The sequence below is a fragment of the Balaenoptera musculus genome, chromosome 13 (assembly GCF_009873245.2).
Source record: "Balaenoptera musculus isolate JJ_BM4_2016_0621 chromosome 13, mBalMus1.pri.v3, whole genome shotgun sequence".
In the NCBI taxonomy this organism is placed as follows: Eukaryota; Metazoa; Chordata; class Mammalia; order Artiodactyla; family Balaenopteridae; genus Balaenoptera; species Balaenoptera musculus.
Window position 1 is genome coordinate 35,503,722 of NC_045797.1, and position 144,179 is coordinate 35,647,900.

At 39.4% G+C, this 144,179-nt stretch overlaps 2 protein-coding genes and 1 pseudogene across 8 annotated transcripts; all 3 read right to left on the bottom strand.

Moving 5' to 3' along the window:
* Positions 1–2,180: 2,180 nt before the first annotated feature.
* Positions 2,181–64,679, bottom strand: AFTPH (aftiphilin). Of its 7 annotated transcripts, XM_036872945.1 has the most exons (11): positions 64,474–64,677; positions 40,895–40,984; positions 36,430–38,396; positions 26,033–26,184; positions 24,085–24,211; positions 23,620–23,676; positions 20,625–20,747; positions 14,627–14,687; positions 13,017–13,100; positions 9,027–9,150; positions 2,181–2,474 (listed from the first exon to the last, which is right to left on the bottom strand). In XM_036872945.1, the coding sequence occupies exons 3-11, from the start codon at positions 38,362–38,364 to the stop codon at positions 2,330–2,332; spliced, it is 2,808 nt and encodes a 935-aa protein (XP_036728840.1). In that variant the 5' UTR covers positions 38,365–38,396; positions 40,895–40,984; positions 64,474–64,677; the 3' UTR covers positions 2,181–2,329. The 7 variants fall into 7 exon arrangements, 5 of the variants coding, with proteins under 5 accessions (XP_036728840.1, XP_036728839.1, XP_036728841.1 ...); XM_036872944.1 differs by lacking the exon at positions 40,895–40,984; XM_036872946.1 differs by lacking the exons at positions 40,895–40,984; positions 64,474–64,677 and adding an exon at positions 40,847–40,867.
* Positions 64,680–98,704: 34,025 nt separating this feature from the next.
* LOC118906378 lies at positions 98,705–100,153 on the bottom strand (annotated as a pseudogene).
* Positions 100,154–124,848: 24,695 nt separating this feature from the next.
* Positions 124,849–132,182, bottom strand: LGALSL (galectin like). Its single transcript, XM_036873595.1, has 5 exons — positions 131,736–132,182; positions 130,894–130,965; positions 130,665–130,753; positions 129,819–129,996; positions 124,849–127,970 (listed from the first exon to the last, which is right to left on the bottom strand). Exons 1-5 carry the CDS (start codon positions 131,769–131,771, stop codon positions 127,827–127,829), a joined length of 519 nt encoding a protein of 172 aa, XP_036729490.1. The 5' UTR covers positions 131,772–132,182; the 3' UTR covers positions 124,849–127,826.
* Positions 132,183–144,179: the final 11,997 nt, after the last annotated feature.

A 144,179-nucleotide genomic window follows, 5' to 3' on the forward strand; every position in this document is an offset into this window, starting at 1 on the left:
GTGCAAAGCTGAGCACTTTTGGTCCTCAGGACTAGAGCCCTGACCTTAAGCTATGGAAACCCAGTATTAATGTACCTGAGTGATTAAAACATTAAAGGCCAATATGACACACGAAAGGGAAAGGGAAATCTGGCTTATTGAAGATTGGTTATAAGATGGACTACCCACTTTGTGTGTCATTAAAGCAGGGGCACTTTCATGAGAAATGGCCAATTGATCACTTCTAAATTATAACACAATAACTTATTTTAAGTGATCCTATCTCCTGCGACTGCATCTTGAATCTACCGGGACACCAGGGGCCTTTATAGATTTTGTGGACTCTATGCTCTGGCTATCGTTTATTGACGGTCTCCTGTGATAAATGTTTTACATCTATTATTTAACACATCAACCCCACAGGTAGGTGGTTTCATTCCCATTTTTAAAGATAATATAACTGTGGCTCAGAGAAGTTGATTAACTTTCTCATGGTATCACACACAGCTAATAAATGGGCTCTGAACCTAGGTTGATGAAGGCTACCATTATCATTTAGTTGTAATGGACTGTAGAAGCAGCCCTTTAAGCTTCAGTTACTGAAACATGTAAAGGCCTGCTGAGGAATACTTTTATCCTTCCATTCAGAAGGTCCACTGGGCACTGAAGACTTGTGACTATTCTGAAGGAAAGCCTTCTCTGAAAAAAAAAAAAAAAAAAAAAAAAAGTTGGGGAAACGGCAGGAGATGGACTGGATAAGCATTCTTGCTCCAGGCCTTACTTAAATTACACGCAGGCAACTGTTCCAATGGCCCGTGTAATAACCTGGCAACACAGGAACCTCTGTCAATGACAGAGGTGCAGAAGAGTTCCAATGGAACATTCCCATGGCTGATGAGGTGGGCTACCGTTGGGCTAATTGACTGTTTTTACTGAAATACGTCATGTGACTTTTTGCTGAGGCAACATCTAATCTAATAACAATATTTTAAAAGTGCTTTTAAGAAATTTTCTGCTCACCTTAATTTCATGCATATATTTCCTTGGGAAGAAAAAAAATTCCCTACAAATCCCTATTTAACTTTGCCAATTCTGATGAAGATACATTACAATGATCATGGGAATTTCTTGTATGATCTAATGTTCTACATAAAAACAGCTCAGCTACTTAAAGGGTTGATACAAATTCTTATGGGTGAGAATCTAATTCTTCTTGGTTTTAATAAACTGGAAGCCCTACCAAATGATTTCCTCTGGATTGAAACACATTAAGATGAAATAAAACTTAACGTTCAAATTCATTACATTTTCCCTCAGATACCAAAGTACAGACACCAGGCTAAATTTCTTTTAAATAATTTTATTTTTGTGTAAGCTAAAAGGAAATTTACACACTGAAATCTCAGAAGACCTTGGGCATGCACATTAACCTTGTTAGAGGTTCCTCTACATGTCTCTTTTTTTCCATAGGAATTTCCCCAAACATTTAAAACCCATAGTTTTTACTGTATATACAGCCTAAACCATAGCAATCTATGATTATGTCATTTTACACTGTGCAAAATCCTCAAAAAATAGTGGTATGATAGAACAAAAAAATCAGTAACAAGTAAATTTCATGGTAAGACATTCATGTAATTTGGTCCTTCTCTAAACCAAACTGATTTAAAACAGACAGACACAATCCCTTTAAACCCCTTCAATCAAGTTCTGACAATGATCCATACCCTAGAACAAAAGAGCAATCGATGAAAGTACCTTGCAAAAGGTCAAACAGCAACAGGCCAGACTGAAAAGATTAAAAAAGAGCACAAAAATGGTAACAAAAGCCAGATCTGAAACAAACCCACCACACATGAAATTAAAAAAAAAAAAATTTAAACAGGGACTTGGAGCTTATTTATGAGAGCAAAAGTAATTCAGTGTACGATGTGAAAAATTAATAGGACAGTCAATGCAATCTGAAAAGACTGAAGGGGATTTCACAGACAGTGGAGATTTGACTTTTTAGTTTTCATTTTTTTATTTCAAAAGTTTTGTAAGAAGGACACCACCAGTGTATTTCACAAAGACATAAATGTATACACCCCAGCAACACAAAAAGAATAAATCTTCAAAAATGTTCACCCCGATTATTTACATTTGTTTCTAATATAAATTTAGGACTTCAGTATGTAAATAAATATACATTACTATGTATACCTTTCTAGTGCGGCTTACCAACAAATCAGCTGAACTTTAATTTTTTTTTTTTTTTTTTTTTTTTTAATTAGAGCAGGTATGCTTTTGATGGTGGGGAAGGGCTGGAGGGAAGGAAAAGCAAGTGAAACCGTCCAGTTCACGTCAGTCATCAGTCTGCCTTCTCTTGGGAGCCTGTGGAAGGTGTCAAGGTGGCTGGGAACATCAACACCTTGGCATGCATGAACGTCAGGTCAGGAAGGCTGGCGATCACCTTGGTGGCTTCTTCGCTCAGGTGCTCTTCTCTTTTCGGTTTCCTGTTGACAAATGAAAAAAGAGAAGTGTGGTAAAGTGACTTTTGCTCTAGGTCAAACGGGAGAAAATCTACTCTCAAGGTGGACAGCAATCTGTGGGGACTTGAGTTATCTTTCCCTCTGCCAGTCCCTGAACCTCGTAATACCTCTGTGTTGAGTGCTTCCTGTGCCAGAGGCCAAATCTCTTACAGAGATTCACACTGAATTTATGTATGTTCATTACAGTTAGGCATGTAGACAGACATTCACATGTACCTATGCACAGCTCGCAGCTCTATTTAAGCTTAGAAGCATCTACCTAGGCATACTTTTAAAATGTTACTCGGGGACTCCCTGGTGGTCCAGTGGTTAGGATTCCGTGCTTCCACTGCGGGGGTCACGTGTTCGATCCCTGGTCGGGGAACGAAGATCCTGCATGCTGTGTGGCGCAGCCAAAGAGATATAATGCTGAAGCCCTAGTTAATAACACTCTGCCCAACTGGATTTCCCCCTCTCCCCTGAGAAACTACCAAAGTTGCCTCAACATGAAGCAAGGTGTCTGGCACAGTCCTTGTAAGTCATTTTAACCTCAGGCTTTCTTCAACCCCAAAGGGGAATTCCAGGACAGAAAGCCCTCAGCTCAAAAACACCCAGCCTCTGCCCCACTGGGATGCAGCTAGATGGTAGGTCCAAAGGCCGCAGCACTAGGGCCAGCTACTCATGCCGAGAATGCACCCGGGCAGGAAGGACACAGGGAGAGGGGAAATCTCGAAATCTGTTGGGTCCTATAGATGAAATGCCCCTAATATAAGAAGTGAGCAGCGTGCCGACACAGGGAAGAAGAGCTCCTGCTGACCCGGGTATTCCCAGCAGGTGAGCCACAGAAAATGCCAATTGAGCCTCGAATGTGGCTCAAATTGAGCACATGATTGTAATCCAATCTTTATTTTTTCTAGGATGTTAAATATACTGAAAGATAGCTGCAGTCATAAAGATATTAATTTTAGATCACAGTAATTTAAAATTGTTGACTCTAAAAGGCCCAATTCTCTTTTATGGTAAATGATAGTTGGTACTCTATTAGGTGTGACACAAGTTATTTCTTCCACCTAAGTATTTTCTTTGTCCTTGGGATGAGGTGCAGGAGGTCAGGAGATGAAACAAGAAAGAAAAGATAGATGCAGGTCTTTGTTTTATACCTGGACTTTTCTGTTGTTACCACATTTAAGTTCAGGCTGAAATAAAAAGATTTTACGGAACGACTGAAAAATCAAACATCAGACTTTTAGGACCAAAGCTCTTCAATATGGGGGTCAGCTTCAGGCACACTGAAACCATCAGTAGATCAACCAATACTGAACCCAGTTCCAGGGTTTCTCAGAAGAATGGAATAGCACTCCACATTTTTTCTGATTAAAATCTACATTTTTAATTGCACTTAAATCCTGGTAAAACTATTAAGTGGATGGTTGATGGGAAGTTGCCTATCTGCATCATTCCAAAATAAAACCAGATAGTTCACTTTTTAGTCTCAAAGTGAAAAACTGGAAGACTACATGGGAAATGGCAGCATCTCACCATGGTCAATCTTAGCATCACTCACGATGGGGTCAACCAGACATTATGTGTCTTCTGATGCGATACAACACCTATGATGTATTCCAGCCAAAAGGTTTTACCTGAATCCATCAAACCTTTAGATATAATGTCCAGTTTACAGGAAATAAGGGGAATAGAGAAATATTTGAAAACTACTTGAAGGAAGAAGCAAATGGACAAATCCACAGATTGGGACGTTCTGCAGGACAAGTGGACCAATCTTTTCAACAAGCTAGTGTTATTAAACTGAAAAGCAAACAGAAGGGATGGGGGTAGATATACTAGGTTAAAAGTGACTTAGCCATAGCAGCTAGGTACAATAGTCCTAGATTGGATGTTGATTTGGAGAAAGCAGAGAGAAAGGACATTGTTGGGGAATCTGAATACATATAGCCTGGGTATTAGATGAAATGAAAATTTACTGAAATCAATAGATGGAGACCACTGACTGCAAGGGAAGGCTCAATTCCGTATAGATTATAAAATCTCCTTTTTGGTTAAAACAACACCCATATGTGTATATTTGCAAAGATAAACATCTGAAAGAATATGCACTAAGGAGTTATAGTGATCTGACTGGTAAGAATGTGATACTTTCATTAAAAAATTTTTGTCTATTTTCTAACTTTCTACTCTTACTGCTTCTGTAAAGATAAAAAATTATTAAAAACAGTAACCAGTAAAATTGCACCTAAATGGACTTCCTCATTTGTGGAGTGCAGTTGGGGTGTGGGGAAGGAGAACAAAGAAGAAGTTTTCACCCAAGGAATGGCTGGTAAATATTATTCTAGAGTTTCTACCAATTGCCTTATTTCAGAGACACTACTTGAAGGCTGTCTGAAGTTGTATTTAAAAATACGAAAAAGTTTACATAGTTCATAGTTTGTGCATTTATCTGTAGTCGCTATGCGTTGATGTGATCTAGTCTTCTTAGAATATAAGAAAGAAGAAAATGCTTGAGGGGAATTTGAAAATAAAAAGTTACATCATGACCTTTCCTCGAAGCCAAAGGCATTGACCTAATTTTGATTTATACTCTCCCTAGTTAAGATTTATCCTTTTGGCCAATGCAGTACAATTAAGAGTTCAGAAATAAACCCATACATTTATGGTTAAACTGATTTTCAACAAGAGGGAAATGGGGCAAGAACAGTCTTTTCAACAACCAGTGCTGGTACAACTGGATATCCACGTGCAAAAGAATGAAGTTGGACCCCTACCTTACACCATATTCAAAAATTAATTCAAAATACATCAAAGGTCTAAATATAAGAGGTGAAACTTTAAAACTCTTAAAAGAAAACCTAGATGTAACCCTTCCTGACCTTGAAGTAGGCAATGGTTTCTTAGATATGACACCTAAGGCACAAGCAATGAAATATATATATGTACATATTTATGTACACATATATGTATATCTATATACAGAGATATATATACACATATACGCATATATATAGGGCTTCATCAAAATTAAGAAATGTTTGTGTTTCACATGACACTACCAAGAAAGTGAAAAAACAGCCTGCAGAATGAGATAAAATATTTGCAAATCCTGTGTCTGATAAAGGTCTAGTATGCAGAATATGTAAAGAGTTCTTAACAACAACAACAACTTCCCTAAAGAAGAGATACAACTGGTCAATAAGCACCTGAAAAACTGCTCAATATCATTGGCCATCAGGGAAATGTAAACCAAAATGACAATGAGATATCACTTCATACCCATTGGGTTGACTATAATCAAAAGACAGTAACAAGCCTTGTGAGAATGTGGCGACATTGGAACCCTCAAACTTTATTGGTGGAAATGCAAAATGGGGCCACTGCTTTGGAAAACAGTTTGGTAGTTCTTCAAAAAATTAAACATAGTGTTACCATATGACCCAGAAGTTCCACTCCCAAGAAAATTGAAAGCATTTGTCCACACAAAAACTTGTACATGAATGTTCATGGCAGCATTACTCATAACAGTCAAAAAGTGAAAACAACCCAAATGTCCATTAATTGATTAATGGGATAAGCAAAATGTGGTATAGCCACACAATGGAATATTATGCAGCCATAAAAAGGAATAGAGAGTGCCAATACATGCAACAACTTGGCTGAGCTTGAAAACATTATGCTAAGTGAAAGAAGCCAGACACAAAAGGCTATATAATGTATTATTCTGTTAGTATGAAATAACCAGAATATGCAAATCCATAGAGATAGACGGCAGATTAATAGCTGCCAGGGGCTGGGAAAACTGGCATATAGGGAGTGACTGCTAATGGGTATGGGGTTTCTTTCGGGGATGATAGAAATCTTCTGGAATTAAGATAGTGATGTTCTGGAATTAGATAGTAATGTTCTGGAATTAGTGGTAATGGTTGTACAACCTTGTGAATATACTAAAAGCCACTGAATTGTACACTTGACAAGGGCGAATTTCATGGCATGTGAATTATATCTCAATTAAAAGGTCAAAAAAAAAGAAAAGAAAAAACCATGCATGCCTTTTGGCAACTAGTCCTCTGGCCTGTATAATCTTCAGTTAGAGGTCTGTGCCTACTAACTAGCTGGCTACCCACTGATTAAGATTAGGAAGTAATTTTTCTCTATATTAGAAAAGGTAAGCAAGAAGATGGAGCTATTTTAAAACTGAGAACTTGCATTTCTTTAAAATAAGAAGTCACTTTCACAACCTATGTTTAGAAAGTGAAGAGCACATGTACTTTCTCTTACATATGCAAAGGCATTTGGAAGAGTATGGGATGTTGTTTGCTACATGGCAAATTTCCTCTACCTAGACCACTGTTTCTTAACCTTTTCTTACCCTACAGTTCTTCAGTGCTTTTTCACTCTATCTTCTGTGTACTGACAAAAGCCAAGATTTTGCTGATGTGTACACTTCAAATTTTATTTTATTCAAAAACAAAAACAAAAACAAAAAATGAAGCAAAACCGAAAAACAACAAAGATGCTTAAAATTCCTTTGGAATTATGCCACCCTGCCTTTCTCTTCCCTGTACAACTGAGAATCACTCATGGGGGCATTTTACAGTATCACCTTCTAATTATAAGACTTGTGAATATTTGCACTTCTCATCACTTTCAAATAGTTAATTCCTCCAAAGAGAAAACACAAAGTTGACAACTTGTTTTCTTTGCAATTTATTTTGTTTTAAATGTGAAGCTGGACAGGTACCAGAGACTAATTCAATACAGTTACAACACTGACCCCAGGATTCACACTATAGTTTCAGTTCATTCCAGAATAGTACAGAATAAGAGAAAAAATGAAAATAACTTAAAGTGGTAGGAGTTGGAAGAGTGCTCTAGTGTACAGAATGTTTTAAGGGTGAGTTGAAAAGTTAGGAGAGCAAGCAAGTTAACAATGTGGCTTAGAGCTCCTCCTACTGGCACAAAGAATGAATTCTCACCACCGGGACTTTCAACACTACTACAGTTCACTCAGTGAGACTGCAGAGGGAAAAGGGTGAGGAAACACTAGGACTGTCCTTAGAAAAGGTTGTCCAAAAAGTAGCAGGAGAAAGCCCAAACGATAAAAGCATCAGTTTTTTGTTTGTCTGTTTGTTTTAAAAGTCATTAGCTTTTGGTTAACATATATAGAAAAAATGGATGAGAAATTTGTATAAGGAGAACATCAATTTGAAAATATGATTTATTTGGAAAGAGAAATTAGAAAGCAAGCAAAAAATCCACACTAGCTTCATTTACAAGCAAGTTCACTTAATAGGAGGCTTTAACAGCGCCAGGTAGTGTTACTACAAAGAAATAGGGGTGATAAGAACAAGGGAGAGAATCTGTGGCTAAACAAGAACGTGCAGACTACAAATCCATTCCCGGGAAAAGTTCAGGGTAGCCTTAATTATAAAACAAATAATAATGGATTTTCATGATTATAAATATTAATTGTATTAGTAATAATAAATATCTGTTGAATAGATACTTAAGCACACAACACAGTTTTAAAGGTGATGTGATAATTCAAGCCAAAGTTTTAAGACAGGTAAGCATTTATTATTTGCAAGGAAAACACGGCTTTATTAAATGGATGCTTTTCTACCGAAGAATTGATTTAAAAGATAAATCTGAATTTGACGTGTGAGTGGAATGTATTTAAACAGGGGAAAGAGCTATAATATCTCTGCCTAACTGGGCAAAAACAGGTAAATATTTTCACTTTAAAGTGCTGATGAATCATAGATTTGGTACCGCAGAGTTGGTATGCCAATCAACCAGTATTTGCTCTTGCAGTAGTGATTTCCTGGTTCATAATGATTACCTTCTTATTAGAAACTGCCTTATTCTTATGGCTAACATGTCAAAGCAATGGATTATTCCAGTGCTTAATTATATAAAACTAAAGGTTTCCTGAATCCTGCACACAACGCCCACATGACATTCCTGTATCTGAGATAACTGCTTTTCTAAAGGCCCTGCCCCTGAGGGGCTCCCAGAAAGCTTGTTAAAAGCAAAGCTTCACGACCCAAATCAGAGGTGCTACACATCAGCGAAAATTCAGAAAATAAAACAGTGGCCATTCCCTACTCTCTCTTAGCCCAGAGGTGAAAGGATCAGCCTAGGTGACTCTGGGAGTGTGAAACTGGATTCCCAAAGATGATCATCTCAGTGGTTATGAAAGAAAAGGGGGAGCATTTCTGTAATGGCTTTATGATCTCCATTCTTTTATCAGATTCTGCTCTACAAAGTTGGGTGTAGGGGTAGGGAAGGAGAGAAAACATCTGTCAGCCCTTTCCAGTCTCTCATGAAATAGCTCCGCTCTAGTAAATCCATAATTAAACATAATTTGATACTATTTTCTGGAATTAGGCATCTATTGGTTTTATAAATGTAAAGTGAATTTTAATATAATATATTGAAATACTGCCAACTTATGTGCTTTCCCATCTGGGCTACTTTGTTTAACACAGAATTCAAAATTAGGGTGTAATGAGCACTAGCTTTTACCTGGTAGATGTGCTTGTCTTCTCTACTGTGGACATGAGTCTCGCAAATGCATCAGTCACTTTGAGGCTTGAGGTGGAGATTTCCAGCTTAGAAGTTGTTAACTCATACAACTCTGGATCCACACCTTATAGTATAAAATGATAGTCAGTGAGGGCACGCTGCAACGGGTACTCAGCCACAATCCAAGACGCAAAAGGCAATTACTCTGTAAACATCTGAGTCTTTATAAGCACAACACATCTTTAGAACACTGTAATATTGCATTTATTTTTTAAATTATAAATTCCACTCTTCGGAGTTTTTATAAAGTAGGAAAATACTCTTAAAATTCCACTTTGGTGTAAATATAGCCTTAATTAATCTAACGTTTATGTAGAAGATACCATCAAAATACTTCTCAAAAGTTCTATCTGCTATAGAAAACTCCCTAAATTTTGTATTTGTGACATGAAGGTTATCAATGCTTTATAAATAGAATGCACATGATTTGTTACATAATATGACACTTCAATTTTTAAATTGACTGATTTAACCTCATTTTTTGAACCTCCCTTTTCCCTTACCTCCCTGACCATTTGTCCTCCATTATTTTCGTCCATACCCCCAAATTTGTAAGTTAATATAAAGTCTCAGATACAGTAAATGATTTGGTTTAAATATATTCTGACTATCTGAGGACATGAAATATTACCCAAAGTATCAAACTATTACTGAAGAAAAGTTATATACCACATTGTTCTTTCTTCAGGTAAGAAGTGGGGAGGGTAAAATATTTTCAGAAAAAGTGAATAAAAGCGCTACTTTTGAACAAAATGAAAACTGTCTCAAGGGTTATACTTCTATTGTCTCATAGCTGAACCTAGTGGCTAACAGTTCAAATATCTTGTTGGAAAAATTCAAAACAAAGCTGAGTTAGAGGATTAGATTTATTGTAAAATCTATTAAAATCCTTCCCATCTGACTTCATTAAAATATACATACATATTTAAAAACTTCCCTTGAACATTAATTTATATCAAATATGATGACTACAAAAAACAAGGAACAATTAAATATTTTCAACTCAAGCTAAGCTTTGGAAAATAAAGATAATCAGATAAAAAATTTTTAATCCTACACTCTCTTTGGTTTTAGCAAATTCAGTAGTTTCAGGGTATAATAGAAAAGCAGACTGTACGTACAAATGTCTTATAGCTTCATCAATTTCTACTTATTATTTCTAAAAACGCCCTAAGATCTGTAGATAAAATTGTATATACATGTACCATATCGATATTAACAAACAAGTTTCCTCCTTTAGGATATTTCTAGGTTAAGAAAAAAAATCAGGAACTGCCTTCTATGAACCAACTTTGTAGCTGACTAGCAGACGTAAACACAGATCTCAGATGTTTACAGAAATCATACTAGCAAAAGCAGCTTCCACAGTTACCATGTCCAACAAGGGAGGAAGGCTATAGAAAATGTTTGTTGACTCTCCCAAGTTTTTAGTATTTCATTAAGGTACAGTTTCAAAATATAATTTAAAAGTCCCTCTCTTTGTATTTCTATAATAAGTATTAAGGTTGCAATTAAAATGTAAAAATTTACAGATGCCTGTAAAGGGACCAGATGAACCCAAAGCACCTCCTTCCTCCACTATGAAAGGTTAGATTTCAAGTAACCACAAAATTTAAGTAGATGGTGAATGCACAATGCAGAGTAAACAATGGCAACAGAAAAGTGCTAGTAAAAATTTAGTTGGGTTTATACAATACTGACAACTTGGCTGTCAAACAGTGAAGTGGGAGATTTAAAAAAAAACCCTTCAACCTCCTCCAACCTCCCAAAACCATTATCACCAAAAAAAGTACTATGGCTATATTTTATACTTTTCAAAAACAAGACAACTATTTACTCTACACAAAAAAACTGGAGAGTAATTTTTTTAATGGAAGAGTTTTGTTTTTTTTTAACAGAACCTTAATGAGGCATAGTTTAGTTACATAAATAAAGCTAGCCAACCAAGTTCTATGCCAACCTCCTAAGTCTCAAACACAAAATAATTAAATAACCGCAAGCTAAGACAAAATGACTTTCCCAGAAACAAGTCAGAAAAAGTGCAAGCAAGTGGTGAAATGGAATACTCAGGAAAGTGTTGACACCTGTAGCTTGATGGTAAGTTTTAACAAACCCAATAGCAATAAAACAAGCCAAAGCAAATTTATAGTAATCAGGTTTACACAGCAGCTAGAGTATATTAATGAAAATACGGAAGGAAAATATTTAAAAGGTTCCAAAGTAATGAGGACCGCCACTGACCATGCTAATTTCATTTCCATTACAGCTCTAAGCTTCTGAAACTGCTTGCTCTTCTCAAAGCTGTGTATGTATACTGAGCCTGGTTTATCAGGTCATTTGTGTACTTCTTTATACGGTCAGATGATTTGTGCTCTTATGGGTGACTTTTAACTGAGTTTGAAATGTAACCAAAAATTAAATTTAAACCAGACACCCAAAAATAGTGACCTCATTTAAATTATGATACAGTCCATGACAAAACAAAGCTGAGAGCAAATTAAAAATAGGAGCTTGGTAATTCATTCTTGGGATTATAGTAATAAGGAAACTGATACACAAGTTTTTGGGTTTCTTCCCCCCATTAAGTATTAAAAACTAATTAGCTCACCCGGGTCATTCCATAGCTCACATGTATTTAGAAGTAATTTAAATAGCGAAATATCATTTTGAAGTCAAAACCAGACACATTAGTTTTTCATATGCTTGTAAAATCTTGGAAACAATAAAAATGATAACCAGGGGATTAGATATGCGGAATCCAGTCATTCTACAAAATGGCCTTGGAATGTCCTTATAGCACAATCAGATTTCCATAACCAGCTCTTGGAGAAGGGCATTCTGGGTCCCAGGTTCACCCTTAGCTGATTGTCTTAGTCTCCCCCATTTCCCATCATGGCTCCTAAATTGCTAGAAGTGGGTGGCAGGGTTATCTAGCTGAACGAAACCAGCAGATTCTCAGGAACCAGGTTGGCTGTCTAACTGATCCTAGTGGAGACTGAGAGGGACCCTCCCTATGCATTCTGGGCATTGGCATCTACATAGCACCTCAACAGCCGTCTGGTATCAATGGGCATGATTACCAGATCACAAGTTGGGATGACAGGGAGTCATTAAAATCATATTAAATAAAATGTAAACATAAAAATGCCATTATATTTTAATCGTTTATTCAGTTAGAAAATGACAAAGTACATTAGGCCTTTGGTCAATGAACTGAACTTTTGCCAGGCTGAACATTAATTTAACAGGCACTCCAGTAAGTTTTAATTTCTAGCTTTTAGTATCTCATAGCAATTATTTTCTATTATTACCTTTAACATTTTTTTTTTTCTCCATGGAAAACAGTAAACTTTCTATTCAAGAGCTACATAAAAACAGTAATAATTCTATGTGGGACTATATAACTAAGTGTTAGACTCCAACATTTTGGAACCTAATTATACATTTAGCAGCACTAATGAACAACTAATTGAATGCTAGAATTTGTAAAAGGTTCTATTATCATGGACACTATAATGTAAAGTCATCTTTATGTACTAAAATATTCTTATATCTCTAAATTTGCATTTTTTCAAATGGCTTTGTAGAATATGCTTTAAAAAATAAGCATATAAAATATCACATTTTCTGTTTACAGGGGGAAAAAAAACCCCTGCCTTTAACTGTGTAAGGACATTAGGGCTGTTTTATATCTAGAAACTACTTTCAGCTCTGAATATCACACTCTGACAAAGCTTTCCTTAAAATACATTTCACATAAGTCATTTGTTATAGTTATACTACTAGAAAATAACAGTAGATAGATGAAAGAAAAGTAGTAGACATTATAGAGAATACAATCTACTTGTTTCCTTGTTTATAGGAAAGTCAAGTGATGTGGTCATGCTTTTAGTAAATAAACTAGAATTATGGTTTTAACACTCTGCTGACCTGGGATTGTGGTGCTGCTGCTAGAGCTACTGTCATCCACGGGCCCAAAGAAATCAAGGTTCAGAAGAGTGGAACCTCCACTAGCTTGAAATTCAGTGACCGTGTTGGTAGGCAGCCACACAGAAGGTAAGCCAAGGGAGGAGGGGTTATGTGTAAAAAGGGGTAAGACACACACTTGAACATGCAGGTTATAATTAGTAGTCATTACATATTTTAAAATCAACATTAAAACAATGTGTACAGTATTAGTTTTTCACTGCTAAGGACATTTCTAAAGTAACAATTTAATTCAATGTACATTTTCTCATGTACAATGTAAATAATTTGACACTTAGTAAGGTTTTAGTTAGGAGTTCGGTTCTTTCAATCGAAACTCGAAGCCATACCAGAAAGACCAAGGGGAAAGTGTACCCGTTAAAGGGAAACAATACTTTAATCTCAACCCAACATTAAATCACTGTACATGCCCAAATAAATCTTTTATGTTAGTAGTGTTGGTTTCTAATTAATGCTTTTTAAAAGTGACAAAGTTGTCAGTTTCAGGACAGGCACCAATACATTAACTTAGCTTAAAATAAAATAACGTAATAAGGAATGTCATAACTGCCCTACCCTGATGTGCAACCTCAAGCTGTACTGTTCCCCTTTAACTCTGAAACAGTAATCAGAAATAGTATACATTTTTAAAGAAGTTGTTTGTTAATAAAAAGCATGATGATTTGACTGAATAAGACACCAGACAACAGCAGAAGGTGCATCCAGGCTTTCCTTCAGCACGGATGTTCAATTGGATGCTTTCCAGATATCCTGGGATCCCCCACTCTAAGGCAAAGCTGATAGAATAACAGGTGTTTTAGACCATGGCTCAAACAACTTATGACGTATAAGGAGTAAGAGTAATTATACCTTAGAGTCCAATTAAAATTTGTGACGTCAACACACAGGAAAACTAGCATTTTGTATTATTTAAAAACCCCACCTTATTGGAATAAGTTAATCCTTTTTCAGGATTTTCTTTTAAAGCCATAAGTGAAACCAATTCTTTCTGGAACTACCTACTAGTATTTTGAGGTAAGTTTTAGAAAAGGATCATGAAAATCATTCGTTTTTCATTTGCACATAAGTGCGCTACAAAATATTATTAAATCTGAAAACTACTTTGAGTCAATAAATATGGATCTATTTGCACATTGTTTTCGGTTAAATAATTGTGCTTTGTGCTTTAAAGCAGCCTCTACACACAGGACTTTGCATCCAAGAAAATTCCATAAACTAAAACTACAGAAAAAAATTTCAAGTAAATTGGTCTTACCTAAAATATCATTTAAACTGCCTAGATATTTGTGAAAAATAAAGAAGCTTGTTTTTGACTTGCGATAAAGAAACTAAAATTTTATTTGGCTACTACTACCTATATATGGACATTAATACTGTTAATAATAGTAACAGCTGGTTTCTTGAGCAATCACTATTCAGAAAGAAAGCCTGAATTTCCAAAGATAAGAAGTTATGTTCAAACAAAAAAGGAAGTCAGCAGAGAGAAGTCTGTCTGAACTTTGTAGCTTTCTTAACTCTAGCTCTGGTGCTAGAGGCTCTACGGAGAGACGTACCATCTAAAGGGTTAGTAAGGCCACTGCTACTCCAGTCAAACTGGACGGGTGGTAGAGACTCCTAGAGTTGAAAACCAAAAAATCAAAATTAATCAGTACAGGTTGTAGCAACATAAAGAATCCTTAAAAATAAAACGAAACACTATTATAGCAAGATCATTAGGCAATAAGATACCTAAAGACAAAATTGGGATAATTTACAATTTCAGAAGGTTATCTACAAATATTAACACAAACTGAAATTGCAAAATTTATAAACAGTACAGCTTGTTGACATTAAAAATGTTGTACCTGAGAAATGGAATTATCTTTACATTTTCAAACAGAAATTTATGGACTGATCCTATGTCAAGATTTCAATCTATTCTCAAATCATGATTTAAACTACTGGCTTGATTACAATAAAAATATTTTAAAACATCACTGATTTTTTTCACTAAAGAGTTATCCACTTTATTTTAAATGACTATCCACTTAAAATTTCTTAATAGATGATATAATGCAATAGAGAAGGTACCACTGAAAGTGAGGCAATTTGGGTTATTAAAGACTAAGTTAACTAGTTGTATAAACATGTATGGTTAATTTAGTTGGTTTCCTTACATATAAAAATTTTTTTTAAATTAATCATCTTCTTTAATTTAGAAATTACTTACAATCAGTATTAGAATTTAATTTTTAAAATAATGTACTGAAAAGTATACTCAGAACTCATTTGAGTATTCTAGGTTTTAAAATTCTGTTAACTACTGAACACATAAAGATAAAATGAGCAAATGATACATAGAAGATGGAAGGTAGTACAAAACATTTAAAAATGATCACTGCTTTATTTTAAGAATATTCTTGACAAGAAAAAAAATGCCTTTTTTTCATTTTCTTCTTTTATTTTGAGGGTGGTGTTGGCAACAATTATTGAAATAACCTGTGTTTTATTAGACTCTTACTATCAACATGTTGCCATCTTTTTTTTTTCTGTATTGCTCACCACCATGCTTTACTGTAAGGTAGGCACTTATTAAAACTTTATAATCGGGGCTTCCCTGGTGGTGCAGTGGTTAGGAACCTGCCTGCCAATGCAGGGGACACGGGTTCGAGCCCTGGCCCGGGAGGATCCCACATGCCACAGAGCAACACGCACACCTCAGCAATGAGTAGCCCCTGCTCACCGCAACTAGAGAGAGCCCACGCACAGCAACAAAGACCCAACGCAGCCAAAAATAAATGAATAAAATATAAAAAAATAAATTAAAAAAAAAAACTTTATAATCATTTTTTCTGTGTAGACAAAGACATTGTTCCCTGTAGGAAGGGAACATGAATCGGCTATTTTTGAAAGTCCAATCCCATGACATTATAATACAATTGCTTTGATAACCAATTATAGGAATGTTACTATAAGCACTTAGTCTCCCCCATATAATCAGGCCTGGAGGTGGAGGGGCTAGGTATAAACAAAATAAAACACTAACATTAGTGGTTGCCAGGGGTGAGAGAGAGTTGTGGGAGCTGGAGTGGGGTGGGGCGGGGGCTTGGCTGTGGCAATGGAAGAAATGCTGTATGCTGACTGTGGAGGTGGTCACATGGAAAGATGACATAGAACTACACACACATATTGCACAAATGTCAGATTCTTGGTTTTGATCTTGTACTATGATTATGTAAGATGTAATCACAGGGGAAACTGGTGAAGACACAAGGCACCTCTTCTATACTACCTTTGGAACTTCCTGTGAATCTATAATTATTTCAAATAAAATTTTAAAAAATCCTGGTGAAAATCTACTTTATAACCTACCTGCAAGACCGATAAATAACATTTAGAAAAGATCTTCTTTAGCTGATCTCAAAAACAAACAAAAAGCTCTAGGCATTCCAACAGATTCAACTTATATTATTCTACTTCTAGATCAGAAACACCTTTAGAACTATTCAACACTGACTGGATGGACCAAACCCAGATTTACATAATAACAAAGTTTCTCGGTAAATGGAGCAAAGGTCTTTCATTAACATGTTTTACCTAAATGATGTCAAGTAGCTGGATGTTTTGAAATATTTCAGTGATTTTCTGGAATTTTAGCTTCTCACAGAGGCGTATGGCCTTTTGAAGACACAGCCAATATTGTAATAATGAGGTGCTAAATCATGAATCAAAATTCAGTGGAAAAGAGAGAGATGAAAAACAGATACCTAAATAATTATAGGCTAACTAACGGCACAGACAAGTAGGCAACTTAAAGAGAAAGCACTGGAATGAAACATTTTCAAACAACTTTAAGTAATGTGGCATGAATGATTACTGCAGAGACAAAAGAAAGGAGACAAGGTCATAATAAAAAGAGGGGGAAAGAAAAGACTAGAGACAGGAGACTCTGGTTCTAGTCCTAGCTATAGCACTGATGTGTGCTTTTGGGTAAATCACTTAGTCTTTCCTAATATGTTTTCTAAGTGTAAAAAGAGAGTACAGTGCTAGATAGTCATTTTTTCTTTCTTCTAACTCTAAAATTCTGATTCACAACTGAAATAGCAACATAAAGTAGCCTAAGAAAAGAAGTTTGCTAGTGGTGACTAGTTGGATAACTGCTAGCCAGAGAGCTGACTTTACTCAGCAGTGAATAGAGTATGGTTAAAGTACTGATCTTAGAGGGGAATCAATAATGGCACCGTGAATGGTGTGACCTTGAAATTCAGTGGATAAAGAGGCAAACAACAACAAGAGAAAGTATCACTACTGCTTTTTACCTATAAACTGTTTTTTCAGGTAAAAGCATCTTTTAAAAAAACATTAACAGTTGTTAGTAAAATATTAAATTCCTAAACAAGAGATGCAATGGCTATAAGACTGATGAGTACAGACTGATGCAGAAGATAAAAATTCAATGGGTACCAAACTGAAATAGAAAAGACAGACCAAAAAGAATGCAGTCATAATGAGAATTATACAACTATGCTAAGTTTGAAAGTCACTGTTCAATGATGCCAAAACATAAGAGGAAGGTCTGCTATACGTTTTGGGCGAGGTGGGGGGGGGCGCGGGGGAAATTTAGGTGTTGAACAGGTCTTTCCTGACACATTTTGCTAAGCTTCTAGCACTAATGGCTCTGGCCGTTTCATCTGAAAATTATCACTAGGAGAAAGACTGCATGGCCAAAATGTTAAGTGAAAAATATATACATGTTTATATAATGTATATATAATATATACATTGCATGCCAAAGAAGAGTGGTAAGAACTATCACTTTACATAGAGAATCTTTACAATGCATTGCAGGTGTTTGTTACGTATCTTAACCTGAACCAGAAGTATGGAGCCAAGCACGGGTCATGCAATCTAGTGACGGAGGTTAGGCATCTCAGCACAAAATTCTGATATGCATGCTGAAATCTTCAACTTGAATGTTAGAATGCAGACCTACACAGGCTCAAGTCAATTCAGAAATAAGTTTGAATTTCCACTGGGAAATATTGTTTTCACTGGTTTCCCAAAAGCCTAAAAGCTAAAGCCAGTGAGGATCACAAACTACCATAAAAAAGTACAGAATAAACTTGTTAATTCATTATTTATATGTGTATTTTTTAAAAAGAGAAATGTGTGCATGAAACAGAATAAAAGGACATATTTGCTTAAAAAGAGCTTTTAAAAAATATAAATAGCAAGAGACCAAGTTCCATCTTCCAGCAAAAATGTTAGATATGCTTAAATGTTGCTGAAAATTCCTACACTTGCCTATAAATAGGGAGAGAGTCCCTTGATTACAAGTACATAGAGGTGTATATGTATGCATAGAGGTGGCAGCAGCTGAATACATATGGAGCTGCAACTCACCTCCATTACATTAACACACATTAATTTCTATTAAAAATCTTCCGTTAAATTAACACACATGCTTTTTATTAGGTTATCTAGACTTTTAATCAAGTCTATAATTAAATTATATAAGAAAGATGATAAGTATGAGGTATGACTAGGCAAAAATGACAGGTGACAGCTAACTCTGATAAAATAAGCAATAACTTATGGGGCTGTAACACGTGGAAGTGGTTGGATAGAGGAGAAGAGGAGAAGGAGGCAAGTAAAAGTAGCAACAAGTGGCCTCAAGTAAGAACAGCTCCATTTCCAGAAAACATACCAGGCAGTTACTCAAATTACTTTCCTAATACCTAGCATTGTAGGAATAAGAATGTTGACTGAGGCAGAAGTGAGAATGTGCCGTGGGAGAAGTAATTTTGGAACCTGCATAGACATGGCAGGCCTGGGAGAGCAGTTGATAGCCAGAGGGCAATATAAGGCCAATGAAAAGAAGAGAGCTAAGGACAGATTCAACCTACTGAGACATTTTGCCCAAGGCACCTTGCCTGTTGCCCAACCATCAATAATGCCAGGCATTTTACGCATTAGGTCCCCTTGCCCACTAATTCAGTGCCGGTAATAAACTGGGTTCAGAGGGATGTTTAAGCTAAGCCCAAGTATAAACCACAGTGGTACATAGCAGTAATATTAGATGTTTCTTGAAACACACCTGAAAAAGTAGGACCTTGCTTTACAAAATTATTTTCCAAAGTATGTTCTTCAGAAAAGGGTCCTGTGGCCAAGTAAATTTGAGAAATGAAGTAAAATTAAATAGGGTTATTCATTGCAAGATTCTTCAGAGTCCTTAATGTGTGGGTTGTGAATCTCCAAGGGTGGTTGTAGGGTATGATATGAAATATTTCCCAAACTTACTTCACTATGGAACCCTTCTTTAGTGGAGCATTTCTGGGGATTAGTGTTCAATGGGACACACATTTTGGAAAAGGCTGTCCAAACACACATTACTGTGTTAGACATAATCAAAGATGATATTTAAGGTTAAGAAATGACACACTGGGCTTCCCTGGTGGCGCAGTGGTTGAGAATCTGCCTGCCAATGCAGGGGACACGGGTTCGAGCCCTGGTCTGGGAAGATCCCACATGCCACGGAGCAACTAGGCCCGTGAACCACAACTACTGAGCCTGCGCGTCTGGAGCCTGTGCTCCGCTACAAGAGAGGCCGCGATAGTGAGAGGCCCGCGCATTGCGATGAAGAGTGGCACCCGCTTGCCGCAACTAGAGAAAGCCCTCGTACAGAAACGAAGACCCAACACAACCAAAAATAAATAATAAATAAATTAAAAAAAAAAAAAAAAAAAGAAATGACAAACACAGCAAGAATATGTTTTAGAAATGGTAATGTTCATTAAGAATACTAATATTTTAAAAAACAATGTTTAACCAGCACTGAGTCAGTTTCTAATTCGATGTCAAAAAAGTAAGCAAACCAAAGTGGCTATGTTCTCTCAGATAAAAAGTGAGAGGGAAGGCTCTGATATTAAACATATTAGACTGAAATACGATTTGTGCTTAAATGTCCCAAGGAGGTAAAGGATAAGAAAGGTAAGAGAGCTTTCTTTTTTTCCTAATCCATAGAATGTTTTGTTAAAGGCTACATCATTTTTAACTTAACAGCTTTATTCAAACTCTCAAAACAACAGTTTTTGATGTAATAAACACACCTAAATTTTATTACTTTATAAAATTTTTGCAGGCTTCAGGAAAAACACACTACAGCAGACTTGAAGAGCTGGTATAAATGCAGTGTTTTCCATTTTTTTGAAATCTAGCACTTACCAGATTTGTGTGTCAGTAATAATGATCACATAATGTTCAAGCCGTAAGGGATTTTTAGAGATGCTTGCTTCAAAGTCCTCATTTTATAGGTAAGAAGACTAAGTCCTGGATAGGTTTAAAGGACTTACCCATAACCAGCCAGTTCTCAAATTGCCTTTTCTATTTTTTAAAATTAAAGAGAATTTGCTCATTGTATTTCAAGGGATGTTAATAAGTAACTGAAATCACATCCATCATGAAACTAAATTTTAAAAATTGAAAGTTATATATTAAGGGAAACAACAATGTGTGTGGACATACATGTATATACATGCATAAAAATATCTATATACATCCAGATATTTTTACCTGGAATTGGTCAGATGTACATGTGTTCATTTCTGGTGACATAGTGGTTGTCTGACCGATGGAAGCGATTTTCTCTGCAGCAGATAGTGGTTTCAACGGTTCCTTGGTGGGCTCTAACATACCCTGAAAAAGGCATATTAGCCATTAATGGGGGGAGAAGGCTCAGCCCATAAACTTTACAAGAAAGTTAATCTAGCAGAAAGCAGAAAGAAAACAGGTCATCTGGAAAGAACTGAAGACAAAAAGGAACTAGTCCTAAATTTTGCTTAGTGAAAATCTTATAGCACTATAACGGGAAATGTTTCATAATAATACCTTTGGAATCCAAACTTTTTGAAGCAAGACGTTGTAATTGAACTGGATTTGTTGTAAAGTGCCTGGTTATCACTGTCACACAAAAGCATAAGCACATGGGATGGTGGGGGTGGGGAAGAGGCAAGCAGAACAGTATATTACATCCATGCCCTAAGAATCCAACATTATTCTGATGTTTCAGATCTGAAACTGCAGGAAAGGGCACTCTTCATACACATTACACCAAGGTGGTGCTTGGAGAGGTGAGAGCTGATTCTAAAACACACCATATCATGTGATGACGTCTACATGCTTCAATGTGAATTTAGTGTTTGATCCTTGTTCCACTATAGATGGGAACCTTAGTTCTTGGTTCTTTGGACTGGCAAAGCAGAGACAGTCATTTCAGAGGGGAAAACATCTTACATATTCCACTATGAATCTAACACACTTTTTGAGTAAGAGAGAAAAACATTCAAGATGGATGTAGAAACAAAGAAGAAGAAAAAAAATCAGCATTTTGCATTAATGTTCTACCAAACACTAAAAATAATGGGTAATAATCCAGGTTACTGGCATGAAAAAAGGCCCAAGCTTTTACAAATTTAAAAATAATACTTGATAAGCTCTTGAATAGTTATCAACCAAATAAAAGTCTCCCTTTACTATTGGGGAAAAAACCCCAAAGCTGCTAAGTCAGGAATCTTATAGTTAGAATCTATACATTTCTAAAACCAAGTTTTCAGGAGAATCCCCCTACCCTCATAAAATCAAGCATAAGCTAAATAAGCAATTTACAGATTTAGTTCTTAACAGTGCATGTGAAAGGCTTTAATCTAGCAGCTTGAAAAATGAAAATAAATTCATGGTCTAATTCAATACCATACACATTATACAGGCTTTCTAGTGTGCCCTTCTACAAAGGCTCCATGCATTTGGCAAACAATTACTAGTCTTAGCCAACTTTTCTAATGTGAGCTCTCCCTTAAGTCAGTGGTTCTCAAAGTGGTCCCCATCAGTAGCTTCTCTATCACCTGGGAACTTGTCAAATGTGCAAATTTTTGAGCCCTACCCCAGACCTACCGAATAAGAAACTATGGGGGTGGTGTTCAGCATTCTATGTTTTAACAAGTCTTCCAAGCAATTCCAATGCACATTGAAGTCTCAGAGCCAGTGACTTAAATGACAATTTCAGGTACTATTCCTCCAGATGAGATCAAAAGATACTTAACATCACATGTGTGTAAAGCACCATGGGAAAAATTCAGGTATCATTAAAATTTGAAACCAGATATGAAAAAGAATAAGTTTCTAAATATAAGGCATCACAAAGATGGAGGAGGAGATGATACATTCACTAAACCAACTTTGGTATTAAAAGCTTACAAAAATGGTAAAATTACATTACTAATAAAAGGTTGTAATTAAGATAGGAAAAAAAGCATAGACATTAGTCTCTAATTCCACATAAAACTTAAAGAATTGGCTAATGTGCTGACCCTAACACAGAGCATTAAGTAGGTTACTGTCGCCAACATGCTGAATGAAAAGTGCCCACAAATTAAATTTCCTACTTCCTATTCAGAATGTGACAATAACACCACCAACAATCTCTAGAATGCTACTCCCTGAGGAAAGAGATCCACATAACCAGAAAGTTAAAGAAACGTTGTGGATTACATTTACCTACAACATAAAAGAGAGTAGGGATGATCAAGGTGTTTTGAAAATACAAGATAACCATTCACAAAGGAGTAGAAACTGATTTTTTTAAAAAAGGTCAAGCACAGAAGTTTTTGTGCAATTCCACAAAACAAAACAAACACTTCAATTTAATAACAATAATTAGAGCTTATTCATGGAAAAGTTTGCAGATTAAAAAAAGGTCAAGTTCCACAGCAAATTCATTTTCACATGCACATAAAGGGTTTTTAAACTTAAACTCCATACCAAGGGTTCCTCAGTTATTTTTTTCTCTATCTTAAACACAGTATTTTTTTCTTATTTTCAAGTTATTGGTGAAAGAATTTAAAAATATTTTTAGTTTGATAGGCCATTTTTATGCACCAATAACTCAAAGACACGCCAAAAACCACAAACAAGTCCAACTTTAAAATGTGACTGAGTCTTGATAAGGTACAGAATGAAAATTCCTCAGTTTTCCTGGACTACCTGGCATATCTGAAAAAACAAAATTCAACACGTTTAAAACATTAATGGAAAAACTAAATACCAATTATGGGTCCTGACTCATTTTCATTTGTTATAATTTGATATTTCCAAGCTTTGATATACATCCATGGCTTCAATACTGCATTATTTTAAAAAAATCGCAAATGCATTAAAACAAGTGATAGCTAAGGCTTCAGATACTTCAGCTTCTTCTTTTTAAAAGCAAATTAAAAGAGAGAGACTTCCAAAGGTGCATTTTACAAAAAGTTATGAGCACTAATATTACTAAGATAAAAAATAATCTTCAATCTAAAACAAAAGTGTCTATAATTAATAGAATACAGAAAAATATCCTCAGATCAAGACTTGAAGGGATTTATGAGATCGAAAAAGGATACTGTATTTATTCTCTTAATGGCCCCACAGTAAATGCCCCTTAAAATACACTTTCCATGTTGTGCTACGTAAGATGATTTTACAGAATAAATGCAGCAATGATAAACACATGCAAAGACATCTTTGTACTTACCAATCCTGCTGCATACATGGGCACTATAACAGGTTGCTTCTTATTGCCCGTGAAGAGCTATATACGTACGTTAGAGAGAAAGAACATATATTTAGAGAATGATCTGTCACAGAATGAAAGTTTCCAAAATATGCTTGTAATGCTTTATTACATACATCGTGAATGATAAATTGAAGAAATTGTTAAATTGCCCTTATGGGGTTATATTTTTGATCTCCTAGCCCAATTCCTTCATTTTATAGTTAAGGAAAAACACTAAAACAACTTTTCCTAAAAATAAGAAATATTGCAGAAAAATCTAGATAGATTTATGCTTAAAAGTTGGCATATTCAAAAATACATGAACATGTTAAACCAACTAATATTTATTTTTCTGAGGAACTAGTTTCAACAGAAGTGTGACAGAATTTAAAAACATTTTTCATAGGTTGATTAAAGGATTTTCCAAGGTACTAATAAACTCACAATGTTTCGGGTGTCTATTCCCAAGGAGCACAAGAGCTTCTTGTTGCTATGGGAGCCGCCCCACTGATATCTCAAGCCATGTGCATCATGGATGTCCTGTAGCTCAGCCCACACATCCAGCAGTTCCCTGCAAAGGTCACGATGAAGCCACCAACAATGGGTTACTCAATAGCTTTCACCATGAATTCTTTTAATGTGACTGTGAAATATACATTTCAATTAATCTTGTGTCTAACATGAGTATATAACTACTATCTGAATGAAATCAACAGCCAACACTTAGTCATTGGAAAAGTAACTAAGTTAAACTCATTTGAAACAATCAAGCAAAAATTGGGCTGGTATGTTATTCTTTTTAAATTGTAAGGCAAAAATATTTAAAAGGAGGAAAGATACCACCCAGCATCCCACCATCTTTCTGGAGCTATTTAATATGTTTTCTCCTTGAGTGTTGACCCACAAATACACAGTTGCAATTACAGCATATTTAAAGTTCTGTATTCTTTTTTCAGATTTTAAGCATTTCCTTATGTACATATGTATCTTTTTCAGTGGTTGTGTAATGTTCTATTAGACAGATGCATCATCATTTATTTAGCCACAATCCTACAGTTTTAATTAAGTTGTTCTTACTGTTTGGCTCCTATTGCTAGTAGTGCAAGAATATCTTCCTGTATTTTATGGTGTGTGTTATTGCAGAATTGTGTTATTTCCTTAGAATGAATCTCTTGGGTCTAAGAGTATGAACTATCCGCACAGCTAGCATATTTTTAAAAAATATCTACAGTTTAAAGATGGCAAAACATCAACCTTTTTGTCCCCTTCTGTTCTCAGAAATCACCCCAAAACAAAAGTCAAGAAGCAAAAATAATATTCATCTTCAATGAAATTAAGAAATACTGCCTCCAGAGGTGGGGAGTAATGAAATGTAACAGAAGTACCCAGGAATAAGAATAACTTTGAAATTAAAATTAGCAAGTCAATCTAGACCCTCTAACATCTAATAATTAATAGGAGTTCCAGAAAGAAAACAGAGGCAATGGAGGGAAGGTAATTGTCATTATAAGAGAATTGCTCAATACTGAAGAACAGAAGCTTCCAGATTGAAAGGTTCCTACCTAGTACTCAGTCCAATGAATGAAAAAAGATTCATATCGAGATACTTCACTGTGAAATTTCAGAACACCAGCAACAAAAGACCCTAAATTATAAATTTGATGTAGGGGTAGAATAAAGTAAAATTTTACCTCCTGTGTACCTTTTTCTCTCAGGAGGCTATTAGAGGATGTGCTCCACCAAAATGGGATTTAAGTGAAGGCAAGTCCCAAGACAACATGTGTTTAGGGGGCCTAGACTGATCCATTCCAGATTGGAAGGAACTGGAAGGAATTGGAAGATGGAGGACTCCAGGTAAAAAATGGAATGGTCAGCTTGATAGGTTTTATCACAAGTAAAATTATATTAACAGGCTGTTGGAGGGTAGGGAAAGACTCAGTAAATGAAAAAGAGAGGCAATTATTAAATCCAGGAAAAAGGTATACTATAAAGAAAATAGTGGCTTAGCTGTGAACACTATATATATGATCATAATAATGAAAATACCAAATAACAATTTAACCAAAAACTATGATATAAGTATACTGGGAAGATGAAGAGAAGAGAATAGCAGATGTAAGATCTAAATTTTCATCTATCATAATAGGAAATCAAAAAATAATATATAAAATTGATTAGAATATCGATTTAGAATTTTTTTTTTAAAAAGCTCAAAAATGGACAAGTAGAGAGTCTTTTAAATCATATCTTTTAGCACAATATAATTTTTTAAATTTAAACACAGTAATGTTTTAGAACCTTAATGGTTTAAGATAACCTTAGATAACCTTATAAATTAGAACAGTTGAAACTAACAAATATACATGCTATCTGGAAAGTGCCTACTACTTACCCACTTTCAGCTAAGGCCTCTCTTCTTTTTATTGGCAAGGTGCTTGTTTCCAGCAAGTGCTTCAGGGAAGTAACTTCTTCTTCAGTATCAGGGACAAATATGGAAGGAAAACATGCTTCGAAAATTCGCTCCAGGCGGTTTAGTAAAGCTGTCTGCATCAAAATACCCCCCAAAAGTTTATTTTCATTTTTGTAATTTTAATAATGTCATAGCTTTATCATTAATACACACACACACCCCCATACACCAATATCCTGTCCGCTACTAGGGGGTGGGGGAACTACCAGTCAGATACAGGAAACACTAAGTGTAAGAAGCATAACTACTCATAGAACAGCTTTAAATAATTGTGTAACGACAAATAAATGTCGTTACACACCAAGCATCATGCCTGGCACTTTACAAACATTATCTTACTTAATCTATTACAAAATTCTACAAAGAAGAAATTACTACCCCATTGTACAGTGAGAAAGCAATCTCAAAGTTTGAATAATCTGCAAGCAAAAACAAAACCAAAAAAACCAGACAGTATTCATAATCCTTCCATAACACTGGGGTGTTTCTTACTACCACTCACATACTCTGTAGAACAGTAAGATTGGTGCTTGCAAAAAGTATTATCCTATTATAGTTGAACAGAACCTGGATATGAACACGTGAATTCTGAAAACCTTATTTACAATTTTTAAAAAATTTTACTGAAGTATAGTTGATTTACAATGTTTTGTTAATTTCTTCCGTACAGCAAAGTGACTCAGTTATACATACATATATATTCTTTTTCATATTCTTTTCCATTATGGTTTGTCACAGAATATTGAATATAGTTCCCTGTGATATACAGAATGACCTTGTTGTGAAAACCTTTTAGAAATATCTGCTAATAGAAGAAACCAAAGTAGGAAAGAATGTCTCAATTTTTACTAAGAAATTCAATGGCTCATTTATCATTTTGATGATCTGTGCTATCTTTTAGAAATTCCATTTCTCTACTCTTCTATGGTGTGCATATTTGTATTTCTGAATAGTACACTACCTTTCCTCCAAGCAAAGCCTGCATATTCCCTAGAGTATTTTCTCTGAGAACACTGGCATTTTTGGAGTATTTTTATTAATTAAAACTTGTTGGATTTAGATTAACTTAGATTTTGGGGGTACTAGTAGGTTTAGTCTACATGAGTAACCTACAATAACATTTATTCCCACTTTCCTAACTTTATTTCAGATACATGTAAAATATTTTCAACTCAGCTCACCTTACTACTTAAACATCAACTAGGAATACAAACTTTTAAGTCAAAACTTGTTGGAAGATTAAGTGTACTACTGAAATGACATCCTGTGTACAAGAAAATGCCACATCATGGTGGTACTTCCTGCCAAGTAACAAAACAAGTTAATGCTTGATTTCTGTTGTTTAGTATAGTCAGCAAACAGGAAAATTAAAAACAAAAGGAAAAATTTTCACATACATATTTTCCAAAACAAAATCTCTTTTGGAAGCAGTATCAGAGCAAAAAACTTAACGCTGCATAATTGGTCTCAGGGTACTCTTCTGCTATCTCTACAAAAGTTTAACACCTTCATTATATTCATGTATGTGATATGGGAAAAGGTTCTCAGTATCAATTATGAAACCTACAGTAAAGAGTAGACTCAAGATCCCAAGGCTTGTGAAACTTGAGTGCATCAAGGGGACCCATACTTAACTCACTTCAACAGAGGGAATGGACAGACATTACTTTTAAAGGGATCAGATAACCGTCTAATTGGAAACATAATAAGCATTGGCTCCTCTTGGGCAAGGAGGGTAAGCAAAAACTCACATATGACCAAATTTTATTTCTCTGTAAATTAAAACAGAATCTTTCTTGTATCCTCTTTGTTATCCTTTTAATGGGATAGAAAAAACATTTATCTAAGGATGAAAGAAAGGACCTCAAAACATATTCAATGATTTGGATCAATCATTACACATAACTACCAGGTCTTAGGTATACCAGTGAGCAAATTCTCAAATTAGTGGAATGTACTTGAGGAAACAGAACATTATTTTAACCCAATCACGTTTAAACTTTGTTTTAAACTTCTTCCCAGCCTTTTCTCATAAAGAATAAAATTACATGGAAATTTTAAAAGAAAGTTCCATATGTCTTTAGGATTAGATATTAGACTCAATTGCTTCAAATCTTTTGTTGAATGAGGTAGAGCAGGAGTTGGCAGATTTTTCTCTATAGGGCTAGATGGTGAATATTTGTCGTGTTGCAGGCCATCCATAAACAAGTGAGTGTGGGTGTGTTCCGATGAAACTTGATTTACTAAAACAGGCGGCAGGACAGATTTGTCTGCTAAGCCATAGTTTGCCGACCCTGGAGGTAGAGCCATAAATAAATTTTTTAAATGAAGATTCAAACAACCAGAATCCACTAACTGACCAGCACCACTCACCACAGGGAGGAACTCCTCAACAATTCAACAAGAAAGCAGCTAATAGAATTAACAAAGATTTTGATTAAAATTAAATTTCCTAACATTTTACTTTTTAAAGTATATTAATTTCCAACTATCTACAAGACCACTTTGATGCTAAAAGGGCTACTATCTTGTTCATGGTAATAAATAATACCAAATTTCATTTACTACTAGTTAATTCCAGTAAGTAAATAGCTGATGTAATTATAACACTTCAATAGAGGACTGTGGACCCAAGGGGCTGAGACTCAGTTTCAGGATTTATAAACTGGAGCTCTCAGGGCCTACCTTACAAGGTGAATAATAAATTAGAGGAGTAAATGCTTGACACCCAGTGTGTGCTCAAGAAGTGGTAGCTTTTATCACTACTGTTGTTATTATATAGATGATACATACAAACACAGTGGCCTGCCAAGGAATAAATGTCAAAACCAGGTTCAAATCTCACTAAGGCTATTTCTCCACCACTATTTAGCATTCTAAATCATTATGAAAATACCTGTCTCAATTTATATCAATTTCTACCATATTATATCAAGAAATTAAATAATCCAAATATTTTGCATCCTCCCCAAGATCCTCCTATCAAGTTGGGAAAAAGGTACCTAATTAAAAAATATCTGTTGTTAAGAGCTGCTTATATAATGAGAACCTGTTACTGCTACTCCCTGGGGATTTTAAATTTTGAAAATTCGTGAACATTTTGGTTGATTGTTGGCATTTGTGACTTAAATCTTGATCACATTCTGAAAATCAAAGAGTGTAAACCACACATGAGGTGTGTTAAGATGCTTTACTTCCCAAGAAGCACAATAAAGTTCAGATATGATGGAACATAGCCCAAGTAACATGGTAAGTAGAAGAGGTACAAGAATATAACTAACATTAACACTCAGAAGAAGAGAAACTAACTTACCACAAGAATAGTTTCTCTTATGACCAAGCAGATAAATTTCTTTCAAAAAAACAGATTTCCCAAAACACTGTAATCAGACACTCAATTTTAAAAAACTCATAAAATTTGAGCATGAGATAAAAGGTAAAGGTTGGGACTTCCCTGGTGGCGCAGTGGTTAAGAATCCGCCTGCCAACGCAGGAGACACAAGTTCAATCCCTGGTCGGGGAAAATCCCACATGCCACAGAGCAACTAAGCTCGTGTGCCACAACTACTGAGCCTGTGCTCTAGAGCCCGGGAGCCACAACTACTGAGCTGGCGCGCCACAACTACTGAAGCCTTTGCGCCCTAGAGCCTGCGTGCTGCAACTACTGAAGTCCACGCACCTAGAGCCTGTGCTCTGCAACGAGAAGCCACCACAATGAGAAGCCCACGCTCACCGCAACTAGAGAAAGCCCGCGTGCAGCAACGAAGACCCAACGCAGCCAAAAAAAAAGGTAAAGGTTGATACTGGTAAAGGTTTTGGGGTTTTTTGTTTCTTGAAGATTATTAAATAATTTTAGTTGTTTTAAAATATATTCAATTTTTTCCTCAACATTGTCAGCCAAGGTAGTCTAACACATGCAACAGCCTTAAAGTCAGTAAAGTGAAATATTATTTAAACTTCGATTTATTCTACTGTGCATAAGCAAATTATTCATCTAACACTACTATTCATAGTTTCCAACAAAGCAAATAGTAAATTTTTACTAAAGAGCCAGTGCTGCACTCTAAATTAATGTGAGGGTAACAAAATAAGTACACACCCACTTAGCATATTAAATATTCAGCTGAGGTTACAACAGTAACTAAATAGCAAACTAAATAAGATAATATTCACTCCAGTTACTTGAATTTCAAATGCCTTCAACTTCAAAGTCAAAGAGGAAAAAGAGTCATCAGTTCTCCCTTGAATTTGGAATTAGGAAACTGGAGATTGAGCCATGTCTGTCAATTCAAACACATATCAAATTCTAAACCTGCAAACAGCAGCACATCTGGCCATTAAACATTTTAAGAACAGGGGGCTCTGATAAATGCAGGGTTGAAAGGCAAATGCTTTTCTAGACAGGCACCAGACTCCCTTTTTATTTTCTCTATCGTTTCCAGTGCTAGGAAGCCAAAGGAGAAGGTCTGCTACTTGCAGACAAGCACACTTGTGCTCAGAAGAGTTCCTACCTGTCAAAACTATTCTAAGAAGGGAAACTAGCCAGAAGCAGCACTTTTGCTCTCAAACTAGTCTGACAGGTGAGTATATAGCTGAACTCGGGATACTCCCACACAAATTCTCATTTATCTCCCTATTACTTTTTGCTATTCACCAAAAAATCCAGTTGGCAACACTATTTCTGGCGCCTTTGAAGACCATTTTCTAAGAAGTGCATTTCTGAGATTATTCAGTAACAGCTAACATTTATTGAGCACTAGTTATGTGCAAGACACTGCGCTAAGCACCTTTAATATGCACAATTTCATTTTATCTTCATAATGAGAGTTTTGAAGTAAGTACTATTATTATTCTCTAAATCTCAGGTTCAGAGAAGTGGCTAATGCAAGTCAGTGCTGAAAGCTGGATCTGAATCTAGCAGTGTGACTCCAGAGCCTTGATTTTTAGGTACTATACTATAACCAGGGCCAACTTATGCAGTAGGCACAGGGCCTAGGGTCCACAATAATTTTAGGGGTTCATGAAAACGTTTTAATAGTTAATATTAACATACTCAACCTCATACCAAGTTATAAAATAGAATATTAAATATCTTTTATGGGGAAGGGGCTCACAAAAGTCATATGTGGTCTTAGCTATACTACTCTCCAAAGGTACACTGGCTTTTATAGGATTTCTCTCTTTCCCAATTTTCTCATTTCTCATATATTTGTTTTCCTATCAGGGTCCTTTATTACCTTGAATCTCTCTATATTTTATTTTTTTCAACCCATACAGTGTTTCTGGAAAAGAAAAAACGATTACCCAATGTTTTAATTCATCAATGAGGGCAAAGCACTATGCATGAATTCACTTATACTCATTCCCAGTTCTGTCCTGTCTCCATGTCTGGGTTTGGAGGAAGAAAACCCTTTCATTTTATACACTGGTGTAAATAAGTCATATTATCTAATGCAGAGCTTCTCAACTGACGTGGCTCAGTTACAAACAGGTTACAGGTCTTCCAAAAATCCTGAAAGCTATATATGGATATTTGGTGTTCCCTCTTGTGACAGTTAATTTTATGCATCAACTTGACAGGGCCAAGGGGTGCCCAGACATTTGGTCAAACATTATTTTAGATATGTCTGTGAGGTTGTTGCTGGATGAGATTAACATTTGAATTAGTAGACTAAGTAAAGCAGACTGTCTTCCTTAGTATGGATGGGCCTCATTCAATCAATTGAAGACAGTTTGCGGACTACAGATCTTAGAACTTCGTGATCATCTCCATAACTGCACGAGCCAATTCCTTATAATACATCAGTCTGTCTGTCTGTCTGTCTGTCTCTCCATGCATGCATGCATGCATGCATGGTTCTACTTCTCTGGAGAACCATGATTAATACAACTCTATTTTGTAAATGACTACAGTGGAGTATAAAAAGATTGTGTATTGAAATTCTCATTCAGTTTTCCAAAGGAGTGTATAAGACAGCACTGAGGATCCTAGACTATGGTTCTGAGGCCACTCAAAGGCATATTCCCTTTAAAGTATCTTGATTTTAAGGTAATTTCTAAAATTCCTTCAACATATTTCTAGTTAGTTTTCCTTTCTTCCTTACAAACAGTAGTTGATTAATGTCAATAGTTTTAATATTGATAGCATTAGGTCTTGTTCTTAAGTGGAAGTTTAGAAGAAACATAAAATCCACTGGGCAATTTAATCTTCCATTTAAGAGGATACCTTATGCCTTACCACCATTAAATATTAAGTAAGATATCAAGTACAATCTACAACTGTATACTTAATCAATCCCCAGTTTCAAGCTACGTAAGAAGAGTAACCAATTGTAGTACTCACTATGCTCTAAAAAGATGGTTTGCCCCTTCTGCACAGTTTCTGGATGAATCTAATAAAGTATTTCTATCTATTTTGGAATTAAAGACAGAATTTCAAATTTTCTGAGAGAAAAATAACAAAAGGAATTGCTGTCCAAATACTTCAAGCAAGCAAAGAGCTCTACGGCCAAAATCTCAATTTCTTTCTTTCTTTTTTTTTTTAAATTGAGATATAATTGACATACTATATTAGTTTCATACGTACAACATAAGGGTTCAATATATGTATATATTGCAAAATGGTCACCATAGTTACAAATTTTTCTTTTCTTGTATGAGAACTTTTAACCACTAATCTCTTAGCAACTTTCAAATATACAATGCAGTATTATTAACAATAGTCACCATGCTGTACATTGTACCTCCAGGACTTATTTATGACTGGAAGGCTGTAGCTTTTGACCACTTAATTTCTTTATTTTGTTGCTTACTTATGTTTTCAGTCATAAGTTCAAGTGTTCACCCACATTAAGGAAAACCTGCAAAAATCTTAGGCAGGTGATTAAATAAATGAAGGTGAAAATGTAGTTACACTCAGTTTGAGAATGCTGACTTTCTGGTGAGCAAACCAATAACTTAATCTCAAAATAACATAAGCCAAAGTATTAGTGATTCTCTTCTTTTTCCTTTTTGTGATACTCAATTTTTAAAGCTCTCAAGATAAATCTCCCAATAACATTTTCCCAGTAGCATTATCAATTAGATGGCTAATAAAAGAAAATGACTCATAGCTTCCTTTTCTATAGCCAGTTAGTATAAAGAGATTACTTACCAATTACCTAAATTCTCAAATAACACCCAGAGCAATATTTTGAAAATTTTACAAAAGCTCAGAGTTTAATGCAGTGCTCATGACATTATCTCCTTTACCTTATACCTAAGAAAAGGCATCTTGGCTATTTCAATCAAGGTTCCTTTCTGGAACATTAACAGGTTAAAAAAACCCAAAAAACAAAAAACTGTTAAAACAATACATATAATGGTCTTTTGGAAAAAGAACTGCTTTCAAAGTAAGGAGATTTTTGTTTTTTGTTACTGTCATTTTATTTTGTTTTAAATCTTAGCCCCAAAAGTGAAGAATAATTTTGACCTTTTTCCACTTTCTACAATAGAGATACCACTAACTTGCTTTTCTCTACAATTTATAAGAATGTTAACAGGAGAATGAAATAAACTGAACTCTCCGTTCTCAGAAAAAAGTATTCACTGAAGGGGAAGAATATTTCTCAATAAATGGTCATTATGGCTTTTACATCAAGGCCTGAACCCTCTGAGGCTTGCTGGACTCACCATCTGAGAATTGGCTTGACTGAAAACATTTTATAAGTTTCAAAGATTTCTACTTGGTTGACTTTTCCCTAAGTAACAAATTATTGCAATAAAGTTGCAATAATTGATTGTCTCTTGACCCATGGAAGATGTATTTTATTAAAATGTTAAGATATCCTTTTGGTAGGCTGAAAAAAGGAAAGTACTAAAAAAACAGGGACCTGGACAATGTCACATACATAGCAAAAAAAGTCAAAGAAATTTGAAATGACAACTATACCATTTGTCTGACTTCACAAAGAACTGTTCCCAATGTTTGCTTAATTGAATTAACTGAGCTCTGAATTCAAAAAGACTCTCACAACATTCTGTCAAAACACAATTTGAGGGCACTCTGTTCAAGACAGAATTGTTGTATCCAGGTAAGATTCAACAGGGATAAATCATTTTATGATTAAAAAATCTAACTTTTAGTGTCATTTATATGTGAGGATTTCTGTGCTGTCCCCAAAATGGTGGCAACTAGGAGAAACATTTTAAGAAAAATATTAATAAATCTAATCCTCTCCTAGAGAACTAGATTAATGTGCATTTCCAGCAGATTCTGGAAAAGGAAGAAACTACAGGTCACAACCCTCCTTTACAACAGAAGGATAAGAATGGAAGTCACTTTCCAACTCAGTCACTTTCCATTTCCCCACCTCAATTTCCTTCCAAACTTCTCTTCTAGCCCCCCTTCCAGCAGTTTCTCCTTTCCAACATGCATCTCCAAGTTCTGCTCATTTTGCATAGCCATTCAGCGAAAAGAAAAGCCTGAGGACTGAACCAGACAAATCTCAGGAAGTCAATGCATCTTGACACATCCATATAGTTTTTGTTTTATTTTTACAAAATAGAATCATACTACAAGATTCTTATTTTTCAATAGATTTTTTTCACTCGTTTTAACGTTTACTGTCATTTTATCTTCACAAAAGTCCTTTGCAACAGATATTACCTCCTTTTTTACAGACAACTGAGTTCAGAAGTAACTTGTCCAAAATCATAACGCTTACATGACTCTGAGTCAAGATTCAAACTCAGATCTGTAAGATTCCATAAAGCCCTTGTACTTTATTTCCTCCTATATCCAGTTATCAGATTACACATAAATAACTTCAATCAACTTATATGATGCAAAAAATTCCTTTTTGAAGTGGTCATACTTTAAAAAATACATTATATGATGATGTTAAAAGTTCTAAGGCTATAAATTAAAGATTATCCAATACTAGTGTCACCCTATACTCTAATAAGATGAAACTAAACAGGGGAAGGATTAGGTCAAAAACCAAGAGTCTTCACTTTGCATTATATAATTAATTCATTCCTTGTTTAAAATTGTAAGCTTCTGCCTCAATAATGAATTACTCAACAGGAATAATACACATTAGCCAAACCATGTAATAACTGAATTAGCAAATTAAGCTATTCAGACACTCAATGTCAAATGAAAAGTGATTAGCTGTGCACTCCAACTGGTGGTACCACAATTTCTACAATATCTTAATGTATCAGCGATATCAAAGCAATGATGTATAACCATTTTAATTAACAGATTCTGGAAATATTTCCAATTGAAAATGGTTTGCTTAGCAAAAGATAATTGGAGAAGCAAAGTTTATAGATTCTGATTTTATTCTCAGTATTTTTAAAACAGGCCTGTGGACCAAGTGCTACATATATCAATAAAAAGCAGTGATATTCAAGGGAGTGCTCTCTTCCATACCCCTGGTTAAATTTAGCACAGGGTACAACTCAGGACTGGGGAACAATCTGGATATCAAACTGCACCTCCAGGGGCTACTTTAGGTCAAAATAAATCTTAATGAATCTTCTCTGAAAGAATCTGGACCAGAAAAGGATAAAGTACAGGGGCTAAGGGGTAAAAATATTCCTGACAATCCTACTTCCTAAGAGTAAACATAAATATGCATTTGCAAGAAATTATAAGCAAATAAATAGTCACAGTACGGCTAAGTCAACTACGGCTGTTGCATGTTCTAGCTCTAACCCTTAATCCATCTGACATCCTCACCTCAGGCCTTTTATTAGCTGTTAAATTATGAGGCCCATATCTGCTTTTTTCAAATTCTTTTTCTATCCTTCAAGTCCCTATAGCCTTCAGCACAGATTGAGGTTTCAAACTCTGCTTGCTCTTTTTTGTAATCAAAACTAGGTCTTTGATAGACAAAATTAAGAGACGTTATTTTCTGAAGCTTAAAAAATCTTCTAAATCTCAGTTTAACCTTCTTTTAAAATCACTATAAAGGTAAAAACTGAAGGATTTGCTGGAATAGTTCACTAACTAATGAATTTTTACATAAGCGGTATTTATATTTATCAAAAAACCAAGTTGATGATTATTATGATTATTTAATATTTCTGTAAATAGTAAAGAAACCCACTGAGATAAAGAAAAATCTTACCAAGCATTATTATAAGAATGTCTCTTTAACATTAACCAAATGATTGTGAAACATGTAACTAATCTACAAATCTGGCAAGCATTGTGTATCATAAAGAGATGCCTTAAACAGGTACCCAATTAAAAAATACTTTTTGAAAAGCTGAATTAGAAACCTCCACAGCAATTAATGTCATACAAAATAGAGAAAATGAGTAAATACCTGAGCTGAAGTGGCTGTTTCCCGTAAATGACCACCAGCAACTGCTCCTTTGGAAGCTGCTAAAGGGACACTGTGCGTTTTGGGGGTTCCTGGAGTATCAATCTTCTCATCTGTCCTATGTGACTGCCAGGCTTCCTTTCGATGATGAGATTCAGTAGCTTGCTGGTCTCCAAAAGCAGCCCAAGAGCAGCTATCTTTCTGTCCATCCTCAAAAGCATTCCAGTCTACGACCTGGCTAGGACCAGCTGAACTGAAGTCCGCAAAATCATCAGAGTCCTGAAAATCACTGCAGTCATCTTGAATGTTTGGCACAGAATCAAAATCTCCAAACTCACCTTCTTGCCCAATTTTCAGTTCTGAAACAGGTTCAGTGCCTGTCCCAGTAGATTTTCTTGCCAAATTGCATCCCTCTGATAAACTATCAGAAGTCTGTTTTAGAACTGACTCAGTAAATATAATTTCCTCTGGGCAAGAGAGAGCATTTGATTCCCCAAATTCTCCAAAGTCATCACCTGGTTCACTAAAATGTGGAAAGTGCTCTGAACACTCTTCAAAAGTGACATCACTCATTGAATCTTGTGTACCAGTAACAAAAGGTGGAGTCGTGCCACTGGCTGTGCCAAAGTCACCAAAATCATCCTCATTGGTATCGTTGCAAGTCACAAAGTCATTACTACTATCACCATTTTTTACACTTATAGAATCATCCAAAACATTTTCTTCTGTAGGATCAATGCTGAGGCTTCGGGAATCAGTAAACTTTCTACTTTCTTCTTTGGAAGAACCAACTTCATCATCAGCATCATAAGTTTTAGTAGAATCCATGCATAGGTCAGCACATTTAGAAGTAAATAAATCAAGTTTTTCCTCAGTTTTACATTGTTCTCTCCTACTGGCTTCTGAATTTTCAGCTGAGTCTACCAAACTCCAAGCCTTTGATTGAACACTTGAATTTAAAAATTCATCCTGTTGCAATGTTGGAAGGCTTTGTTTTTCACTGGTGAAAGCTCCATTACTCACCATGCTTATTTCTGAAACACAAACCTGATCCTCTCCAGCAGTGTCTCCTTTATCGTCAATGCTTCTATCCAAGGACACTTCTTTTACAGAATTCAGTTCATTGACTCTATTAATTTTATTGTTTTCCTGAATGGTAAGTGCTTCCCTATCATTTAAAACTGCACATCCTATTTCTTCTAGTTGTATCCTTTCTTTTTTGGAAAATGTGGCAAAATCTGCAAATTCCTCTGCAGGACTAGGTGCAGAGTCTAAATTATACTCAGTACTGTGAGTGCTAAGAGGCTTTCGTCCTTTTGAATCAGCTACAGTGTCCAGATCATCTGTTCCCTGAGGATTTACAGTTTCCAATACTGCAAACCCATTTGTTAGAATCTCCAGACAAGGAGGCTTTTCACCATTGCAGCTCTCTAACTGCTTGTTTTGATGAACAACATTCATATCAGTTCTAAAATCTCCTGGAGAGAAACTTTCAGGTGTTCCAACATTCTGTCTCTGTTCCACTATTTCATTCAAATCTCTTGGACTTTCTATGCCATCAATGGAAGTATCTAAAGTTTTAGATGAAATTATTTCTTTGCTGGTGGTAGAAAGTAAAATATCAGACTGTCCTTTCACAGAAGAAGAAAGTTCAGCAGTGATGTCCTTATCATTATTACCATTTTTAATGGACTTAAAGCTTGTAAGGCTATCTACATTTTCTGAGAAATCATGAATTGGCATAAAATGGTTTGAAGGTACAAACTCTTCCTTGGGATGAGTATAATCTGGTGTATCAAAATCAACAAACCCTACACCAGAAGGGCTAACTTCGGAAAACCCACCAAATTCCCCAAATTCATCATCATCATCATCCTCAGCTCCATTGTCTAGTGGTGGTGGGGATGAAGAGTACATTCGAATGATGTCTGGCTCCATTGTTCAATTGCTTTCAAATAATTAATTTACACCTGAAAAAAAAAGATTTTTTTTAGGGAACTGATTACATAGAACAAAGTCTTTCAAAATTCTCTCAAAGAAACTTCAAAACTATGCAAATTCACAGTGCTCTGTTTTTTATCTTTTAAACTATTTTTATCTTAGGTGAGATTACACAGCTATAATATAATGGCAAAAACAAAAAACAAAAAAGAAAAAAAACACTCTCTTCTAGTGTATGTTTCCACGGGCATTGGTAGTACATTACTGAATCTGGGGATTCCAGAAAATTTCAAATAAACACTTACAAAAGTATATCTACAAAAGTCTCTCTTGGGGCACTTGCTTGTTCTCTTAAGCTCTCTTTCCAGTTCATTGGGGACTCAGGGCTTGCCTTATGGATTTGTATGAGTTCTTTATAAATAAAAGACATGAAAATTTTATCTCTAAAGATGGCTATGAATATTGATATTTTCCTCACTTTACTTTTCAATGTTTATTTCTGACCCAAGTTAATTTTTTTCTTGTTTTAATAGACTTTATTTTTTTAGATAAGTTTTAGGTTCACAGCAAAATTGAGCAGAAGGTACAGTGATTTCTCATATATCTCCTACCCCCATTCATGCATAGCCTCCTCTATTATGAACATCTTCCACCAGAGTGGTATATTTGTTACAACTGAGGAACCTACACTGACACATCATTATTACCCAAAGTCCATAGTTCATAATAGGGTTCATTGTTGGTGCTGTACATTCTATGAGTTTGGACAAATGCATAAAGACGTGTCTACCATTACAGTATCACACAAAATAATTTTACTGCCCTAAAAATCCTGTGTTCCACCTATTCTATTCATCCCTCCCACTCCCCTGCCCTGGCAACCACTGGTCTTCTTACTGTCTCCATAGTTTTGCTTTTTCCAGAATGTCGTATAATTGGAATCACAGAGTATGTGGCCTGTACACACTGTATGATTGGCTTCTTTCACTGAGTACTATGTATTTAAGGTTCTTCCTCCATGTCTCATGGCTCGATAGCTCTTTTTTCTTTTTTCTTTTTAGGTACTGAATAATGTTCCATTGTCTGGATGTACCATAGTTTACTTAATTTTTTATAACTTTCAATTTTGAAATTGCTTAGGACTCACAAGAAGTTGAAAAAATAGTACAGAGAGTTCTCATGTATACTCCCACCCAGTTTCCCTCAATAAGAATATGGTAAACAACAATAGTACATGATCAAACCCTGAAACTGACATCAGTACAACCTATTAACTCAGCCACAGACCTTGTTTAGATTTCACTTTTTTTCTTTGTGTGTCTGTATAGCTTTACGAAATTGATCATATGTGCAGATTAGATTTCAGTAACTGTCACTATAATTGAGGATTAGAACTGTTGCAAAAATAGTTCAATAATACTCATCAATATAAAGAAAGTCCCTTGTGTTATCCCTTAACAGTCATGCCCTTCCCTAAACCCTAACTGCTGGCAACCACTGATCTATTCTCCATCATTATAATTATGCTATGTCAAGAGTGTTATCTGAATGGAATCATATAATATGTAACCCTTTGAAGTTGGCTTTTTCACTCAGCTTAATGCCCTCAAGATCCATCCATGTTGTTGCATGTGTCCACAGTTCATTCCTTTTTATTGCTAAGTACTGTTCCATTATATAGATGTTACCACAGTTTGTTTCTCCACTTACTCCATTCAAGTCATTTGGGTTATTTTCTGTATTTTACAATTACAAATAAAGCTGCTATGTACATTTGTGTACAGATTATCATGTGAACATGAGTTCCTATTTCTTTAAGATGAATACCCAGGAGTGCAAATGCTGGATCTCATGGTAAGTGTGTGGTTAACTTTATAAGCCAAACTGTTTTCCCAAGTTAATTTTTAAGGGATCAAATTAATTAATTTTCCATTAGTAATTTTCTTCATTATTTTGCTATCATATAAGCTTACAATTGAATACATTTTTATTTTCTTCTACTTAGAGGTTTTTTTTTTACATTTAATTTTTAATACATCTACAATTTATTTGGCATATGGTCTAAAGCAAGGGTCTAAGTGAATTTTTTTTCTGACTAGCAATTATCATAATCCCATTTATTGAATAATCCTTCCCATGCCCACCTGTTTATGATACCTTCTTTTCCTATACATTTAATTCTTAAATGAAATCTATGTCTGGGTTATTTTGGTCTTCTGTATTAAACAGTCAAAAGTGTCACAAGACAAACTTAACATTAAAAGCAAAGGGAAGATTAACATCAAAGTCCTAGAACAAAAACAGCCCATAGATAATGAATTGATACTGACTGCAATTCACAGTTGTCCTTAGACACATAAAGAAAACGTTTACTACAAAATTCAACCAGTTTTGCAAGCTAACAACAACAACAAAAAAACTTTCTTCCGACTATCAGGATAAAATTTCATAAGATCTTCCAGTTTTACAGAGAAGGTACCTTAGAAACCACATAATTTAATTCAGAGATGAGGAAAATGAGGCCTACTGGTGAGCAACTTTACCAACAGTCATACAGCTGATTAGCAGAGAATGGCTTCAGAATTTCGAAAAGATCTTTAGGTCAATGACTGGTCAGCTGCTGAGAGAAATAAGCGAGTCATGAGAAAAAAGATTCCATTGTAACATCTACTTTTAATTGTTCACCTATGAAATCAGCATTATAAAGAAGGAAATAACTGCTTTAGTGCTAAGATACCTTCTTTTCTGCTGATTTAAAGAGAAAAAAAAAAAACAATAAAAGATACACATAAACCCTATTTTCTTCCCTTGTCTAGCGTCCCCAATACCCCTTCTAATGCTGGGTGTACAGGGTCATTTGACCTCTGACAGTTTCCCTTTAATGATGAAGTTCCTAGTATTTAAAAATACTCTCCAATTGTTAATGAAAGTGTGGAGAAAGGGACACTTGTACACACATACTACTGGTGGGTGCATACATTGTTACAAGGCTTCCAGAAGGCAATCTGGCTATACTAAAAAAAAAAAAAAAAGTTTTTAAAGTAAAACAAAATGCTCCAAAGGGATTACTTAAGCAAATTATGCTACATAGGATATTATGTACTCATTAATATCATAATTCCTTTTTTTTTTAAATTTAAAAGCATTCATAATGATGGGAACATGTCAAAAGGACACAAAAACCAGCTTGAAGGGGTTACTGCTGTTAAAATCAGGGACAAATTGAGCATCAAAATAAAGATGATGATGGATTATAATTCACTGAATAAAATAATAAACTATCAGTCCTCATGGATATAAACATATAAGTGAATAAACTGAAAGTTAGATGAGGAACAAGGTACTGCGTAGTTTCAAAATATCCCTACAACATACTTAATTACAAAGGGAACAAGTGTAACTTTACCGTGGTGAAGCCTGACACTTAAGTGATCAAAGTGAACATCACTAGTAATGGGAATATCGAAATCATGCATCACCTGACAGGATGCAATGAGGACACAGACTCACTTCTGGAATATTCCTGCCAAAAATACATAGCCTGAATAAATTCATGAGGAAACTTCAGACAAATTCAAATTGAGAGTCTACAAAACAACTGGCCTATAATCTTCAAAAGTATTGATCAATGTCATGAAAGTTATGAAGAAACTGGAAAACTGTTCCAGACTGAAGATGACTAAAGAGAAGTGACAAGTAAATATAACACTTGTTTCTCAACTGGCTCCCCTTTTTATAAAGGTCATTATTGGGATGACCGTGAAACTTGAAGAGCCCAAGAATTAGACAGCAGCAATACACTGATGCTAATTTCTTGATTTTGATGGTAGTATTGTGGTTATATAAGAGAATGTCCTTGGTATACACTCTAAAATATTTGAAAGAGATGGGGCATCAGGTTGGCAACAGTCTCAAATTGTTCTGGAAAAAAATCTTATTTGTACTGAACCTGCAACTTATAAGTTTGTGATCACTGCAAAATGAAAAAGATTAAAAGCATTCCAGGAGATTTATGTTTGCATTTAAAATATGCCTATTTTATAAAAAACGTGTTACTTATACAATAATAATGCTTTATTAAAAATTGTCGCAAGATAAGCATAACATAAAATTTACCATTTTAACCATTTTTAAGTGTACAGTTCAGTGGCATTAAGTACATTAACACTGTTGTGCAACCATCACCACCATCAATCTCTAGAACTTTTTTCATCCTCCAAAACAACAAAGTATCTCTGTACTCACTACACAATAACTCCCCATTCCCCCTCCCCCAGCTCCTGCAACCACCCTTCTACTTTCTGTCTCTATGAATTTGACTACTCTAGGTGCCTCATATAAGTGGAATCATACAGTATTTGTCCTTTTGTGACTGGCTTACTTCACTTAGCATAATGTCCTTAAGGTTCATACACGTTGTAGCATGAGTCAGAATTTCATCCTTTTTAAGGCTGAATATTATTCCATGGTATGTATATACTAACACCTGTCGACAGATGGATAGGTTGCTTCCACCTTTTGGCTATTGTGAATAACGCTGCCATGAACGTGAGCGTACAACATACCTTATTTTAAAAACTTTTTAGTTTGAAATAATAATAGATGAACAGAGTTGCAAAAATAGTAAAGTCTGTACACCCTTCACCCAGTTCCTCCTAATGGTGACATCTCAAATAGCTCTAGTACAATAGCAAAACTGGAAATGTTGGTATTACTATTAAGTAGACTACAGACCTTATTCAGTTTTCACCATTAAAAAAAACCCAAAACACTTGCATTCATCTGTGTTTGTATATAGTTCAATTTTATCCCACATACAGATCTATGAAACTACCACTATCAAGATACAGAACTGCCCCCACTTCCCTACCTCATTCCTGTACCCGGGCCACCACTAATCTGTTCTCCATATCCATGGTTTTATCATTTCAAGAATGTTATGTAAATAGAATCATACAGCATGTAACCTTTTGAGGTTGACTTTTTTCACTCACTACAATGCCCTTAAGGTCCAATGTATGGTTATTACGTGCATCGGTAGGCCAATTATTTTTATTGTTGAGTAGTACTCCACTGTACAGATATACCAGTTTGTTCAACCACTGACCAACAGAAGGACATACGGGTTATTTCCTATATTTTACTATTATAAATAGTATATATACTACATTAATAATACATACACTAATAGTATATTTAAATAGTATTTATAATAAAGATGCTAAAGCATTTACATACAGGTTTTTGTGGGAACATAAGTTCTTATTTCTCTGGGATAAATGCCCAAGACTATAATCACTGGGTCCTAAGTTAGTGCATGTTTAATTTTGTAAAAACTGCCAAACTATTTTCTAGAGTGCTGTATCATTTTATATTCTCATAATACTATATTTTTAAAGAACCATCTGTGATGTTTAAGTAGAATCTGTTCATGGTTAATCTACTGCTTTTTCTAAAACTTTTCATTGTTTGAAAAATATTTTATTATTTCAAGGCTTATTTAAAACTCAGATGCTAAGGCAAATACAAAGATCTGAAATCAGGAACTTTGTTACCAATCCAACAACACAAAGTAGTTTTTCTTCCTGTCACACCTTGGCAAGGTACTCTCTTTCTCCTTCTAGGTGCAACAGGCTCTATCAAGCCCCCCAGACTATGAACATTTCCACATTCCTCAAACCTGTGTCACCTATTGATGGGAAGAACGTGGGCTGCACATTCCCCTTCAGCAGGTCTTGGCTCTGGCCCAACTCACCCTTCAGAAACCTAAGAGAGTGCCACTGCTCACGAGTTTCAGCCAAGAATGCCAACCAGCCAGTGTGGAGGAGGCCTGAAATTTTTCAGAAAATTCTTCTGTGCCCAGGGCAATTCAGTAAAATTTGTTAACTGAAGTATATTTGTTCGTTAACTGAAGTATTATTTGTATAATGAATTTACATATTAAGTCTGACTTAGACAAATCTAACTTTTTTTTTTTAACCACAGGAAAATATGGATTTTAAAGTAGCTATTTCTACTTAACAGAAAAAAGAAAAAAAGATAGATGAGCTACTTTAATACAGTGTCTGGCACACGACAACCCCAATAAATGTTTCTTCATCCTTAATGAACTACTTACTCCACGCACAAGGAGTCCTAATCAATCATCCAATTTCTTTACAACCTGAACAAGCACTTGTGCGTGTGTGTGTGTGTGTGTGTGTGTGTGTGTATGTCTGCAGGGAAGGGGGTGTGCTCAACTTGCCATTGTTTTGTCTGCTTATTCCAAGACCTGGTAGAGGAGAGTAAACAAGTAATGGGGATATTCAGGAAAGATTCAAGTCATAGTATACACAAGGCTCTCATGACTGAGTAGTAACGGTAGTCCTAAAGGTAGTCAGAGCAGGCCTGTGCCAGAGTAGCAGCCAAGGTGGCAGGGGATATAATGAGTGAAGGAGATTCAGTATTAATCTCTCACAAGAAGAGGAGCCACATTTGCTTACGGAGTTCTAGCCTCAAGTCTGAAATAGTCTTAGAAAAAAAAGATGGTGAGTCTCTAGGCTGAAAGCTCTGGGGCTAAGTGGCAAGATGGGCTTGGCAAGGCAGAGGAATGAAGAAGGATTGGTCTATCATCTAAGACTATCTAGCCATTTCAAAATAGTTTCTCAAGAAAGACAAAATTGGAGGATTTAACCTACCAGATACCAAGCCTTGGTTTAAAGCTATATGGCCACATGATAACAAAGATGCCAATGCAGTGTGGCGGGGGCGGGGGGGGAAAGAACAGCCTTTTCAACAAATGCTGCTAGATCAACTGGGGGAAAGGTCTTTGACTCTACCTAACATCTTACCCAAAAGCCAGCTCCATACAGATTGTAGGCCTCAATGTGAAAGGTAAAACAATCAACCTTCTAGGAGATAATTTAAGAGAATATTTTCATGACTTTAAGGAAGACAAGATGTTTTAAACAAGTAACAGAAAGCACTACTCATGTAAGAAAAAACTGATAAATTGGACTTAAGATTAAAAACTTCTGTCCATCAAAAGAACAACATTAAGAGAATGAAAAGGCAAGCCAATGCCTGGAAGAAGATATCTGCAATACATGTAATTGTCAAAGAACTCATATCCAGAATATGCAAAAAATTCCTACAAATCAATGTGAGACGACCTAAAAGAAAAATGGCCAAAATATTTAAACAAAAGAGTATTTCACAAAGGTGGATGTCCAAATGGCCAATAAGCATTTGAAAAGTTGTCAGGGAAATGCACATTAAAACCACAACAAGAGGGACTTCCCTGGTGGCACAGTGGTTAAGAATCCACCTGCCAATGCAGGGGACATGGGTTTGAGCCCTGGTCCGGGAAGATCCCACATGCCACGGAGCAACTAAGCCCATGTGCCACAACTACTGAGCCTGCACACTAGAGCCCATGAGCTGCAACTACTGAGCCCGCATGCCACAACTACTGAAGCCCGCACGCCCTAGAGCCCGCACGCTGCAACTACTGAGCCTACACGCTGCAACTACTGAAGCCTGTGCACCCTAGGGGCCGTGTGTCACAACTACTGAGCCCGCACGCCTAGAGCCCATGCTCTGCAACGAGAGAAGCCACCACAATGAGAAGCCTGTGCACCGCAATGAAGAGTAACCCCCCGCTCACCACAACTAGAGAAAGCCTGCATGCAGCAATGAAGACCCAATGCAGCCAAAATAAAGAAACAAACAAAAAAAACAGACCACAAAACACAACTACACACCCACCAGAATGGCTAAAATTAGAACAATTTAAACTATAGCCACTGATGGCAAAGATGTGGAGCAACTGGGATTCTCTTTGGAAGTATCTACTAAAACTATACCAGGTTTATACCCCTAATATATATATATGCACTAAAAGACATGAACAAGACTCTTCATGACAACTTTATTCTTAGCTGAAAATAACCCAAATGTCCATCAACAGGAGAATGGTTAAGATAAACCATGGTATAGACAAACACGGCAATGAAAAGAACTATTACTATATGCAACAACATGGATGACTATCACGGACATAATGTATAAAAGAAACCAGATAAATACACACAAAATACACATTGTAGAAGTCCATTTCTATGAACTTCAAAACAGGTAAAACTAATCTATGGTGGTAATTCAGAATAGTGGTTATTTATAGGGAGGGGGTAGAGTATTGACTGGAAGGAGGCATAAAAGAGCCTGTTGGATGCTAAGAGAGATAATGTTATTATCTCTTGACCTGGGTAGTAGCTACACAGGCACATACTTTTGTAAAAATTCACCCCATTGTACAGTTAAGGTTTGTGTGCTTTGCTGTGTGTATGCTATACGTCAAAAAGTGTTTCTCAGAAAATCAGCATACTTAGATTACCAGCAGCTATGTTATAAGTGAATGAATATATGATCAGAGTTTAAAATATACCATTCTATTAAAAAAAAGTTGTGCTTGTTTAACCTTGCCTTATTCTGGGATTTAAGGCTATATATGTATGCCTCAAGAGGTAGTATGGTATGGGGGAAAGATGTTGGGTCTGGAGTTAGACAGATCCTAGGTTCAGATTCTGGTTTCCCCGTTTACTAACTATGTGAGTTTGCCCTCTCTGAGCTTCAGTTTCCTATCTATAAAAAGGGGCTAGCAGTCCCTACCTTTCAATGCTGTTATGAGTATTAAAGATAACAGACCTTAAGTGCTTGGCACATTCTGTGCACTCAGTAAGTTATAAACTATCATCACATTTGAACTTGCACCAAGTCTGCGGCTCAAATCATAGTCTACCCTTAACAAAATCTAAGCCAACGTTTGCTTAGTTGGCACAAACATTCACATGACTCTGCATATACTTTTATAAGTCACTGAAAGAATAAATCATTAAAGAAAACTATTACTAACCACATTAAAGATACATGAAGTTGACTTTACTTCTAATTTCTATAATCAATCCCTAGAAAATAGGAAACAATGCCCAAGGTTAAAGGACTGAGACCGTATCCTCTGAACCAACTCAAAGGACCAACAGTAGTCTGTTAAAAGATGGAGGTTTTGAAGTGGAACAGGCCAAGGCAACCCAGAAGTTCTCACCAGTAGTACCTTGAATTATACGGCTGTAGATACTTTCAAGTTAGAGGAACGACCACAAGAAGAAAAGCTTCTAAGAACGTGCCTGGTTGGATTAGCATTCCACATACTCCTCTAAGAGAGAGTTAATCCTCGACCAACCCTCTACCCTCCATCATCCACACAAAGTGTTAACTACCCCAAAGATCCTTGGGCTCACATTTGGTGATAGTGGTGGGGTCTCTAAGAGGCCCTCTAGGAATCTCCCAGAATCAAACATTGAGAGTTCCTTCCAGAGAAGCTAAAAACCCACCAGAGAGAAATTCCCATCTTTTACAGGACATCAGCCCAGCTTTATCAACTTGTACATCAACTTTCAAGGCCAGATAGTACTTCTAGATGATACAATCCAGCTTTACCAAGGACCCTTCGCTCCAAACTTATTTTTACAGGGACTGGGACAGAAGTGGGTGGTGGTGGTGAAGAACACAAGCAGAAAGGTTAGTGGTAAGAAAAGGGAAAAGAAAGACAAACAATTGTATCTGAAGTTATGCTACTGACTTAAGTAGTATAAACCACACTAACAAGCCTTATTTAATGAAACACACACACAGACACACACATACACAAAATCACTACCTTTTTACCACAATATGTTTGAGGTTTATAATTAATCATTTGTTAAATCATTTGGGTGAGTGAAAAAAAATTTGTATTTTCTTTAGAAAAATGAATGAAAATATTACATAAGCAATTAACAACATCAATTTGCATTACAAATGTTGCCTGCTATTGCAGTAGTTCAAATTATTCAAATCTTTACTGTAATATCCTCATGGGAGTTTTAAGATACTATCACTATCAAAATGCACTGTAAATGAATCTGCCCTGCCCATATTCCTGCTTAAGAGTCGTCTTGTCATAAAGAAACAAAAGGAAAAGCCCTTCTTCTGAGTCATATGAAGATTTAAATTTAGTTAACTTTTTGGTTTTCAATACATCTAGAGATGACTGGAATATGATGTCACAAAAGTTTTCATGCCTCTAATATTCAGAATCTACGAAAAGGATAATATTTTTTCTCTTTTTGAGTGGTTTGTCCTCAGCATATTAGCTCAATCACGGCTAACAAAACAAAGAGAGCCCCTAAAAATAAAAGCTTTTTAGTAAAGAACTGAGAAAGATGGTGTTGTTTGTTTGTTTTTAGGACTATCATCCTCCCATCAACATAGGCTGCAAACTTTAAGGCTACTTAATCACACTCCCACAATCTCAAAGCTGAACATTTTTCAGAGATTTCAGAATTCCTTAGAACTTGCCAATTTAAAAACAAAAACCCAAGATACCACTGACATCAACTGTATCAATAATATGCAATATTATTTAAAACATCTTTTAAATAAATAGTATATTCCACATACTTTCATTCTCTGCTTCCATCAATAACAATATTAATATTTGTTGGGCGCTAACTATGTGTCAATACTATGTGAAAAGCACTGGTGAATTATCTCATTTATTCCTCACACTATAGTATGAGGTAGGAATGATTATCTTCATTTTACAGATGAAGAAATAAAAGCTTAAAGAGGTTAAATAATCCCTCACAGTAGTATAACTAGTAAGTGGTGAGTCAGTCACAAGCTAATAAAATATTTGAAGAATGTCCTATCGCAGAAATAATTGACATCAAATATTAGAATTACAAGAATCTTCCCTAAAAGTTTTCTGAAACTTCCACAACAATTTTGAAGAAGAAAAAAAGATGCTTACGAGCTAAGATGAAGAAAGTATAACCAGGCTTTCCTGGTGGTGCAGTGGTTAAGAATCCTCCTGCAATGCAGGGGACACGGGTTCGAACCCAGGTCCGGGAAGATCCCACATGCTGTGGAGCAACGAAGCCCCTGTGCCACAACTACTGAGCCTGCACTCTAGAGCCCGCGAGCCACAACTGCTGAAGCCCACGCCTAGAGCCCGTGCTCCGCAACAAGAGAAGCCACTGCACTGAGAATCCCGCGCACCACAACGAAGAGTAGCCCCTGCTCTCGGCAACAAAGACCCAATGCAGCCCCCACCTAAAAAAAAAAAAGTATAACCAACAAAAATGCCAAGAAGTGAATGTTTCAATATTAATGTACATAGTGGTAAAAATGTGGTAAACAATGAAAATAAACAGCAAAATATGTTTATACCTAAGTTGACCACCCTCAAAAAGCCAGACTGCCAAAAGTGACAACCAAATTATCTGTCTTCCCTGGTTTCAATATAAGGATGAGTCACAAAAGTACCAATATACTATATATAAGGTAAATGACAATGTGAGCAGCAATATATATTCACTCTTCAATGAATGTTGCTAAACAGCAATAAAAGTTATTACTTTACAGAAGCTGGTTTTCAAAAATTCCTAAGAAAGAGCTTTTCTTTCATTGTATATTTTAACCTTCTATGCAAATCCATAAGGTATTTTACTTATTTGTACAGTTTCACAGTAAAAATTGAAGATAAATAAAAACATTAGAAACTGTTTTACCTTTAACTTGTAGTATCAACTGACCATATTTGAGAGTTTACTAGCTATTTTTCCCAGAAGGTACTTCAACTTGAAATTGAATAAATGACACTGGATAACTGTTGATAAAAAGGCAATGAAACAGAAGCAGCAATGAGGGCAGATGCATTAGCCCTCAGAAAACCATTTTTTCCCCTTTTTACCCTCTGCTCTTACACAGCTGCAGAATAAATTAGCCATGCTAAATTTCCACCCTAATATCCCTGAAACTTTACATTGAAAATAGAATCTAAAAGCAGAAACTACTTCAATTTCATGCCCCTTCACTAAAATCTTGCTTACATCCACAGTATTGTCTACAGATAATCCCTGGACCTTCTGTTTTCTTTCTCAACTGCTTGCTCAGGGGCCTCTTTTGAATTTCTCTATTACTATTGATGCTTTCTCAACAGCCTGTCAATGTTCAAGAATCTTCCATCCTCAAACAAATCAGAGCAAAACAAAACAAACCCCTCCCTTCTGTGCCCTTTTAGCTCACCTCCTCCTCCTCACCACCAAGCTTCTTGAAAGGGCCTTATTTATTCGCTATCTCTACTTCCTAACCTCCTATACTCACTCCTCAGCCCAGCACAATGTGGCTTCACCCTACCACTCCACTGAAACTGCTCTTCCAAGAGGTACTTTACTTGAGCTCAAAAGACTAGAAAGGTTGTGCAGGCACAGGCCTCTTTTGTTGACCACTGCGTCCTCGGGGCCTGGCTCACAGTAGGAACTGCATACACTACTTTTGTTCTTGCTGGGGCATTTGGTCCACTGACCCTCTTGAGCTGCCACCTCCTCCATGCCCCCGCTGAATTTCTTATAACCCTAGCTCTGGTCTCCTTGTGCTCACCCAAAGAAGTTAGGAAATACCTAAGTTCAATCAAGGTAAGTAAGTGTGATTTGAGAGAGGCTGGTCTGAAATATGACACATGTGAAAGAAAACAAATCCAATCATTTTGCTGCAATCTGTCTGAGGAAAGAATGTGTGGAGAGGAACAGTACTCACATGCAGCTATGGGAAAAAAAACAGCCAAAGGACAAAAATTTGTTCGTGTGTTTTTAATAGACCAAATAACATAAATACCTGCTTCAATCTGAGGCCGTTTCTCCGCATAACTGGAGGTGTCAGCCGGTGTCACCTGGTGTCACCAGAGCGTGATACTACTCTGGGCAGTCAACTAATTTCCCTTGCTCTTGTTCTCTGCTCCCAGCAACTTTCTTCAGTACTCCATGTAAATCTTCCCACAGATTTTGCTATCAGCTGACATGAACAGCTGACATACTTTGAAAGAAATTTCTTGCTGTAAAGTTTTAAATTAGCATTCTGGTCAAGACTGGTAAGTTAAACCTCAAGGGCCCAGGGTATTCTGGGAAAAACAAACCAACCAACCCCAAAACCATACTTTGTGGGCTTTCAAAACTAAAGACATCATTTTAGTCTGTAACTAAAACCTGTACACCTTGTGAAGCTCTTGGCAGCTGCCCTTCTCCTGACAGTGTTACTCTCTGTATCATAACGCCCACCATGAGAGCAACTCACCTTTTGGAGGAAAAAGCATCTAGCTAAAGTTATAAAACTGCAACCAAATGCAGTTAGAATTCAATTATCTGAGCTAATGAGAAAGAAAGCAATGTCCTAGATAATCTAAAACTCACAAATTTGGCCTTAAACTATGACCTATGTAACAGAAGATTTACCTCACAAATGATGTCTTTCCCAAGTACTATTAGTTTTACTTTAATTTGTTCCCTGACCACCCATCAATTGAGAAGATGACCCAGAGACACATGAGGTAACAGAAGGAAACCAGACAATGAACCAGGCTTAGAAATAGTCATAAATTATCCACAGACAATAACATAAATGGCATTCTTGGGGTAAATTATCATAAAACAAAAGCTTTGTATATCTGAAAAATCAAATGTAAACACATTCCAAAACAGTGCTCATGAGTGTGTGTGTGTCTTGTGTGTGTGTGTGTGTGATATACAGGTACTACCACAAGTGGATCTACCTGTACTGATAACTTCATGGAAACTATGGAAGGAATTCCCATTACAAACAAATTTCTAGCTAGTTGACCTTTTAATGGTGTTATTGCTTGGTTTAAAGTTTTACTTTCTCCTAAGAGGTAGAAAGACTAAAGGGTAAAAAGGAAAAAAAACAAAAAACAAAAAACAGACATTTATTATTTACAATGTACTATTATACCTTTGGTTACAAATGACTTGAGAATTAGCCTATTGTATAAAGCAGAATTTTTCAAAAATTTCCCCTCTGTAACTCACAGTAGAAACATATACATTAAAAAAAAAGGGCTTCCCTGGTGGCACAGTGGTTGAGAATCTGCCTGCCAATGCAGGGGACACAGGTTCGAGCCCTGGTCTGGGAAGATCCCACATGCCGCGGAGCAACTAGGCCCGTGAGCCACAGTTACTGAGCCTGCGCGCCTGGAGCCTGTGCTCCGCAACAAGAGAGGCCGCGATAGTGAGAGGCCCGCGCACCGCGATGAAGAGTGGCCCCCGCTTGCCGCAACTAGAGAAAGCCCTCGCACAGAAACAGAAGACCCAACACAGCCATAAATAAATTAAAAAAAAAAAAAGTTTCAGTATTTACTGTTACTCTGTGTACTCTTGATATTTTTAGTTCTATTGCATTTTTTCTTAAAAGCTGGTCATGATCCCCTATAGCGAATTTTACAAACCAGAAAGAGGTCATAACCCAAAGTGTAAAAAAAAAAAAAAAAAAAAAAGTCTGACAAAAAGGATACTAAGGAGTTTAGAGAAAATGACCAAAATTAACCTCAATTTCCCCCTAATATTGTTTGTATCACTGAAGTTAGGAAAAGGCAGTGGGTAGTTCCATACTGGTACTGTGAACAATGTCAGGTAATTAAACAAAATAAAAACAAGCTGTGAAATTTGTCCATAGTTTTTACCTTTAAATTATGTAAGCAGTACAATTTAGGGCAACTTAAAACTTCTGCAGTATTTCTGGGTATTTTCTAAGGCACTGACTCTCCTATGATCAGCTTTATAAGAATAACTCATTTTCCAGTCTTGGGGCCATTGCTTAAAGTCTATATAAGAAGAAAAAAAAAATCAAAATATTTCTGTCTAAAATCTTAGCACAGAATTTGTGTTGGTTATGTCATTATGTCTACAACAATGACAAGAACTGTTTGCATCCATTAATTCTGTTCAAGTTTAATTCACCTCACAATAATATTATCATTCTCCTTCCTTCTGATTCACTTCCTCTAAATCCAATTATTGCTTCCAGCATATAAGAAGAGGAAACAGAGCTTCTTTTAAAACAAAGAACTCCTTGATCTGGTGCATTCAAGGACAAAATGCATTCTTAAATTATGTTATTTGAATGAACCAAGTAATTTGATAAAATCAAAGTATTCCCTTTCTCTTTAAAGAATTTTACATAAAAGTAATAAATAAAAAATATTATTTATTTTTCAAATTCATACTACCCTCAATCTAGGAAGCAAGCCACTTTAAAGATAAAATTAAAGATACTACTGGTGGGAGTATATATTGGTTCACATATTCCAGGCAATTTAGTAATATATCAGAAATTTTATAATGCATATTCTTTTGACTAAGCAATTTCATCTGCAAGAATGTATTCCACAGATGCATTCATATAAGTATGCAAAGATATTTCCACAAAATGTTAATTCCTGCATTGTTTGTTTTTAAAGAAGCAACTGAAAACGACTTAAATATCTATCAATAAGGAATTAGGGTAAATAGAAACTGTAACCATTTTTTAAAAAGATAAAGCTATATTGCTAATAGGGAAAGGTGTCTAAAACACATTTTTAAGTGAAAAAGCCTTTCTGAAGAGGCATTCTCTCTTGATTCTCCTCCTACCTATCATATCCTTTCTTTCTCCTCCTTCAGTGTATCTGCTTCTTCTGCTTGCCTCATAAATGTCCATGTTCCCCAGGCCTTGGCTTCCTCATATTCTTATCCCTGAGAGGTCTCTTCCCCATTTTGTTTGATATTGTATGTTCACTATGGCCAAACCTCTATCTATCTGTGGCTGCCCAACCTCTGCCTACCCAACTGCCTTTTTGAATCTCTCTACCTGGATGTCCCAAGTACAACTCATATCCTCCAATTCCAAAACTGAAGTCAACCTCCACTCAAAGAACAAACAGAAACCACTCGTTCTTATAACATTCTGAGCTCTAAGTCCGGAAATCTGAGTGTTACCTCTGACTGCTCCCTCTTTGCCATCTCCCTCCCTCAAATTAAATGAACCACAAATTAAGTCCTTAACAACTCTTCCTGTATTTAATATCCCACGACCAATATCGTATTTCAGGGTCTCATTATTTTTGGCCAGGATTCCTGTAGTCCACTTGAAACTCCTTATCTTAGCCATATAGCCAAGACACTCCCTCTTTCCTCCAGCCAGACAACACTACCCCCTGGGTTCTCCACTGGCACTACGTTACCTCTAGGTTGTCACATACGCCACTTCTTCTAATTTACTATTCTTATCTGTCCAGAAAACCCATTTACTAAGCCTTCAAAACCCTATTCAGGCATAGAGTTTTTCTGTGAAGTGATATCACCAATATTTATCAAGTTATTATGTGATAGGAACTGTGCAAGGTACTTATTCGTACACTATCCAATTTAATCTCAAATATCCATTTTTAGATAAAGGAACAGGCTCAGAGAGGTCAAAAAATCTGCTCAAGGTCCCACAAAGAGTTATGCAGCAGGATTCTAACATTAAAAAAATCAGTGTTCTTTTCATTATGTCAGGTTGCATGTCTGAATTAATTCTTCTTTATATCTATCTCTTTTATTACATTTAACAAAGTGAATCAAATTTATTTCCATGTTTTTCTCCTCTAGTAGGCTATAAACCAATGTGTTTCAATCTTAGCTTTGTATTAAGTATTTTTTTAATAGAATAGGTGGGCCTGAATATCTGTATTTAAAAAAAAAGTTTCAAAGATAATTCTGATGGTTAGCGAAGGTTAAGAACCACTGTGTTAAGCTTCCAGAGAATATAAATATTACTGGACTTCATAACTCGGGGGATAACATAAACATCTCTAAACTTCACTGCTGAACTCATTAATATAGGTAAATCAATGAAATAGTACTTTTTCTTATAAAAAAAGTTTTCCCTTACAGTGATTTGATTGTACAAATATTTCTTAAAGTTCTGTCAGTACACATACATGAGAATATCACTACAAAATTTAACTCTCTTAAGATTTCAAAAACAAGGACTTCACGATAAATTAGTACTTTTCTTAAAAATGAATATTGGAAAAGTTCCTTAAAGGATCAAATTTAAATTACTGCACTAATCCTTGAAACATTTATAATTATCTATATAATTTAAATGTTATAGAATTCTTGGGAAAAAAAACCCCACGTTTAAAAAATTAATCACAGTTTCACTTGCAGCTGAACACTAAGAAATGAATATGTGTATAGCAGCAACAACAGAAACTTTTCTCCACCTCCAGAAACCAAGGTCACTGGTTATCTGATAAAAATCTGTACATTTTATTCAGGTGTAACACTTGTACTGTGCTTCAAGTAAACTTCTGAAACTTAATGAGACAGAATGCTATCATCTGCTGGCTCATTATGATATAGAGGAATGAGTCTGAAATATGGAAAGGAGTAAGAAGAAATCATGATTTAACTACAAGTAAAACGTAATGAATAGTCAAACATTCTGTTTGGCTTTAGCTAAGAGAAAATTTGAATTTGATATCTGAATCTCCTGTATAATTTTTTTTTAAGGAACAAAGATGCTATTAAAAATATTCAATGTAAAAAGAGTTAGGGAGTTCCCTGGTGGCCTAGTAGTTAGGATACTGGGCTGTCGCTGCCATGACCCGGGTTAGATCCCTGGGGGGGAACTGAGATTCCCACAAACTGTGTAGCATGGCCAAAAAAAAAAAAAAAGAGAGAGAGAGAGAGTGTTAAATTATTTCTTAATGATAGGTTCATTACTTTTTATAAATAGCTACTAAAAATGAAAGCTTTAAGAGAGAAAATTAATCAATGCTTCAGATTTTGAGTGTTGCTATAGCAGATGTGTTTTATCTGCAAATACTCCAGGTCAACATTTCTGCATGCACACAATAAACAATTATTATGCGAGATGATAAACCACAGCAAAAAAGAAAATACTACAAAAACATAAGCAATGACCGAGAAGAAAACAACAACAAAAATGTCCACTTGGGAGGGTGGGTGAGGCAGGAATGTTATTCACTTCATCCATTTAAAAAACTGTGGTCTCATTAAGATGTATACAAATATTAAAGATCCTACTCGTAGAAGTCTTACTTTGAAAAGTATCATTGGAAGTCAGCATTTAAAGAATAAGAAGATATGACTTAGAATGATTTCTATTACCTAAACACAGAATTGTTAATAAAACTGAAACAGCAATGTAGGGTTTTTACATTTATTATTAAGTTTATTGTTAGGTACTTTACCTTTTTTTTTCTTCTGCTCATGTCTTATTTTCTAACTGCTGAGTACTGTTTATAAAATTGAAAGCTCTTGTTACTTGTACAGTATACCATCACATCATAAGCAAACTGGGGTAGTTTGACCTTTTCCTTTCCAATTCTTGTCTCTTTTTCCTTATTGATTGTGTTGGCTAATGCCTCCAATACCAGATTTAGTAGTAGTGGTGATAGCAGGCATCTAGTATTTCCCCTTAATTAGGATACTGAATTAAGGTACTGATTTTTGGTTTGAGGTATATATGTTTTATCATATTACAGAATTTTCTAGTAATTCTTATTTTAAGTTGCTTTGTTTAAAAAAAATCAGAAAATGGGTTTTTAAAGTGACTTTTCAGTATTTATGGAGATAATTACATAATTTTTCCTTAGATCTACTAATATAGCAAAAATACCAATACTTATTCATAAATATTCCCAGCCTGTTTGATGTTAGGGAAGCCCAGTTTGTTTTCTATTGCAGGAAAAAGGTATGTTTCCAAATAATCAAATAAGAATTGTGTTAGATTATCTACTCAAATACATATAAGTCAAACAGAAGTATTTAACTTATTTGATCCAACTTACTCCTTACTTTCACTTTTACAAGTAGGATTCAAAACAAACTGATATTTTCTTGTAAGTACTGAACATACTCAAATTAGTGGCATAAGTTCTTCCAGGTTTCATCTAGGCTCTGTTCTTACTCAACTCTCCCTCAAACAATCTCATCCACCTAAGGTTTAATTAGTACATTCTAGGACTCCCAGATTTTTCCCTGCAGCCCAGCCCTCAAACCTGAAACCCAGTCCAGCCAAGCCAATTCTCTACAGTCCTCTCCACTTGAGGTCCTCAAAGACCTGGAACTGGGCTTAAGAAGAACAGAAGCCAAGCTTTTCTTCCTCAAACTTGGTCCTCATCCAGAGCTCTCTAACCCTGGGCTGATGACCCCACTACCCACCCAGTCACTAAGCCAGAAACTTCAGAGCCATTCTTGACAAAGCTCCCCACCCTCCACTATCTCTAAAGAATTATTTTTATCTCATGAATCTCTCAACTTTGGAATACCTGTACCTCCTTCCAACTCCCCTGACTCCATTCTGGTGTAAGCTTCCATTATCTAAACTAGTCTCCCTGATTAGTATTCAATCATGCCCAACCCAAGTAATCTTTTAAAAAGTCAATCTGGGCTTCCCTGGTGGTGCAGTGGTTAAGAATCTGCCTGCCATTGCAGGGGACACGGGTTTGAGATCCCACATGCCGTGGAGCAACTAAGCCCGTGTGCCACAACTACTGAGCCTGTGCTCTAGAGTCCGCAAACCACAACTACCGGCCCACGCGCCACAACTACTGTCGCCCGCGCGCCTAGAGCCCGTGCTCCGCAACAAGAGAAGCCACCGCAATGAAGGGCCCGTGCACTGCAATGAAGAGTAGCCCCCGGGGCTCATTGCAACTAGAGAAAGCCGGAGCACAGCAATGAAGACCCAATGCAGCCAAAAATAAATAAATAAAATAAATGTAAATATATATATATAGAAATATCTCATAAACAATCACAACAAATAAACTTAAAAAAAAAAGCCAATCTGTTCACATCAATCCCCTGCTTGTGATAAAGATTTTTTAAAAATCTTTAATAAAGTCTAAGCCATTCCCATCTCTCCATCACAGATTCCTTCTCCCTTCCCCTATTGTTCTCAATGCTCTAAACTAGGCCTTCTTTCAGTTTTTGAAAGTCAGACAATAACATTCTTTTGTGCCACAAGGCCTTTGCACCTACAATCCTATTGCATAAAACATGCCCACACATGCTTCAATTCTTAGAAGAGGTATCAATTCCTCAAGTAAGTTTCCTAACACCCTCCCCCAATTCCTACTACACATATTTCCTTCAGAGCATAAGAACTGCAATAAGTTATAGTTTGTAATAAAAAACATAATTTGAAAAATGTGCAAACTGAGTATACTGGGAAAAACACACTGACAGGCTTAAATGTAGGAAGTAATTTTAAGAAAACTATTAACTACTTTCTGGAACAATGACGTTATCTTGCATTTCTTTTCCATAGGTAAAAATGTCATACTCTAGAGTAGCACTGTCCAATCAAAATACAATAAAGCCACATATACAATTTAAAATTTCCCAGTAGCCAATTAAAAAAGAGGTGAAATTAATTTAATATATGTTACTTAACCCAAAGTATCAAAATATTATTATTTTAACATGTAATCAATGTAAAATCTATATTTTACATTAGTTTTTGAAATCTGGTGTGTATTTTATACTTAATGCACATCTTACTCTGGATTAGCTTTATTTCAAGTGGCACACGTGGCCACTGGCTTCCGTATTGCACAACATAGCTCTAGAAAATAATATCCTATTTCTTGTACATAAATAGCTTGCTAACAGAATCAGAGCTATTTTTAAAAGAGCATGACATTAAACAATTTTAACCTCTATCAACAAGGATATGTCTCACGTTTAAACCCTTCAAAACATTTTAAATTATGCAAACATTCCACGCTGCTGAAAAGCCTAAATTCAAAATAAAAATTCAGGTAAACAATTTTAAAACTGCGTATTTATTGACCATCTGAGCAGATTACAGGAAGATGGGTGCTCCCGACTATTGCTAGTAGGAGTGATTTTATTACAACCTCTTAGAAAGCAATTGGCTTTCCCTATGATTTAGTAACTCCACTTCTAAGACTCAGTCCTATGAAAATAACCAAATTACCTACAAACTTGTTCACCGAGATGCAATATGATTCATTCATATATGTATGTGTGTATGAAACTCGTATATCCATAGGGAAAAAAACAAAACTAAATGTAAACCAAAATGTTCAGTTATCTTTTTGTAGTGTGATGACTAATGACATATTTTTCTATTATTCCTTTAAATATATATATTTATTGAGTGCTACTCTGTCCCAAGTGTTAAAACAGATGGATATTTGCCACTAAGAGGCATACCAGTTTTCTTTACACTTTCCACATTTTCCAAATTTTCTATAGTAAAAGTGTATTACCCTTTCATAATTTTAATAACCAGAAGAATATGGAGTGAATGCTGATTTGGCCAAGTCAGCTGTAAAGGGATATTTTTGAGTCAACTGGGGAAGAATTTGAATATGGCCTTGAATATTAGTTTAGATGAAAATTTCTTGAAGTGGTAAGGGAGTCTAACTGACTAAATCAAAACAACCTACAAAACAGTCTGTATGATAAGATTTCATTCTGGTAAAAAGTACACATACATAAATATATGTGTGGAAAGATATGCACTGAACTGTTTACAGTGGGATTCCTGGGTAATGGGAATGTAATTTTTTTTTTGATTGACTATTTTCTACGATGCTTCTGTATGCTTCTGTAATAAGACTTAAAAAATTAAACTATACACACACACACACACAAAAACGCACGCACCTTACTGAGCATCTGCTACATGTGATAGGTTCTATAAGGGGTAGGACTGAGTAATGGAGCCACAACTTAAAGAAACTTATAATTAATTATGAGGACCAATATAGGAAGACAGTAAAAGTAATTAATACAAGGCAGAATATAAACACCAAATAAAGTAAAATGTGGTTTTAAAGATTCTAAGAAAAAGATCTCACTTGACTGGAAAGAGTGGTGAAAATGGGAAAAAAAAAAAACTTCATGAAAGAGAATTTGAAATGCGAAGGATTTTAATTAACAGAGGAAACGGCAGGCACTAAAGATAAAGCATGGGGCAACTGTCAAAGAGCAGGAAGTCACATCACAGAGTTTGGCTGGAATGTAGGATATATGAAGCGAGTAGGCAGTATGCTGGGAAAGTAGGCTGTGTGGGCCTTGACTTTTCAGAAGGGAGTATGTACCTCTGAGTTTTTTGAGTTTAGCAATGGGGAAAATCTTAGAGGTTCCAATTCTAGTAACTGTCCTACCACTTCTCCTCATCTCTATTGCTACCATCTTGGTTCAAGCCACTACTATCATCTATTTATTTTTAACTTTTGATGTATTATTTATTTATTGAAATACAGTTTATGTACAATATTGTTAGTTTCAGGGGTACTACATACAGATTTGACATTTGTATTCATTACAAAATGATCATTTAGCTGTATTAGTCACCAACTCCTAATGAAATCCTCCTGCTTCCACTCTTGCACTCCTATAATCTACTTACTGTACAGCAGTAAGATCTGTCTGTACAGCCAGACAGATCCTTTTAAAAGATAGATTATGTCACATCTCTACTCAAAAACCCTGCAATAGCTTCCCATCTCACACAGTAAAAAACCAAAGACATTAGAATTTCTATGAAGCCCTACAACACTGCCCTCTCACACTCTAAATCTCTGATTCCAATACACATACACAAACATGCATGTGCACACACATATACAAATGCCAAGAAAGTGAAGCTCTATAAGGGCTATTTTTTTTTTTTAATTTGATCATTTCAGTGACCCTAGCACCTAGAACAGCGCCTGACATATAGTGAGTACTCAATAGGTATCTGCTGTATGAATGAAAGGAAGAAAACACCATGATGTTAGTAGATATTTAATTGAAATGGTTCGTGGCATATTGTAAATATTTACATAAATAGAACATGCAGTGAATTTATTCTAATTTACTACTTAATTTTCCTCTGGAAACTACTCACCAAAATAGTGCTTGTAAATTAGGCTTTGAGCATACAGACAACCTTTAAGTTAGTTATTTGGAATAGGGGTGGTGGTGACTGAGGAATGATAGGATGGAGTCTTAAATCTCCTATTTTTCCTCTTTTTTCACTTTTCCCAAACTCCTTACTTCCCTGCTTCTTCCCCACATATAGTGTCTTCCTTTTCTCTTTCCCAGGGAATACATCTAATTGAGACCTATAAGTCCTACCCTAGGCTAAGGCCAGAAACAGAAATTAGAAGTGTGATACAGGGCTGTTGAGATGGTTGGCAGCAATTAGAGAAGAGCCCAGGCAAGGGAAGTTACTGCAGAGGACCCTTGGGAGGGCAACAATTCTTAATTCAAATATTTTCAAATTAAAAGCTCCTTGTATTTTAAAAGGAAATCAACACAAAATAACACTAACTCCTTCCTGTCCTCTTTTTAAATATACACTGCTGAAAGATGAGAGTGATCCTTTGTTTTTAAATGAAAAACCTGAACTTTGTATTTTATTATGATTTCAAGCATACAACAAAGTTTAGAAAAATACATACAGTGAATGATCAAGTGCACACCACCTGGCTGTGTTATATCTTAATCTTTACCAAATCTGCTTCAGATTTATTTTAAAGACAGTACAGTTATGGCTGAAAAACCATGGACTCTTCCTAGATCCCTTATTCCTCTCCAGTTCTCCAGAGGTAACTTTAACTGATTTGGAATTTATCATTCCAATGCATGTTTTCATACTTTTGCTACATGTTATACGATTCCCATAAAATATATCGTATTGGCGTGTTTTAAAAACTACATAAAGAGTATATAAATATGAAAAATAAAACTGTCATATCTTGGCTCTGTCACCAGCTGTTTGACCTCAGGCAAGTTACTTAACATCTCTGTGCCTAAGTTTCCTTTCTGAAAAGTGGGGATACCACCTCCTAGCTTACAGGGTTGTTGTGAGGACTAAATGAGTTAATATATTGCATATAAATCACTTAGAAAAGTATCTTGCTGGGAATTCCCTGGCGATGCAGTGGTTAGGACTCTGAACTTTCAATGCCGAGGGCTTGGGTTCAATCCTTGGCCAGGGAACTAAGATCCCGCAAGCCGCATGGCACAGCCAAAAAAAAAAAAAAAAAAGAAAAGTATCTTGCTCACAGGAAGTAGTGTATACCAGCGTTAGTAACTATCATATAAAGTTGCAAAAGAATCTGTGACTGTGTGTGTACGTGTATGTATGCGTGTATATATATACTGATTGAGAAAAGATTAATTACCAAAGTGAAATGTATATATACTCCATATAACACCAGATAGTTCCAAAATTGTGTAGAAACCAGAAATACTTATAAATTTCAGGCTGGAAAGGTTCACTAGCCTACTTAAAGAGGAATTGAAAGTGCTAAGCATAGAGAGAAAAGGGTATTTTTTAACTTACAAATTGTAGGTAAAATTAAATAAGAATATCAACGTTTGGTTTAAATAATGTATGACTGTTTAAAAATGCCTAAAAATTTAATGTCCTCCTTTTATGAGTTTTTGGGGGTAGGCTTGGGAGAGAAGGGGTAATCCCTCAATGAGATGCTATTCAAAGACTTCTTAGATTGTTAAGGAAGGCACGTTAGAATTTCACACAAAATAAAACATTATTTGATAAATTTCACTATTTTCCTGAACAAGTTTTTAACTTACTATAAGTAGAAAAAAAATGAGAATTTAAAATGATGTTTTAAAATAGGATTCACCTAGATTACAAGATTTTCGTAGACAATTGGATTCTGCAAAATTTATCAATGCAACTGTGGATACATTTTCTTTGCTTTGATTATAGGATTATTTTTATAATAGTCTCTAGGTCAAAAGACCAGAAAACACTAAAATTTAATGTCCTACATATTATGTGAATATCCATACTTTTAATAGATATCTAGAAAAGGGTGTCTATGCCTTGAAGATTAATGAATATAATGATAAACAGAGGAATTCGATCTAATGAGCATTTAATAGGTAACATTTACTTGCCTAGATGTTTTACACAGGATCTGCTTTTTAATACATGTGAAATATCATCGTGGACAAAATTTAGAAGACTACCATAGATACTTTGTTTAAACACATCTACTTCTGCAAAGAGTTAAAAATGAGTACTACAAAAGCCAATATTTAAGTTGGCAAAGCATATAAAATGTAGAGAAACTGTGTAGATTATGCCAACACAATAGCGTTGAACAGTTGTTTCCCTTAGAGTTTAGCATATATCCATGTCTAAAAATTAACAGAAAGCAACAATTAAATGTAACATCAAGGATTAGACTGTCTCGCCCTCCCAATCTACCAAAAAAGCTAAAACGTAGCTGGTGAAAGGGAAGATTAAAGTTCAAAAGTAAAGTTTTACTTTTCTTCTCCTAAAGTGAGAACTTTGAAACGGAACTACTGATTTTGTTTCATTTGCTCCCTAGTAAAATATTTCCATGAAGGGGTTAGTCCTTCCCTCGGCCCCAAAAGAAGATTCAGTGGGAAACCAAGCTGTAACTTGAATTAACCAACAAGAGAAAAACCTAGTCATTCTCAGCACTTTCCTAATGGTGAAAGGATCCTACCACCGTTCACCCTATACTCCGTCCCCTGCCCAAGCAAGACGTAGCACGTGCCAAACAGGACACTTAAAGTATAATGGTCCAACTTTTCGCACGCAGTCTGGGGAGGGGACGCAGACTATTTCTTGAGGAGTGCAAGAAGGGAGCAGAAAAGGTCCTCTCAGGAAGGGATGAAGGACCTTTGGTGCCGTCTCCTCTGCCTGTTGGAGGACTCAAAATCCGCTTGCTTCAGAGACCCTAGGAAGCATCACATTCTGGTCGCTGCTGGCCTAGGGCCTGGGAGAAGCAGTCAGTGTTTACACCTGTCACGAGGGAGGGGGAGAGAGAAAGAGGAAGCCGGAGCAAAGCCCCAAACTTCTCAACAAGCTCCCGGGAGTGAGCGGCCGGTGCGGAGCTGTAGGCAGGTGGAAGCTGCGGGGCAGGGCGAGACCTTGGCAGCCGGGGACGTTGGAAAGGCTCTCACTTCCCCGGCCGGTGCCCGCGATGGCAAGGAGGGGCCGTGTGCTTCGGGCGCCGCCGCCGGCGTCCCCGCACCCGCCGTGGAAAAGGACAGAGCCCGGAGCGCGCAGGCCCGCAGAGCCGGCACCGTCCCCGCAGCCCCCAGCTCCGCGGCAGGTGCCCCCGGCCCGGGCGAGGATCCGGCCGGTGGGCTGGGCCGGGTCCCCCATCCTCTTTCCCCCGCGCGGCTGGGGGAGCGGAGCGGTGGCGCTTACCTGGCTCGTCCGGGGCGGCCTCGATGGGCATGGCTCAGGGGCCCGAGGAGGAACTGACTCCCCGGGGAAAGACCGGTTATTCGGACGCGGAGCTGGTGAAAGCGGAAGGCAGGCTGCTCTCAGCCCTGTCAGCAGAGCAGCGCCATGGACGCCCACCCGGAGTTTCAGCGCTGCCGCGAGACCCCCATCCCATTACCCTCCGCCCTCTTCCGCCGCCGCCACCGCCGCCGCCGCCGCCTCCGCCTCCTCCTCCGCGGAGACCCCCCGCCCACTCCACACACTCTCCCATCATGCAGCGGGAGAACCGCTGCCGCCGACACGTCACTTCCGGGCGCAGGTGGCTAGGTCGGGGCCGGGCGCTAGTGGGTGCTGGGGGGTGGGGGGGAGGACACTCCGGGGGAATCAGTGTCACAGAACGCTTACCCCTGCGCAGGCGCCGTCGCTCAGAGCGCCGGCCGCCATTTTGGGTGCGGGCAAGCTGCCCTTTTTCTTGACTTCCTCGCGAGTCATCGAGCTGTGAGGGAAAAAGAAGTACTCTCGCACTCCGGGATTCCTGAGGCAGCGCTCCGGGAGAGGGACAGGTGCTCCTTAGCCGGCTAACGTCAACGTTCAGCTCAGGACTGAGTTAAGTCTCTTACTCTCCAAGTAAAAATTGCAAAGGTTTTGAAATACGGAACCCTATCTTCTCCACCAAAAACCTGCTGGAGAGCACTTATCAGCTTGCCCTTTTCGCCCCGAAAAACGACTTTTTCGTTCACCGTCTAAGTCCCTTCCTCTTTCTAATTTAAGCTGACAGAAGAGGAAGCTGATATATTGAAATAACAAAGAAGAATTAAATCAAATTTAAAATGGAAACCAAGAGGGAAAGCAGCTGCCGAACTGACAAATCGTCTTCGAGACCAACAACAAAAAAATTGGGGGGTTTTGCTAACGTATTGAGACGGTGGTCATTTTTCATAGATGCTGCGGAAGACTATTCGATGAAACTAAAGAAATCAAATCGACTTCCGCGTTTCTTTAACAGCGGTCATAACATTTTTCTATCATCAGTTTTGGTCATTTGCATTTTTACAACCTTTCCCCTTCCTTTGTAATGTAGAACACCGGCCACTGTAAAAACCAGACCGCCAGGCTGCAAGGATTATTGTTATCGTCCGGGATGATGAGCCCGGGGTCCTATCCTGCAATCCTGAGCCCTACCGCGTGCTCATTCTGCTCACTTTCGCCAAACCTGCACCGGCAATTTGAATGATTTAAAATCGTTCCGGAATAGCAAAGCTCATCAGCTACGCGAAGAAACAAGGTTGGAAAACACCCCCTCAGCCACAGGGAAGTGGCCACCCCTTTGAGTGGAGGAATTATACAAATCAGGGGAAAGATAAGGACAAAAGCAGTTCATCAGGGTTGGTCCCGCCTCTGCAATGTTCTAGACAACTTAACTTGGAGCGCTAAAATAGGCACGCATTTGTCTCTTTACAACTCAGTCGCTGTAAGATATACGGAGACTGCATCACTTTAAATTGGAGTACCAATTGCTTTGTGGAGGTGCTGGATTTTTTGTTATTGCTCAGTCACTAAAGCAAGAAAAATCTATATGGTTTGTCAAATTTAATCCTATTGTATTTCGCCCCCTGCTGGTTTTGCTCGTGTGCAACCATATATATATGCTATATATACGCGATATATATATCGCTATAAATGTTTATTGACCAGGAAGGAAAGAAACAAAAATATTTGTGTGTGTGTGTGTGTGTGTGTGTGTAGAAACTGGAAATGAATTGATTTTAGATGAACACATGCTTGTTCTAATTTGATAGCTCAACTAAACAGAAATATCAGAATAAGAACATATGACAAAATCCTAAAGCAGACCCTAGATCAAGAAAATGTTTAAACTGAAATAATAAATTTAAACATCAAAATATTAAAAAGAAAACTGCGTTCAGAAAAATATCTTCCTAATTTCTTACATAACATATGATTACAAAATGATGATTTTTGTCAAGTAAATGCAGAAACCAATTCTATTAACTTAAGGACAACAATACAGAAATCAGTGTCCAACGTTGTATATAGAAATTGAGTCACTGTTTGGCCAGCTGACTTGTGAGCAATCAACGAACTTGTAATTGGTAATCTTACACATAATTCTGAAGACAGCATTCCAATGCTTATGAAATTGTATTACAAAAAGAAAGTATCTCTGAATGTTTTGAAGATGATGAAAACATTAACATTCATTGTATTTGCATCTAGTGATAGTATTGTTTTAATTTGTTTTTTAAAAGTTATGACCATAACTACTCAAGATTTTGCATCAAGAAAAGAAAAATTAAATGGCCAGTTATCATTTGTTGTATTTACTTCTAGTTTTTTCTCCTGTGCAGACTTTTTACAAAATTGTCGTCATAATGTAAGCCAACTTTGTATCTTTTTTTCACTTAATATTATGTTGTAAGTATTTCATCCTGTTGTGTTTTTTTTTTATATAAAACTTTGATTTTAATTGCCTACATAGTATTCAACTGAGTGGACATAACCATGATTTATCCATTATCCTATTAGTGGATATTTTCCACTATTACAAATAATACTGTGTTGATGAACATTCTGTGCTTGTGGCTTTGTCCGATTTTAGGAATTTTTTTCTCAATATAAAAACAATTGAGCCAAAAGGCTATGAATGTTTTATTGGCATTTCATCATCTCATATTATTTTCCAGAAGATTTATATCAATTTACAACACCACCAGTAATATAGGAGTATACCAATTTTACTACCTCATCACCAGCAGTGGATAATAATTAAAAGAGAAAAAAAGATTGAATTGTACTTTGTAGACTAAAAAGTTGAAAGGAAATTAACTCATATTATATTGTATAAGAAATCAACAAACAAGCAGGCACAAAACCCCACCCATGTGGCGTGCTGAAAAAGCAATACATAGATCTGGGTCTGTGAACAGGCTCTATTATCACTATGATTTTGTGTAAATTACTTAACCTCTCTGGAGCTCAGTCTTCTTACATGTCAAATGAGAGAATGGAACTAGACCACATGCTCTCCACTCTCTTAGGACATAACTATTTAACACATTTATCTCTTTGAGAATATGATCAAAGCTTTGGCCATTTCTGCAGAAAATGCTCATCCCACGGATGCTCAAAATTTCTTAGGCCTCCTAAATCTCATTCATGGAAGAGGTTCTATGAACTGCAGCTTCAGAAACCCTGTACCAGATGATCTCCAAGGTCTCTTCCACATCTAAACATTTCCTATGGTTTTATTTTATAACCCAGTAAATACTTTATGTCTAAATAATACTTTTTAGTGGATAAACGAACATATATTCATAGATGGTCACTATTCAGCACTCAAACTAGAACTATAAGTATCAATATGGTTAGATTATAAATACAAATGTGAAGTTCAAAATGAGTGTATATGATATGAATTTTACAATGTATGTAACTTTTTAAAATAAACCAATACTTCATTATTTATGGACGTACATTTTTATAATAAAGTATAAAAATATGGACTGGAATGATAAACACAACATTCATTAGAGGCTAGTATGGAATAGGTCAGAAAGCGCTAAAGAAGACTTTATGTTATTGCAAAGTTTTATATCTTTAAAAAAAATCTGAAGCAAATATGAAAAACAATTTACATTTTTTGTTTCCACTTTTATTGAGGTATGATTAACAAATAAAAATTGTATATATTTAAGGTGTATGACCTGATGTTTTGATCAAACCATTTACATTGAATTCCAGGTAGAGGGTACATGAGTGTTTGTTATATAATTCTCTGACATATTCTGCATTCATTTTTTCATGGTTAAAAAATAACTTTTCCAGAACCAGTTAGTTTAAAACCATGAATTGTGAACAGTATCCTAGAGATAGTTCCTGATGTATTATGCTAATGCTGATATCTTAAATTTGCACAACTTTTCAAAGTGCTATTAAGTATATTATCTCTTCTGACTCTCACATAGACTCCCTTAGAATGAATTAATGCCATTTTATAGAAGGTGTGATCGCAGACATTGGGATTTTACAAAATTAAAAAGTTAGAGATGGATTTAGGGCTAGAACTGTGATTTCCTGATTCAAAATTCTTTCCCCCTACACCATTTGGCCTTCTCACTTTATAGAAGAGTAATAATGTAGTCCCTCAGATTCCTCATAGTAAAGACAATTTGCCTCATTTCATCATTTAATACACTGTCCCCATTTTCTTCATGTTTTCAAATGGAGTTTTTTTCTTCTCACAATAAGTGTGGTTAATAAATGGAACATGCCTTCACTATAATCTAAGTATTGTGTATATTGAATTTGAGCCATTGAAAACTTTGCTGAAAAAGTTTCAGCAACTTGAGAAATCATGTAGTCCAAAAGCAGTCTCATCCTCACCTCTCCCTCCAATTTTACAGGTAAGATTAATAATGTCCTAAGAGGTTAAATGACAGTGATGTCCTCAGCTATCCAATTGGCTTGTAGAGAACTAGGTATTAGAAGCTAGAAGCCAGGTTTCATGTTCCTAATCCAGTGTAATCTCCGTTTTTACTCTACATTATTTCTTGTTTGTTATAATCTTCTCTTTTTTACCAAAGCACATAAGAAACCAAAACTATTTGGAACCGAAATGAACTTGTTTTCTATGCTCAGCTGGCTGCGGCCATAATATAAGATGTGCTGAAGATAAATATTCATGTTAGATATAAATTATCTTAATCATATGGAATAAAAGTATAAAAAGAAACTTGTTTCATAGTAGGAATACAATTAAACTTTTTTGTTGCTAATTTTTTTTGTTGGTTTGATGGGGATTTCACTATTTTATACTTTGTGGAAGTGTGATGAACAACAGAGATTTGGTTTTTTATTCATTCCCACTGGTCCTTCTTGAACTTGCTTATCAAGCTTATTGTATAAATAATGAAAATTACTATTTAATGTTGTGGTACTTTCTGGACTACTGGATAGCTAGAACATTCTAGAAAAATATTCACTATGTCAGGGCAATATAGACCTTTCCAAGGATGAAGTTTTGAAGGATAGGCTCCTGGGGGTCGGAATTCACATTAATACATAGCATTTAAATTAAGGACCCCAAAGACATTTCCTAGGTGTAGGGGAAGAGGGGTCAATGCCTAAATTTAACTCCTCTTTAGTTGGCTTTATTAACATATTGAAATAACCATCACAGAAGTGATTGGCTAATCAAATGAGCTACTTAAAAACAACTAGATCTACATTATTCAATATAGTAGCCACTAGCCACATGTGGTTGATGAGCACTCAGAATGTGTGTAGTCTATATTGAGATGTGCTATTGTATGAAATACACACAGGATTTTGAACACCTAATAGAAAAAATAATGTAAATGATCTCATTAATAATTTAAAGATATTTATTACATGTTGAGATAATATGTTAGATATATTCAATTAAATAAAATCTTTTGAAATTAATTTCACCTGTTTCTTTTTATTTTTTTAAAAGTGTAGCTACTGGAACGTTTTACATCACATATGTAGTTCGAATTATATTTCTATTAGACAAACTAGAGTATTACTTTTATGAAAAATTTCCATCTGTCTTTAACTTTGTGTGGTAGCAGGATCCAGGGAAATATGACAGAGAAAATTTCATGCAACTTAGACTTGCACGAGGGCAGAGATTTCTTATTCACTTCTATGTTCCCAACTTCAAGAACATTGCCTGGCACAGGGTTGATGACAATACACATTTGTTGAGCAAATGACATTCTCTTGGATCAGTAGGATGAGTGTTTCCAGAAAAAACTTTGAAAAATACTTGTTACTAGCTTTCTTGAGCCTTTGCTGTTTACTATGTTATTCAATGGTTTAAAGTTATCCTGTCCTTGATTATTTTTGTAATTTGTCTTTTAAAATTAATTAACAACTTACTGAACACCTTTATGCACTCAGCATTGTGCTAAGGGACTACAAAGAAACAGGCCTTGGTTCTTGCCCGTAAACAAGAGTTTACAGTCCAGTTAGGGAGACAAGACCAATATACCTGAAACAAGTGCCACCTTGAAACTTCTGATTCTGTAAAACAGAGAACAATTAAATGCCGAGCTGCATAGAACTGGTGAAAGTAACTGGAGTTCAGAGAAGAGGAAGATCTGCTGGAGTAGTTGGAAAATGCTTCACTTCAGATATGTGTTTGCCCCAGTGTATCTGACTGGTTCTACTGGCAGTGGGGCAGCTCTCCAGACTCCTCCAGGCCCAGTGCTTCAGGCCCTGCCCCTCCTTCCTAACTAGGGTATCCGATGAACTTCTCTCAACTCTATGCTGTTTCCGTGGAAGTGCAGTCTGCCCAGGTACTGTTCTCACACTGCAACTCCTGAATTATCTCAGGCTTCTTTGCAGCCAGGACCTTATACATTACTCAGAGACCTTAAGGATAATCTTCTCATCGTTATTTCTCAGGGACCCAAAACGTTTGCCCTTCATGTTTTTCACATGTTCCATGTTCTCCCAACTCTCATGCCAGGTCTCTGCAACCCTCTTGGCTATCCTTTCCTCACGTCTTTTGTCAGACCAGGTAGCAGCAGCCCCAGGAAGACCACTGATGGAAACTTCCCTGTGCCCCCAAATGACCAGATTAATGATGCTGAGCTGGAAGTTGCTCCCTGCCCCGAGCTAACGCTCCTTCAGTTCTTCCCCTCACACCCCTCACCTACTTTGAAGCTCAGTGCCTGCAACCAGGCCTGGGATGCTGGCATTCTGGCAGCTGCTCCCTGCTATCAGAAAGAGAGGCAGCTGGGTATATGGATAGAGAATTAGATTTAAAGTGGGATAGATACTGGTCAGAACCTTAGCAACATCACAGAACCTTACTGAGAAATTTTCTCAGCTGTAAAAATCGAGACAGTACCCCTACCTCACAGAGCCGCTATCCAGACGAGATGCACTAATGTACGTAAGAGATTTCAGTATAGAGCCTGGTGTTAGTCCCTCAGTGGGAAACCCTACTGCTACCTAACTGATCCTTCCCCCAGACCAGTGATTCAAAACCAGGGGCGATTTTGCCCCCTCTTCGCTTGCCCAGGCCATTTAGCAATGTCTGGAGAAACTTTTGGTTGTCACAACTCAGGTGGAGGTGCCGCTGGCATCTAGTGGGTAGAGACCAGGGATGCCATTCAACATCCTGCCATGCAGAGGGTGGCCTCCACAACAAAGAATTATTCAGTCCAAAATGTCAGTAGTTGCTAGGTTGAGAAATCCTGCTCCAGACCACCCTGGAGCTGCCAGGTGCTACTGTACTGCTTTGGCTAATTCTGTCCACTGGGTCTGTTAATCCTGGGCCCCTCAAGTGTCTGCTACTGCACCTAAAAACTTAAAAGCACTCCAGGAGCCAAATTTCTGCACCAGCTTTCCAGAGGGTTCCTTACTGCCATTTTGGGCTTCTTCTGGTGTGTTAGAGCTGACAGAGACAATAATTTTGGTGTTCTGGCCTCTGGGCCCACTTAAGTACACCAGACCCTAAATTCTCACAGCTCTGTAGCTCCCATGAAGTAAATGTTGCTGTACTGCTTTCCTTGTTAGAAAATCAGGCCAGACTTCTCCCAGGACGGAGCAAGAAAGACTTGTTCAGGGGCTATGCTGGGATCTTCCTCTTCTCTGAGCTAGAGAGGAGGACTTGTCTGCAGATCCCAGAGAGGGTCTTTTCCTCCCTTCATTAATACCATCAAGATGAGTGTCTCTCAGGTGAGCAAGTGAGCCTGAAGCTTAGGGCTCAGAAGCAGACAGCATCCCTGTGGGCTGGTTATCATTCCTCTCCACACCTTTAGTCCTGCCATGACCCTGTCTTAGATTATTTTGCCTCATGAACCTGGCGTATATTATTTTTGCTTTCCCCTCCCCAAACTAAAAGACAAAGATAATTGGCCACAATAAGCCTCCTGATATGATGCAATGTGAAGTACACAGATCACAGATGAAACATACAGGTCACAGAGGTACACAGTATTCTTGCCAATTATATTTAGCCTGAATCTAAATAAGCCTTTAAGCCTATGTTCCATTTTACAGGAAATGCTGGAGGAACCAGTTGAACAGGACTACAAAGACACAATCATACCAATCCAGTACCTGGATTATTGGACAAAACAAACAACTTGGTCTCTTCAAAAGGGATATTCTAGATTAAAAGAGACAAGGGAAATAATAACCAAATGTAGTGCGTGGTTCTTAATAGGATCCTGATTTGAACAAAACAGTTATAAAAGACATTTTGGGGGTAACTGAGGAAATCTGAATGTGGATGGCCATGAAATCCTCTTGAGAAATTATTATTAACTATTTTAGATATAATAATGAAATTATGGTCATGTATGAGAACTTCCTTACTTTTTGGAAGTGACTAAAATATCATAATAAGTGTACTTTATTTTAAAATGGTTCAGAAAAAAGACCATGTACATAGAGATAAGGAAAATATGGCAAAATGCTAGCAATTATTGAATTGAATAAAGGTGGTGGATATCTTGGTGTTTATTGTACTATTCTTTCTACTTTTCTCTATTTTGAATATTTTCATAATGAAAAGTAAAAGAAAAGACTATTAAAAATGCCTGAGCATATGAGGTTTGGATTTCCCTTACATTTATTTCCAAATTACTGCACACCCTAGGCAATCATTGTCAAACACACATTTCTGATTCTGGAGCAGATCTTGTAAACAGTGATCTTGTAAAGTGTTTTAAAGATATAGAAAGGAGAAAACAAGCAAGGACTGCAACTCCCAAATCAATTGTAATTAGTTTAAACCCTCTAATATGTGCAAATACGGTAGAATTACAATTCTGTTCAACAAGGAGCAGTTCTAACGCAGCATTAGCAAGAAAACAGCAAGAATTATGTTATCATGAGTACTGCACTATTTAAGTGGCAGTATCAACTGAAGCCCTCTCTCTGACTTTCCAATACTGTTCCCTCTGCACGGAATGCCCTTCTTTCTGCTTCTTACAGTGGTCGGTTACCTTTTTTTTTTGAGAGCTCAGCATCTGAACCCCTTTTCATACATTTGAGACAATTGCTAACTTATGAGACTAGGTGGGAGGCAAAGCCTTCCTCCAAGTATAAGAGCTGAAAGTGCCAGTATGGGGACTTAAAGACAGCTGCAGGATTTTTGCCCCTCTTTGCATTTTGAGATGGAGTTTATCTTCCTTCTACGTGAGTGTGTGCTAGCTTGTGGCTTGATTTGACCAACAGAAGTGGTGGAGACGGTGCTGTGTAACTTTTCAGGCTGAGCATTAAGAGATCTGAAGCTTTTGACTTTGCTGCTTGGAATGCTCCCACTTTGAAGGGAGACACCATGGGAAACGTACAACTTCCCTGAGAGCACCATGCTGTGGGAAAGCCCAATCTATGTGAAGAGGCCCATTGAGGAGAATTGACCTGCTACAGTTCCATCTCTTCCTCAGTCTTATTTTTTCCTCAATCAAGTAATGCTCAGCCAATCAAATTGGCTAATTAAGCAGAAAATAAATTTATTAAAATAATATTAGATGGCTGGCTGAGCTCCTAGCCAACAGCCAGCCATGTGAGTGAGCCATCTTGGATGGGCCTTCAGATGATTTTAGACCCAGCAGACATTACTTGGAGCAGAACTGTCCATCTGAGCCCAGTAAACCTATAGAATCTTGAGACATATTGTAATAATTGCTGTTGATGTTTGAAGCCACTAAGTTTTGAGGTGGTTTGTTATGCAGCAGTGGGTAAAGAAAACAGGAAGATGTTGACTTTCCTAGCTTCCTTTGCAGCTAGGTATAGCATGTGACCTAGGCTTTGCTGACCAGATGCCTCTCTCTAGACTTTCATTTAGGAGCTCATGACACACAGAAACACGAACTCAGAGAACTTTTGCTGATGGTGATGGTAGCAGTTGCAGCACGACTGAACTTCTGAGGCAGCAGGGACTAGTTGCTGTTGAATGTCCAGGGCCAGTGGTAGTGGTAATACCAGCTTCACCAGCATCCTTACTGGACTAGATCTCTGGCATGATTTGGGGGGATGTTTCTGGCTGCATGTACTGTGAGCCTGGTTCTTGAGTCATTCAGGAAGTTCCGTGAGCTATCTACTATCATTTTAATACATTTCTTTTCTCTTTAATCAGCCAATGTCAATTTCTGTTGCTTGTGACTAATAACTCTGAATGATACGTCTTTTTTATTTTTTCTTTTGGCTGTACCGCACGGCATGCGGAACTTCCCTGACCAGGGATCGAACCTGTGCCCCCTGCAGTGGAAGTGTGGAGTCTTAACCACTGGACCACCAGGGAAGTCCTCCTTTTATTTATTTATTTAGTTAGTTAGTTAGTTAGCATTATTATTATTATGTATGATACTCCTTTTAAACCAGCTGGCTTCTCTTTTTCCCTTAAGATAAAATTCAAAGATCAAGAATTACTCCTCCTACTAACCTTCACTGATATCTTCTCTGTACTTGCCCCCCTACTCAAAGGTTTTGTTCCTCTTCTAAGCCCCTGCAGTGCCTCGTGTATACCCATGATATTGTTCTTATCATAAGCATTGTAATTTCCAATTTCTTAAACTGTCTACCCCATTAAACTCACAACTTTAAAGGAAAGAACTATATTTTTCATCTCTGTATCCCTAGTGCTTTGTGTAGCATTCATCTAACAGCTATTGGATGGATGAGTAATTGAATGAATGAAATTGATGGTATGAAATTTAGTATGTTAAAACAGCTCTGGACATAAATAGACATCATTTCAAAGTTTCTCTCTTTTTTTTTTTAACCATTTACATTCTTGTCATAATAGAGCATTGATAAGGTTCTACTGACAATAAAAATAGAGCAAATTTTAAAGGACTGCTTTTATAAAATACCGCTATAAATTCTTTAGATATTACTTATATCCATAATCTTAATGGATTCCTTTTCAACCTAGTAACTATTCTCTTTTTATGCAGTGCCAGAGAAATTTTCATTGTTATTCCAATGATTACTTTTATTCTTTTTGATATAAAAATGATGAAAGTGTAGGTCTAAAAAAAATCCATTTAGTGATATTCCCTAGAGTACCTTAAGTTTTTGAGAGGAAGAGTTGTATAAGAAAAATCATTTTAGAAGCAAAGAGCTGATAAATACACATCATGGAGCTTCTAACCTTATGATTTAGTAAAGCAAATGTGTTCTCATTTGAGAAGAGCATAGGGTTAAAGGTGAGTGAAAATATTTGCATGGTCAAAAATTTAACTACCGAATCAAAATTCTCCCACAGCATCAGTCCCCAGGCTTAGGGCACTGGGAGCTGTGTCAGTCGAAGTTCCACAGGTGATGGCAAAATGCACCAGAAGTTGAGAACTACTAAGACAAGGGACCATTCCTTTTCTTTTGGCTATTAGCTTATTATTTTACCACTTAACAACATTAACTGGTATGTCAAGGCTCAGTCCCAGGTGCCGTGGGGCATGAAGGTGAATAAGCTACTCCTTGTCCTCCAGGAGTCTGCAGCCTGGTATCAGGTACATGTAAAGATTTTTGCATGTTTTATGCACTTTTCTATAAGTTTTATGCCTTCATAAAACAATTGTTGAAAAATAATAGTCTCTACCTCATGGATCTACCTGAGGTCTAGGTGAGATACTGTAAATACAATATTGAACACAAGGCGTGGGACATAAAAGTACCAGCAAATGTTAGCTGTTGCTGTTGTCATGGTTATTCCATGGGTGTTGTATCTCTACCATCTGAGAGATAGAGCTCATCTCTTCCTGCCATATCAGCTGCCTGGAATTTGAGATGGACAAGTCATGCCAAGAAGAGGATGTCGTACCTTGAATAATGTGTTTCACCTCAGGACTCTTGAGCATGGGTTCAAGTGGATCAGTGTTCCAGGTGTCCCAAGGTCCTTCCTTCCCTATTGTTCTCAAAGCAGCTCCTGGAGTGGGGTGAAACAGGGTTGAATCTGGGTTGTACTCAGGTATGAGAGAGAACCTGTAAAATCCGTGCACTAAGGAAACAGGGTTGGTGATTCCTATCTCCTGGGAGCTTTTATGAGCTTGCCATGGTGCTTTTACCCTTCCATCAGTATAATGCACATATGATGCTCAAATGTTTATTCAATGAATGAGCATGTATGTCTCAAATGCATCAGCAGTATCAAGTCTGTGTTACCTTCCCCAGAAATGTGTCCATCCTGAACAACTGGAGTACTGATCTTACCACAGCACCTTCTGAGAGAAACTAAATTATCCATCTTCTGTAACACCCAACCTGGAAAAGTGTTGCTGAAGCTCACTTTTCAGCTCCATCACAGATCAGCAACCAGGATCTGTAGTCAGGCAGATTCTGAATATTTTGGCCATGTAGGTGGGGTATTTCTCAAGCTTCCCTTCGTTGACTCTGGTCTTCAGGTCACTTCTGGATATGTCAGCCACCGTGCCATCCATCAGTTTTTTGGCCAGTCCAGCCTCCCCCGATTAATTGCTTCCAGAGTGACCTATATATATATATATATAACAAATGTAATTGTGTCGTTTATTACCGAAAATGCTGCTCTAGTTTCTTCCAGCCTGTCTGAATGATAAAAACAACTCTTTTGCTTAGTAAATAAGATCTTTTGTAATCTGCCCTCAGCTTCCTGTCGTGTTATTTCTTCATTTGAACTCAATTACTTGCAGCTCCCTAAACATTTTCAAGCATGCATGCATTTTCTCACTTCTTCCCTTGCCTACTTGGTTAATGACTATGAGTCCTTTAAGAGTTGCTCAGACATCAACTTCTTTGGGAAAATGTTCTGACTCACTCATCTGAGAATGCCCTATTTCTAAGGCCCCACAGCACACTGGGTGACACATCATATGGCACGGGAATAGTTAAGGTCCTTGAGAGCAAATACAGGTAGGATTAGGGAATCTGAGTTATTGAGGTCAACACAATCAAAATTAACCATACCTGCTGGTAAGGCCCGGGGAACATTCTGTTTACACCAGTGCTGCTCAGACTTTAATGTCACCTAGAGATCTTGTTAAATTACAGAACCTGATTCAGTTAGTTTGGCTTGAGACATATGATTCTGCATTTCTAACAAGCACCCAGGTGATGCCGATGGTGCCAGTTTGCAGCACATGCTTTGAGTAGCGAGCGGGTTATAGTATGTAAAGGGCACCCTCCTAGCTGCTGGGAATTCTAAGGCATCTAACACTAATTTCTGACAAGTGGCTTATGGGCTAGTTGGGGAGATAGGTTATATACATAAAAAGACAGATAGCATAAAATTCAATTTCTCTTTTTAAGGGGCAAAGAATCGTTATCACTGATTTTGTTGTCTCTTTCATCTTGGTATAAGGTTAACATACCCTAAGGAATCAAACCATACATATCTAGAGACATTTGAGACCACAAATACTCATAGAATGATGGATATGTTCTATGAATAATAATTTTATTTTTATTTTAATAAATAAAATATTCACTTAAATGTTTCAGAGTTCATTCTGAAGAAGTTCAGAAAATACCTATGCCAGTAACTCCCATGAACCATTCCAGCATCCGTGTCCAAGGAATAAGTATAAGAATATCCATTACAACTCTGTTTATAGAAGTGAAATAGTGGAAACAATCTGTTATCCTACAGGGGGATGGGTAAACAAAATGTGGTTATTCACACTTAACATGAATGAACTAGATTTACATGTACAAATGGATAAATTTCAAAAACAAGATTGATTGGAAGAGAAAGCAAGTAGCCAAAGGATACATGTAGCCTGAAACTGTCCATGTAAATTTAACATAATACTATGCAAGCTATTTTACAATAATAGAACATGCATGGGAAATATTACAAATTTCAGGATAATGGAGAAAGAGCTCTGGAAAGGGAGATACGGGTTGGAAGTCTGGGCTGATTTCTGGGAAGGGAGATGAGAGGAAGTTTGGGAGGGAGGCCTTCATCTTATCTGCCATATTTTATTTTTACAAAAGAGAGAAATATCAGTGACAATTAAGGCAAAATGTTAATATCTGCATATTCTCAAAAATGAGTAGGCATCTGTGATGAGGAATCAGCGCTTCCATAATCGAAGACCTTCACGTTACATGTTCTAAAAGTTAAAACAGAGTTCCTTATTGTCCTACTGACTCTTGTTCTTTGAACAAATACTGTGCCTCCCTTCATTTTCAAATGTATACTCTCAGTTTCTCCTCTCAAATAACTGTCTGAAGTTTTTTTAATAGGTGAGTCATGTGTCCCATGCTGTCCACCAATTCTGAGAATGGGTGGAGAAGGGGTCTCTGTTATCCCACTTCTATCCTTCAGGTTGGGCATTTGCCAGAGATGGATAGCCCGTGTTTTCCCAGCAGGTGCTTTGTTTGGACCCATATTCCAGGTGTCACAAGGCCTTTCCTGTGGTTCACAAAGCAGTTCCTAGAGTAGTGTGGGGACAGGTTGAATCTTGGGTTGTACTTGGGTATGAAAGAGAACCTATAAAATCAATGCACTAAGGAATTGGGGTTGGTGGTTCCCAGCCACTGGCTTGTAGCCCTCTCCTCCTTCCTTTTGGCAATGCAGTTCTTATAAATAGCAAAGGCTTGTGTTTAAATTGGGCCTGTCAAATTTGCTTATCCCTACAATATATATTTGTAATTTTTGTACCTTTATGTACATAATTAAAAATTAAAACATTATAAAAATACAAATAACATCCAGAAATATTTTTCATCAGATAATACATTATAATGGAAATACAGAAAAAGGGAAAGTGTTTCCTACCGTAATTCCACAATTTCCCCTCCTTGGCGATAACCAGTGTTAGCAGCTTGCTAATATATACACACCTGTGGGGGCGAGATAGGTAGTTATAGGTTTTTTGACCTATATAAACACAAACATTAAAAAAATAAAGGTAAGATAATATTATAAATACTATTTTATGATTTTTTTTTCTATGGAATCATGTTGGGTACCTATTTCCATGCAAATATATAAAAACTTATCCTAGCCTCTTTAGCAGCTGTGGTGTATTTCATTGAGTGGATATACCCAATTAATTTAACCAGTCCCCTGTTGAGGTATATTTATGTTTCAATTTTTTAAATATTAAAATAGCACTGCAACATTTCTACCTATCCACATTTGAAGACTTATCCTACCATTTCTTAGAATTAGAACTGCAAGATCAAAGGGTGTATACATTTTGGAGGATCTACATTCTTAAAATTAGGTGGAATATAATTGTTGTATGAGTGTCAAACTGTCACATAGTTGCTGTATGAGTGTCAAAACTATAAATATAGTTGCTGTAGAGTGTCAAACACGCTATGGATCAAAGTAGGAATACATGAAGTTCTTCCCAAACCATCATCATAGGTCTTAATATGATTGAAGGCACAAGCATACTGCAGGGTATGTCACTCAGAAAAAGGCTGGCCAGCAATGGACACATGGGAAACAGAAGGAGGAGAAACAAATGCAGCATTACCTTGTCCTTTGACCGTGTGCTGTTTCAATTGGGTTTTTCCTGTAGTGGAGAAGGGAGCAATGAAGCATCACAGTTTGATGACACTTCAGCGAATTCTTCCCACACACCAAGCTACCTTCTGATGATAATTTGGTTTCTCAGAAAGGTTTGGCCACAGACAAAATACACCAGTATCTGGTCCACCTGGTATTTATTCTTCTTATTATAAAGTAATTAATTGACATTCTAGTCAGTCTTTTGTAAATGTGGTCAGCAGGCATCAAATTACTGGAGCCTGACCATCCCTAGATGTCCATGGGAAAAGTAAGAATGTAGACCATCTCCACTTTGAAGACAAAGAACATGAAACTAGGGTATCTACCAAACCTGCCACAGATGTTAAATGTAGTGGTAACATTTTAGAAGCATTCTCTTTAAAATCAGGTATAAGACAAAGATGCCTACTCTCACTGCTTTATTCTGCATTGTTTTGGAGGTCTTAGACAACGTGGTAAGATAATAAATAAATAAATAAATAAATATTGGAAGAAAAAAGAAATAATATGAATGGCAATATAGAAAATCTAAAGTACTTTTTAGACAAATTGTTGGAGCTAAACAAGTTTGCCAGAAATAAGATTAATATGCAAGAATCAACTGCATTACTGTACATAAGCAACAGTGAGAAAAGTGTAACTTAAATAGTATATATGTCATTCATAATAACAACAACAACAAAAAGAAAATTTAACAAAAGATGGGCAAGATTTTATGGAGGAAGGTCATAAATCTTTTAAGAAATGTACTAAAACCACCTAACTAAGTAAAGAGGTATACTGTGTTCATAGAAAGGAAGCTGCAATATGGTAGAGAAGTCAATTTTTCATGAATAAATTTACAAATTTCATGAATTCCCAACAAAAATCCAAGCATGTCTTTTTTTGCATCAAATTTAACAAGTTGATTTAAAATTTTGTTTGGAAGAGCAAAGGGCCAAGACAAGTAAAAATTTGAAGAACATGGCAGGGTGATTACCCTTTCAGATCAGCCATAATGTAAAGCTATAGTTTTGAAAACAATATCTATCAGCTCAGAGATACACAGGTGAACCAATGGAATAGATCAGAGAGCCCAGAAACAGATCTACACAAACACAGAAGATTGATATATATGCAGACCAGTAGAGAAAAAATGGACAATGCGATAAATGGTACTGGGGAAATTGGTTATCCGAATTTTCCATTCAGGTATAAAATTAGAACCATGCTTCAAAATAAATGAAAAATAAATTCTAGATAGATTAAAAGTCTGAAAGTGAAAAGCAAAATTTAAAAACTTTCAGGAAGAATATAAGAGAATATTTCATGAACTCATGATAAGAAAATATTTCTTAAATAAAATATAAAAAATACAAACCACAAATTAAAAAAATTGATAAATTTGACTCCATTAAAATTTTAAACTTAAAACCTCAATAAATCAAAAGACATCATATTTTAAAATTTATTTTAATTTATTTTTTTTGAAGTATAGTTGAATTACAACGTTGTGCTAATTACTGCTGTACAGCAAAGTGACTCAGTTATACATTCTTTTTCATATTCTTTTTCATTATGGTTTATCACAGGATATTGAACATAGTTCCCTGTACTATACAGTAGGAACTTGCTGTTTATCCATTCTGTACATACCGGTTTGCATCTGCTAATCCCAAACCCCCACTCTTACCCTCTCCACCCCCCTCCCCCTTGGCAACCACCAGTCCATTCTCTACGTCCCTGATTTTGTTTCTGTTTCATAGATAGGTTCATTTGTGAAAAGACATCATATTTTATTTTATTTTTTAAGATTTATTTTATTTATTTATTTATTTATTTTGGCTGTGCAGGGTCTTAGTTGCAGCATGCAGTATCTTTAGCTGCAGCATTCGAACTCGTAGTTGCAGCATGCAAGTGGGATCTAGTTCCCCGACCAGGGATCAAACCCAGGCCCCCTGCATTGGGAGCACGGAGACTAACCCACTGGACCACCAGGGAAGTCCCAAGACTTCAAATTTTAAAAGTGTAAAGATCACCAAAACCCAAGAGAGGATAATTGTAATGTATTTAACAAATATTAATATCCAGAATATATAAAGGATTCCTAAAAGTAAACAGGGAAAAGGTAAACATTCCCAATATAGAACGAACAAGAATATTAACAGGTAATTCACAGAAGAAGAAAACTCAAATGTCCAATAAAAATAAAAGGATTCCCAACTTTGCTGGTCGTCAGGAAAAAAAAAAATTAAAATCACACAGTAAGACACAATTTAACAGCTATTAGTTTGCCAAATTAAACAAACAAACAAAAAGCCTGACAGCATTGCATGTCCATTAGAATGTGCAGTACCAAGAATTCTCATTTTCCTTTTGGTAAGAATGTAAATTGGTACCTCCATTCTGGAGAGCAATTTGTCAATATCTAATAAACAAATAGCATGCCCAGACCATGAACCCTGGCAACTCTACCTCAGAAGTACATCTCAGAGAAACCCTTGCAAGTCAGCATAATAAGACAAGAATATGAATGTTGATGGCAACATTGGTTGTAATAGCAAAAATTTGGAAACAACTTATGTCACTATCCAAGAGAATTATGGTACAGTTACATAGTATAGAACAGTGAAAACAAATGAAAACCATGGAGCTACATGTATTAACACTATAAATTTCTTTTTTTAAATTGAGGTATAGTTGATGTGCAATATTACGTTTCAGGTGTACAATATAGTGATTCACAATTTTTGAAAGTTATACTTCATTTATCATTATTATAAAATATTGGCTATAAGCCCTTTGCTGTACAATATATCTTTGTAGCTTATTTATTTTATACATAGTAGTTTGTACCTCTACCAACTTCCCTCTCCCCTCTGGTAACAGTATATGTTTCCTAAATGTGATGCTGATTGAAAAAAATAAATGGCCAGAGGACACATATAATATTATATATTATATATATAATATCTCAAAACCTTATGATATCATCGATCATTTAGGGATACTTATACAAATGTAATAAAAGCATGAAAACATACCTGGAAATGATAAACATCAAATTCAGGACAATGGTTTTCACTGGCTGTGAGTCAAAGAGGGGTGAAATCATGGAAAGATTACACAGAGGGCTTCAACTGTGTTTGTAAAATTTTGTATCTTTTGATGGTGGGTATATGGGTATTTACTATGTTACTCTCTATGTCTTTTTGTCTTTTTGAAATTTTTCATAAAGAAAAGAAACCTGTGAGAAGATTTTGTCTTTAACAGCATAGAATTGGACATGGTGACCGGAAGAGGTACGGGTGGAGTGGTTGGCAGGGTGCATCAGGAGGACTGTGGAGCTGGCTTGGAGCCTGGTGGCGAGTAGATGAATGCTGCACAATTCGAGTGGGAGACGACAGTGAGTGGGTTAATGGAACCGGTGCCTCCATGGTGCCTTGTTTATTTCCCAGGTTCCTTTGCCAGTGGCTTCTGGGTAGCTTCAGGTCATGGGAGGCACCGGTGAGAGGTCAGACAGAGGGTGGAAGGAGGAAGCCTGGGTCTTTCTCCTCCATCCCCTTTGTCTGTTTCTAGTGGCCTTTCCAACAGGGGCTGTGCCTCCTCCATGGTCCAGCTGCTATGAGAAAGCCCCTCTTTGTAGAGCCACATCTTACCAGGCAGCCCTGGCTTTGGGTTCTATTACTAATTTTATCCCTCCAGCTATTGCTAATCCCTGGGTTGCAGCACTGCCCCTGGTATCTCAACTCTTCCAATGCTGGTTACTGGTCTCTGTATTGAAGCCCCTCTATTGATCTACTGTTTCTCTCATTGGACTCTAACTGACACAGAAACTTTTGGGGTGCTTTACACTCTGTCTTCTGTGGGAAACAGAGGCTACGGTGACAAAATGATCAGGACCAAGAGGCGAGTAAAACTTATTGAAGTACTTCTTTTTTTTTTTTTTTTTTCTTTTTAACAGATGGTGGAAACTACTGAGATGCTGGGATGACATGGCTTCTTCCAGGGATATGGTCCAGCCAGGCCAAGCCAGTCACCAAAGTGACCCTGCCGTTAAAAGCAGAGATCTTGTTTGAGGAAACACGCTGATTCTTCTTTGGGAGAACACAGCAGTGGGGAATGTTTTGGATAATTCAGAAAAGACTGTATTTAAATTTGAAACAAAAAACCAGAAGTATATTTACCCTTAAGAAGTGAATCCATTTTTTTTTTTTTCATGTTCCAACGAAACTTTATTTACAAAGACAGGTGGTGTGCCAGATTTGGCTAATGGGTCAAGATGAATAGTTTTTGTATTTTACCAGTATACACAATTTGGAATGGGTTTATGTATTACCTAGAAAAAGACTTATTAAATTATCCAGTTAGTTGTTTCCAATTTTATGATAGCTAAAACTGTGTATAAGTTTATTATTTTACCTTATTAGATCTGAATATAGTTCTATTCTTTTTGGTGAATAAAATTTAGCATATATACGGGTCTTGTTTTTGTATCCATTCAGCCAGTCTGTGTCTTTTGGTTGGAGCATTTAATCCATTTACATTTACTTATAGAAATGTATGTTCCTATTACCATTTTCTTAATTGTTTTGGGTTTGTTATTATAGGTCTTTTCCTTCTCTTCTGTTTCCTGCCTAGAGAAGTTCCTTTAGCATTTGTTGTAAAGCTGATTTGGTGGTGTGAATTCTCTTAACTTTTGCTTGTCTGTAAACGTTTTAATTTCTCCATCTAATCTGAATGAGATCCTTGCTGGGTAGAGTAATCTTGGTTGTAGGTTTTTCCCTTTCATCACTTTAAATATGTCCTGCCACTCCCTTGTGACTTGCAGAATTTCTGCTGAAAGATCAGCTGTTAACCTTATGAGGTTTCCCTTGTATGTTATTTGTTGCTTTTCCCTTGCTGCTTTTAATATACAGACAAAATCACACAAAGAAGCATACGCATACACACTCACAAAAAGAGAAAAAGGAAAAAAATATATATATATATAAAAAAGGAAGAGAGCAACCAAACAAATAAGCAAATCCGCCAATGATAATAAGCGCTAAATACTATACTAAGGTAAACATAAAACCAGAAACAAATTAGACGCAGAAGGCAAACCCCAAGTCTACAGTTGCTCCCACAGTCCACTGCCTCAATTTTAGGAACATTCGTTGTCTATTCAGGTATTCTTCAGATGCAGGGTTTATCAAGTTGATTGTGGGGATTTAATCTGCTGCTCCTGAGTCTGCTGGGAGAAATTTCCCTTTCTCTTCTTTTTCTCACAGCTCCTGGGGTTCAGCTTTGTGTTTGGCCCCACCTCCACGTGTAGGTCACTCTCAGGTGTCTGTTCTCCACCCAGACAGGAGGGGGTTAAAGCAGCGGCTGATTAAGGCTCTCTTGCTCACTCAGGCAGAAGGGAGGTGGGGGGGGGAACGGTAGTCATAATTGGAATGCAGGACGAGCCTGAGGTGACAGAGGCCAGCGTGACATTGCAACAGCCTGAGGCGCGCCATGTGTTCTCCCAGGGAAGTTGTTCCTGGATCTCGGGACCCTGGCAGTCGGGGGCTGCACAGGCTCCCAGGGGGGTGTGGATAGTGACCTACGCTTGCACACAGGGTTCTTGGTGGCAGCGGCAGCAGCCTTAGAGTTTCATGCCCATCTCTGGGGTCCGAGCTGATAGCTGCATCTCATGCCCATCTCTGGAGCTCGCTTAGGCGGTGTTCTGCCTTCTGTGGGCACACAGAGAAGGAATCCCCTCTCCTTGTGCACCCTGAAACAATGGTTTCTTGCCTCTCCAGCAGGTTCAGACTTTTTCCTGGACTCCATCCCGGCTAGCTGTGGTGTACTAGCCCCCTTCAGGCTGTGTTCACCCAGCCAACCTCTGTCCTCTCCCTGGGATCTGACCTCTGTAGCCTGAGCCTCAGCTCCCAGCCCCCACCCGCCCCGGCAGGTGAGCAGTCAAGCCTTCGATTTTGTTTATTCAGTGTTGTGTTGTAAATGCCCTGCTCTTTGCTGATAAGGAAGCTGAAGTGAACACCCAATGAACTAAACCAAAAATCTTCGTTAGCTGACTTACAGGGATAGTGATGAAGGTCTCAAATTAGAATAAATGTGTCTGTGCACTGATATCCATCAAGGCACAGATTTTCTCATTACTTATAAAGGGATAAAACTGCCATTGTTGTCAAATGGTTTTTCTAAAAATGTAAACCTGTTACATCTGTATGGACACGAAGGCTTGTGATAAAGGCTTAGAGAGGCGTGGAAGGTAATAAAACAATTGTAGGAGATGATAATGGTTTGTACATTGCCTATTATTAACACATGGAAATATAGACATGAACTTCCATTAAATTCAAAGCATCTTTCTCCTCCTTTCTCATTGTTCTCCAGGTTTTTCTTCTTTAACACCGTACAGTGTGATTTCTGGTGTTTGAGGCAGCAAACACCAGCTCTGTTATTTTCCTTTTGAGTGGTTTATAAATGAGTAAATGAAAGTTCTTCATTTCTAATAATTGTTGAATTGAATGAATAATTGTTCATTCTGACAATTTATAAACCTAAAACCCAGTGAGGAGTTTTCTTCTTCAATAGTGTGCAAAAAAAAAATCTGAGCTGAGAAACTGACTCTAGAAAGTGGCAATCACACCACAGCCCTGATGACTTGCAGCGTAACTGTCAGGACATCCCTGAAGTAGTTCCTCTCCCTATGGCATGGCGTCTCTCTAGCCCTTTCTTTTCTCCCGCCCATCCTCCTCCCAAACCCACCTCCTCCTAACCTCTCTGAGGGAAAACTGACTCTGGTTCTCCACCACCTCCACCTCTAGATCCACTCAGTGTGTGTAACCCAACCCAGCAAGGTGAGTCTTGGGCTCTCGCCAAGCAGACCGTCTGCTGTTCCTCAAGCTTACCCTTGGGGTCTCAAGACATCTATCTATACCTTTTTTGTTTTGTTTTATTTATTTTACAAAGATGGAATCATCTGACTCCAGACATACTTTTGGGCAAATTTACTTTTTTTTTTTTAATGATTTAAATATTATTTATTATTAAAAGTAAATTTTATATTTAAACAAACCACACTGGTTTTATTTAATCAAAGTACCTGTAGAAAATTCCAATAATAAATATTCAAAATTAAGATGTTAAATAAAGCCTTGACTTTCTTTTTTTTTTTGTAATTTTTTTTTCACACACACACACTGTATTTTATTTTTACAAGAGATAAATAAACTGACACCAAGCATTGTAAATGGATGACCACAACAAAAGCAACAATGATTGCAATTACCAAACACGAAACACACTCATACTATGTCATAATATTGACATTCAGTCCAGTAATCCTCCACTGTAACAGCTCCTTTACTTTGCAGTGATAATTGATTTGTATATTTTTTGCCTCTGAGTCCTTGTGGGATTTTTTTTTTTATTCAAACAGAAAGTCACAAAAATTATAATCATCTTCATCAGTTCACTCAGTCCCATGTAATTAATTTTTTTTTCGTCTTGATCTTTTGTTAGCACTTTTATGAATTCATCAGTTTTCCATTAGAGTTCTGAAAAGGCTTATTCATTCAGTTCAGCAGTATAGTCAGTTACCAGAAACCTGTACTTGTCAGAGTCTTCTCCATGAATTCCTTGAAGATGAAACCCTTTTACAGGAACATTTTTGCAAAAGCATCAGAGTACACCCAGAACTGTCTGTAAATGACAAAAGACTTAAAAATGACCATGGTTAAAGATTTGATGAAAGTTCATAATAATGCAATTGACAAGGAAATTTAGTTATTTCTGAGATATACATTTTAAAGTAATAACTAGAATTGTGACTTATAACATTATACCAGAACATATAAGATTTTTAGAAATTTCATGTAAGCAAATTTGCTTTCTAAGAAAAAACTCAGCAATATATTATGGACATTACCCCCATCAATTTACACAGTGCTTTCCCCTTTCTATGCCGGTATGGTACTCCATAATATGCTGCTATAATTTTTTAACCAATTCCCATGATGATTAGCATGAAGGTGTCTCTGCTGTGTTTTGCTGTGACAAATAATGCCATAATTTCTTGATGGATTTGTCTGGGGAGTGGGGCAGAAAGTGGAAGGAAAGTGGGTAGTAATCTGGAGGATGTCGAAGAGCTGCAAGCCTAGTTTTGGATGTGATGGTGAGCACCTCCAGAGTACAACTGGATGCCTTGGAAATGGGGTGAGAGTGAAGGAGGGAGGAAGTGGAGAGGAGGTGGGACAATGCCTGGACCCATGGGCAAGCCCACCCACCCACCATCTCACTCCTTTTTAGGCAACCAGTAATTTCTATCAATTACCAACATGGTATTAGAGAGGCCCATGTTAACTCATCTTTTCCCAACCTAATGCCTTACCAACTAGCTCTTCTATGCCTTAGTTTGGAAAGGTAGGCTGAGACCAATCCATGGAGGGCCTTTACTTCTGCACCAACGGGTCTACAGCAATTGGGAAGTTGTAAGTGGACTTACAGTTCTTCAGTTCTCAGCTCAGAAGTTGACTTTGCAAATACCAAAGTGTTCTTAAGAGATAAACAGCACAATTAAAGAACAGCCAGCCTTGGGAAAGAACACAGTATATCACCTGTCTGGTTGTGCTTCAACTCAGTTGTTTATCTTTATCTCCCGGGGTAGCCCCATTCTATTCATTTAATTCCACATTCTTTGTATTCTTTAACTGTCCATAACTATGTCCCCATAGTAGCTCCCCTCCTTATAGCCCTGCTGGTTCCTTCTTTTTTTGTCTTCCTTTCTTCCTTCCTTCCTTCCTTTCTTTTTCTTTCTTTCTTTCTTTTTACCATCGGTGGATTCATAACAATTATAACACATATGATCTGTATATACTAAACTACACGTCTAACTGCAATCTAACACCAGGTCCCAAATAACAAAATGCCGCAAATTCTAAATTTTGTAGAGTATTACTGGAGCCTTTAATTTAATTAATTCAATCTTCTGTGCAGGGATGACCACATAGGAGGGCTTTCATTCCCCTTCCTTCTATTGCTGCTCACCTTTTGGTCAAAGCATGGCTCTGCTTCCCAAACCTCCTCCAACCTGTACTCTGTTCTTGGGTTCCCCTTTGGGCAACCTGCCATGGGGCTTCTGGTTGACCTGGGGCTTCGCAGGCTGTGTTACTCAGTCTTTGTTCTTAGGACCAAGTAAAGGCAAGTCTCTTTGCTGTTTCACACAGGCTGCTATTGGCTGAAAAGCCTGAGCCCACGGAGAAGCCCTTTAGGGTTTGGGAGAAGGTGCTGTCATCATTCAGTACCTTGTTTCTAGAATCAGTCTCTTACGTCTCTCCCCCTGCCAACCTTTTCCAATCCCTCTCTGGAGAACTGTCTCCCTCCCTGCCAGGGCTTTCAGCCTTCATTTCCACAGGAAATGATTTTCTCAGTCTCTCCACAAAAGCCCAGGAGGAAAGGAACTGGCTTTTCGTTCATAATGGGCCACAGTGTGATGAAGGAGTAAAAGTCGTCCAGTGTTGACATAAATGCATCTATCTTCCCACAAAAACCAGCCGCTGCTGTCACTGGAGCTGGGAGAAAGCTTACTTTGTTTGGAACCATCAATGATAGGGTTAGCAGAAAGTCAGCGTGTCAAGGAGTGACTTAGAGTATCTAACCAGATGAGGAAATGAAGATCCATTTATTTTAGTCATGGTGTGTATGAATGGGTACGTGTGTGTGTGTGTGTGTGTGTGTGTGTGTGTGTTTGTGACAGAGAGAGAGATTTCTTTCCTTTGTAAAGGAGCTAGTTTCTGAAATGGGGAGGGCTGGGCTCCAAGGGGATAATGAGGATTTTAACAGCTTACTGTGAGTGGAACATTTCATTTCTTTAAGTATTGAGAAGTGCAGGCTAATAGTTATCCCAGCCATTAGTTAGTCTGCCAAAGATTTCTGTCAGACTTAGACATTCAGATAGATGTTCCAACCAGCACTACGGTCAGCAGAGACCTGTAAAGACTTTTCTGGAGGAAATCAATCTGTACCCAATGCATTATCCGGGCATGTTTGTTTTTCCGATTCATAAGTCATTTTGTTGTCAGAGTAGCCTTTTTATTCCTCTTAACTTTTTATTGAATTCTTCAAGGTAGCTGTTCCAAATCCTTTTCATTTTTCTCAAAGAACTTCTGACCTCCCCCAGCCCCATAGATGACCTCCACACCTAGTTTACTGAGGGGGTCAAGGCCTCAGCTCTCCTCTCCACTCTCTCAATTTGATCTGCATTGTCATCCATCCTTTGCTTTTTTCCTTCATTCTTTCTACATATTTCCAGAGAAGCCACATCCTATTTTTGTTCCCAAAGCTAATATTTTCTGGAGTTCTTGATTTTACCAGTAACTCCCCACCTCCACCTCCATCAACCATTATCTCCCTATTTCTGGCATCTTCAAGATCCTGTTCTCCTCTAGCTCATTGAAAACGTACCCCAATGTCTTGACTGCAAAAACCTATAGCATGACTATGCTTCCCTATCCGAATCCAGGCTCTAGTCAATTTATCTGGAACCACAATTTCTATTAAAACTGGCCTCTCGTAAGTCATCAATAGACAGCACATCCAATGACCTCAGTCCTTGACACTCCTGACTGTGGGCCATGCTTAGAAAAGGGGAACAGTGAAGATTTGAGAGTGAGAAGGACATAAATGAGATTCCGGAAGGGAAGGGCAGTTTTGCAAGCAGTCGTTGAAGAGGTAAAGCTGAGTCGAACACACCAGGCCCTTGGGCTTTGTTCTTTTTGTGGGGTCAGAGGGGGCAGAGTTGGCTCCCAGGCCCTACTGTCGGAGCCAGACAGAAGGTCCTGTCCATCCTGGTGGGCTTGGGTTCAGCACTGCTTGGGCAGAGGAATGGCCGTGTGGCTTTTGTTTTGGGGGTTTGAACAGACATCCCAGAGCCCACAGGGAGGTTTCCCCTTACTTTATGGACTTAGGCATACTGCTAATGCTCACCCCAAGTGAGCTTTATCTAATCTAAAGAACCCAAGTTACTCCAAATCCAACACTATATCCAGGAGTGGAAGATAACTTAGATGTTCTCTCTTTCTTCGGATTCTTACTACGGTTTCCATAACACCATGCTCTTCATCCCTCTTGCCTTTCTCTCCCACTGGCTTATCAGTTGCATGTGCTGTAAAAGTCAAAACACTTTAGGCTCCCACAGGTTGAAACGGCAGAGCCACAAGATGGAAATAACTTGGCCCCTGGAGTCATTTCATGAAGGACAGATGCCTGGAAGAATCACTCTGCTCCTGTTGGATTTTGTGTGAACAAGAAATAAATCTTCTGTTATATTAAGCCACTGAGCTGTCGGGGTTTACCTATGACCGTAGCCTGGTCTATGTAGCTACAAGAGCTTAAATGTCTGCAGGGGCCTGACCAGGAGGCAACTGAAATGAACGAAGTAGCTGAGAGCCTAACAGAGAGCAGGGACTCGGGTGGGGAGGGGACTACCCTGACTGTGGGGCTAAGCTTGTCCCATTACAGGGGAAGAGCTGTTGCTCAGATCTAGCTCATTCTCTTATGGGATACTTTGGAGCCAGCACTGCCAGATCCTAACTGAATATTTTTTCAAGAAAAGCTGGGAATCTGGATGTTGATGTGAAATCTCCCAATTTTTTAAATGCTGGCAGTTCATACAGATCAAAAAAACCAAAACACAGACATCTCTGCTGTTTCCTAAATGTCTTAGGTATGTTTCTGCTTCAAGGTTTTTGCACTTGCTGGCCCTTCTGCCTGGAATGTTCTTCCTCTAGGCACCTGCAAGGCTTGTTTCTTCTTCTCCCATGCCTTTGCCCAAATGTCACCCTCTCGGCTTTTCCCAACCACCCTCTTTAAGACCACAGCACACTCTCCCTCCCACCTTATACTGTCTCCTCCTTCCCTGTTTTTTTCTTCTCCATACTATTTATTACCTTCTAAATAGATAGTAATTTTAAAAACTTATTGATTGATCTGCCCATTCCTACCATTATGATCAAAGTATATGAGGGCAAGGATTTTTTCATCCTGTTTTGTTCACTTTTGTATTCCAAGTGCCTAGAATAGTACCTGGGACATAGAAAATGCTCAACATTTATTTGTTAAGTAAATGAATTTTAAAAAACACCCAGTATATGGGTCAGATGATGCATAGCTGGAGATCTGATTTAGTTCATGGGTCATGAGTTTACAACTTCTGTTTTAGACCCTTACTGAGAAGTCCTTGGAGAAAAGTGCCATTTAGAGCTGCAAGCAGTTTCCCACCTCCCAAAAAGTAGATGTTTGATTTATTTTGTTCTGCGAAATAAAACACAAGGAGTTTCAGGAAAAGTCTTATAAATTCCAGGGAGTCCCAGGCCTGCCTGTATCTTCACAGAATACTGTGACAGCAGTCTATTTCTCATCTTGTCTCTGCTCAAAATCCTAGAATTGTTCACAGCCAAATTTCTGTCTCAGTCCTGGTGTGGGGACCAGTCGTGGTTCCCATAGTTACACCAGCCAATACATTCCCTTTTGCTTATTGAATTGGTTTGAGTTGGGTTTCTGTCACTGTGAATGAGAGTCCTGACAAATTTAATGTGACTTTGGGCGAGCTGTTTCATGTTTCTGAGTCTCAGCTTCCTCACTTATAAAAAGGATGGGGTCAGATTAGATAAGCAGTAAAGCCCTTTCCAGGATTTTAACATTTCAGAATTCTAACACATTTAAGGTCACTGATCTATGGAGCCCAAACATTTCTGACTGTGGGCAAACTTGGTTCCCTGGAGCCACATGCCACTCTCGGCCCCCATTACCAGCAGCCCCTCTGACTGTCTATTGCTCCCACCTCCTTTGGGGGGTTGGTTTTTCTGGTCACATGTTCAGGACTTGCTCCTGTTGGTAGAGCCACATGCATTGCCCTTCCAGTATCTCCAGATATGTCCTCCAACATGATCCTTGTGGACACATTTTTCTTCTTCCTGACCCCAGCTCCTATTTGTCTTTTCCCCTTTCTTGTCCCATGCCTCACTAAAGTCACTGCAGCATTTAGACATTTTTAGATCTTTCATGCCCTATTGTGTGTCTAGACTGTTCTTCCTTTTACTGCCTCCTTCCTTTTTCCTCTGGGATGGGTAGGAAGCTAACTTTATCAACTCAGGTTAGAAAGCTACATTATTTTCTTTAAATCATCATAGAGTCTGCCTCTGAGTCCCCATTTGGCAGGGCTGGAGAGAAATTCAGTCTTCATCATTATTAGGGATACCTCCCTTCATTCTAGAGTCAGGCAAAGGTCTTGGGGCTCTTATCCAGAGCAAAACATTTGGATGGGTCCCCCCAGTTCAGGGCAAGCTGGCTACTGTGGATATGCTCTTTTCCTAGCCCACCTGGCAACCCGGTATCTGGTAGCTGCTGGACCACACTTGGGCATGAAAATGATAATAACAATAACAACAACAACAACGTTTATGGGATGTTACTAAAGTGCCAGGGACTCAGTAGTGCTTTACAAAAATAATTTCATATGAGCCAACTGCTCTTTGGCCTAGAACATACTTTTCCCAGATAACTCACAGTTCTCCCTCATCTCCTTTAAGTCTGCCAAATATTATGTTCTCAATGAGGCCTATCCTGACCACCTGCCTCTGTGCCTCATCCCCTACACTCGCCATCCCTTTTCCCTGCTCTACTTTTGTTCCCATAGCACATTCTAGGCTATATGATTTACATACTAATAGTGTTTTCTGTCTGCCTCCCCCCAGTAGAATGTAAGCTCTAAAAGGGTAAGATCTTTATTTGTTTACTTCTATCTCTCAAGCCCCTAGAACAGTACCTAGCATAGAGTTCAATAAATGCTTTGGAATATGTGATTTTAATTTTCATGGATGAGGAAACTGAGGCACATACAGGGAAACAGCTATCCCATGGCACATAGCCAGCCAGTGGCAGAGCTTGAGTTTAAGCCCAGGCCACCTGATTTCTTTTAACCACTACGCTGTCTTTGTGTGAAATGGGTACCCCCAGACCCCCATCTAGCCTCCTGAGGTGCGTCACTCCTTCCAGAGGCCCTGCCGTATCCCTGGGGCACTGAGAGGGTACAGTGTGGGTCCCAATCCTCAATGAACCCATGAATCTCCCTCCTCCTTCAGCTCACCCCCCATTCCCTTCTCTAAACACTGCCCACTTCCAGAGTAATAGAATATCCTCAAGGAGATTAAAACTTTCATTTAGGCCAGGAAAAGAGTTTATCTTCTGGAAACACCACCTTTCCACTTAGCAAGTGCTCTTGAGGCTAAGAAATATAAGGATTGGCCACTTCCTTGGAATGAGGAGGTGGGGTATCCAGAAAACAAAACAGAATTAGCTTTGAGTGTGAGTGAGTGTGTTTGTAATGAACATGCCTTTTATACCCTGAGCTCCCTTTCCCACACCACTGCAAGATCGTCTCTTTTCTTCTTTTAATTCCAGTTCCTAAGTCCAGCCATGATACAAATACCTGCTGAAGCCCCTCTGAATGGAACAGGCTTGCGCAAAGCCCACCTCCCAAGAGGGGTGGAGGGAGTGGAGCTCTCACCGCAAATGTGAAAAAGGATTGTCCTCCTATTACTGGAGGATTTCCCCCAGTGCTTCCTCAATAATTTCAACTGCAGCATTCAATTAAAGCCTCCTGCAAAAATGACTCCTCCACATTTGGTGAGAAGGACAGCTTTTCCTTTTTATAAAGTCCCCTCCACTACCCACCCTGTGCACCGGGTAAGGGGTGGAAGAGTGTGTGTGGTGATGTTCTGAAACAGAGGAGCGTTGGACCTGTCGCAAAGGCCGTAACAAGTGGAGAGGTATCAGGACACCCTGTGGTTGAGTGCAGCATTTAGAAAGGAGGCTGATTGCTTTTTCCAGTCTTCGAGAGAAAGCTGTGTCTTCAAGGTATAATCTCCCCTTGGGGACCCAAGCCCTCTGATGATGTTAACAAACATACTCATATTAATAGAGATGCTATTCTTTTCTCCTTTTTCCCTCCCCTCATCTCCCTTCTGGAAAACCAAGGCTTGTGAACATTGTGAGGAGAGGGAGGCAGAGCACCCTCTTCATTCCAGCCCCCCAGAAAGACCCAGGCGCTCATCTGCAGAGACATCTGTGACCGAGGGGGATGCGTTTTCATCCTTGAATGTTTCCTGTCTTTCTAGTGACTTCCTATCTCTCTGTGATTGACAAGTAGTTTTAGATGCTGGAGACTGACAAAAACCAAAACCAAATCCTGTGGTGATCCTTTCACAGCTGGGCCCTTCCTGTTCCATCTCCGAGTGGCAGGCAGGACCAGTGTGATCAAAAAGGAGAAGGCTGAATGGAACATGGCTCAAAGGAAGAAAAGAGAAGGCAGGAGGCTCTGTCCTGAGGGCCCAGAGCTCTGAGTCCTCCAGGCACAGGCGTGGGAGAGCCAGACCCGCAGGAGAGGCTGGGCAGAGCCCCCAGACCTGGAGTAGGTAGGTCTGAGGAACCCCGGGAGGGTCACATTTACTGGCCTTCCTTTTCCTGTTGTGTAATTTGGGAGGTTTGGGGAAGAATTCCCTGACAGGATTGCCTTGGGCAAACCACACCCTTGCACCTCATTGTTCTCATTTTAAGGGGAAGGGGTCTGCAGTAGGTACCTCTGAAAGGCTGTGGTTCTGAGGCTGATATGAGGTAGGAGGTGCCGAGTCTCATGAAGCCAAGCCATGAAGTAGGGGCCCCAGAGGTGGCCACACCGCTCTCTCCGGACCAGTGGTTCTCAAACTTGAGGTGCATCAGAATCCCCTGGAGGACTTGCTAAAGCAGACTGCTGGTCCCACTCCTGGAGTTGCCTTTTAGTAGGACTGGGGTGGGGCCTGAGAATTTACATTTCTAACAAGTTCCCAAGTGTGGCCTCTGCCGCTAGTCTGGGGATCACGTGTTGCGCATCACTGGGAGCATCGCCCAGTTGGGGGAGCCCTCTGAGATGAAGGTCACCTGGGCGGAGCACAGCCAGCCAGGGCTGCAGCCTTCAGGATGCGTACCTCTCCCTCCTACCTGTAGGGGGCAGCCTGGTCCTGCCTCAGCCCAGCAGAAGCACTGGGATAACTGCTAAATTAACTCCTGAAAAAATACTCCCGTTTCCTGTAAATCCTAGATAGACTCTAAGCCTCCCTCACGGGCCTGGGTCTGGGCCCTTGGCAGGGGAGCCCCTTTAATCTGAGTGTTCCCAGCCGGGGCTGGCTAGGGCTTTGCTACCGAAAGAGGGCAGCTCTGCTAACGCTGGACTCCCGGGGCGGGGAGTGTGATTCATTCGCCTGAAGGCTCCCACTGCTGGCAAAGTGCTGGCTCAGCGTCAGGGGCCAGGAAATGTTCCACGGGCGAACAAATGAAGACCCTGAATATCTGTGCAAGAGCTGGTGAAAGAGAGGGGCAGAAAGTGATGGAATGAGTTTTAAACAGGGTCAGTCTACCGGGGCACTGACCATTGTTTCGGAAAGGAAGAGTATCTTCTGAAGTTGGCTGATTTTCCCCTGTGAACCTGCGCAGGGCTTCCCAAAGGCTAAACCAGCCAGCAGGGGGAGACTCTACATTTGCTCCTTGGGCTTTTAGCCCTAAGCAAGCTATCCCCCCCGTCCCTCTGCTCTTATTTTTTTAAAAACCCACTGTACTGAGAGATGCCTCAAACTTTTATTTAAAACAAAGGTTTTTTTTTTTTTTAGAAGCATCGTATATTTAATGTCAAAGAATTTGAATTCAAGTACAAAAATTAAACAACACATGATTTCAACATTAAAAACCATAACACTTATTACTCAAAGAACTATACAATGAATATCAAAAACACAAATGGAGCATACCTATAAAAACCTTAAATACATTAACAGCAAAATTATAATTATTTCTACAACAAACAATTATTAACTAAAATATTTATAGTTATTTTCAAGGACCACAATGGTAGATTGCTTTTTCTTTAGTACTGCATAAAATTTGCATCTTATCTTTTTGCCCTTCATTTCTTTCTACATAATAATTAGATGCTTCCGTTTGTATAATTGTTCTAATTGCTAATACAGATAGTGATCCTTGGTAATCAAATCTAGTGTAACCATTGTCTGCAAGTGCTTTAATACTTGTGAAACTCTATTTAGCAAAGTTATAATGAAAAAATTTAATGTAAACTTCTGGGTTCTACTGACCACTCGGGAATCAGAAGTTATTTAAAATCCCAAAAGTTTAAAAAGAACAGCAGTTTGTTATACCTTTATCAAGAGAAATCACTGAGTAACTTTTAAAACTTAGCATTTTTACAAGTTTTACAACGGTAAGTTATTCTGAATTGTGACTGATATTTACTATGTTGAAATAAATATATAATTATCATTTTAAAACCAAATGTACAAACCCGATTCTAAAATAAAACAGTATTTTAATTTGCATGCTTTACAAGGAAAGTTTCATACTCCTGTTTACAATATTTTCTTCAGAAGAATGAGGCCTGATTGGAGATATATAGCCGCTGTCCAACATGGCTGCCATTAGCAAGTGATACTGTTGGTGGCAAAGGATAGCTTGGATAAGAATAAAGCCTTGAAGTGAAAGGAAGTACACTGGGAGTCCCAGAAGAGAGGGTAGCACCAACAGGGGAAAGACTATTTATTGAACTGTGACAGAAATTGTAGTCTGTAAATAAATACATAACAATTATGCTTCACATCTTTATGGTTACAAATTTAATTCAAAGAGACAAAGCATTAAAACTATAATCACATAATGTTCTAACATTCAAAATCCTGATAATCTTATATTGCTGGTAAAGACTGTTTCAGCATTCACTGCATTGCAAATCCTGATAGTTTCATCAGTCAGTATTAAGTAAATTTTCACTGACACAATGCTTCAGAGATCTTACTAGAATGCATTCTTGGATATCTGTTTCTTGGATATCTGTTCATTGTTTTGTGTCTTTATGATCAGCAAAAAAGGGAATCTCTGATTTCTCTTGCTCTATCCACAATGAAGCTCCTTTTAAATTTGGTACTGACACTAAGGGGTCGTCCATGAAGAAAAGATATAAAACAGTGAATTCATATTTGCTTCTTTTTTGAAACTATTAGGTATCAAACCAGCAGACACATTTACCCCTGGACTGCAAAAACTCTCTAATGTTTCATTATTTAAATACTAATGTAAACATTTATACAACCCAATAAACCAATTTAACATTAGAATCCTACTGGTACCATAAAACAGTAAAATGAATCATCTTTATAAAATAAACTTCAAGAAACCATTATCAACTTATAGTACAGAAAAATCCAAAAATTAAACCAAATTATTTCTTTAAAAACCAACATTTGAAATATTACTGTTCCACAATAAACATTCATCTTATGTATCAATAATTTCTTGCTTCATTAGTTATAATGTTTATAGATGTGTGTGAGTACTAAAGACCAAATTTGTAAATCCTGTACTTTCCAAAAACTCAACTATGTTCTTTGGTGTAGTGTAAGCCAAGGGTGTGAAAATGACTATGAAGTGATTATTTATAAAATGTAAGGTGTTTCTAGGAACAGAAGAAATTAGGTCATTTAATGCACAGGTAAAGTTTTTTCTATATTTTCCTGGTGCTATAAATGAGGGCTAAAAATGAATGTTAACTTAAGTGTTGTCATGGGACTTAATATTAAGCCAACAGGAATGAGATCAACTGCAGGAGAATAAGCTCAAGCAACATCAGAAAGGACCTGTTTATTTTCTCCAAACTCTTCTACATAGGTCCAGGCTGAAGAGATTGTGTTCCCTGTCCAAATGAAGTAATGTAAACTGGGCTGCCAGTTCCTTTGCATCTTCCAACGTAGTACAGAGTTTGTCTGGCATGAAGTAACTCTGGGATCCATTTGCAATAGCAGGAATAATGATTGTATATGCCAAGAGTACTTTCCCATCTTGACTTGTTGTTGAATATAAATAATACTCTGGTGGTGCCCAATTATTTTTGTTGCAGTAATAATCCAAATGCATTACTGCAGAATTGAAATGATTGGATTTTAAAGAATACATACTAATTGGAGTAAGCTTTGTTCCAGGAAAAAATGGATAAGCGCATCTTTCAGTTTCAGGGGGGCTTGGGCCATGCTGGCCATTGAGATGAGCTGGAAGAGTTGGTGGCATGCCTAGAGTTTTTGGGTGGCTCTCTTTGTTAGCAAACACAATCAGGTTTTCCGAATTGGGGCTAATCTGACCATTAAGATGCTGCCTCCAAGTGTTTTCTTTATTTACAGGTTTTCCCAGTGTTACCTCAATACGTGCTCCATCAATGCATTTTCCATTCATAACAGACATAGCAGCCACTGCATCTTCTCGGTTGAAAAAGTGAACAAAAGCATAATCTCTAAATTTCTTTACTCATTCAACTGCACCAGGTTTGAATTTATTGAATTCTGCTTTAATTGTTTCCTCTGTAGTTGAGATCATTACATTTCATACATAGAGAACTTTAACTATCTGCGTGGTTTCCTCATCAACCTCTTTCTCTGGGTCAGCCCAATCTACCTGAATGGTATGGCCCCACAGTTGGAAGGTTCCTGGAATTAGTTTTCTCCCAGCCATAGCAGCAGCTCTGTGAGATTCATATTCAACAAACGCAAAACCGCGATTTTTGGTCTTATCAGTTGTGCTTGGGTAAACAATGACATCTACAACTCCTTCTGTAACTTTCTTCATTTCATCCAAGATTTCTTCCTTCTACTTTTCCTTCAGAATAGCTCCAATAAATAATCTGCAATTATCCAAGCTTACACACACACCAATAAACTTCCCTGGTCGAATCTCATTAAGAATTCTGATGGCTAACTGGACTTCTTCTTTTGTAGTACACATCACAAAAACATAACCTCGATTTTCACCACTAAATTCCATCGTAAGTCGAAATTCATATATCTTCCCAGCTCTTTCAAATACAGGAACTAACTCATCTTCATACACATCACGAAGTATTTTTCCTACAAAAACTTCACAGCCTCTAGGTGGAGGTGGACCTTCCCAACCTTGAGGCGGACCACCAAACTTCCTTTGCCCATTTTCTTGAACCATGTTGTATCCAGTCTTTTCCATCAAAGCAAGTAATGCTGCTTCATTCTGAGTACCAGTTCGGACTTTACTGCATCCATTTGTTCCATCTGTATTTTCTTCATTCATGGTTGCAGTTCCCCTCGGGTCTTCAAATGTTGGTCCTAAATGCCTGGGACCAATGACCACAAACCGCCGCCACCGTTTCAGGGCCAGTCGGTGGGAGCGGGGGTTGCCGCAGGGGGGAGGGGAGCCCACGTGGAGGAGCTCGCGAGGTCCTCGCGCCTAGCCTGGTCTCCCTTTAATTTACTTTATTTTTGGCTGCATTGGGTCTGCGTAGCTGCGCACCGGCTTTCTCTAGTTGCGGCGAGCGGGGGCTACTCTTCATTGCGGTGCGCGGGCTTCTCATTGCGGTGGCTTCTCTTGTTGTGGAGCACAGGCTCTAGGTGCGTGGGCTTCAGTAGTTGTGGCTCACGGGCTCTAGAGTACAGGCTCAGTAGTTGCGGCGCATGGGCTTAGTTGCTCCGCGGCATGTGGGATCTTCCTAGACCAGGGCTCGAACCCGTGTCCCCTGCAATGGCAGGCAGATTCTTAACCACTGTGCCACCTGGGAAGCCCTCAAACTTTTATTTAAAGCAAAGTGAGAATAAATAAGCAATACAAAACAAAACAAAACAAAAAATACTTCCAAGCTGAACGAAAGCCTTCTATGTGTGCAGCAAACAGAGACAGACAGTCTACCAAGTCCAGAGGTAGACTGCTCCAACAGATAACAACTCTCCCACTCAGGAAGCTGCCCGGCTAATAGACTTGCCCAGTATGGGAAAGGAAGGCGTTCTGGGGACAAGGAAGGAGCAGCAGAGGCTCTGAGATAGGCAGAAGGTGTTTTGGGGGGAAGGAGAGAAGACTAGGCTGCTTGGAAAGGATTCCTCTTCCCCCTCCATCCCTCAGGCTAGGAGGTCAGATTTGCGCAGAGACTCAAGGCAGGGCCTGAGGATGATCACAACAGTCAGATTACCTACCCTGGTGTACTCAGTTTTCCACTACCAGTGGATGTCTGTCCAACCTCTAGATATTTAGATGTGAAAGTGGTACACGCAGGGACCACTATCAGTAAAAGAGGCCTTCTGGGTGGTCTCTAAGGGGTGGGCCTAGGCTTGTACTGCCCCATTCCTACACTCTCAAAGTTCCTGTAGTGACCATAGTGATCATACCATGGGGCACGATCAGCATCTAAGACCAGCTGTGGATGTGGATCAGAGAAACCTCACGTGATGCAGCTGGAGGTCAACCCACAACAGATCATTGGAGCAAAAAATGACCCTCGTTAGCAACATTATCTGTCCCCTGCACTGGTAACAGGCCATATCATTATATGGCATCTTTCACTAAAGTGGTTCCTCGTGCTTTTTATCTCCCCTTCTCCAAAATTCTCCTCCTCGGTATTGTCAGTCTTCTTTGGTAGTGTCATCATTCACAAAATCACCTAAAGAAGAAATTTTCTAGTTATTTTTTGCTCTCTCTCCGCCAACCACATTCTGGCCAAGCCAAGAAATCCTGACTATCCTCTCTCTTAAATAATCTCCATCCTCTCTCCTCCCCAGCCACTAGTTAGTACACATCTGGATGGCTGCTGACCTCTGTCTTCTCTAATTCCATCCTCATCACTGATTCTAGATGCTCTAAAAGTCATATTTGATCATGGAGCTCCCGTGCTTAAAAACCATTAGTAGCTCCCCAGGGGCTGTAGAATATGAGGCTGCATTGCTTTTGGGAACCAGGCAGGGTATAGATAAATGAATGAGTGAATGAATAGAAACAAAGAGATGGGGAAGAGGAATTGGGGGTAAGAAAGTTTTATTGAATTCCTGTCATGGGGGGAGACCACCCACCCACTACTATTCCCTGTAGTTGAATTCCAATCAACACAAGGGGATAAAAATTGTATTTAAAATCTTTTATTCCTCTATTCATGCTACCCCAGCCAGGCATGCTTCCAATTTCCTTCCCCACTCTCCTTATAGATTCCAAAATCACTTCACACTGCTTCCCTGAGACCCACACGAGTGAGAAATGAAGTGCCGTGTGGTCAGCCCCATGTAGCCTAGCAGACTGTCCCCCAGGGTGTCTTTCTGTAGTTAGTTGGGTGGGTGCAAAATTCTAATCAATTTTCCCTTCTAGCCCTGCCTAGCCTCTAGCTGGAGAGAAGAATGTGGTCTTAGAAGGGGAGAAATATTTCCTCTTTTAACACAGTCCCTTGTCTTATACTCACCTTAGAAAATGACCACTTTTTCTGAACAACCACACACAAACATACACACACTGCTTAGCTTCCTATAAAAACTGCTGTTATTGTGTTTTTGTCCTTAAGATCTGCATTTTGTGGGTGGTTGGCCCTTGCTGCTGCACTTGACAGGAGCTGACAAGTAACCACTTGTGGGTGTCACAGATACTGTGACTGGACTGTCTCAGGGATGAGGTGATGAGAAGCTGGTTTGGTGTTTGTGCACCCAGGCAACCGTCGTGTTTACTTGCTGTCTCTTTGGTAGGCTTCCAAACCAGCAGCACCACACCCGTTAACACTGGGCTCCACACTGGTTACTGACGGGTTGTCCTGCCAGTCGTGAGGAATTATTACTTTTTGCTTGAGCAATTGGTGGTTTCATTGGAGGAGTAGTTTTACAGACACACATCAGAATTTCGCCTGACAAAAATCCTAAATGCCCAACAAGGCGGTGTCCTGGTTGGGTGTGTCCTGGTCCCAATCAGACTGTCTGCTCCTCTGCTTGAGAGGCTGATATATATTGTGTTTATCAACCCATTTGGATCTGTTGAGATCCTACTGTGTGTTTGGCATAGATCTAGACCTCAGGAACCCAAAGATAAATAAGGTATGGTCGGCCAGGAGTGATAACTAGGTGAACAGGTGAATATATTGCAGGACCATAGGGCTAGAAAAGCAGGCAGAAGTAAAGTGCTGTGGGAACACAGAGGAGGTGGAGGGCAACTGGGGACAGTTTGTGGAATGGAGGATATTTGAGCTGGGTGTAAAAGGCAAAGAAGAACATTTGAAGAAGAACAGAACATGCCAGGTACTGTGCTTGGTGCTTTACCTCCACTGACTCATAGGAATGCTCACAACAGCCAGTGAGAAGGGAACTATTATTACCCCCATTTTACAGATGAAGAAGCAGAGGCTTCTGGAGGATAGGTCACTTGCCTAAGGTCACATACCTAGTAAGTCAAGGAGCTGCGATGTAAGATATTGCCAGGTGTGTAGTACACACTCAGTAATCATTAGATATTATTATTTTATTATTATAATTATTAAGCCCAGGGCTACTGCCTCTAAAGCCCATGTCCCTGAGACAGTATTATCATGGCTCCAGCAGCATGTGAAAGAAGCAAATGTCTGAGTCTTACCCTGGATCACTAAGGCATGAGTCCTTTTTGGTGGCATTCTTAAGGTTCTGAGTTAAAACTTGGAGCCTTGCTAAATTATGAAGAAGGCAGACTTGTTCTTTGGATTCCATAGGTCATAGGAGTGCCCCTGACCCCCTTGTGCACTCCTCTTCCTTCAGGCTGCTCCTTCTACTCATTCCCCACTTCTGAAAAATCTATTTCTTGATAAAGGATCAGACCGTTCAAGTCCAAATCTTAGAAACTGAAACGTGGAAAAAGCCATGGAGATCATTTGGTTTAGCTCCTTGATTTTACAGATGCAAAAACTGAGGCTGAATTAACCAAGTTTCTTTTTGCTTCAAGAGACATAACCCAATTTAAACTATCTCAAGTGAAAAAGGGAGTTACATTAGCTTTCAGGGGTGGAACTAGCTTCAGGGGTGAAAAACAAATGTCATTAGTTTATTTGTGCTCTCTTTTTAATCTCAGATCTTTTGTCTCTACTTCAAAATGTGATGTCTTCAATTGTTCCTGGTACAACTGGAATTCTTTTTTATGGTTGGTAGAGGATATGGCCAGAGAAAACCCCAGGCTACATCATTCCATGTTAGTGATTTCAGATGAAAGAGAGAACTTCTGTTTCCTTGTTTCAGTATATATAAATCCCAGGGAAAGACTCTGATTGGCCTGGCTTGGGTCACATGGCTACTTCTTGGACCAATCACTGTGGCCAACTGGATGTGCTGTGATGATTGATGACCTGGGTCTCATGTTATCCCAGTGTGGGGTGGGGTGGGGATGGCAGGTATTATGGAGAGTGCTCTTACCAGAATCATATGTGCCTTTATAGAGGGAGGAGGGTTGCTCTCACCAGAAGGGCAGTGAGGTAATCAGCCTTCTAGGTTCCCAGTGATCACCACTTCCAGATGTCTAGGCCTTCATGTAATCCCCTCCCCCTGAGTGTGAGCTTGACCTAGTGACTCACTTCTAATGAATAGAATATGGCAGAAGTGATGGGATATTCCTTCTGACATTATTTTAATGAAGTCTGTGATTCCCCCTTTTTCTCTTGCTCACTCAAATGAAGCCAGCTCCCATGTTATAAGCTGCCCTATGGAAAGGCTCCTGTGGCAAGAAACTGAGGATCACCTCTGGCCAATAGCCAGCAAGGAACTGAGACCCTCAATCCAATAGCCCAAAAGGACCTGAGTCCTGCCAATAACCACTGACTGAGCTTGGGAGTGGATGCTTTCCCACCTGAACCTTGAGTGAGGGCAGCCCTGGCCGACTCCTTGATTGCAGCCTGTGAGAGACCCTGAGCAGGATGATCCAGCTAAGCTACACTCACATTCCTGACCCATAGGAACTGTGAGGTCATCAATGTACATTGCTTTAAGCTGCTAAGTTTTGGAGTAATTTGTTATGCAGCAACAGAAAACTAAAACAGGGAGGAAGGACATTCAGCAGACAGAAAAAATACACAGATATCCGCTGCAGAACCTACTAGTACACAAAACACCATCATTGTTCTGGTTTCTGAATGTCCTGAGCTTTCCTTATCAGACTTTTCCTGCCAGCTCTGTCTTCCTGCCTGCCTGTATTACCCTTTTATTCTTCATAACTTTTATTTCTTTCCATTCTCCTTGCTTTTGTGAGAGCCAGCAGGAAAGGGAAAGGAACAGGGAAGAGACATACGTAGCAATAGCAATAATGAGGGCCTACTATGTGTCAAGCACTTTGCAGCCCACTTTCCATGACTGGTCTCATTTAATCATTTCCCCAAACCCTATGAGGCTGGTTTTACTAGTTCTATTTCATAGATAAGAAAATTGAAGCATGGAGAGTTGACATCACTTTCTCAAGGTCACTTATCAGGAAGGTGGCACTGATGGGACACAAGCAAAGCATGTTGGTTCCACTGCAGCACGCTGCCTCCTGGCATGCAGGTAATTGTTTTTATCCAATAATAGGTCCACTTGTTCCTGCTGATGGGGCACGGGGCTAACTCCAACATTAGGCCTTCATTCAGGGAGAGCTGACCAGTTTGACTGTACAGCTTTGACAGAATTACTCTGTTCTTTTCTTTCTGTGCCAACAGGTAAATTTCTAACCAGAACTGCTGCCAGCTAAACAAATCCCTTGGGGAAGGAATCCCTTCTTCACTCTCCAAGTCAGATTGCTTCTGTGTTAAGCCAAAGGCTGAATGTGCCAGGGAGGATGCAGTGCCACCTGTTCCCACGGGTGCCTGCAACAGCCCACCCCAGTGGAGAAGGACAACCAGGAATTTCGGGGCCCAGAGAGATTGTCCCAGTCCTCCTCACCAAGAAGCAGGAGCCCTCAGCCTTGGCTTCTGCCACAGCAAATGGGACACATGATGGAGTGGAGGGGTTCTATTTGCAGATATAACTCTGATTCCTTCACCAAGATGGCACCAGAAAGCCTCATCAGCTGAACAAGAGAAACCAAGAACAGAGAGTAGACTGTAGGCCTAGTTTCAGAGACAGAGAAAAACAATTTCCCTGAAATGCCATTCTGGGCCATGTGAGTCATAGCTGAACTGCCAAGGGAAGCATTTTTAGAACATCACAGAGGGGACAGTCATAGGCCTAAGCCTTTAAAGAACTACATTTTTTTAAACATCAACTGCTTTTTCCCTGGAGGGCGTCCTTCTAATAGGGAGTATAGAAATGGATAATTAATAATTGTGATATTGAGAAAGTGGCCTGAAAAAGGAAAAAGATTACCTGGAACCAGCTTCTCATCCAAGACATGCCTCTTCCCTCCCTGCTTTGCTCTGATCTAGGGATGCAGTGATGCTTAGCTCAAGTTTCCAGACCCCAGCTCTCACAGTCCTTACCAACTTACACTTGCATTTCATCATCAGTCTGATTTATAGAGCTGAGAGCCACATTTTATCAGGGAACCACTAACGTGGAAATGTATCACAAATTCTTTTTCCTCCATTTGTATTTTCAGTATTCTGTGTTAATTACCATAATCTTTTCCTCATGACAAACATGTGATGTATTTGTGCGTGTACCAGTAGCCTAATTAGAAAAAAATGGGGGGAAGGAATTGGATGTATTAGGTTTGAAGGCAGAACTGCCTCCACATTTCTGGACAAGTCACTCATTTTCAGTTTCCACCCTTTCCTTAAGTATTTCTCCCAGACTCATCTTCCATCTCCACTGCCCCTGAATTCCAAGCTTTTTCTGTCCCTGCTCGTTGGGCTGTTCTGCTGCCTCCTTCAGATTCTCCAAGGTCCCCTCTCTGCTGGGACTGTGACCTGCTGAGGCCACATCTTCCCAATACTGTAGCTGACCCCAGAATGGATGAGATACTTTTTGCTCAGCTCCTGCAGCTGGGGGTGTTCTTGTCAGGCTCACTTTCCAAGAGTTGCTAATAATGAGAACCATCGTTGTGCGCTTAGTATAGGCTAGGCTCGTGCTAAGCTCTTTATGTGCTTTGTTTTCATTAATCCTCACAAGAAGCTTGTCCCTCTTGTCATCCTCCTTTACAAATGCAAACACTGTGGAACAGAGATGTCAAATAACATGCACAGAGGCGCAAATCCAGTAGTGGTGCTGGAAGTTGAATGCAGTCAACTGGCTCCAAAGCCCCTATTCTGCACCGTGATGCTATTGGTTGGTTCCAGATCTTAGCCCATTTCCTGAAGGGTCCTTTGGGTCCTAGTTGTTTGGGTCAGGTACAGCTGTATCATGAGATAAGACAGGTATTCTATAAATTCTATTGAAGAAGCTTGTGTTGAACATCCACTGGGGGTGCAAAGCACTGTTAACTAGCAAACCTGGGGTGTGGGTTTTGGTGTGGAGACGAAGCATGCTAATCTTTCACTGAATGATTGGGAAGGGAATCCTTTTGCTTGCAAGTAGATCTGACCTGAGACAAAATTATGAGGTCTCTGTGTGTCCCATTGTCTGGCCCTTCTTGAACTCTGTTCTGTTCTGTCTTCAACTTAGCTGGCTTTTCCTTCTCCTCTACCCTGTATTTTCTCTCTGTGCTCTCCACCCAGCACTGCATTCAGAAATAGGTCACATGCACCCCAGTGCATCTTTGTTGTAAGCCTTATCTTCGGATTATCCAGGAGTGCATTCTTTAACATTTATTTAGCCACCTGGCTCTGGAGAGGTCGTGATGAGTCACGGTGTCCCCAACTTCACTGACCTTATACTTTGGTAGGTGAAGGCTGACATGAGTTCTTATAATAAGATAAAATGAAATGAGAACTCTAAAGGGGAATACATAAAACAAGGTAGGACCCCAAGCTGATTAATAAAAGGCATTGTTATTTTCTGGGGTGATGGAAATATTATAAATCTTGATTGGAATATTGGTTGCATAGGGAATATATATCTTCAAAGCTCATCAAATTGTGCACTGAAGACCTGTACGTTTCTTTGTGTGTAAATATTACCTGAGTAAAACCTGTGTTTTGTTTTTTCTTCTTGCTTTTGTTTTTTGTCTAAGAAATGAAAAAAGAATCATCAGTAAGCAGACACAGAGTCATTCCCAAAGGCCATTTGGTCAGTCATCTAAGAGCCATTCATTCAGCAAATATTTATTGAGCACCTAATATGTACTAGGACTGTTCTAGAATCCATCAGTGAAGAGACAAACGTCCCTGTCTTCATGAAGCTTACATTTTAGCAGGACCCTTTGGGGGCAGAGGAGAGATAGATTTCCCCTGGTCTCAGCCGGAGCGCCGGGAAGCTCTGATCTCAGATGGCCCAGTGATCCATGAAAAAGGAGGATTAGTGAAAAAGACTCACAAGGCAGGAAAAAGAAGTCCTCACAAGCTTCATAGCCTAGAACTTCTCTTTCAGGTGGAGCCCAGAGGGAGAGTCTGCAAATCTTCCAGCCCCAACCCCAGAGTCTCCCGGTGACTTTCGGGGGGCAGCACCCACATCACCTCCCACCAGCCACTCCATGGGCTGAGAAGACAGCGCCTCCACCAGAGGGCCTGGGCTCCCTTCCGGCACATCTGCGAACAGGGCGTGGACTCTGGCCAAAGCCCCAAACCAGAAGGTGGAAACTTTTTCTGAGCACTGGGAGAGGCGGGGAGGGGTTGGTGTTTTAGAAACCAAACCTATGTCCTTAGACACACCGCAGAAGGGCTCGGCAGAGCAGCCAGGAGTTGGATGGTGCTGCAGTGAATCACAGAAACTCCAGGGAAGAAGAGGCCATCAGAGAGGGGAGGCAGGCTCTTTTGAAGTCTCAAAATCTTTATTAAATAAAGGATCCAAGAGGCCTTGATCATAGAGCAAAGTTTAATAACGTTATACATAATAAAGGAAAATGAAGCAACATAGAGCTATTGTTAGTTAAAAATGACCTAAGTGATGTATAATCTTTGAATTTACAAAGGTAGCACAACTTATGCAATAAATCATATTTGCAGTTAGTCTTTTTTTCAGTAGCAACAATAAGATGATTTTACAGGGGTAGAGTTGGGGTTGCAGTTTGTGAGACTTGTCATAACATTTCTCAGCTCTCTTTCCAATTTTTGCTCTTCCTATAATGCTTTTTTTTTTTTTTTTTTGTCATTTAGTTGACCACAGTCACATTGTCTGCTTTCTCTTCCATTTTTGAAAACATATATAAAACTTCCAAGTGATACGGGAACTTCATTTGGAGGTTGAATAAGTGAAAGGAATTAAATTCAGAAAGTTTCCTTAAACCTAAAAACATGGAAAACTTCAGCAATGTTATGAAAATGACCAAAATGCCCCAATGACCCGAGGAATAAGCGAGCATCCAAGTTCTTCCCCTGCACATCTGAACCCTTCTCCAGAGGTGGTCTCATCCACTGGTTTGCCCAGCGCAGCATGCTGTACCGCAAGGGGAAAGAAACAGAAGAAAAGTCACAGTTCAGAGAGATCAACACACTTTTGGAATTTGGAAAGCTGATGTATTTTTGCAGGAATTGTCAAATTTTTCTGTAAAGGTCCAGATAGTAAATGGTTCAGGCATTGCGGGTTACTGTGGGCTCCGTCAAAATTGTTCAACGCTGCCATTATCACAGGAACGCCGCCAAAGACAATATGGGCGTGGCTGTGTTCCAATAAAACTTTATTTACAAAAACAGGCCATGGGTCGGATTTAACCCACAGGCCGTTTGCCAGTCTCTGGATTATTGGTTCCATGACAGCAGGCCAGAGACAACTCCAAACAGGAGTTGGGGAAGAAGGGCTGAACAATGGAGTCAGGGACTGCTATGTTCACTAGCATTTCCTTTTCCTTATGGACATGTAGGTGGCCTATATTTTCCCAGCCTCTCTCATAGTTAGGCGGGGCCACGTGACTGAGTTCTGAATACTAGTGGCGTATGAACGGAAATGAAGTCTGCCATTTTCAGGCCTGGATCCTTAACAACATCCCAGGAGATCTCTGTGTTCTCACTTGCTCTTCCCTTATCTGCTGGCTGGGTACAGAGGATCCGGTGGAGAACTCTGGGGCTCTGGAAGTAAGGTATGCCAAGTGGCAAGAGCACTTGGTAGAAGAAACCTAGGTTCCCAGATAACGGGGTGGAGCACAGTTTCCTTGCCAACACCCTTGAACTTTGACAGGAAGTGGGCATTAACTTTTTTATTTTGCAAAACACTGAGAATTGGGGGCCTGTTGATAGAGCAGCCAGGGTTATCGACTGTAATAGAGAATCCAAGGATCATGTTACTTTGTGGTACAGCAACCCCCCTCTGAAAACCCAGGCATTGAATACAACATGCACTTTTGAACCTGTGGTGAGGGTGGGATTGAAATCAGCAGAATTTTTTGAATTTGGGGATTAAAAAAAAAACAGTCAGAACCTGAGATCCTGCCCTAACTGCAAATTCAGGAGTCTTTTAAAAGGAGTTTTCAAATGTTTTGTGTAAAATGAGTCTACTTGATTTTCATAGAAGCTTTGTGAGCAAGGGTATTCATTAGAACTCCTCGGTTATGAGAAGCCGAGACCATTTAAGCTAGCATGAGTAAAATTGGGGAATTTATGATAAAAAGATAAAAGCATTTCCTTAGACTTGAAGATAGGCATAAAGCTCAGCCTCAGGCCAGGCCAGGCCAGGGTTCAGGAACTGGAAATCCATCAGGATTGTCTCTCAGCTCTGCATCTCCCAGCAAGCTGCTCTGTTCTTCTGTAGCCCAGCTTCTTCTCTGGCCAGCTTCCTTTCTGGCCAAGCCCAGAAACTGAGGTTTTTCATTTCTTCCTTTCAAAAAATCAACCCATTCATCTGTCGATGGACATTTAGGTTGCTTCCATTTCCTGGCTATTGTAAATATAGCTGCCACGAACATTGTGGTACATGCCTCTTTTTGAATTATGGTTTTCTCAGGGTATATGCCCAGTAGTGGGATTGCTGGGTCATATGGTAGTTCTATTTTTAGATTTTTAAGGAACCTCCATACTGTTCTCCATAGTAGCTGTATCAATTTACATTCCCACCAACAGTGCAGGAGGGTTCCCTTTTCTCCACACCCTCTCCAGCATTTATTGTTTGTAGATTTTTTGATGATGGCCATTCTGACCGGTGTGAGGTGATACCTCATTGTACTTTTGATTTGCATTTCTTTAATGATTAGTGATGTTGAGCATCCTTTCATGTGTTTGTTGGCAATCTGTGTATCTTCTTTGGAGAAATGTCTATTTAGGTCTTCTGCCCATTTTGGGATTGGATTGTTTGTTTTTTTGACATTGAGCTGCATGAGCTGCTTGTAAATTTTGGAGATTAATCCTTTGTCAGTTGCTTCATTTGCAAATATTTTCTCCCATTCTGAGGGTTGTCTTTTTGTCTTGTTTATGGTTTCCTTTGCTGTGAAAAAGCTTTTAAATTTCATTAGGTCCCATTTGTTTATTTTTGTTTTTATTTCCATTACTCTAGGAGGTGGGTCAAAAAGGATCTTGCTGTGATTTATGTCATAGAGTGTTCTGCCTATGTTTTCCTCTAAGAGTTTTATAGTGTCTGGCCTTACATTGACAGATGAATGGATAAAGATGTGGCACATATATACAATGGAATATTACTCAGCCATAAAAAGAAATGAAATTGAGTTATTTATAGTGAGGTGGGTGGACCTATAGCCTGTCATACAGAGTGAAGTAAGTCAGAAAGAGAAAAACAAACACATATATATGGAATCTAAAAAAAAAGGTTCTGATGAACCTAGTGGCAGGACAGGAATAAAGATGCAGATGTAGAGAATGGACTTGAGGACATGGTGGGGAGTGGGAAGGGAAGCTGGGACGAAGTGAAAGAGTAGAATTGACATATATACACTACCAAATGTAAAATAGATAGCTAGTGGGAAGCAGACACATAGCACAGGGAGATCAGCTTGGTGCTTTGTGATGACCTAGAGGGGTGGGATAGGGAGGATGGGAGGGAGGCTCAAGAGGGAGGGGATATGGGGATATATGTATACATATAGCTGATTCACTTTGTTATACAGCAGAAACTAACACAACATTGTAAAGCAATTATACTCCAGTAAAAAAAAAAAAAAAGGTTGGGGTGTATTAATAAAAAGAGTAAAGTTAAAAAAAAAAAAAATCAACCCAGACTGAGCCTGAACCTCCTGGTGCTTATTCTAAAATCCCAGGAGAGAAAGTCTGATTGTGCCTGGGTGAGGGTGGTGTACACTCCCAGTCCGACCAGTTGTGGCCACGGGATACAAACATGGCCCAGCCTGGGGCAACTCCCCATACAGGTAGACAGGGCAGATATGTTTTCCTCTTTTCATACGATTAGACATGCAGGCAGGGCAGACGTTCCCACAAGGGAAGTGTGGCACGGAGACATTAATGACTTTCTGAAAGCCACCCAGACGCCTCAGCAGGGCTGGTACCACAGCCACCCTTTCTCTTCATCCCATTGCTCCATCTCTCACCACAGGTATCCTGCTTTCCACACAAATTAGTAATACCTTTTGATATTTCACAAAAGTATAGCCTTCTCCAGAAGCAGGTCTTGCTTTCCCTACTGCCCTGCCAAAGCTTTTGCTTGGTTTCTCATGACAAGCAGGAGTGGGGTGTGGGAGAAAGAGGTAGGAGGACCATGGGTTTCAGCACCGCAAGGTGCTTTGTAGACTACAACGTTTGGAGAGCCTCTGGCATAACTCACCTCCTGGACTCTAGACTGAAAATTACCTAAGTAGTATGATTAGTACTATTTGTACTATAGTACTAAATAATACAATTAAAAATTTTTTAAAAATTGTACAAGTAGTGATAGATCAAAAGTTCTGGTGGACAGGAACCTTTTCTCTCAGTACCAACCTAGCACAGCCCTTGATACCTAGTAGTTACTCAATACATATTTGTTGAAAGATTGAATGTATTTATGTTTCCTGTGGAAAAATTAGAGCGTACTGAGCAGCAAAAGGAAGACAATAAAATTTACACATAATCCCACAACTACCTCTTGAAATGTGTCCTTCATACATTTTTACAAAAATAAGATTTTATGGTACATACTATTTTGTTTGTTTCCTTCCTTCCTCTCCCTCCCCCCCCCCCACCTTTCTTTCCTCCTTTCTTTCATTTTACAATATTTTGGGGCATCACTTGTAGTGGCAGCCTAGGTAAGATTCATCTTATCATCACACTTATATATTGAAGCTGCTCTCCTTTAAGTTGTTTCCAGCTTTTTCCCTTTTCTAAACAGGCTGTAATGTATTCCCTGGCATCTCAGTCTTTAGGCATATCTTAGACTGTTTCCTTGGGGTAAGTTCCTGGAAGTGGAATTCCCAGCTCAAATAGCAGATGCACTTTTGACGCTTTTGATACTTTTTGCCAAATGTCTTGCCAACCAGGCTCTCCAATGCACGCTTCTCCTAGCGCTGTTTGAGAGTGTCTCTTTTCAAAGGTCTGATTTTTAAAAAGTGTTCTCTTCTGCTTTATCAAATGCTTTTAGGAAGCCTGTCTGTTCTTCCGGTCCAGGTGAGACTCCTGACCGGAAAGACTGGCCCGGGCATCTTGGTGCTTCAGGAGGCTGTGTGCTGGCAAGTCCGTGGGAAGCTTGTCAGGAGGGCTTTGATCTGGAACAGCCTCTTGGCCCATCAGCTGCCCTTTGCATTTCAGAAAAGGAACAGAAGAAAGGAAGTCTCAGTGTCCACACCCTCTGAAGCTTGCAAAGTGTTGTTTGACAAGCAGAGAGATTTCTTTTTACAGTGTTTTCAGCAGAAATTGAACCCTTTTGAGACCAGAGGCCACAGGATACTATGGCTACAGGTATGTCTCTCGTTGATCAGGTGAGTGTAGCGTGAGTCCGAGGACCACACAAGGCTGCCACCTGGCTCCTTCCCACCTGGGAATGGAGGTGAGCCTGAGTCCTGCTTGGGCCAAAGCCCTAGATGACCAGGCTTATCACCAATGACCTGAGAATCACCAATGAACTGAGAGCCAGAATGTGTTACACCTGATGACAAAGCCTACATCTTTAAAAAAAAAATTTTAACATCTTTATTGGAGTATAATTGCTTTACAATGGTGTGTTAGTTTCTGCTTTATAACAAAGTGAATAAGCTATACATAAACATATATCCCCATATCTCCTCTCTCTTGCGTCTCCCTCCCACCCTCCCTATCCCACCCCTCTAGGTGGACACAAAGCACCGAGCTGATCTCCCTGTGCTATGTGTCTGCTTCCCACTAGCTATCGATTTTACATTTGGTAGTGTATATATGTCCATGCCACTCTCTCACTTCATCCCAGCTTACCCTTCCCCCTCCCTGTGTCCTCAAGTCCATTCTCTCTGTCTGCGTCTTTATTCCTATCCTGCCCCTAGGTTCTTCAGAACCTTTTTTTTTTTTTTTTTTAGATTCCATATATATATGTGTTAGCATACGGTATTTATTTTTCTCTTTCTGACTTACTTCACTCTGTATGACAGTCTCTAGGTCCACCCACCTCACTACAAATAACTCAATTTCGTTTCTTTTTATGGTCAAAGCCTACATCTTAAAGCACACTCACACTGAGGATAATTTAATCATCACAATGACCAAAATCAAGGCCACAGAAACAGTTCCTAACATGTATGAGTTGTCCTAGGTCACACAGCTAGTAACTGGCAGTTTCAAAAGGGGGAATCAGTCTCCTGATCCTTTATTGTCTGGCTTTCCCACTGCCCTGTGCTGAATATGCTCATCCTCTCTATCCCTGATTACACCATCTTCAACAGAACCAACTCCAGAATGAGAACGCTAGGTCCGTTTATTGAGTGCTTACTGCCAGGGTGACTGGTGACTTTCTAAACGATGGAGGCTCCATCAGCCTGGATCTTTGAATGAAGATGATGCAGAGCCCAATACTCTCCACTGACCTGAGAGAGACATGTAGGGATGAGCATGATGTAAACCTTTGTGTTTTCAGTCACTAAAACTCAAGAGCTGTTTATGGCTGCAGCACACGGTCTAAAGTGAAGAGGGCCGGGGAGGCTGGTGGGGCGCGATGGAGAGAAAGTTCCCTGGCAGCAGAGCCAAGCCAGGTTCCGCTTGGCATTGGTGTCTACTACTACCCACAACTCCCACATTAAATTATTGGTCTGTTATTGGAAGGAGGACGCTCATCCTCTTGGGCATGTGGTGGTGAAGAGGAGTCCAGAAACTGGAGGGTCTGGCTGTGAGGACAAGAGTCTACCTTGCAGAACCATGCGTGCCCCAATAGCAGGTATGTGGCACTGCAGAACTCAGTGCCCTCTCTCTGTTCTCCTCAGCCTTAGTGATGGTCACAGATGCCACAGGCTCGACTCTGCAGTTCAGCCTCAGTTCAGCCTCCTGCCCGCCAGGGAGCCAAATACATGCACTGTCCCTCCTCCACATGGACTGTTCAGGGACCTGCTTCAGGGTATGAGTGCGATCCCAATACATTTAGGGGAACTTGGGGCCCAGCATCCTCTTCCTCCTCATTGTCCCCGCTCCATTCCTCTCATGGTCCATATTCCCATTTGCTGACCTAATATGGAGGGCCCTTAGGGACTCTTGCCCTTCCCCGTTTCATAGGGATGAGCAGTCCTCTGCAAGGTGGAGAATCCCAGGACCCATGGGTGAGTCATCCTTGCAAGCCAATGGCTGTTGGGAGTGTGGGTGGTGGGCATGTCTGGCAAAGCTGGTCTTTGGCACCTGTCTTTGGATAACCATGTCATTCTTAGATACCACAGATGATCAATTTATCTCTATTCACTTAAAACATACTTTCTGCTGGAAACATCTCTATGGATCTGAACTGCCTGCAATGTTTCCATCAGACTGCTGTATTTGCATACAGCCTCCCAAGGTCACCTGACAGTATTTCATCTCAGCCCTTCTCTTTTTTGGGCATCTAACTAAATTGAATAGGCCCTTCTCTATTTCTGCATCTTTTTTCCTTACGCTTGAAGCAAAATTCAATTTCTTGGAGGGTTGCCTTCATTACTCTCTCTAAGCTGGGATAATTCCTGGAAAACAAGTGAAGTATCTGGAGTGCCCAGCTCCCTGCCTTTCAGTGCCTCTCCAGCAGCCTCGGAAACTCCCATCTCACCTCTACTTCTCATGCTGCCTTCTCCTGCTCCTGGTTTTTCTCCTGCAAAGAGTCCTGGCCTAGGAAGCAGGATTATGGCAAACTGTGATTTTAAGCAGTTGACTTCATCTCCCTGGGCCTTAGTTTTCTAAAATGGCAATATCAGATCACTTTAAGAATGATCTATGCCTGCTGTCAGTTCCCTCTCTCACCTTAGAACTAACCTTCCAAGTCCCAGTCCTGCAGGGCGAATATGCTGTCCTTCCAGAAATTTTCTTTGAATTCTTCCCAGGTGCCTTCTAGAGGGAGGGCCACGTCTCCAGAGTGACTCTCCTGGTGGCAACAGCACACCCTGCATCAGGTGGGTGAGTGATGTTCTGGAGCCTGATTTTGTGGTGTCCACCACTCATTGCAAACAAGCAGCCGCCCAGAACTGGCTAGTCTCAGTGGTGCTCTCCTGGTATAGACACCCCACTTGTACAACTTCATGCGTAAGTAGAAGTTTTCCCTCTTTTAGGCCATGAGTGGAGTGGTTTGGACCTTGATCCTATTGCAGTGTGAACACAGATCAACTTTCTCTTTAACTTTCGTGGTGGTGTCTCATATACAGTGTTGTTCATAAAAGCCTGTTCAGAGCACTCCATCCTACCCTTCTGACCTAAAAAGTGTCCAGTGCTTTGTTCCTTGCTTAACCAGGGAGTTAACTTTTTCTGGGAAAGAGAAAATCTGGCCCCTTTCTCCTCTAGAGTCCTGGGTGGGTCGTCATAGGTTCTAGAATGGCTTCAAAAAAGAAGTGTGTGCTCTTTGGGTTAAAGATGGAAGCCATTCAGGTGAATGGAAGGCAGTCTGAAACCCGACGAATGCAAACCGGCTCATAGTCTCGCATTTGCAAACGGCTGAACGTCTACCCAGAAAGTAGGATGTGACAGCCTGGATGAATAATCAAAGCAGGAGCCTGCCCAGTGAGGAAAACCATAAAAAATGTAAACGAACAACCCCCCTCCCCACAAAATGCCATAACAAACAAAAAACAAGACAAAACCTAGAAAACCCAAACAACAACAATAACAAGATGGGATGATTAGTAAGGCTCTCAGGATTCCCCAGAATCACAGCCGAGCAAGCTCATTAAGGCCTAAGTGGTTGTTTTGCATCTGGCAATAGCTCCTGGTAGCTCTCCCTTCCTGAACTGATTCCTGCTGAGTGTCCTCGGAGAGCCCTGCTCAGGATCCCAGCAAGCAGTGAAGAGCAAAGCCACACCGTGGACAAGCCACCTAAGCGCTCTGGACTTGTTTTTCTCGTCGGCAACAAGAGAACTTTGCCAGCTCCACTATTCAGGTAGCCTCAGAACTGCTAAGCTGAGGTCCAGAATATAAAACATCAGGTGAGGGAGACGTCACTTTGATGTAGTTCTAACAGCAACCATTTATTGAGTTCTTATTAACACACCGGGCACTCTGCTCAGTGCCTTATGAAACTTCTTTTGTTTAATCCATACGAGTGTCTTGCAAAGAAGATTTGTGCAACCCCATGTTACAGAAGAGAAAAAAGAGGGTCAGACTTGTCAAAACTTATACAAAGAGATCATAGAGCTGGTAAGTGGTGGGATCTTAGAGCTGGTAAGGCCCATCTGTCTGTCCTAATGCTCTTTTCCTTTGCACAGTACCTCTGCGTAAAGAGAAATTGATTCCCCTCAAAAATGTTTCCAGATACAAAGAAGGCACTCATTATGGAGCCCCAACCAAGCCTTCAGATGACTGCAGCGCTGGCAGGTAGTTTAACTGTCACATCGTGAGAGGCCCTGAGTTAGAAACACCCAGTTAAGCTGCTCCTAGATTCCTGACCAGCAGAAACTGTATGAGATAATAATTGTTCATTGTTGTTTTAAGCCTATAAATTTTGGGATAATTTGTTGCCCAGTAATAGATAACTAATACTGCATTTGTCTACCATTCATTCATCTGACAGACATCCATTCATTATTTATTGTGACAAGCCCCAAGCTACATGCTTGGGTCGCAGTAGTGAACACGATCAGTATGGTACCTGCCCTGACGGAAATGATCATTTGGCAGGAGAGATGAACATTAAGCAAGCAGACAAACAGGTAAAAGAACATTGAGAGGGAGGAGGCATCTTCTTTAAAATTAAGTTGTTGGGGAAGTTGAAGAGGAAACATTAAACCTGAGTCTTGAAGATAGAAAGAACCAGAAGGTTCAGGCATTTTCTTCCCCACCCGTCTTGATGTCCTCACTTTTTGGCTGCCTTGAGTTCTTCTGGAAAATGACACAGGGTGTTAAAGAAACTAGAAATTGAAATGATAGAGAATTCTTATTTCTCTTAGGGACAGAATCTCCCCTATGGAGGAAATGACCTTTGCTGGATGAATGCTTTAAAAATCCCCCTGGGAGAGCTGGTACAGGTCAAATAGCTCTGCATAAGGAAGGGAATTAGGGAGATTTAAGAAGCAGCCAAGGAGAGGGTTGGAGAGGGCTACAAGCTAAAGAAGGACTCGGGGAGAAAAAATATCTAACGGGGATTTTTATTACTTTGTTTCTCAAGTAATGTGCGGTAAAATGCTCTTCCTCCCAGTAAAATCTCTTGCTTTCTAATGCTTTCTGGAGTAGGTTGGCTTTTTGAAGATAAGACAAAGAAGAATATGCCTTCCTTCAAGACTGACTTCAGGGGAACCCAAGGCTGTTCACAGGAGACCAGCCACTTACGGGTTAAACAAACACATAAACACAGTGGTGTTAATCATAAAAAGAAAAAATGCTTCCGATCATCACTGCAGTTCCGAAATGGACAGGTGTGTTCCTGACGCTCGTCGGTGGCATCAGTGTCACTGCTGACAACTGTACAGAGGTTGCTGAAGGCTGAGGCCCAGGCAGGTGCTGCAGCAGCTGTCAACGCTGCTGGCATCTGGCACCATGCCTGGCACTTAGGAGAAGCTCAGGAAATGGCTGAACGCGTGACTGAATGCTGCCTGCGCTGCCGCTGCCTTGTCCTTCAATGCTCCAGGGAGTGGGGTTCACGGGGAGCAGGGTCTGTATTGCAGCCCCTTGTTCTGAGATTCAGGAATGCCTCCATTGAGCTGGGCCTGGGACAATGTCAGTGACAACACAGAAATGACCACAGAGTTGCCACTTTCTTCTGAAGCTTGCCTGTCTTCTTGAAACAAACCACCTTGTGGACCTTTTTTTCCCTGGGGTGAATTCTTTCCCAAGGGCACCTTGGTCTCTTCTATGAATAGGCCTCCACTACTCCACTAGCCTTGAGGAAGTGCCTAGACTTTCCTGAATTTGAGGGTGAACATGGCTTAGGTTCAAACGGGAACTTCTGCTACCTACAATATTCCCTGAAGATCTAGACCAAACATAAGCCCAACAGGGCCTGATGTTCTAGACCTGAACTGTCCAATATGGTAGCCATGAGCTACATGTGGCTATTTAAAGTTGTTAATGAAAATTAAATAAAATTTAAAATTCAGTTCCTCAGTGGCACTAGCCACAAGTGAAGTGCTTAATAGCCCATATTGGACCGTGCAGATTATAGATAGAACCTCTCCAATACCACAGTTTTATTCGACAGACCTGTGTCTAGAGCCAGAGCTCATAAAATGGATTCTGCTATCAAAGAACTGACCATTATGTATAAACAAGAAAACTATTCACTCGAGATAAACAGAAGTCTGTCTCACTCATGGGTTAGGCACAAAAGTCAGCATATAAGGCAAAAATGGCTTCATGTCAAACTTTCCCTTGAAAAATCCCTTAGGAAAATGTCACTTTGGAGACTAGCTCTCAGTAAATTCAAGACTGCGGTATTTCATCCAGCACTGGAGCAGATCTTTGTTTCTTTGGCTGAGCGCCAGAAGAAGGATCTGATCTGTAGTTAGGAGCAATGCACAAGAAAGATCAATGGTATCTGTGAACACTGGTGTGACACCACAGGGAGCTAGCCTTCAGCTGTGAGAGACCCAGAAGCACCTGAAGGCACATCTGAATCACATCCGCATTCTCAGGCTCTCTGCTACTTCGACGGGATGACAGGTGGAATTGCCCACAGTATTTAAGGGTTCTCTCTCTCTCTCTCTCACTATATATATATATGGTGTTTTTTGTTTTATGCTTTGGTGCCAAATGTGTAGAGGTGAAGTTGAGTACATTAAACGCATTTACAGTACGATTTCCCCACACACATTCCATGAGGCCATCCTTTCTTTGCTGGGGGCTTGGTTAAAGGAAGGGTTTCCTCTCCACCAGAGACCCATGTGTTTTGTAGTTAAAGAACACCAGGTTTCTCCTTGAACTCTTTCTTTGGGGGGCCAGAATTTCAACTACATCACTGAGCTTTGGAAAACACAACACTGGCCCTCAGACCAAACCTGAAGTTGATCTATATACTGGGCTGTTTGGGGCAGCACAGAGGGCAAGGAGCATTCAGGTCCTTGGAAGCCCAGCTAAAATCCTTTAGACCCAGATGCCCTCCTGGGTCACCCCAGCGAGTGGCAAGCTGTGTCCCCAGGAACTCCTGTAAGGTGCAATGTTCTGCCTGCTCGGTCTGGTCCCATATATTGACAGTCATTTTTATGTATATTTTATACATACAACTGTCTTTCCAGTTAGATCATAAATTCTTCAAGGGCAGATGGCATAGGTCTTTTATCTCTTTTTATAACCCACAGTGTCTAACACGGTGCCTTCATATAAAAGTGCTCCCTTCCTATGTAGCTTCATTAGCAACAGTTATGAGTGATTCTCTCAGGATATGAACTAACTCTATAGACATGCTTTAAGAGCACCAACTACATGAAAAGGCCAGTATTTGCCCTTTCAACTTAGGAAGCTGAATTTTTAAAATCATTTACTTAATTTTGAAGTTGAGGATTGCAAGGGGGTTCCCAAGTCAGGAATTCACATCATTTGCAAAAGCAAAGAGAATGTTAGTTGCCTTAAAAAACCCCAAACCGTGAGGTAACCTCAATATTTGACATTAATCAAAGCCTTACCAAAAAAGCAGATCTGTTTCTAACCTTCTCAAAGAGAGAGACTGTGGTCTTGTGCTCCATATATGTATGTGGTTTTTTTGTTTTGTTTTTTTAATTTGAGGATTTAAAAAATGTGGGATAAATGAATGGTTGATTAGAATCTTAGAGTAACAGACCACACAACTCCAGGAAGATTCTCATTTAAAAAAATTATTTCTTTTCAGTAGTTTCTCATCATGTTGTGCATATCTTCCTTGTTCACCTTTTAACAACATTAAAAATCATTTTATGTTGAACTAAATATCATTTTTATTGCATTAGGAGAAACCCATGTTTTCTAATGTTGGAACAGCTGTAATAATTCAGAGTAAAAAATCCCTGAGTACGTTTTACAAACATCATTCTAAATATTGCCTCATACACTGCTAATTTTGGCTAGATTTTAAATAAAATAGGCTTCAATGAAATGATATGAAAAGCATGTTCCAATGGATTAGACACAGTCTCAAGGATTAACACTTTTAATGCTGTTTCATTACAAAATCATAGAAGATTATTGTAGAAATTGGTATCATGATTATTTTAACTTTGGCCTTATCAGCTGTAAGAAATGTTTTACTCCGTTGTCACCTATGGCTCTCCAAACACAGCGTCACAAGTTTCATTATTTCCATTTCCCACGGGAGGCAAATTTAGACTGGAGATTTAAAGTGCCCACCTGGGACTTCCCTGGTGGCACAGTGGTTAAGAATCCGCCTGCCAATGCAGGGGACATGGGTTCCAGCCCTGGTCCGGAAGGTCTCTCATGCCGCGGAGTAACTAAGCCCGTGCGCCACAACTCCTGAGTCCGCACGCCACAACTATTGAGCCCGCACGCCTAGAGCCCGTGCTCCGCAGCAAGAGAAGCCACCGCAATGAGAAGCCTGTGCACCGAAACCAAGAGTAGCCTCCGCTCACCACAACTAGAGAAAGCCTGCGCGCAGCAACGAAGACCCATCGCAGACAAAAATAAATAAATAAAATTTATAAATAAATAAAAATAAAATGCCTGCCTGAACACACACAACAAATCTCTGAGGCCCAGGTGCCTCTTCCTTCTCACCTTATCACAGCCTCACTGCTTCTCTTCTTCCCCTTTCAAGACCAACTGTTCAGGTAAGCTTTGATTATTTGCATCTGTCATTTTAGAATTAATGACGGAATACTGACAGAAAGGGAGGTGCTGGAGTTACTGGCAAATGTTTATTATTGTTCTTCCTCATGAAAGCTTGGAAGGTCCCCAAAACCCCACATCATCCCCAAGGCCTGTGGCTGGCTTGCCACTTCCCAGGGCCCATTATTTAGAACTGTCTGTGTTGTCGCCTCCTTACCTTCTGTGTTTGCTCACCTAGTCACCATCTTTCCCTGGGAGATGGAAGTGTATATCCAAGCAAGAGAAAGTGTCAACGGCTATTTCTTCCCCTTCTCTCTCTCTCGGTTGAATATTGCTTCGGCACCTTGTATATACCCATTTAAATTCATTATGAAATATATGCCTTGCAAGGCAGTTCTTTGCCTTTTGCAGGAGACTTTTTCTTTTTTAGGAAAAAATCATCGTGAAATTAATATGGTGATTAGGAAGCAAGTTAGGCATGCAGTACCTTGTACAAACTCAGCTGCATTTAGTGAAAGGAAGACTTGAAATTCATTTCCAAAATGCTGTGAAAAGCTCATTTGGGCCATAACCACTCGCCCTCTGCCCTCTTCACAAGTTATAAGCCACCTTGTGTATTTGCCTTATAGAACGTTTGGGACCCACCGTGGCGATTCTGCAAATGAATAACTAATTGAAATGCTTACCAAGAAGTAAGGCAGGCTTCCCCCAGAACCTTAATCTTCCTCAGAGAATCCACTGCTTACAATAGGTGTCAGGGTTCTACTGAGGTCCTAAACCAACCCCAGTAAGGAGGATTTTTTACAAAACTCGATTGAAAGGCACTTCCTTTTACTACAGTGTTTGTGTTGAGGTAGGGGCGGGAGTGAGGAGAGGTTACATCAGGGGTGAAGACACTTAGTTGTAAAGTTATAATGAAAGTTGCATGATTGTTTTTCGGCAGAGCAGAATGCCCCAGTGTTGAAATGAAATTTCCACAGAAAGATATCCACAGATCAGAATCCCACAGCATGGCACAATTCAAGTTTGATTCAGCGAATGTTTTTGGAATTCCCGAAGGCAGAGCTGCTTAATTTGGGATCTGGGACCACCAACACCATACAGGGTGTTTCTTAAAAATACAAACTCCTGAGACCTTCTTCAGACCTACTGAAACATAATTTCCCTGGGTGAGATTGGACTTCTACTCCTGGGTGATTCTTAAGCACGCTAAAGTTTAAAAGCACCAGAGTCTGTTTTACTCACTGATGTATCCTAGTACCTAGAACAGCAACTGACAGAGCTCAATAAATACCTGCTAAATGAATGAAGGTCCTAAGTGTTTGTGGCACTCGGAGGCTCCAGTTATACATATCTTCCAGACTGTCTAATTCAAAATGCTGTCGTAGGACAAGTATAATGTTATATCCCACAGGGGCAGGGGAAGCTCTCCTATCTCTGCCCAACAGTCTAAGCAAATTGTCCCCACTTTGACAGGCCTTTCCCTGCCTATACTTCACTGCAAAAGCTGTGACAAAGACTGGCCTCACAGATTTGCATCCTTAAAAAATAAAAATGGGGCTTCCCTGGGGACGCAGTGGTTGAGAGTCTGCCTGCCAATGCAGGGGACACGGGTTCGAGCCCTGGTCTGGGAGGATCCCACATGCCGCGGAGCGACTAGGCCCATGAGCCAAAACTACTGAGCCTGCGCGTCTGGAGCTTGTGCTCCGCAACAGGAGAGGTTGTGACGGTGAGAGGCCCGCGCACCGTGATGAAGAGTGGCCCCGGCTCGCCGCAACTGGAGAAAGCCCACGCACAGAAATGAAGACCCAACACAGCCAAAAATAAATAAATAAATAAATAAATAAAATTTAAAAATAAATAAATAAAAATGAGAAAAAAATAAAGGAAAGGATTAATAAAACCAACTAAGGTATAAGTAGGTACCCTAAATCCAGCATATTGAGTAAATTATCTCCGCTAAACCACCCATAACTGAAGCTAGGCAAAATTCTATAAGCCAGTTTTATTTGTAGTCAAAATAGCTAAGGGATCAAGTTTCCTTCCTAATCATTCAAACCACAGGAAAGAGAAGGCAAGAGAAATGCAATCTTGCTTTTGTATATACACTGTTCTAATAAGACTATATTAATGATTTATTAAGAACCGACTGCATCCTTAACAGGTGAATGAATAAAGAAACTGGTACATCCACACAATGGAATACTACTCAGCAATAAAAAGGAAAAACTTGATACACACAATATGAATCTCAAATGCATTATGCAAGAAGCCAATCTCCAAGGATTATATACGGTATAATTCTCTTTAAATGACATTCAGGAAAAGGCACAACTACAGGCAGGTGGAATGGGTCAGTGGTTGCCTGATTAGGGCTAGGAGTGGGGGGCAAGTTTAACTACAAAGGGGTAGCACAAGGGAATTTTTGGGGGGTGATGGAAGGATTCTACATCCTGATCGAGGTGATTGTTATGTGAATCTATGCATGTGTTAAAACTCGTAAAACTGCACACCAAGAAAAATGTGTATTTACTGTATGCAAATTATATTTTAAAAGAACCCATTGCACACACAACATGAACTCATTAGGTCTCTGAGGGCCCTCAGACAGTTTCCTTCCCTTGATCAGTTTATTAATGTCGGCAACACACAAACAAGTGGTCTTGGAGTGTGTGCGTGAAAGTGAGGGAGGATTGCTCTACCACACGGTCCATGCTAAGTACATTACACCCCGTGCCAAATTTAGCACCTTATAAACTGGAAACTATTTTGTAGAAAATTCCTTTATTATAGTGCAAATAACTTCCAGCAGTGACATAATAATGTTAAGAACACATTTAGCAACATTTTACACCACGCAGTAAATAAGAAAGTGTTTCTTTGAAAATATGTCATCATAGGAACATTATTTCTACATTAATAATGTAGCTGGGAAATGCCAAGGCTGTTTCTCTCAAGGCAACAGGGCTCCCTCCCTCTTTTTGGATATTTGCTTTTTAATACAAATGAAAGGATTTGCCATTTTAACAAATCACCAACAATTCTAAGAGTCATCTCTTAGGAGGTTTTGAACTGAGGTTGGCAAGATATGAAATGGGGTCTCAAATTAAAAAAAAAAAATTTAAGACAATTCTGAGATAGCCCAGAAAGTAGAAGTCACTTCTATTAACTTTTAAGTAGATATATACATTCACTCCAATTTTGATGCAGAAATGAACAGATTGTCTAAAGCCTGCCTATTATTCCCCCAGAGCCTGATTGTTATTTATGTTCCTTGGTTTTGGTCATATTGCAAAATTAGGGCTCTGGTCAGAAATAACACCTTACATACCCAAATACTTTCCTGTGAAGCTTAAAATTGCACTTTCCATCCTGAATTCCCACCTTAGACCTCACATGTTGATGAGAGGATGTGAACATTGTTTCCAGTTTACAGCTAATGATTAGTACAGCTGGATTAGCCCCTTGCTAATTTAACTATACCTGAATCAAATCATCACATCATTTAGATTAATTCCAGTAGGCTTAACCAAGAGGTTCCCACTGACCCCATACAGAAACGAAGGGTTAACAGTGAATCTTTACACTAGGCTGCCTAAGGGCTTGGCTGCTAACCAGTTAGCTGATAGGTAGAGAGAACAGTGTCAGTTCCAAACAGTTAACACTCCCAACTCCTCTAGTTTCTGCTGAATTATGCAGTGGGTGGGAATGGATGGCCACTCAAAGGAAACCTCCTGTGGGGGTCTTCCACCATAAGGAGAATCAAAACCCCTACCAATGTATTTCAGGGTGCCCTCTAAGTCTCTCTACAAACACACGTCAAAACCTAGTGGCTCTACAAGTTAATCACAGGCTCAAAAATAGCCGGAGCCACAGAACAGCCCTCCTGGCTGAATATGGCTGCTTAACTCAGCTGGTACATAAAGCTTTTCAATGCTCAGCCAGCCTTGTTGGATAAAGCATCTTCTTATATAACACAATGGAACTGTGCTAAACAGTTTAAAAGTTGAGAAGAATCCAAATATATCACCTATAAAAAATTCATGATTTTAGTTTGCTTTTTCTTAGACTTTGGTACTGAAACACTGTCTACATTCTCGACACATGAATATGACATGGCCACTTCAGTGCCTCTGCATGTTGTGTAAAAAAACTCAAAAGCAAAGCAGGAGAAGGACTTGTCATAACAAGACGCAGTATGCTCTACAGACAAAACCTAAATTATATATAAATACACACCCCACCCCAGCACCCCCTCTTCTCCCCACCAGCTGACCAAAGCAATGCCAAGGGTCCTTCTCTCCAGGGCCAGTGCAGTTTGTGAAATCCAGCACCCAGGACTCCAACCATCCCTTGCTGTGCGGTGACATCTGTATCACTGCAGGCTTCTCCTGGAGACTCCCTGCTGTCTAACCAGTTCCACAAGTACACGGAAACACCTAAAGCTTAATTGGAAGCATTCACACTATTGGCTGGACTCAAAGACCTAGAGTCCTGGGAGTTAATTTTTCAGATAAACTAACTGGATCATTTCCTAATTTGGATCCTGCCTTATCCTAATATCTCAGCAGAGCCAACACAGTAGGAAGCATCCTCTACTCTGAAGCTCCAAAGGCATTGCTTAGGGATATCAGTGAGGGTCACATAATAAAAGTGATACAATGAGCTAACAGCTTAAGTTGATATAAATTATTTCTGGGTAAGTTATTTGGGGCCATTTGCTTCTGCTTTCCATTGCATTCCAGAATCATTTTCATACTACACTTTTAAAAGTTTATATAATAGTCATTTAAAAATTGTCTATGCAATCACCTCTTACGTGTTTTCAATTAGCTTAATAACAACTTAATGAGCTATTCTGTAGGTCTAGGGAAAAGTAGTTAGTCTTAAGGAAGCCAATACTGTGCTAATTCACAGTAAGGAGAAAAAGCAATGTAAATAATCATCAATAACTTGAAAAGCAGTCTTACGAAACGTTGCAAAGTTTTCCCAAAAGCACGTAACAGCAATTTATATCAAGATATCCTAAGTTTAGGGGTATGGAGGATAAGACTCAACTCTTTAAGGTAGAAATTCACCTTTATCATGATTGTAATAGGTAATTTTCCCCCTCAGACCTAAGATAATTGTACATTCAAAAGTTCACAACTTGCTGTTTTTGAGACATTAATCATTCTCTAATACATACACTGAGTAGAAATAAATAACTACAAGAAAGCTTTAAAAATCTGAATTAACATTATGCTGTGCAACAAAACAAAACAAAACAAAACAAACCTTGAACAACCTACATTCTATGTTAAATACCCTGACTAAAATGTCGGTTGTGCTACACAATTCCACTTCAGTGCAGAAATGAGTTGACTTCTGTGTACCGTCTTTGTTGTTGTTGTTTTAAGTCTTTAGCACTTTTGTTCTAAACATCACCTTGCTTTGAAAAGATGAATAACTTACTACCAAATCACAAGTCCAGTTCAGTTTAGTCTGAATAAAATCCAGCATAACTGTATTACTTTGTTCTGGAAATAATGGCTCGGTGTCTTTGTTCCGACAGCTTCCTAAGGGCAAACCACCGTTGAAGTCATTTTGGGTTTAAACTGCACAGAAAGAAGAGACGGTGAAGTTTCCCTTTTCGTTTTTGTTTTTTTTTAAGTCTTCAGATCTTGCTAGGACACTTCTTCCAGACCAACAGTCATATAGTTGTGGCACCTGATGCTATCTGAAACAGACGTGGTTTAAACAACATCAGCCAAGCTTAGTGATCTGGAGGTCCCCGTTTATCCTTATGGTGTCGATTGCAGATAACGTTTGAATGCGGTGGTAAAAATCAAAAAGTTGGTGTCCATCCACAAACACTCTGAAACGTGGGTGCTCACAAAGGATTTCCACCTGCAAGAAACAAAATAATAACCTCAGTTCATAATTTCAATGAACCCTGCTGGGGAAAACAAACAAACAGTACTTCATTTTGGAGAAAGGCAACATCCTCAGTGGTTCTCAAACACGGGAGTGCACTGGGATCATACAGAAGGCGTGTTAGAACACAGATTGCTGGACTCCACCCACCAAAATTTCCATTTAGTAGGGCTAGTGTAAGGTCTAAGAATGTGCTTTTCCATCAAGTTCCAAGATGATGCTGGTGTTGCTAGAATAAGGAACACTTTGTGAAGCATTGCTCTACACTATTCAATGTCCTTTAAAGATTTAAAATTGCTTTACTATTTCTCCCTTCTCCTTGCATGCCAGAAAGTGATGTAAAGTGGCAGAGATTTATTTATATGGCACTTAATGCCTCCATCCTCATCCCCTGAACAATTCTATGCCACCTTCAGAGAAGCCCCTCACAAAGCAGAACTGGTACCCATTAGTAGCATGTGATAATAGTCTAGACACCCCTAAACACTAAGCAGAGAGAAGGTTATGCAGTAATTACCATTCGACCAAGGATGTGTAATTAACAAGGCTTTGTTAAGCCGAACAGAAATACCGATTCCATATGGTAAAAGCTTTTTCTTCCTCTTTTTTTTTAACTTAAGTAATTCACCATAGAGTTTAATCACTGGTTCTGTGCTATGTATATATTAAAAGCATTTGTATTCATCATGCAAGGAGAGACTCCGTATGTGATATTAGTCACATTTAGTTCGTATTATTACTAAAATTGTATCACCAAGAAGGGGTGATTTCATTTCAGTTTTGTTGTTGGGGAGCACTATTCCTCCTGGCAGAAGCTTTGGTTACTCACACTCATGAGCTCTGCATTAAGATTCACCAGTAAGAAACTGTCACAGTTCAGGGGAGCCTCAGGGTCATTACCATTCTAGAGAAGGGTAGGGGTGTCTTCCCCAGGCTACAATTAGAAGGGCAATTAGTCTCTATTCTATCATTGATGTGACAGTCATGGATTCTTGTTTTCCCCCCAGACTGTAAGATGGGAAGAAAAATTATGACTTATTCATAGGCCCTTGTAAATTTTTAGATGAGGAGCAACAGGTTAAGGGTAGTTCTGCTTTGTTAGATGTTTATGCAACAGGGAGCTTTTAACTGGGTTGTCATTATTGTGATGTACGTTAACAAGGTGTAACATAGACACTTCATCACCAGGTCTGACATGTCAGTAAATTCTTTCCTAACACATTACTGACTTGCATCTCTTACTTGGCATTGTCCTTCATAGAGGAAGGTGCTGCTAATGCTGCTTGATTGAAATGGAAGTTTGGGCTGTGCTTCCTGCCTGACAGATAGTGGGGAGCAAATCTATACTCATCCAGGCCCAAGGGAAGGAATCTGTCAGCCACAGAGACTGTGACAGTGAAACAGACTGAGGCTACTTAACCCAGAGAGGGAAGCAAGGACATGACTAGTCCTCACTAGCAAAGGGAACAAGAGAAAATAAAATGATAATCACTAGATTCTTAAAAAAAGACATAACTGATATGGTTTGGTGCTACTTAAAGGCTGAGAAAAAAATGAGGAAAATTCTAGATACTTATTATTATTTATTAATCAAACAGATATTTTGGGACAGGTGTCTATTATATGCCTAGTACTATGTTAAATACTACATAGAAAAGTATTTATTTTTAACAATCTAGACACGTAAATATGGGTTTATTTACACGTATTGGCTGAACAGAATTGCAAAAATCCTGGCTGCTTAAAGTGTTCTTGGCACATACTAGATGAGAACATTACCATCCTGCCAGTGGTTGGAGCGGAAGCACTCGAGGCACTCACCCTGAATGGTTGGTCTGGGATGAATGGGAAGTAAGGGATCGTTGACTGTTCTTCACCCCTTTCCCCAGATATACAAGAATTTCTGAGTAGCTGCCGGTCTGTGAACACAGCTTTGAGTTCAATTGCCACATCGGCGGGAGGATCCTCCGAATCACCACAGGTCAAGCTGATGGCAAAGCTGAAAAGAAAATCATCTCATTTATTCATGGTTGAGCAAAACAACATTAACAATGACCCAGGCTCCCATTTCCTTCTTCTTCTTTGGATTTGTCAGCTTTTAATGGGCCACTACTCTTCATACAGGGGCGGGCGTTGGGGGGTTTAGACTACGGAGAAATAGGATTACAAAAACTGGTTTATTTTGTTACCCAGAGGAGGCCCTGGTGAAAACTTCAGTGGAGATGAATATAACTAACTGCAGACATTTCATATACCCCAAACTGCCCATACATCTGTGTCTTAATCCATTTCAGAAGACTCAAAAACAGCCCCATTAATTGACCAGGGGAAACAATATCTTGTAAAGTTTGGTTCTCATTTATATTGATAGTTCTTACTCCAAACACCATGTTTGGGGAAAAAAAAAAAAATCCTTTAGCCTCCCTAAGGGTCAAATAGAAAATGATGTGGGTCTATATTTATAATCTCTGATATAAATAGCTGTCTAGAGAAATGATGGCTGGGATTCATACACATTCTTTTCATGGGAACATAGTACTTTCTTGGCACTTCAAACTAGCAACACTGGCAACAGGGGTGGGAAGAGGAGGGGCAGTAAACCACAACAGGAGCGGGCAGGACCTTGTAACTGCCTGGTAGGTCTAGGTGACAAGAACTCTGCCTTACCTCTCAGGGTTGAGGTCTACGATGCCCATCACTAATACCTTCTTGCCTGGTCTCATGCCACCTTTAATGTGCCCACAAAATGGCACGATCTGCAAAGGATGAGAGGAGAAACAGAAAGTTTACAGCCTGTTAAGGAAGAGCCAAGGCCTCAGATCCTTAGGACCTGACCTAAGGAAAGAAGAAAGAAGAGGGTACAGGCAGACACAGAGCACAGAACAAAATCATTTACCAGTCGTGGGAAGTACACGTCGGCTTGAACTGGAGAGCCCAAGGAGTTGTTTAAATGCCCATCATCTAGTTTCTAAAAATAGAAGCACACAGATTGGCTTTCCAAAAGCTTTTGGAGGGGGGTGTTAGAGGGAGCGGGGAAGAACCTACACAGATCTGGAGGAATCCAGCAGCCCTCCATAGAACACAGGCAGCCTCTGCAAAGGCTCCCACCTCACAGCCCACTGAATAACCGCATAAACCCCCGAACAAAACCCGTCCTTTCCATCAGGTAGCTAAGCCTCTGATGATCCTCAGACCCTTCAGATCTAGATCAAAATGAAGGTCGAGGCCCACTGGGGAGCCAGAGCCCCGCGCCGGAGGAGGGAAGGCCCCTCTCCAACCGCAAACGCCCATGGAACCGCTGTCGCCCAGGCCTGTCCTCGGGGACATGGCTGGAGTGCAGCGGCCGCGCTCAACTTCTCTCGCGAGCCCCTGGCGCGGACCCATTTCCAAGGGGGAAATCCCCGGAACGCCGCGGGGCGCGCGCGCCGGACACACACACGCGCACACTCACACGTGCAACATGCACACACCTGGCCGGAGGCTGCACGGCGCGGAGGGGGCTGTCGGTCACCCCCACCCCGCGGGTCGCCCCCAACACCTCCCCTCAGCCAGCGGCCCTCCAGCTGGGGCACCCCTCCGGACCCCACGTCCGCCGCGCACAGCCGGCTCCCGCTACCAGGTACTGGGGCGCCTTCTCACGCGTGGGGCGCGGGGCTGGGCCTCTGCCGGGCCGGAGCCGGCGAAGGGGCCGTGCGGGCTGCGGGAAGGGGGCGCCTCGCGTGCGCCCGCCGCACTCACCACCACTGCATCGCTGTCGGCCACCGACCCCGCCATCTTCTCGCGCAGCGCGGCGGGGGACGTGGGACACGGCGCGCGGGCTGAGATTCAGAGGCGGTCCTGCGCCGGGCGGGGGCGCGGGTCCGAGACTGGCTCGAGCGCGCACACACACACGGGCGCGCGGGCGTGCACTCCCGGGGGCCCGGCGTCGACCCGGCTGGCGGGGCCGGGGGGAGGGGGAGGAGAAGGCGGGGGCCGGGAATACGGCGCGGGCCCAGAGGTCGGAGGTGGCCGCCGCAGCCCGGACTGCGCTGCCGAGTCGAGGCTGCTTTCCTCCTCGGGGTGCTGCTGCCCGAGGAAAAAGGAGTCGAGGGCAGCGCCGTGCTGGCCCTGGGCTGCATTTAAAGGCCGCCGGAGCCCGGCTGGGGAACCGGGAACAGGGCGGGGAGCCGGCTGGGCTGCCGCGGCTTGCTCAGCTTGCCCTGCCCCTCAGCCATTGGACGGTGGCAGGAGGCTGGGGCGGGAGGGACTGGCCTACCAGGGTCGGGGCGTGCGGGAGGGCGGGCGCCCGGTCGGCACTCTTCGCCGGCAGGGTGGGTGGGGCTGGGGCCTGCCAGGTGACAGGTGCCTGTGACATCACCGTCCCTCTCCTCCAGCCACCCCCCCCCCCCGCCTTCCTTCTCAGGTCGTGTCTTGAGGCAGGTGGGACAGTGGAGGGCGAGGTCAAGGGAGGATTGGAGGTGGAGGTGGTATTCCAGAGCTCGAGATTTCTTTCAGAGAATGCCAACAAAGAGCGAGGAAAGATTCATTCGGCTTTCTAGGGCAGAAAGATAATGAAAGGCCTCTAGGCTTGCATAAATAAATATTTGACTTAAAAGCAAGAGGCAGAGAGGACTCACAGTAGGGACTTCTATATTCCAGGAGATGTACAGAACAGACTTCCCTCCCCTGTGGAAAAATGGGCAAGTCTGGGGGTCCCTGGAGGCTCTCTCAGGCAGGGGTCTGGTTAAGTCTTACCAAATTGAACTGGGCACAGTGACTGCTCTCAGAAAGTCTTCATTGGGCCGTTTTTTACAAGTCACCTGTCCAGTCTAGGCTAGTGAATTTCACACTGAAAATCTCCTGATATCCTTTGTGGAGTAATTCCTAGGGGGTCCACCTCTCTTTATTCCAAGGCACAAATTCCTTTATGGCGTTTCCACAGTAGGACGATTATGTAACTTCTCAGGTAAAGCTGTATCAACCTGGCCTCTATTAGGTGACATCTTGGCTTAAACATTCCATTGTGTGAATCACCCTGGTGTGTATACTAATAAGCAGGGAGCATGTGTGACCTGCTGCAATCCCAGAGGGGCCCTCAGAGGCTCCCTTCCTGCCACTGTTGCTGGCTGTGTGGCCTGGAACATCACTGAGGCTTTTGTGTCTTAGTTTTCCCTTTATGGACCAGAGCTAATCATGGTAATCTCAGTTGAGTAGGGAGAATTACCTGCACACGCCTGTAAACCAAAGTCATATCCTTTGTGTGCTCTGAACTTGAGGCGGAAGTGCAGCACAACTGTGGCTCACACTTTTGCTCTTGTTTACCAGTCTTAGCTCAAAATCATACCTTATTGATTATTTTAAAATGTTAGGCAGTCATAGGAAACAACTGACATTTTGAAAGCACACTTTGATATATCACAATTTCTGAGAGTTTGGTATAGGGGACACTCATTGAAGTATTTTTTTTGTCATTAGCCTAAGCTAAGAGTGACAGAATACATCATGGTGGTTAAAGAACGTGTGCCCTAGGTTCAAATCCTGGCTCTACAATTGACTAGCTGGGTGATCTTGGACGTGTTACTAAACTTCTCTGGGCCTCAGTTTCTTCATCTGTGAACCAGAGATGACAGCAGTGATGACAATAGTGCCTATCTTGTGTTATTGGGAAGATTAGGTAAATTGGTTCCTGTACCTTCCTTAGCATAGTAGCTAGCACTTAGTAAGCGCTACTCTTCATATCTACAAACATCTTGAGGGCCTGCCATGTACCAGGCACTGGGGAATCCAGTGGGGACTTTTTTTTGTGCTTCTACTTTATTATTGTTTAAAAATTGTTTTTTAAATTGAAATATAGTTGATGTACAATGTTGTGTTAGAGTCAGGTGTATGGCAAAGTGAGTCAGCTGTTCTTTTTCAGATTCTTTTCCATTTTAGGTTATTACAAGTTATTGAATATAGTTCCCTGTGCTATACAGTAGGACCTTGTTGTTTATCTATTTTAGATATAGTAGTGTGTATCTGTTACTCCCAAATTCCTAATTTATTCCTCCCTGCCCCTTTCCCCTTTGGTATCCATAAATTTGTTTTCTATGTCTGTGAGTCTGTTTCTGTTTTATAAATAAGTTCATTTGTATCTTTTTCTTAGATTCCACATATAAGTGATACCATATGATATTTGTCTTTGTCTGACTTACTTCACTTAGTATGATAATCTCTAGGTCCATCCATGTTACTGCAAATGGCATTATTTCATTCTTTTTTTATGGCTGAGTAATATTCCATTGTATATACATAACACATCTTCTTGATTCATTTATCTGTTGATGGACATTTAGGTTGCTTCCATGTCTTGGCTATTGTAAATAGTGCTGCTATGAACATTGGGGTGCATATATCTTTTCAAGTTGGAGTTTTTATCTTTTCCAGATATATGCCCAGGAGTGGGATTGCTGGATCATATCGTAACTCTATTTTTAGTTCTTTAAGGAACCTCAGTGGGGATTTTTTTGTTGATCTTACATTCTAATGGCGAAAGGCAGTTAATAAACAAATATATAATATGTCAGGTGGTAAAAGTATTAGAAAAAAATAGTAAAGCAAGTAAGGTGAAAGAGAGAGGTAGGAGGTGGGGCGATGCTGTTTACAGTGTTATCAGGGAAGCCACCTATGGTAGAGTGAGTTTGAGGACCCCTAAAGGGAGGGAGGAGGGGGAGACATTTGGAAGTCTGGAAGAAGAGGTTGCTGGCAGAGGGAACTGCAAGGACAAAGTCCCCAGGGTGGAGTAAGGGAAGAAAGTGTTGGGTGCAGCTGGGGTGCAGTGACGGAAGAGGTAAGTAATTAGAAATGGAATAAGCCATGTAGACCGTGCGAAGATTGGCTTTTCCTTGGGAGAGGTGGGAAGATATTGGAAGTTTCTGAGCAAAGGAGTGACATAGCTTGCCTTCTGTTGTGGATGTATCCCTCTGGCTGCTGTGTGGAGTGGTCTCTGTGAGGAGGGCAGTGTGTAGGAGGCAGGTAGAAGCAGGACTTAGGAAGCTCCTGCAGCAATCCATGCAAGATATAATGGTGGCTTAGACAACAGTGGGAATGATGAAGATAAGAGAAGCTGTGCGCCCTTGAAAAGTCCTAGCCGTTGTCATTACATAGCTCTGAGAGTTCAAATTGACTTCTAAGCCTCAGTTTCCTCACCGCAAAATTAAGAGGTTGGGCTCATTCATCATTCCTTCTTAGCTCTTAGAAAGTTCTTCTGGTTCCTGAAAAGCTGTGTAAATGCCATCTAAATTTAAATGGTTTGAGGGTAGGTGCTGCTGAATGAAAATAATCTTGGATTGAATCTTTCAATAAGTGGTTTTGTAGGGTGAAGAATAACCCTTTGATTTACGTTGTCAGTGGAGTAGAAGATACTTGGATTGCTTGAGATGTTCTTTACATTCCTAAAATTCTTACATTTTAGGAATATAAAGAACGGGAAGGTACTGAACCTGCCCAGAACATTTTAAACTGGAAAATTGCCTTTTATTCCAAAAATGCTTTGTTCCTTCTCAATCATTCTATAGAATAGTTCATTTTCAATATGGAGAGCAGGGAGAAAGCCTAAATGAATTTTTTGTTATAATTAAAGCTGAGCAAAGTCAAACTACCCCTGACAGGGAAATTCATTAGCAAATAAATGAATTATAGAGCTTGAATTTTTAAAAAAGTTGTAGAGAGAAGGACAGGCAAACTTTGCTCTGGGCTTTGATTATGGGCATTTTTGTCTAAAAAACATTAACCAAGATTGTGACCCTTTTATGAAATGCAACAGTGAACTGTATTACTGCTAGAAACTACTAAAAAGGCTAAAGAAAGTCAGCATCGAAAAAGAAATATACACATGTCTTTGAAGATAGACTTTGCTAAATGATCTTCCCAGATGAAAATAGTAGATCACATCCTTCTCTCCTTCCCATTTAATATGTTTTATTCAAATGTAGGCATGCAGAATTTCTAATACTGGGGGGAGAATATGGCATTGACGTCAATTCGGCAGCCATGTTATGAGCATTGCTAGGTGCTGTGATACCCTGGACCAAGAAGAGATATTTGAAAATGCATGAGTCTTGTCCTGAAGAAGCTCACAACTCACTCTGGGGACCAATGTAGAATGCAGTGGGTAAGATAATAAAGGCCTCAGATCTACAACCTGAGCACTGAGCGGGGAGAGTCACTCCCATTGGGAGGATTAAGGCAGCTGTCTGGAGGAGCTGGCATATCTCTGACCACAAGCATGGCAGCCCCTTCCACCGTCCCACCAAAGCAAGTCTGCAAAGACTGCACAGCAGCTCTATTCATGGCCCAAATTCTAAACGCACTCCTTTGCCTGGTCTGGTCACCAGCTGAACCCCTGTTCCCAGAGGCTGGTTTTGTCTCCTGCCCTGGTGCGGGTAGATATGTGCCCTCTTCCTTTACACTGTGACTGTGGGCCCCGATCCCCTAGGCCTGCCTTTGACTGTCAGACCACTTGTTTTCTGCGTATATATACATATTGGCAGCAGCAGGGTTTCTCATCCTCAGCGCTATTGATATTTTAGGCTGAGAAATTCTTTGTGGTAGGGAGCTGTCCTGTGCGTTGTAGGATGTTGAGCACTAGATGCCAGTAGCCGCCCCCCGGAAGTGGTGACAACCAAAAATTCCTCAGACATTGACAAGTGTCAAATGTCCCTGAGTGGGGTGGGGAAAACATGCCCCCAGTGGAGAACCAGTTATCTAAAAGGTGCTTTAAGATTCCTGTTACTCATATATATGATATGAAATCCATCCAATCTAATCTGGAGTAGAAACTTGCACATCAGAAACATTTGCCTTTTTATTTGGCAAGTCATTGCTTCCTGATACTACGGGAGCACTTTACAAATGGTTCCACAGAGAACCCCTACAGTGAAGGAGGACCTGTGAGGACCCCTGTGGATGTAGCTGGCAGCTCAAAATGTCTGTAATATAGAGAAATTTGTGTGACTTTTGCACTCTGTTCAACAATATCGCCATGTTTATTTTTGATATAAACATAATGTGCTCCCCACACCCATAAATACAGCAAAATTGAAGCATCTAAATGTTTACCCTGTTCATCTTGTGGCTTGATTCCCTCCCTGCCCCAGACCCCAAAGGGTGGCTGCAGCCCACTTTGAGGAAAAAGATAATGCACCATTTTACAGGCTGGTCAGGCTTTCAACTCTCCATAATTGTTTTAGTCAGGCCAGTCTCTGCTCAGGATAAACATTCACGTAGGCAGAAAATATACAAACTCAGCATTCTTTGGTTACCTTGTTAGGTAGGAGGGCAAACAGTTATCAAGCTATTTTTCTGTATTTCAATACGTGATTAAAGTTCTTAATTATTCTAGGAACTATGGTCATGGTTATCAAATAATTATTTTAGACACACACAAAAATTTGTGTTGTACCAGTGTAATTAGGGGACAACCATAAAACTTGGCAGTCAATGCCAGCAGCTAACATTTCATTATTTTCAGTTTATTTATGAGGAAGCTAGAACCAGACTCCTGCTTGCGTTTTAATTACTTAGCGCAGGAAGGATTGATTTCAGAAAACTTCCAGACTGAAAAGGGTAATAATGAGCCCATTTCCCAGGAGGAGTTCAGGGCTTCAAAGGTATGCACTGCTTCCTACCCTGGGGATGTCACTGTGGGCCCTTTATCACGTCTGAGATATCGCAGGAGTGCACCCCGAGCTGGCTCACTCCTGTGGAAGGTAGCAAGAGTCCTTGCCCAGAAAGAAGCACAAAAGAATGCTGCTTCCAGTCTTTGGAACTGGCAGCATGAATGAAAGATATTTTAAGATACAGGGCTTTGTGCTGGGACTGATAGCCAAGGATGTGCTTCTGTGCTTCCTCTCCAGCCTTACCTTTCAACAATTCCAAGAGGCAGATCTGTGCTCAGCCAGCCCTGTACCAGTAAGGAATGGGACAGGCCTACGTGGCGGAGCCCCGGGCCTCATTTCACTCTTCTCATTATGCTTGACGTTTCTGTTTTCATCTGCTGGTTTATAGTCCTCCTTTTTATTGCCTCTGTGATTTTACTTTCTTGGTGTCAAGTGGCATAAAGGATTTCTTAGTTTGGTAGTTTCATGGAAACTCGTGTGGCTTGGCTGCGTGGAAGGAGACGAAGATTCAGATTTAACAGTCTGCTGGAAATCCTGACTAACGGGCAGGAAAACTCAGGAGGCAGGCTGCCAGGTGGTCATTTGATTTTTAGAGGAAATGTGTTCGAGTGGCACAGATTGCTAGATTTCTTAAAAGGTGAACCACACAGAGGAGGGATTAACACAGACAGCTTCTGAACAAACCACCATCCAGGAGGGACCTGGGAATTTAAACTTGGCATCCAAATTTGACTAACCAAAGAGATTCAGAGAAAACAGACTTCATTTATTTATTCAACAATTCTTTATTGAGCTGGGCTCCGTTTTAGTTGTCATTATGATCATTTTTTACTTTCTTAAAAAAGGCCCAAACAACCATACACATATTTGTACTTAAAATACTTGCCCACCTTTTCCATATGAGTTTCTTCAGGGCATCTCTATCTACTTCCTCATATTGTAGGTTCCTGCCTGCACACTGCCTGTTCCATCTGACAATATTCAGAATGGGCCTAAGAGCTCCGCTGCCAACGTGGCAGCATAGCCCAGAAAATAAAAATAAAGTGTTTTGAATTCAGAGGCTGGTTTCATTCCACCTCCAATCAGATAACACATTTTCTATCTAAATTTAGTTTATCTGGTACATGTTAATTTTTAGGCCTGAATTGTTCAAATGATTAATTTATTCCATAGAGAAAGATTAGTTGAAGAGTTGAAGAAAATGTTTTAAATTGCAGAAGTTCAAATTGGTAATCTACACTGATTAAACTCATCACATTTCATTCATTCACAACCTTGGCCTTGGTTGGCTCAGTGTTGCTCTTAAACTTAAGAATTAATTGGAACTCTATAAATTCAGGGGGGTTTGGTGTTAAGCATGATTTTTTAAGATTGCCTGGTGTGTGTGTGTGTGTGTGTGTGAGGCCAGTTGGAGTGGGGAAGGAGGGAAAATTTCACCTTTTCTTAAAAGCCAATCCTCATTTTAATACCAGGAGTAGATAAAAGTAACTTCGGGAGAGGAAGCAAAGTCATTGTCTGTGCTTGTTTTTGATTCCATTGATTTTAATGCCAGCAAAAACTCCATCAAGAGAAGAGAAGAACCTCATACTTTTTTTTAGATGAGTGAGGCAGATATACAAGTATTAAATTTTTATCCTTTGACACTTTCTCTGCTAACAGGTGTTCTCCTTGACACTGGTCTGGAATCTTCCCTCACACAACTCGATTCCCGGCCAGTTATGCCCACTTTACACATCAGCCTCATGGGCACTTTCCCCAGTAATGCCAGCTTCTCCCCTGGACAGGCTTCCCCACTTCATTGCTGGCCCAGACTCCTCCCCACTTCTTCCATTGGCTCTGGGCTCTCCTCCTGGGAAGGCTCCTCCTCCACAGCATGTCTTCAGTGAGTAGACTCTGACGAGACTGAAAGAGAAAATTTAAAACAGATAAACACATTGCATTTACAAATGGTCCTTCTCTGGAACGCAGGAGTTGCTGTTTTTCAGGAGGCCAGTATGCATCCTTTTCTCTCTTAGTCACTGTTGACAGACTGGTGCCATAGCCAGGACAGGCCAGAAAGTGTGTCATCCCATTTCAAGCCAAAGTGATACAGCTAACAGTTATTCTGGAGAAGCTACAACTAAGGGTTGGCTTTAGATGATTTATACAGATTATCCAATGTCAGGTGATATTCTATAATTAGAAATAAGAAGGGATGAGCTTAGTGAGAAGAGAGGATGGGTGGAATTTCTAAGTATGGGCAGGATGAGTGTTTCTTTAGGTCTAGTGGATGGTTTTAATCTACAATGTCGTTTATTCTCAGTGCCCTGATAGCAGCTCATAAAACAGCCACAGTTCACCCAAAAGCCCTTAGAAATTACTACACAGTGCTAAAATAAGGCATCGCCAGGAAGGAATCTGAGAGTACCCACATCTTTTGTAAACTGTAATTCAACTCCCTTCTTCAATGTTGAGTTCATGTTAAGTCAGCATGGTCTTTTAAAAACGTAAATCATGTACCCATCAACCCTTCTTAAAATCACCTGGTGGGTTCTCATGGTTTTTAGGATGAAAGTCTAATTCCTTTCCATGGCTTTTAAGGCCCTTTGGGGTCTGGCCCTCTCTCTCCACCTTCACTTGGAGGCCACACTCCTCTCCCTTGCTCACTACTCTTCAGCCAAAACTGGCCTCCGTGGGGTTTTCCCAACAGCCGAGCACACTCATTCCTCAGGGTCTTTTCACTTGCTGGTCCTCCTGCCTGGAGCGTGCTTCCCCAGGCACTTTTCTGGTTTCTCATTCTTAAATTCTGCACTCAAATGTCACCTTCTGTGAGAGACCTTCTCTAATATAGGCCCCCGCCAGGGTTCTTTTAGCACATCCTCATCTCCACGTCTTACCTCAATCTTTAATTGTCTTGTTTATTACCTGGTGTGGTCTTTCCATATCAGAGGGTAAGAGCCTTGAGAGCAGACTCTTGTCTTTCTAATTCATGAAGTGAAGTGAAATTGGGAGCAAAGATTTATTGACTGAATGAATGAGTGAATGAATGAATGAATGAATAATGCACAGCCACAGATCTGCAGATGAAATAAAACCTCAGAGCTGTTGAGGACTCCAGGGTCCCAAGGCCAGAGTCCACTCATTTCCCTCTGTTACACAGCCTGAGAACAATCCTCTTTGGGTTGACATATAAAGACTCTGCCCTGAGATGTCCTTTCCACCACTGAGAAGTCTTGATTCTAGATGCCATATGGGTTACATATAAATTCGTCCTAGACATTAGGCAAGGTTGTTGAACCTAAAGTTTAAATGTTACTTATAAGCAATGAAAAGTTGAATTGGTAAGATCAAGTACAGGAAAGATAATAGTGAAAAAAAAAAATCCCAAAGCACAAGCATAGCAATGTCAATAGCTTTATTAGCAGTATTACTGTTTCCTCATCCTGATTAGATAGACTCAGGCTCTTTAAAGTAACCTGATATTGAACATTAACTATAGCATCTTCTCTAAGAGGGGTGAGCAATGAAGGTGCTGCTTTTCCCAATTACTTATTTAATTTTATTTAACAAGCACTTATAGAATGTTCACCAAGCTCCAGGTACCTTTCTAAATACTTGACAAATGCTGTCTCGGGTTGAGTTCATTGGAAGCTATAGTGGAGACAGAGCTTGGGGTGTAAGATGCTTATTAGGGATTAACACCTTTGAAGAGGAGGCAGAGAAAGCAAGAAGTCAAACTGCACTACAGGCTCAGGGAGTCTGGGATCCAGGCAGGGGCTTGAGGCATGTGCTGCCTGTCAGAGTGTCCTGCATGGGACTGGAATGGCCTGCCTTTCTACCCCCACCTCATTCGGGCACCAAATGTGGGCTCCCCCAGGAAGGGCATGGCCTTGGGCAAGGCTGCTGTGTAGCTGAGACACACTGGAGTTGCTGAGAGCTGGAGTTTGTCTGCTTCCCATCCTCCCTGCTTCTGGGCAGCAAGTTCTCCCTTGAAGTGCACCTCTGGGTCCGCTCAAATATTAACTCATTGAACCCTTGTGGCAACCCTAAGAGGTAGGCCCTTTTATTAGCCCCATTTTACAGATGACAAAGCTGAGGCATGGAGAAATTAGTTCACTTGCCAAACTAGGTCAGGTAAATTTGACCCTGGCAGTGTGGCTCCAGAATCAGAGTTCTTAACTGCTCAGCTATTCTGTCTTAGCTATTACTTCATAGAAACTGTTGATGATAGCCTAATAATAATAACAGTGACAATATTGGTTGTTTTTTAGTTCTTTCTAAGGTAGTGTGTGCATGCGTGTGTGTGTGTGTGTATGTTTGCCTGGTATTGGTGCATTTCTTAAAAACAACATCAAAAGAATGATAATTTTGGGTTGCCTACTGTATTTGAATATGAAATCCTGCCTGTAAAAATCTAAGAATCCAGACTAGATGCTGAGGGGTAACGACTGGGTTGGAATTCCAGTACAGGGTAGCCTGTGCTGAAATTCTCATGTTGGCCTGGAAAAGGAAGGGCCCCTTTGGAGTTTAGGGCAAGAAAATTGAGTAGATGGAAGAAAGGCTATAAAATACAGGGCAAGGCCAACCAGTTCTGTGCTCTGCCAGTCACAGGAGTGAGGTGTTAGTTAGATAAGGGCCTGAGGGAAAAGCAGGTGACACCTTGGGAAGAAGGTAAAGAAGGAGAGGGGAGTTTAACATATGTGAGCAGAGTGGGCCCGGCCGGAGTGCTCTTCAGAGGGTCTGGAAGACAGTCCAACACTGTGAAGAACCATGAGGGCAGAAGAGGAGGTAAAAGGGGTCCAGGCTGCTCCTAGAGGTGAAAGAGAAAACCCAGTGGCAACAGAACATTTTTTCCATCACTGTTTTTGGACTTATACATATACATGATCTTTTAAAGATATTTAAAAACCATTTCCCACATTACATAATTAGATTTCTTAATTCTAAAGACCAGGCTTAGGTAAGGAAGGAATCCAAGGATGATAAGTTTTATTTTGGATGATGTAGAATACATATTTCCCCCTATTTGCAATTCTCTTTTTGTCTGTAAGAGTCCAGGCAATAGAAGTCATTATCCTTTAGACTTTTCATTCCAGTGGGATTAACTGGTTTCACATTCTTTTTCTGAAGTTTGGTGAAATCCCCTCTTTAAACACAATAGAGGAATTCTGTTTTAACCCCTCACTATCTTTATTTGTATATAAAAACATGTTCCAAAAGGCTGGAACAACATCTTGGTATCAAGGGCTCTTTGCAAAAATAGTCAGCAGGGATAAAATTCAGCAACAGGACATGTAAACTTCCCAGCAGACCAAATGTGTCCTCTGAGCCAGAAGGATTAAAGGATTCTACTTGGGATATGAATAAAGGTCATTCTTGCTGCTGAACTGGTTACGTCGCTATTGTTGACCCTTAATGTTAACAGGTTTTTTCCCATGTCACATACTCTATCACATTCTCTTATGGATATTTCAACACAGTTTGCCCATTTTCATAACACATAAAGCCGTCTTAGAAACTTACTCTACAGCCCACAGAATAACAATGCTCTAAATAATTCACAAAGCAAAGCAAATATGTAGATGTTAAAAAGTAATTTACAACTGCAGGAGAAATCCCTGGCGGTTCAGTGGTTAGGACTAGGTGCTTTCACTGTCACGGGCCGGGGTTCAATCAATCCCTGGTTGGGGAACTAAGATCCCACAAGCCGTGTGGCTCAGCCAAAGGAAAAAAAAAAAGTAATTTACAACTTCAGGAGAACTCATGATGCCAAGTATAGTTCTTGCTTAGAGTACGTACTCAAACTCATCTATTACACTGAGCCAAATTGGGAGGACGTGTATCTGGAGTGTAGTATATTTCTAATGCCATCCTCTTGAAAATGAGCATGGTTTCAGAGAAACTTAGTCGTTTCCTGGAGTAAATGGTTTGTATTTGGGTTGGGGGACAAATAACTTCTTTCTGAACTCCAGGATTTTATTGAAGAACGTTTTCCCCATACGCGACAGGCTTTATGAAGGCAGAAGCAGGAATAAGTGTGGAAGGTCACTGTTGAGCGATAGGGATTGGAGTGATGGGAGGGAGAGGAGATATTTTGGAATTCTTCATGCTCCCTATTGACCCTTTGACAATTCTGACTTGCCTTTCTGCGGTCATTTCTCAGCTGGGCATCGTGCATGGGACCCAATGAAAATAAGCCCTATTTAGGGAGCACTCAAAAGGTGGGTTGTTTTAGGACATCGAGGTGCCTATATTCAATCTTTGGACACTGCATTTGGAATCCACTTCTTCTAGGACATCTGTCTCTTCCAAGAGCTGAATTCAGTATCAAAAAGTGATCTGTTTCATAGACTATACTCACCAGAAAAATCAGGACACATTCTTGTGAAAAATCAAAGCATTTGACTATTTAGAGGTGAAATTGCTTGATTATAGGGTACATGCATCTAGCAGTTTTATAGGTGCTGCTGGGCCAACTAAATACATTTTCTGCTCTCATGTGTGGTGCATCTCCACTCAGCTGAACCAACCCTAGGATAAATTTATTTTCTTCTTCTAAAAAACA

Excerpts from the sequence above, each read along its gene's own strand:
- AFTPH (XM_036872944.1), bottom strand. The coding sequence starts at position 38,364 with ATGGAGCCAGACATCATTCGAATGTACTCTTCATCCCCACCACCACTA. Across the intron at positions 14,688-20,624 it reads GTACATCTGACCAATTCCAG|GAGTCTCTACCACCCGTCCA; the intron begins GTAAAAATATCT and ends TTTCAACTCTAG. Across the intron at positions 2,475-9,026 it reads AAGACAAGCACATCTACCAG|GAAACCGAAAAGAGAAGAGC; the intron begins GTAAAAGCTAGT and ends ATTTGTCAACAG.
- LGALSL (XM_036873595.1), bottom strand. The coding sequence starts at position 131,771 with ATGGCGGGGTCGGTGGCCGACAGCGATGCAGTGGTG. Across the intron at positions 130,754-130,893 it reads ACGTGTACTTCCCACGACTG|ATCGTGCCATTTTGTGGGCA; the intron begins GTAAATGATTTT and ends CATCCTTTGCAG. Across the intron at positions 129,997-130,664 it reads GTAGACCTCAACCCTGAGAG|CTTTGCCATCAGCTTGACCT; the intron begins GTAAGGCAGAGT and ends TTTTCTTTTCAG.